The sequence below is a fragment of the Pholcus phalangioides genome, unplaced genomic scaffold, assembly GCF_987345545.1.
Source record: "Pholcus phalangioides strain wild (caught in Gottingen) unplaced genomic scaffold, Ppha-v1.0 ptg000017l_1, whole genome shotgun sequence".
In the NCBI taxonomy this organism is placed as follows: Eukaryota; Metazoa; Arthropoda; class Arachnida; order Araneae; family Pholcidae; genus Pholcus; species Pholcus phalangioides.
The window spans coordinates 25,191,803-25,335,981 of record NW_028301610.1 but is presented as its reverse complement, the minus strand read 5'-3'; the positions used below and the strand labels follow the sequence as shown (position 1 = coordinate 25,335,981).

At 34.8% G+C, this 144,179-nt stretch overlaps 2 protein-coding genes across 3 annotated transcripts; both read left to right on the top strand.

Annotated features, from left to right (window-relative positions):
• Positions 1 to 26,861: 26,861 nt before the first annotated feature.
• Positions 26,862 to 37,820, top strand: LOC149072600 (nucleoside diphosphate kinase 5-like). The gene is made up of 6 exons (XM_089246594.1): positions 26,862 to 26,987; positions 31,332 to 31,525; positions 31,622 to 31,827; positions 35,183 to 35,286; positions 36,169 to 36,287; positions 37,659 to 37,820. Exons 2-6 carry the CDS (start codon positions 31,334 to 31,336, stop codon positions 37,713 to 37,715), a joined length of 678 nt encoding a protein of 225 aa, XP_089102720.1. The 5' UTR covers positions 26,862 to 26,987; positions 31,332 to 31,333; the 3' UTR covers positions 37,716 to 37,820.
• A 6,369-nt stretch (positions 37,821 to 44,189) lies between these two features.
• Positions 44,190 to 119,614, top strand: LOC149072599 (E3 ubiquitin-protein ligase rnf8-like). Of its 2 annotated transcripts, XM_089246184.1 has the most exons (12): positions 44,226 to 44,400; positions 51,326 to 51,419; positions 57,254 to 57,367; positions 70,082 to 70,264; positions 77,455 to 77,634; positions 82,662 to 82,808; positions 88,749 to 88,823; positions 89,612 to 89,686; positions 92,247 to 92,324; positions 99,456 to 99,681; positions 108,340 to 108,443; positions 119,202 to 119,614. In XM_089246184.1, the coding sequence occupies exons 2-11, from the start codon at positions 51,351 to 51,353 to the stop codon at positions 108,438 to 108,440; spliced, it is 1,248 nt and encodes a 415-aa protein (XP_089102310.1). In that variant the 5' UTR covers positions 44,226 to 44,400; positions 51,326 to 51,350; the 3' UTR covers positions 108,441 to 108,443; positions 119,202 to 119,614. The 2 variants fall into 2 exon arrangements, with proteins under 2 accessions (XP_089102311.1, XP_089102310.1); XM_089246185.1 differs by lacking the exon at positions 108,340 to 108,443 and having other exon boundaries at positions 44,190 to 44,400.
• Positions 119,615 to 144,179: the final 24,565 nt, after the last annotated feature.

Here is a 144,179-nt window from a genome sequence, read left to right as displayed (position 1 = left end):
TATCCGCTAAGATATTTGAATTCAAAGATCGGAGAGAGAGAGAAAAATTGGAAAAGAACAGCATAAATGAGGGAAAGAAGCAATGCCTGTTAGTTTATGATGTTCTTTCCCAACTTTTCTCCAATTTTTGATTTCAAATACCTTATTGAATATTGCACTTGGAAAAAAAATTGTTGGCCTCAGAAGAGACAGGGCAACAACTTTCTAATTGGGAATTTTGGAACAGGATGTCCATATAAGAATTTAGATTCATTATTTTTTGACACACTGTATTTCCACTCTCACTCACTGACACACGGTGATTTTTGAACACATTTTGACCACTTTTTAAATTGAAATCATTCCTCTACGATGAACGGTTAATGAGATAAAAGCCGCATTGAGACTTACAGGACACCCTGTATTTTTTTTTTGATTTTTTTAAAGCAATTCCCTTGATTTTATTAAACGGCAACTTTATAATGTGACTGGTATTATTTTGATTTTGTTTTAGCGATTTGATTTCATAAAGCGGCTGATTTTCTAAGCTAGGGTACTATAATAGACTTCACCTAAAATTAACTCCAATGAAGATTCTACTGACACGTCAATTATATCAACGTTTATACAACTGATTGGAATTTCACAGATGCAGTGCACATCGCTTAAAGTTATCGGCATTGACGAGATACTGGGTTTGCAAAGCTGATTTCTCAGTAAAACACATTTTTTAACCCATTTTAATTATTTAAATTAAATTTTGTATCTCAATACGTATACGGCCTCCGCTAAAATAAATGATAATCGGAAATGGACTTCTGGGTAATTTTTTAACTAAAAGTGTGTTTCTATAACCAACGGTTTATGAGTATTTGAGCTGAAACATAATCAAGAGTATTCACCCTATCTAAATGGAATTTTTCCCGTTATGATATAGATTCAAAAGTGATTACTAGAGCCCGGAAGTTTAGACACTAAAAATGATCAAAATAGGCGCTAAAAACGCATTTATAATTAATGGAAGAAAGGAAAAATAACTAAAAGCCTTGATATTATTGTCCAGAAACTGTATAAAATTGGTTGCGCTTACTCCGTCTCCTTTATTTTTCAATTATAGCATATGATAACTGCATTATTTTCAAAATTAAATTGATTTCCATGCCAAAAGTATAGTACGACAGATACAGGAAACTGGCTAAGTGAGGAGATATCGATGTTTCAGGAAAATTAATCTCTGCCCTCACGGAGACTCGAACCCGGTCTCTCGTTTGCCGGACAAGTATTCTACCAACTAAACTATGAAGACAGATACATTTTTCCCCTCCTTGGAGCGTATGTATATGCTGAATGGCTCCGTGTAATGGACGGTGGCACCATCTGGTGGCCCTTATGTCATTTGCGAGCTATTAGTTGAATGTTGCCACCGTCCATTGCACAGATCCATTCAGCATATACATACGTTCCAAGGAGAGGAAGTTCTACCTGTCTTCATAGCTTAGTTGGTAGAGTACTCGTCCGACAAACGAAATACCGGCGGTCGAGTCCCCGTGAGAGCAGAGATGAATTTTTCTTTCCTGAAACATCGATAGCTCGTCACTTAGCCAGTTTCCTGTATCTGTCGTATTAACAAGTGAGAGTGACGTCTTTCGTCAAAAATAAAGTGTATGTGGTCTCGGGATTAGTTCGATTACCAGACACGGAGCCCGTAGAGTAAATGATTGTGAGGTTCCTTCGAGATTCTTATTTATTTGTTGCATTATTTGAAAAATTCATTCCCATTTTAATAGTTGAAACACAGCTACTACACATGTTTTATTGGTTGTAATTTTTTTCATTCATATTACCACATATGCGGACGTATACTTCAAGGGCCCGGTGTGGCCGCACCTTGCCACACGACCCTGAAGTAAATTCAATCGAATGCTAATTACATAAAATAACTTTCCATAGTTGTTTGCAGTGCATTTTTGTAGTGTAAAAAAATATGCCTCTCAGTACAATATAGGTCCCCAGGGCAGAGCCCTCTCAACTCCTGCACGGCCTGGTTTAGCCAAGACGTTAGCAAATGACTTCTAGGGACAGTGATCGGTCAGCATTAAATATTCAATGCTGCCCAATGCATGAGCAAGATATGTTATAAGGAGAAACAAACTTCCAAGCTCAAAACATCCAATTTCTACTGAACATGTCCACTGAAATTCACGAACAAACTTTCAAACAAATATTTGCTCATAATATTTTCATATCATTTCCGGTGGGATTTAGTGAATCAATAGAGATGTTTTTAATGTACTGTATTTTCCAAATATCAACCGTTTTATTGTAACGATATTTCTAGAGATGTCAAAAGTGTTGAAATTCTTTTGTTGTTGATATTTTGTTACTGAGCAGCTACAACTAGGAATTTTAAAAATGCGTTAATAAAAAATATGTTGAAGTTATTTGCATATGAACCGTTCATTTTTCAGAAACCCCCATAAGTGCAGAATTTCAAATTTGGAGATATTCAAGAAAAACCTTCTAACTTAACTAAAAGCAGATATTATTTTACGAAAAAATTCCTGAATATGAAGGACGGTTGTATACATGAAATGAAAACGTGATATTAAGGTTCAAAGGAGAGGGGGGTAAAAAAATTTCCAGCATGTGCACTTATGGGGTTTCTGCAATAAAATAAATTTACAACACTGTTTTAACATTTTTATGATACCAATAAGTTCAGTTAGGGGTTAAAATCAACAAAGCTGGCTTTTTACTAACATTGAATTTTATTTTGGTGAATTACAAATATTTTTTAGAAATAAAATAATTATATGTAATGTCGTTCACTATTCTGCATATATATATATATATATATATATAGTCGGAATCTTCACTTATTTTAACTTCAGATATTGGCCAACTCAAAATCATGTTGAAGAATTCCGCATAGTCTGTGAACGTTTTTGCAGATTATCAATTTTTTTCTTGTTGATTGGGATTTTTCCAGCAGGGTAGACAATCGTAGTTGGTGGTTAAAGTGGTCGAGTGATCTTTCTCGAAGAAAATGTTGACGTAGTCAAGCCATTAATGAACGTCTTGGCTTTCACTTTTCAAGGTAAACCATGGCTGAAGACAAAGTGTTCGTACGTAGATATTTTAAATGGGGGCTCTTTTATCCTTTTTAATGCTCCTTCCTGAAGTTTCGTAAGAGTTAAAGATTTTCTTGTATGAGCATGGTCACCACTTTTCAAAGATACTTATTTTGTATGTTTTTGCTTTCCACACAGTGAGTAGAAATTACTCCAAATTTCACTCAAAACTTCTTTGGTGCTAAGTTTGGAGCACATGATGGGACATTTGCAATAGATTTTGTCAGGAAGAGTTTTCTGAGTGATTGTCTTCCCTTTGTAAGTGGCGTATTCTTAGCCTTAAACTCGTGATTTGTATATTATATTACGTTTGTACGCGCTTGGATTAACGACAACTTCTCTTCAGAGTTTCCACGTCTGATTGCGATTTACTGGACGCTTTTTTCAAACTTCGAAAACAAAAGAACAGAAACAATCACTAGAACCCTCAAAACCAACTTCACTTCCAAAACGCAGAATAATCAGAAATGACCTGTTATACGCACCCCTTTTATATCCCATAAAACCCACCAATGACGTCAGTGCTGCCAACTCTGTTACAAGTTTTTAGCTCAGAAATCCCCTAAGCCCTAAACGATGTCGCTTGTGGGGTTCTGCCCTAAACGAATATTTCAGGGACGTAAAATGGGGGTAGGCAAAATGTTTTTTTCAGCGGGTTTCTGCGCCAAACGAAGCGTCAATCAATCAGCTACAAGAAACCAGTATTAACTGAATTTCGAATTTTTTGTCAGTTATGAAGTTTCTGAAATAAGCGTTTCACGTTTCATATGCGGTATATACATATATGAGAATATTTTTTTGTAAATGATTGTGCACTAAGAAATAGAAAATATACGTTTTAAAAACATATCTGCTTTTTTTTTGCGTGGTGATTTTTTTTAGGCATATTTTCTCATTTTTGGCACTTACAGTAAAACCTCGATATATGTACCGATATTCTGCGGACTAAGAAAAAATATCGTTTTTTCGTTTAATCGAGGGATTATCGTTATATTTAGAGGCAATTGTATCATCACATGTGCTAGCAAATTTGTTTTTGTCGACATCTTTTCTGAGTCAGCGTTGTTAGTACCATCAGAAATTGAATTTTATGTATTGATCCACTGCGAAAAATTGTAATCGATTAGATCAGTGTTTCCAAAAGTGGGCAATATCGCCCCCGGGTGATGATCGCAGCGGTGAATTTAGTATAGGATCCTACGGGTGAATTTAGTATAGGATCCTACGGGTGAATTTAGTATAGGATCCTACGGGTGAATTTAGTATAGGATCCTACGGGTGAATTTAGTATAGGATCCTACTGGTGAATTTGATTTGGGGGCAATGGGAAAGAAGTTTTTTGAGGAACAGGGTAATGGAACAAAAAGTTTGGGAAACTATGGATTAGATCAGTGATTTCCAACGCGGGGGGTGTTAATGCTCCCATGGGGGCGATGGAATGTTCCGGGGGCAGCAGAAGCTACGGGTATAACATAGTGTCCTATGGGTTAGATTGCGTTAGGGGCGATGGGACGAAAAAGGTTGGGGAACTGGATTATATAGATGATTAATAAAATCAAGTTAGAGATGCATCGTCCCTGTAAAGTTGTTTACTGCATTGTACTTTTGTGGCGTACACAGAAAGTAGCAACATCAACAAATTTTTTTAACATTTTTCAGTGATCAGATGGTGCAAAATACCGATTTTATTAGACGCCATCGTAAGAACGAGAACAAGCGACGAAGTTAACGTTGAATTCGAGACGGTTTTGAGTGAAATATAAAAGAATACCGTTGTAACGCTTGCAAAATCTTTTAAAAAATGCCGTTGCAGAAGGATTAATCGAAGCTAAGGATATCATTGTGTCGAGAGGAGTATAGCATTAAGGAATAGGTAATTCCAAACAGGATTTGAAAAAAATATCGTTGTAGGGGAATTTATCGTTATATCTAGTATCGTTGTAGCGAGGTTTCACTGTATTTCGAAACTTTTAACTTTTCAGGATTCCTGGGGCATATTTTGGCATTTTTAATCCATATTATGCGATTTTTAAGTGCGTATTTTGTTTTAAGGTCAAATTTTAGCATTTTTAAGTGCATATTTTGGCATTTTTAAGTACGTATTTTGGCATTTTTAAGTACGTATTTTGTTTTTTAAGCATATTTTGGCATTTTTAAGTACATATTTTGGCATTTTTAAGTACATATTTTGGCATTTTTAAGTGCATATTTCGGCATTTTTAAGTGCATATTTGCATATTTTAAAGCATGTTTCGTCACTTTTTTTGATGCATATGTTACTCCCAAAGACCGAACTTGGTCACTTCGCGAACTGGCCGGCCCAGTTGATCCGGCTAATGTCCGAAATTCGGACTTTCGCCGGACTTTTCACGGTGCCTGTATGTCGATCCCTATACATCCCTATATATGGATCACTAAGATATGGATATTCAGATTCCTTTTATCGTTAGGGTTGCTATAGCTAACCATGATAATTATGATTAGCCATGGCTAATTAACCCTTTAAGTGGAACAGCAGAAAAAAATCTCCAAACCCCTTCAAAAAAAAAAATACCATATCTTTTTTAATTAAATAGGCTTTGAGAAATTGAATTTTCTGGATGTTAATGCCGAAACTGATATTTGGAAAGAAAAGGGATTTACCTCCTCCGGGAAACGAACCCGGGTCCCCTTACATACCGGACAAGTGCGCTAACCAATACACCAGAGACACACTTCGCACAGTTTATTTTAACACGAATTAGTAGCGTGAAGCGCTGAGTGGAGTCATAGCAGCCTCCCTTAACTACAGCAATTTTTGCCCCAGTTGGCGTTTTGTATGCAGAGATGGTATTTTTTCGGCCTGAAATATACTGGAGTCAAATCACTTTTCTTTCCAAATATCAGTTTCGGCATTAACATCCAGAAAATTCAATTTCTCAGTATATTTCAGGCCGGAAAAAATACCATCTCTGCATAAATAGCCTTACTTCCCATTTTCAGCAGGTGCAAACTAAGGGGTATAGGGAAGAGTGGTGCATTGAGAAATCAGCTTAACGAAACATCTGGGCTTGTCAAAGCTGAAATAAGAGGCTTTTAAAGAGACGAGATATCTCGTCAATGCCGCTTAAAGGGGTAAAAATAGCCATGCTTATCATCACAAATAATACGCCAACGCGGCTGTGAGACCAAATTTTACGGATAAGTTATCTTTTTTCTACGATATAGGGATATATCGAGATCGATTTTGAGGGGCCGGGAAAGACCGGAGTTTCGGGCATTGGCCGGGTCTACTGAACTGGCCAATTCACGAAGTGGCCAACTTCGGGTTTCGACACACATAACCCGAGCTCCAGTGTTTACGATACCATCGTGATAACATTATCTGTGATTCCAATAGGCGGCGTCTACTGTACTTATATGAAAGATCTGGAACTTTATGAATGGTCCCGATCTTTTTAAACGTGAGCCCCGCGTTATTTTTCTAGCCTCCCTGCTAAGATCAAATGAAAGCAGTTCGAAGTCACAAAAGAAAAAGAGTAAACAGGCTCTTGATCTCAAAGATGTTGATTCTTTTGGAGAAGAGACTTTCAATACACACACACACATATACATAGTCTAGTCTAGCAGGTATAGTCCAACCTACCCTTTATCCGCCTGTTCTATACAGTATTGCTGTGTGTGTTGCGATCCGTACGGGTTTCAATCAGGGTATATTTCCTTTTACCATTTTTTCCCGGGACGTAAAAAAAAACAAAAAAACGGGAAAGAGAAACAACAAGGTCTTGAATCATAATGTTGAAGGAAAAATCTCCCTAGAGAAAGCTTTCCCCATTATTTATTTTCTATTGTTTCTCCATGTATATACATTTCAAAAAGGAAAAGTTTTCTAGATATTTCTTTGAATTGATTTTTCTAAACTCTTTAGAACCGAAAAGTTTGGATCTAAGTACGGAAACATTTATATATTGTGACCAATAAAATTACATTAAAAATAACCTCTTAGAGTATCTTTCCGGGATGAAAGTTTAGACAATGGTATTGAATCCTATGAATGTATTCATACTCAGAGCCGCCCTTAGGGGTGTGCAACAGGTACGGTAGACGCGATCCCTGTGCTTTGTAAGGCCCCGCACTGACAGTAAATTACTGGAGGATTTCAACAATTTTGATTATTTGTTGTTGCATTAATTTTGATTTTTCATCAATTCTGGAATTATTTTTTCCATTAATTCTGAATTTTTACTCATTCTTCAATTATCACTTCCATTAATCGTGAATTTTCATCGATTCTGCAATTATCACTTCCATTAATCGTGAATTTTCATCCATTCTGCAATTATCACTTCCATTAATTGTGAACTTTCATCAATTCTGGAGCCATTACTTTCATTAATTCTGAATTTTCACAAGTTCTAGAATCATTTTCTTCATTAATTCTGAATTTTAATCAATTCTGGGATTATTTCTTTCATCAAATTTGAATTTTCATTGGTGCTGAAATTATTTCTTTCAATTATTTTCAATTCTTCAAGTTTAAAATTTTCATTAGTTCCAGGAATCTTTTCTCACATTAGTTTAAAATTGCGTTCACTGGTTATTTTTTCGTCAATTTTTCTGTTATGGATATTTTTCAGCATTATAGTATATTTCAGAATATACTATAATGCTGAGAAATACTTGCTGTGTGGAAAGATGCCGATCCCTTCCCCCCCCCCCAAAATGTACAAAATCAGCTCAAAATGGGCCCTAAACATTTCTTGGTGCCTGAAATTGTTGCAACGCACCTGGCCTCGCTGTCATTTTCGCTGCGGGCCCAGCGTCTGGTAAATGCGACCCTGGTCACACCCAGACTCATGCTATCCCAATTTGCGCGATTTCAGAGATATGCGATTTTCTGCGAGAAATACCTGGTTCTTGAATTCAGTATAATTCGTAAGCTTTTATGGGATTATAGCTGACATGAAACAATATTTATTTATCAACTCTATTTATGCAATATTGCTTGGCCGAGGCCTATACAAGAGCGTTGATGGGATTTGACATAGGAGATGCTACATACAAAATCAGAAATTGAGATACAGTCTAAAATATTTGATGGAAGGTTGTTCTCTCTCGTCAATAATTATTCGGGGGGGGGGGGGGGGGGAGAGGAACTAAATTTGAAGCAATGTGTGGATGCAAGAAAAGGTTTCAATTTTTGAGAGTGTGATTGAGTTAATCAGAAAAATTTGAAGATTTGTTTAGAATATGTGGGAGGTGTCAATGTTAAAATAGCCGTGGATAATTGGATAATTTTGAAAAGTAGGGATAGGTGAGCGATATATCCACGGGAGGTAAGTGGTAGGATATTAAGTTGGCGTTTGGGCTGTGTGATGGAAACAGAGGAGGACCTGCAGTTTAAAATAAAGCGGGTGGATTTATTTTGGATAGATTCCAGCTTATCTATATTGGTTTGTGTATGGGGGGGGGGGGTCCCGAATTTCGTAGGCATAGGAGAGGACAGGAATTATATAAGTTTAGAAGCATAGGAGGTGGTGGGTGGAATATTTGAGGTTACGACGAAACAAAAAAAGTTTTTGGAGTCATTTTTTAAATATATAATCCGTGTGGAGATTCCAACGGAGGTCGGCTGAAATTATCACACCCAGGTATTTGTAATGGGAAACCTCTGTGATTATAGAATTATTAATTGAGTATAGGAATTCAAGGGGAGATCTTTTTCGGGTAAGTTTCATGTAGACTGTGTTAGAGATATTTAGGAGTAGTTGTGAGGACGAGAACCATTCAGATATAGTGTTAAGGTTGTGCTGGAGAGAATCTTGGTCGGATCTGTTGTACTAAATCGTTTGATAAATAATGCAATCGTCGGCGAAAAGTCTGATGGAGCAATTGATTGGTATTGGTAGGTCATTGATATATAAATAATAAAGGGGACCGATCCTTTTGGCGTGCTAGACTTGACTCGGAGGTATGAGGAGTTTTGGCCCTTGAAACAGACAAACTGACTGCAATCAACAATGAAGTCCTCCACTCATTTCTGTAACTGAACGCAGAGGCCAAGAGGATTTGGAATTTGAGAAGAAGTTTACTATGGAGCACCGTGTCAAATGGCTTGGAAAAATCCAAGTATACGATATCAGTTTGTAGGTTGTTGTCAATACTCTCTATTAGAGTACAATACTATACTATTTCATTTATTAAGTCTTGAATGAAAAGAGCTGATTGGGTGGAAACAGATAATGATGATCGAAAGCCGTGTTGGTTGGGAAAAAATAAGTTAATTGAGTCAAGGTGTGAACAGATTTCCTTGGCAACTATGTGCTCCAAAAGCTTGCAGCAGATAGAGCTGATGGCGATTGGTCTAAAATTTGGGGAATTGGAGAGTAGACCTGATTTATGAATAGGTGTTATTTTATTAATTTTCCAGTAGGAGGACAAGCAAAAGGTATTCAATGAGACGTTGAAGATGATTAAAAGATAGTTAGAAAATTCATCTGCACAAAATTTGAGAATATGGTTTGGTACCCCATCTGGGCCCGTGGAGTGTGGTTTAAATTTTTTTAATCGATTCGAAAGGCCCTCTTTAGAGAAAAAACCGGATTGGAGTTATGACGGGAGTCAGAAACGGAGTAATATGTTGAGTATTATGCGTTAATCAGGTTAAAAAATATACAGGGTGTCCAAAATTGTTTGCACGGGAATACCTCTGTAACCGTTGACTTTAGAAACATGCTTTTATAAGTAATTACAAAAAGTTTTCAAACGACGTGTAGTTACTTAAAATTTGTTTGAGTGGTCGTATACATGAAAAAATAAAGAAATTAAGTTTTTATTCAGTTCTCGTGTGCTAAAGAAACCTAATTAGAAAGTTGTTGCCCTGTCCCTTCTGAGGCCAACCAAAAAATTCCACGTTCCTAAGTGCAATATTCACTGAAATATTTGAGTTCAACAATCGCAGGAAAATTGGGGAAAAAAAGTGTTTTTTGAATATATGTAGGAAAAACAGAATTTTTGAATTTTTTTGTAAATACTGGTGTTTTTCGAAAGTTGGTTCCAATTAACTAATATTTAATGTATATGCAAAGTTGCACTTTCGACTTACGCGTCAAATGTCGGTCCCACCTATCGCGTAACTCCATGGCATTATTGTACTTGATGTGAAAAATATTCGTTGAATTGAGCCAATTTGAATAGTAATGATGAGGAATGATGAATTCAATTCACGTGAATGAATTCGGTGTTGCTCTCAACTCTTGGGAAATGATATTTCAATGATAATAAATAATGTAGGGAATTCTTAAGTATACATTTTTGGGTGTTTTTGTTGGTTTTTTTTTTTCACTCTCCCACCAAATGATTTTTTCAAGTTTACCTCAACAAACCACTCACATTACCATAACCTTAGAAAGCGAACGTCCAATTAAAGTCGGATTACTTCCCATAAGTGTATGTTGAAAGAAAGTATAAAAAATTACTTTAAATATATTTGAACCCTCGATTTCTCAAATTTCTTAAGTAATAAAAAATGGTGACAAGAGAGAGAAAAACGACTGATATAAACTTTTTTTATATTTTTTTTCATCCAGCTTGAAAAATTGTATTGAGTAGAAAAATGAGAAAATAAACTTCTTTTCCTCGAGGTTTCTTGTCGCGATGACATTACACGAGTTTTAATGAGGGAACACGGCGAGAAAATACAACAGGATGAATGAGTACACATACCATATAACTAAAGGAAAAAAGAAATACTAACAGTTTTTTTTAAAAATGCCATTAGAGTACAGTTCGTAAAGCTCGTTAGTGCAGTTTACGTCAAAACTTTTGCCTGAGAAGTACACTTCCGCGCATGCGCTGAACGAGTCTTAAAGTCATATCCGTTGAAACCGATAACCAATAGGAAGGCAGTTGTTAAATACACTGAAGTGCCAAAAATCATGAGATACCTACTCTTTCTATCGGGAATATAGATATAGATCAGCGGTTCTCAACCGGTGCTCCACGGAGCGCTAAGGGCTCCGTGTGAACTTCTAGGGACCGCTCGAGGAAAATAAAAAAACAGTATAAATTATAAAAAAATAATAATTATTAATACTTTTGAATAATAAAAATAAGTCAGTAACTTTGATGAATAAATAAAAAATAGGCCTACGGGCTCTGTCATAGAAATTATATACCGGAAAGGGCTCCGTGGGTCACAAAATGTTGAGAACCGCTGATATAGATAATGCAGATATCGATAGAAAGAACTCTTGTATCGGGATTTGCATTTCTCGCAGCGAGGCGCGTTGGGGCGCCGATAAAGATGATAAATTACGATGAAATATATTTTGAAATTTCAATTTTCACCGTATAAGTCGCTCTTCCCGCTTTCTGTCGGGATTTGTATTTCTCTGTAGCATAATATTTTGTATGTTTGTAAGGGGGGGGAGAAGTCATTAAAAAAAGTCTTAGTTATTCGGCATATTTATACGATGTCTTGACTCGGCCTCTTGAACGTTGTATAAACGAAGTTCCCCGGTATTATGCAGTGGAGTTGGCGAGAGGTGATGCTATGTCCTGTTATTCAATATATATATATACAGGGTGATTCGAATTTCAATCTTCAAACTTTTAGGGGAGGTAGAAAACACAAAAACAAAGCAGAATCGCATTAGAATGAATGACCGGAAACCCAAACCTGATCAGCTGGAGGATAAATGAAGATGCAGAAATGACAAGCCAATAATGGGTGGAAAATCTCTTTATTTAGCGATACTTTACACGAGGACAGTACGTGTGCACGTGCTCAAAGTTCTTACCATCCACAATTATGCACGCTTCTCAACGGCGACGTATTAATTGTCGAACCCTTTCAAAAATACTCGGCGGTTCGTGGACGTTTTCAGCTGCGACGGAGATTCTTGCGACGAGGTCGGTGTGAGAGTCAACGGGCGTCTCGTAGACCATGGCTTTCTGGGTCCCCGACGAGAAGAAATCCAGGCTAGATAAATCGGGTGATCGTGGTGGCCATGGGACGGGTCAACCATGCCCAATCCAACGAGGCGCAAACGCCTCCAGCTGATCAGGTTGGGGTTTCCGGTCATACATTCCTATGTAAAACATTGATTCGGGCTTGTATTTTTTTTAGTTACATTCCCGACCGGCAGGACCGTTGTTAGGATTCTTGACTGCCGCCCGGGCATACATTATTGTGCCGCCCCCACAACTTTAATATTCGATAATTTTATAACGGCGTTCTTTGTTCCCGCCTAAAACTATCGCCCCCTAAATTTTGCCGCCCGGGGCAATTGCCCCCCTCCCCAGTTCCGGCCCTGCCGACCGGGCAGGTAAATTTATTGAGATTAGTCCGCCCTACAACACCTTCAATTCCTTATTAATTCATTATTGATGAATGAAATTCGCATATGTGGATTATACGCCGCTACGGACAATACGATAAATTTTTTTCTCGAAGTCGTGAAATTAATATCTGCGTATTACACACCACCATGGCTTGTAAACAAGAAATATCGATAGCTAAATTACATTTAAACAATGTAATTTAGATATGATTCTGAGCATTTAGCAATCATTTTTCCACAAATATCTATTTGTAGAATACGTAAAACTAGTAATTATGTGAAATTTTAATTTTTGGTTAGAAAAGTGCCACCCTTAAATCGATGCAGCTCTTACACCTATGAGGATAATAGGCCAATAAATATGATGCATCCACGATTTCACTGAAAATAACGAATTAATTCAATTTTTTTTAAAATACGGGAAAAAATGTGGGACACAGCGTCCAAAAAAGTACGAAAAACACGCGCGGTCACCTTAATTACAATGTATTGTTTAAGTACAGTTTTTGCAAACAAATATATCGAAAGAAAAAATTCAAAGTGCATGCACATGACTGTCTATGTGGTCCCGTGTATATTTGGATATACAAGGTATATAAATACAGTCAAAAAACCCTTTATAAATATTTTTTTTCAATTTTTTTGGTACAGAGTGGTTATAAATGAACTGACACTACTCAGACGTATGTAGCGCTCATCCTGATGGAGGTATTTTTATGAAACTTTGTAATATATAGCAGGTATAGGATATATGGACTATTGTGGAAAAAGAAAGATATAATACAAAAATAGTTCAAATTTTGACCGCCAGATGAAAAATTGGAGCTTTTTTTACAACAGTTATCTTTTTCGCATGGTTTAAATAACGAATATACCAAGTTTCAATGAAATACGTCCACCACAACGGGTGCTACATAAGTCAAACTAGTGTCATTATAATTAAGCTGACATTACTCCGACCTATGCAGCGCCAGTTGTGATGGTCTAATCCTAGACCTATCAGGGCCTTAATTGCTCAGGTGCTCATGGCGGTGTCCTTTGCCCTCTGCTTCTTAATTTGTGAATGCGTGATTTCCTAGTGGTTCCAAAAGAAATTACCGCCATTTATGCTGATGATAATTTGTGCAGCTAAAATTGCAAAGAGAAAGCCTTATCAAATCTCCAAGAGATGGTCCAAAAAGTTGAATAGTAGTCTTCGAAGTCGAGCTTAAATTGAATGCTAGAAGACCTGTTTTCACGAGGGCAACTGGAAAAATTCTGTTTTTCCCAAATGTATTTATAAGCGTGCAAGGAAACATCATTCATCCATCTGATATACATAAATACCTTGGTGTAATTTTCGATAAACGTCTTTCGTTTGCCCATCACTATTCTGAATTTATTTAAAAACAAAAGCTGGGCGCGGTAGCCCAGGTCGAGAAGATACTCGCCTAAAATACCAAAGGATATTTAGAGGTGCTGCGAGTTCGATACCCGGTTCATCCTTGTCAGAAACTTTCCTAACACAGGGATACAACAAATACGGTGGCATGACCACAGAAAAAGTTTGCTACCGCAGGGAGTTCCAACCGAGGGGTTAGCGCACCAACCTCTCGGTGAGTATAAAAAAGGCTGCCGTTCGAAATCGGCAATAAATTGTAGGTCCCGGACTAATTCACCCTCGGGTATAGAAAATGATCGCGGTGCGGCAAAAATGATCAAACGATCAAATTAAAAAAAGCCAAACAAGCCGGAGGTCCACTATCAAAACCGCAGGCGTAATACGGCTGTTTCTATCGACAACAAACTCATTTTGTATAAATTGATGATACGTCCTACATTACTTTACGCAGCTCCTGCCTGGATGTGTGCTAGAAATCCCAATATTATTGACCTTGAACGTTTCCAAAACGTAAAACTCCGAGGTTTTACCAGATCCCCCTCGGTTAATCAGAAATAGGCATATACGCAGAGATATCAAGATTGAAACAATCATGGATTATGCCATCTTACTCATCGTATTACCATTTATTCATCTTACATCATATTATCGCATATAATTATTTAGCATCAATTCCCATCATTATATAATATCCATTAGTTCCTGTGGAGGTGGCTGTTAATTCCAGGGGAGAAGCTGTACTTCCATCCACATTTCAAAATATTTCGCCATCTTAGAGATGGTGTGAGATGTCTCTTAAATTGTCATCACCCCTCTTCTCTTATACCAACCATTGCTTCAATCCACTACTGCATTTAATTGGCAGAGCGATGATGGAGGGGGTATGAGCTGTTAAACTCTCATCTACGGCACCCCGATATACGAGTGAAGGTTCAAGGTTTCATTGAAACTTGGTACATGCGTTATTTGGGAAAAGATAACTGTGATAAAAATGCGCCATTTTTTCACCTGGTGGTCAAAAGTGAACTATTTTTTTAATAGAATCTTTCTTTTCCCCATGATGCATGTATTCTATATACCAAGTTTCATCAAAATACTTCCACCAGAATGGACGATATATACATCTGAGTTGTGTGAATTTATTTATAACCACCCCGTATTTAAAAAATACAACTTTTAATTTCATTTCAAAATACGGCTACATATGAGAATAATACTTCTAATACAATAAAAAGAATTGATTCTTTGCCGGTGTCATTTTTTGATAGCTGCTTAAATTTTACGTGCTCAGCGATTTATAAAATCGCACCGGAATCGAAACTAAAATTCAAGGGAAAAACTATTCAACTTTGCTAAGCAAAATTTTATTTGTTTATAGGTAACGACAAAATAAAGGCAGAATATTTTTTACCCTTATATAATTAAGCATTATATCTAATTAAAAAAATTCGCTCTAATTAATTAAATTGCTGTGTTGGTGTATTGTTTCAATTAAAAATATGCTAACAGCACCAATTTACATCTATTTTTACAAAAATAAAATTTTCAATATGTTTTTATGGCGGTGATCCATAGAGGGTTATTCACAATACATTATTTAAATAGTTTTAGCGAACAAATATAGTGAAAGAAACAATTCAAAATGCATGTACTTAAAATGTCTTTCTTGAAATTCAATTGAACAGAAGAAAAATGTAATTTATGAGTGATCTTTAAAAGGAAGAAAAATATATTTCGAAGAAATGCCATCGATTCTTGATCCTATCAATATGTAAATTTTTGTGACTGCGAGGGAATAAGATTCATTCAAATTCAATGCGTGAGTAATGTTAGATTTTTATTTATTTTTTTAAGGAAAAATTGAATCTCATCTAAATTCATAGAAAAAGTATGCTTCGTAAAAAAAAAAAAAACAATAACAATTTTAAATTAACTTTAAAACATATAAAAAAAATTAGAAATTTTCGTCTTTGACAGAAAAATAATTTCTGTCTTTGAAAGGTGGGAATTTTCTCGAAATTTTATCATTATTTAATAAAACAACTTAAAATGACAGATGTATTCAAGTACATTAGAATTATAACAAATATTATGTTTGCATTTCAGTGTAATTCAATTTGAAATTTCATAATAATTCGTAAAATAAAATGAACGAGTTTTCGTTTTTCTACCAGGGAAATGGATATATTATAATAAAACTGAACTTATATTGCTGGGAAAAATTTCCAAGAATTTGAAATTTCTTATTAATATAAATATAAAAAAAATTGATAATATCGATTATTTTCATCGGAAATAACGAAATAAATTTTCCATTTTTTCTAATAAAATCCTTGGAAATGTGTAATTTTTGAAAGGGTTTTCTTAAATGTTGGTAATAATGAAAAAAAAATACAATTCAGATTAATTTTTAATTTTTGTTCGAAATCATTTTTTTTCCGGAAAGTTGAGAAAAAACCTTTTGTCCCAATTTCTCACGCCTAAGACTAAAAGGATTTCTATTCACCGGAGAAATTTTAACCATTGTTCAAATTTCTTTCGACAATCAAAAACCTTTATATTCCGTCTCAATTATTCTGATATATGAATAATTTTTTCTCTAAATTTTTAAAAAAAAGAACCAGGTGTGCTATTATAATTAGTTCATTAGATTCAAAAAATAGCTCTTTTTGTACGTTTAATTTTCTGGTATGAAAATAGCGGAGAAATATTTCTCCCAATTTTTTTTATTCCATCATTATTGTTCGTTTCCGAGCGCTATTCACGATCTTTTTCGTTAATTTTTAGTAGTACTTTATTAAAAAGAATGGATTATATATTAAATGTTTTTCACATGCTGAAGATGTTTCCTGAATTTTTGTATCTCCATGGATATGGACAATGCTGAAAGGATTTTCTCAAGAATAATCGGAATTACACAATTGCTCGAGCGTGTTTTGTTGTTTTTTATCTTCATTCCTTGGAATGTCACAGTTTTCTTTTGGTGTGAATAATTTAAACTATTTTACTATTTTTTTCTTAAGCCTTGAATGCTCAATTTTTTTTCGAGCCGATACTTTTTTTTCATACCGTTCCATAAAGTTTCCATAGAAACTTTAAAAATGAATAAATACCGGAAAAATAACCGAAATAGAAAACGGTTTGCAAGGTTAGCATCGCTACGTCACGGGAATTTTTTTAAGGAAAAAAAGCTCAAGAAACAGCCGATAGGTAGCGCTGACGTACAAAAGTCAAAGAAAAGATGCGCAAATAACGAACAGAATGCCTCCAAATCGTTTATTACAGCAGTATGTGTTTGTTCCACATGACCACCATCACCACATTGCAGGCGAGTCACAAATCCAGCAACGTTTTGCTTGTGTGAAAGATATATATCGAACACCGTCACGTTTATGCAAGATGGACAACTAGTCACACTGCTACTCTCGTTCAAGGCATTACTTATACGGACGTTCAGGGAAGACAAAATCATTAGCAGGCGTTGCAGGTTCCCATGGCCTCCTCGGTCTCCAGATTTGACACCGGCAGACTTCTGGTTATGGGGATATCCGAAATCCCGGGTGAATCGATCCGGTCCATCCAATCTGTCGGAACTGAAAGATGCGATCCGCCGAGATGTGTCATGCATACATCCGAAGCTGCTGCACTTTGCCGTTGCTGGATTTGTGACTCACCTGCAATGTGTTATCCCCTGTGGTGGTGGTGGTGGTCATGTGGAGCACATACTGCCGTTTAAACGATTTGGAGTCATTCAGTTCGTTATTTGCGTATCTTTTCTTTGACTTAAGTACGTCAGTGCCACCTATCGGCTGTTTTTGAGTTTTTCCCCCCCATGTCATAAAAAAATTCCCGTGACCTAGCAATTCTAACCCTGCAAACAATTTTTTTTCGGTTATTTTTCCGGTTTTTATGAATTTTTAACGTTTTTACGGACTTTTTGCCCACCCTGTAGATAATGACACGTATTGAAAACCAAAAAAATTAAAAAATCTATTTCGAATTTTTCTGCTTATGCATGGTCTTATCGAAGCCATGTAAGGGCTCAAAATTCGCACTGCGTTTAGAAACCTGCATTTTCGATTGCAATTTTTCGAAAAGACAGGTGTTTTTAATTTATATTGGTTTCAATTAACCAATATTTAATGGATGCAAAATTGCATCCCAACTTACGCATTTATTGTCAGTTCCACCTATCGCGTAAATTTGAGGGTATTACTTGATATGAACTTTCATTCGAATTCGTTCATTACAACAGTCAATAGGAGTGTGAAAGTTCTGTCAGCTTAGTTATACAAATACAACATCCCAACATTCAAAATGCCCAACGAAATGGATGAGAAATTATGACCTCCCTGCATAAAAAGTCTTCAAGAATAGTACTTTGAGTGAATTTTATGATTAGTTTAACCAAAGCCGCCCTTAGGGGTGTATGACAGGTGCGGTAGCGTCGGGCCGCGTGGTTTGGAGACCCCGCACTTGCGGTAATAAAAGTGAAAAAATATACATATATTTAAAAAGAACCTTTTTCTCCCTAGTAAGCAAGGTGTCTGAGCTTCAACTGATTTGATTCTGAAATTTTCATCAATTCTGGAATTATTTCTTTCAATAATTCTGGAATTTTCATAGGGGTGCAGGAATTGTTCCCTTTATTACTTCAAAATTATCTTCATTTTTTTAATTTTCATCAGCTCAAAATTTTCATATATATTGTATTTACATTCAATTGGGTGTTTAAATTTTTTGTATGGACATTTTTGAGCATTTCTGTACATTTTGTTATATTCTATTCATTAATTGTGGAATCATTTCTTTCATCTCTTCTGGAATTTTCATCAATTTTGGAATTGCTTCTTTCATGAATTTTGGAATTATTTCTTTCATCAATTTTGGAATTATTTCTTTCATCAATTTTGGAATTATTTCTTTCATCAATTTTGGAATTATTTCTTTCATCAATTTTGGAATTATTTCTCTCATTAATTATGAATTTTAATTTTGTTTCTCTCTTATTTTCTCTCACATTAATTCTGCATTTTCATCAATTCTCGGAATTTAATCTTTCATTAATACTAGGTTTTCATCTTTCCTTCAATAGCGGAATTTTTTTGTGTCATTTATTCTGAATCTTCATTGGTGAATAGAGCTTTTTCTGCATTTCTGCATATTCTGTGATGATGTCTGAAAGCCCGTTTCCCGTCCTCTACAAAATGTATGAAATCGGGGCTAAGGAGCCTCAAAATTATTTTCGCACCGAACCCCGCTATTTGGGGTCCGGTGACTAATTGGTGACTTGCTAACTGAAAACTTTTCACTACCTGAACGTTCATCGATTAGAAGAAATGAAAACAACAACGAAAAAGCTCAACGATGTGAGGCCATCAAAATCATCTTAACAAATAAATTACTGATAAATTACCTGATAGCAAATTTTATCGAAAGATTAGTGAATAAGTGAGTGGCCGTCCGCCAAATTTAGGTCTCGCAATCTCACAGAACTTAACCTAACTAGAGACCTAGGTTCCTACCCAGTGCAGTGTCGTAAATTTGCCAGGTAGGGCCTCTGGAAAATCACTTGGCCCGGAGGCCCACGATATTCTTAAGACGGGCCTGACGGGGAGCAGGGGTCTTCACCCTTTCAGATATTGCAGGCCAAGGTAAAATTTCCATGACGTCTGAGGGCCATCAAGCCATACCGCTGTATTTAGATTCACATCGTGGCGTCTTAACGCGTGGACCCAACGAGGTCTAATGCTCCGAGCCAAACAGAGAAGCTTTGATTTTTTAAAATTAAAATTCTGAAATTATTTTTCTTCAGTTATGAATCTTCATCAATTCTGAAAATATTTCTTTCAATAATTCTGGAAATATTTTTTTCAATAATTCTGGAAATATTTCTTTCAATAATTCTGGAAATATTTCTTTCAATAAGTCTGGAAATATTTCTTTCAATAATTCTGGAAATATTTCTTTCAATAATTCTGAAAATATTTTTCATTAATGAATTTTCATGAATCACGAAATAATTTCTTCCACCAATTCTGAAATTGTTTATTTCAATAATTCTAAAATTATTTCTCATTTATTCTAAAATTATTTCTCATTTATTCTAAAATTATTTCTCATTTATTCTAAAATTATTTCTCATTTATTCTAAAATTATTTCTCATTTATTCTAAAATTATTTCTCATTTATTCTAAAATTATTTCTCATTTATTCTAAAATTATTTCTCATTTATTCTAAAATTATTTCTCATTTATTCTAAAATTATTTATCATTTATTTTAAAATTATTTCTTTCAGTCACTATGATATTATTTCTCATTAATTCCAAAATTATTTCTTTCAATAGTCCGAACTTTGGATGAAATTATTTCTCATTGATTTTGAAATTAGTTCTCATTAATTATGAAATTATCTCCCATTGATTCTGAAATTATCTCCCATTAATTCTAAAATTATCTCCCATTAATTCTAAAAATCTCTCCCATTGATTCTGAAATTATCTCCCATTAATTCTAAAATTATCTCCCATTAATTCTAAAAATCTCTCATTAATTCTGAAATTATTTCTCAATTAATTCTGAAATTATTTCTCAATTAATTCTGAAATTATTTCTCAATTAATTCTGAAATTATTTCTCAATTAATTCTGAAATTATTTCTCAATTAATTCTGAAATTATTTCTCAATTAATTCTGAAATTATTTCTCAATTAATTCTGAAATTATTTCTCAATTAATTCTGAAATTAATTCTGAAATTATTTCTCAATTAATTCTGAAATTAATTCTGAAATTATTTCTCAATTAATTCTGAAATTATTTCTCAATTAATTCTGAAATTATTTCTCAATTAATTCTGAAATTATTTCTCAAATTATTCTAAAATTATTTCTCGTTAATTCTAAAATTATTTCTCGTTAATTCTGAAATCATTTCTTTCATATGATTATGAAATCATTTCTTTCATATGATTATGAAATCATTTCTTTCATTATGACAACCATATTTTTATGGGCATCTTTTTATCAGCCACCTCGTTGGGCATTTTGCCTGTTGTGGTGTTGTATTTGTATTTGTATTTGTATTTGTATATGATTATGAAATCATTTCTTTCATATGATTATGAAATCATTTCTTTCATATGATTATGAAATCATTTCTTTCATATGATTATGAAATCATTTCTTTCATATGATTATGAAATTATTTCTCACATTTAGTTTTGAAATATTTTCTAAAAGTGAATTTGAAATTATTTTCTTTTATAAACTTTTTTCAACATTTCTATAAATCTTGTAACTGTAAACCTTTTCGTTGGAAGGCCCCTTGCAGAAAGCTTCGAGAGCCACATGTGTCCCGCGGACCATGTGTTGTAGACTCTCGACCTAGGCCAACGATTCACACAGGGATTATGATTACATCACCCCCCCCCCCTTTAGATTGCCACAAATGTATCTCGAAATCCTCGTATCCTCCCAGGGGTGTCTTTACATTGCGTATATATTTGGGGTAAGAAATCAGCATCCAAAAATTCATTCAATGTTAAAAAATATACCTCGTTAGTGCGTCATCCGGTTAACACGTCACTCCGCTTAACGGGTCACTTTTTGGAAGTCCCAGTTGTCCTCAGGCAGGAATTGGCACAGCTATGGCTTACTCCGTTTAACGAGTCACTCCGCTTACTAAGTCATATTTTTGCTCTCCCAAGAGTGACTCATTAACGAGGTTTGACTGTACAGAAATGCTGAAATATTTCCATATAAAAAAAATTAAAGACACAATTAAATGTAAATTTACACAAAAATTGACGAAAATATAAAAATATAAAATAATAAATAATATAACATAATTGAGCTGATGAAAATTTAAAACTGAAGATGATTTTAAATTAATAAAGGAAACAATTCCTGCACGTATGAAAATTTAGAATTAATGAAAGAAAGAATTCCAGAATTAATGGAAGAAAGAATTCCAGAATTAATGGAAGAAAGAATTCCAGGATTAATGGAAGAAAGAATTCCAGAATTAATGGAAGAAAGAATTCCAGAATTAATGGAAGAAAGAATTCCGAAGTTGGTGAAATAAATAATTCCAAAATTTATTTAAAAAATAATTCCAAAATTTATTTAAAAAATAATTCCAAAATTTATTTAAAAAATAATTCCAGAATTAATGAATACAATATAAAAAATATACAGAAATGCTTAAAAATATCCATACAAAAAAATGTTAACACATAAATTTGACACAATTGAATGTAAGTTAATACAAAAACTGATGAAAATTTGAAACTAAAGGTAATTTTAAATTAATAAAGGAAACAGTTCCTGCTCCTATGAAAATTTGGATTAATGAAAGAAATAATTCCAGAATATTGGTGAAAATTCAGAATTAAATAAATAAATAATTATAGAATTGATGAAAGAAATAATTCCAAAATTGATGAAAGAAATAATTCCAAAATTGATGAAAGAAATAATTCCAAAATTGATGAAAGAAATAATTCCAAAATTGATGAAAGAAATAGTTCCAAAATTGATGAAAGAAATAATTTCAAAACTGATGAAAAAATTGATAAATAAATAATTCCAAAATTGATGAATACAATATAACAAAATATACAGAAATGCTTAAAAATGTCCATACAAAAAAATTTAAACATCTAATAGAATATAAATACATACAATAGATATGAAAATTTTGAGCTGATAAAAATTCAAAACTGAAGATAATTTTTTAAGCAATAAAGGAAACAATTCCTACAGAATTAATGAAAGAAAGGATTCCAGAATTAATGAAAGAAAGGATTCCAGAATTAATGAAAGAAAGGATTCCAGAATTAATGAAAGAAAGGATTCCAGAATTAATGAAAGAAAGGATTCCAGAATTAATGAAAGAAAGGATTCCAGAATTAATGAAAGAAAGGATTCCAGAATTAATGAAAGAAAGGATTCCAGAATTAATGAAAGACAGAATTCCAGAAAGAATGAAAGAAATTGTTCCAAAATTTATGAAAACTCCAGAATAAATGAAAAAAATATTTCCGAAATTTACGAAAACTCCAGAATAGGTAAAAGAAATTACTCCAAAAATTTATGAAACCACCAGAATAGATGAAAGAAATTATTCCAAAATTTATGAAAACTCCAGAATAAATGAAAAAAATATTTCCATAATTTATGAAAACTCCAGAATAAATGAAAAAAATATTTCCAAAATTTATGAAAGAAATAATTCCAGAATTAATGAATTCAATGTAACAAAATTCACAGAAATGTTTAAAATTTTCACACAAAAAAAATTTGAATGCAAATTAATACAAAAATTACTGAAAATTTTGAGATGATGCAAATTCAAAACTGTATTCCTTCATCTATGAAAATTCGGAATTAATGAAAAAAGTACAGTATTTCTAGATTCGATGAAAATCCAGACGGCGAAAATCTACTTTTGTGCACCCTCCCTATGATTTTAGCTTAAAAAAAGGGTGCATTTGGCACCCCGGTAATCAAATATACCTGCCTTCCCCTAGTTATGGCTTGGTGGTGTAAATGTATGGCAGGCCACAAATGATTTGTAAATGTGCCGCAGGGTACTTAATTGATCTTTAAATGTGCCTCAAGCCAATTAAGTGATCTGTAAATCTGCGGCAGGCTGCACAGGTTTTCTGTTAATGGGCCGCAGGATACTTAAGTATGTATGTATCTGTAAATGAGCGCGAGATGCTCAAAGGATCTGGAATTATATCATGAGTCGCATTCCTCAAATTTTCCTCCCGCCGCTACAGCGCGCTTTGCTCCCACCGTTGTAAGAACGCCTTTTCCTCTAAATCACTCTTTTGGTCACTCACATGCTTCCATACTTTCTTTGTCATTTTTTTGTTTACAAGGGACCGAGGTCATTTCCATGTTCAAACGATCTCTAGGTCACTCTTTTGGTCACTCACTCCCCGATCTTTCACTCTTTCTATGTCAGTCTTTTGGTCACTCATACGCTTGCACACGCTCCAAGTCCCTCACTGATGTGGTCCCTCATTCTCTTGGTCACTCTTTTCGTTATTCACTGACCTGGTCAGTTATTGATCTGGCCTCTAACTTTTCAGGTTGGTCATTCACCAACCTAGCCCCTCGCTAGGTTGGTGCAAAGCCCCTGAAGAAGACTCTTGCGGGAGGGAAGGGACCATAGGGAAAAAAACAATTGCTCACCAAGCGAAATGCGTGTGACCATACGTCCCGCATTTAAAAGTTTATAGTTTTTGGTCTAGAGTAGGGGCGGCCAACCCAATTCATTCCCCATAGATAAGATCTTATCTATAGTGGGTGTTGGCCAACTTCCTTCCAAGCCGTGCCAAAATCAAGAGTATTTCCGATACACATGCCACTATACAAATTTTAACGAGCAGACCATACATCCTGTTTTTACGGGACATAAGCATTCTCTTCGTTTTTGCAAAATATTGTTTGGTTGCGTTCCTATTTTCGTAAAAATATTCAATTTTTCACTCTTTTGAGATCTAAATTGTTTTTATTTTCCGGTCATAAATTCGATTATTGCAATCAGAATGTGTATGTAGCCTAGACATATCGGTAGAAAGTTCACCTCACTTGCCCATTTGGGCATAGGCACCGGTACCTGAGGACTCAAAGTGTTTGGGCCCGCTCCCCAATAAACTTAGAGAGCCCCTTCCCCACAAGAATTCATGGATACACATACAATGTAATTATTTTATAGAATATACACGTCCCCCATACGGACGATAATGAATCTCGTATACATGAGACGTCTAGCAACTATGCGAAAAGATGAAAAACTCAGCAGAATAGCATTAACTCTTTAACGCCCAGATAGAAAACCTAGGAGGGTCGTGAAAATACCAAGTTTTTTGTGTTCGAAGTGGACTCGTCCAAATTTCGGCCACTTTCCCTCTCCCCACCCTTTCTCCATGAGTTTCTATTCATGCCACACTTTGCATTGACGTTCACCCTTTCATTTCAATGGATTTTCGGGAGATAATTTGTCTATATATACTGAAAACATCCCTTTCCTCACAGTATTATCTCTTTGTAAAATGCATTGAGTACCCTTAGTCCATTCTCAAGGAACATTCTAGTACATCAGCTTTTAAAATCCCATTGATAGGGCGTTGCAGTTGTCTTTTCCGTTCCCGCCTCTGACAAGAGTTTTTATCTTCTTCCCCGTTGGTGACAAAAGCCCACCAAAACATACCCATACCCCCTAGCTGGGCCGACTTGAGGCGGTTATGGGCATTAACCTACTCGGCCGACTTGGGGCGATCTGGGCATTATAGAGTTAAACAGCATTTCATCTCATAATTGTTATTTTAAGAGAGCCTACCATGCTAAATATAGCTTTGGCACAGCCAACAAGACCATTTATAAGAAAAGAATTATTTAAGAGTTTAAAAAAATCTTTTTGATTGTGTGAAAAACGGACTAAAATTTCTTTAACTTCTGAAAAGCGTTCGCGTGCCCGTCCTGATACCATGGCGTGTTAATTGTGACACCCTTGGTCTAGAGATATTTTACAGTTCTTAAATTACGCCAGGTAACTCAATTCACATCACGGTTCTTGTTCAGGAGTCATCATTACTGACATTTATCCTGTAAGGAGGAAGTATAACGAGCCTACCCTTGTTTAATAATCATTTTTAAAGCCATTTCGAGTGTGCCAGATATCTAACAAGTAAGTACCGAAGACTTCATTTGCCTTCATTTTTGACCGTTCCAGAAAAAATTACTAGATGAGGGCATCAAAAAAAATGCACACTTGCCCCTTGTGATGCAGTGCATTCGTGTTTCTGGTATTACTGTCAAAAACTGTTTTTTTCCTTCAAGTTCTCTTGACATCTTTGTCGGCAAGGTATGGCTCAAAAGCATGACGTCACGTGCAGAGACGTATTTACAGAGGGTCTAGTGGGCTATAGCCTAAGGTGGTGAATTTGAAAAATAAATGGTCAAGAAAATTAGTAAAATGAGAGAAGGACGCCGAAATTTGCAAAACTGTGAATTCACCTCTGCCCCGATATAGAGGGATTAAGTCGGTGAGTGACCAAACGAATGAACTAGAGTTTATAAGCATGCGAGTGATCAAAAGAGTGAACTAGAGAGTTTGCATGCCCGTGAGTAAACCAGTGTACCAGCATGTGAGTGAGTAAACCAGTGTACCAGCATGTGAGTGAGCAAAACAGTGTACCAGCATGTGAGTGAGCAAAACAGTGTGCAAGCATGTGAGTGACCAACACAGTGTGCAGGCATGTGAGTGACCAACACAGTGTGCAGGCATGTGAGTGACCGAAAAAAGTGACCTTAAGAACAAGAAAGCCGACCTGATGAGTGACCTAGAAAGTTTACAAGCATATGAGTGACCAAAAAGTAACCTAGAGTGACGAAAAAAGTAACTGAGAAACATAGACTAACATAGGTCCGCACTCAGCGGGCTATAGCCCGGAAAATTTAGGAAATAAATGGTCAAGAAAATTAGACTAGGATGAGAGAAGGGTGCACAGTCAGCTAAACCATAAATCCGCTTCTGATCATGTGAACTTTTTGTATTGGAAATTTTTCAAAACTTTGGTAACTGAAGCCTAAACTGCCGCCCGTGAGCACTGCACCCCTTGCACCCTCACTTAAGACGCCCCAGGGCCCGAGACACGTTTTCAAATCAAAGGAGTGACCCGCACGCTCGTAAAGGTGGAACACCCTTGAATTAACCTAGCAACAGGTCCAAACTAAACTCTTCCAACCTTGGATTAATGACTTATTTCTTATTCCTCCTCTGACTTCCCTGTAATGTTAATCCTAGTACGTACAAATACATAAGAAAAAAATATTAATACTTCCACTTAATACATGACAAAAAAAATGATAATAGCTCTCTCCATATTTATTGATTATTTAATTGTCCGCTAGATGTCGCGGCAGTATTGTATGCTTTCATCTCACTTATCGTTGCTTAGCAACCGTGTAAACATTCTTTTTTGTTTTCGTTGCTTTTAATTCTATATAGCGAGAGCTTTGATTTGATTAGTAATGGAAATGAACGCCTTAATTTTCATAATTAACTCCTGACAGATGTAAATTAGTTTTTTTTGTAGATTTTTTTCCCTTCTGTAATTATCAATTAATTTCATTTTTTAAATTTTATCTCACAGGTAAGTAGATTTTTCTTGAATAATTAATTTTTTATATCAATTATAAAAACTCTTAATTTGTTTTTGGGGTGTTTAAACATATCCGAGCATGTGTAAAAAATGCTCCCAATATGGTATGATATTCCTTGATATTTCTGATATTCCTTGATTAGGAACTAAAGTCTCGTTTTGGCGACTAATTTGTGAGGATGGGTAAACGCGCCAATTTCAATTTAATAATTTTTAGTATGATTCGTAGAAAAAAATCGTCGTTTTAACGGACTTCTTGTTATAAGCGAATTTCAGTTTCAGTTTTTATTTTATTTATTTTTGCTCTGTCAGGTTAAGAATTGTAGAAAATTTCTGCTCTATCATCAGCATTTTTTTGATCATTTTGTTCTTATATTAGTGAATGAATTATACATAATAACCGGTTATCATGGACACTTACCAATCGTCTTGGTAAGTTTGATAAATTTATCACTTTTGCTAGTGAATATGGATATTACCCAAGTGTCGTTGGTAAATTTGATAAACAAAAATTTTTCTCTCCTTTATCGGTGATTATGAATAGTACCTCGTGTAATTGGTGAATTCGATGAATATGAAGAAAATTCCAAATGAGTCTAGTATGTGTGATGAATATAGTCGGACCACGATATAATGATAACAAATTTTGCGATCGTGCTCCGATATGATGATATAATACACGTATGAATTACCATGTATAGTATACCATATAGTACGATTTATCGTGTTTAACCTACGATGCGCCGCTTGGGTACTATGCATAATCACCAGTAAAAGTGAATAATTTAGGTAAATTTATAAAATTTATCAACTACGCTCGGGAACTATGCATAATCACTGGTTATTATGTATAATATAACAGGATTTATCACATTCACCGTAACATGCATATTACTACTTCACCGTGCATGCACCTCGTACACATTTCTCTACGGAATTTCTAACGAATTGGTACTAATTTGTAATGAATTTCTCACGAATCGGTACGGAACTTCTAAAGAATTGTGTGTTGTAAGTGTATGTGTGTCTCTAACTTATTTATGTTGTCAGAACTGAGCTTGTTTTGTGTTCTTGCTGGTGCTGTCATCTGTCTTCCAAATCTATCCTTTGTTAGAACTACCTCAGAATGATGTTCATGAGGAGCATGTGCAGCGATAAGCGATAGTAATCCTTTAGTTTGTATATATTCAATCCGTGGCTCGTGGTCCAAATGTGATCCTTAGAGTCATCTGATGTGGTTCGCGACCACAACTTCATTTTGTAAAAATGAACTAAGTGACACATAAACAGATTACGTAAGTGATCCTCTGTGCAGTTTCACATTACTTGAATGGTCCGTGCTATATTTCCAGATCACTCAAGTGACCCGTGGGGTGCAGTTCCACATCATTTGAATTATCCGCGGCACATTTACAGATCACTTAAGTGACCTGCTGCACATTTACCGATGACTTGAGTGATCCACGGCAGAGTTGTAGATCACTCAAGCGGACCTCGGTACAATTAGAGATCACTCAAGTGGACCGCTGCACATTTACAGATCACTGAAGCGGACCACGGTACATTTACAGATCATTCAAGTGGGCTACTGCACATTTACAGATCACTTAAGTGACCTGCGGTGCTGTTCCAGACCATTTAATTAAGTGACCCACGAAACGTTTTGAAACCGATAAAGTGGCCCGCCTCTCTTAAAAATAGAGCACCCTTGCTTTAGTTGAATTCTAGAAAGAAAGAAAAACTTGTCTTTTATATAGAGGGAACACTCTATAATACCCGACGTTGCCAGGGTTTTCTTCAATTACTGGGAGGACTGAAAAAGTAGCAAACCATTATAAAGGCATAAACTACCACACATAATACTGGCATCATTAAAGAAGTGACAAACCATTTCAAAGGCGTATACATGTCTGAAACGCATTGCTAGGGAACCACGGTAACCAAAGTAAATATACCGAAAGTGATTGTTAGGAACCAGGAACCATTGCTGCAATGGCACACCCCTGTAAGGGGCCACGAACATTTTTAATTTTTTTCAATTTTGCAACGAATAAAATCCAGGGCCTCACATCCAGTAGCGTTAACACAATACGCAGATTTTTAGTGGGGAATGCAGACTGGATTTATCTCGGTCTTCCGCTGTTGCAAATTGTATAATGTTAAAAAACAAAAAGAATCAGATTCATCCAGAGCCCCAAAATGAAACCTGTACACATGGGGCCCCGACTTGGAAGCTTGTCGGTCATCCCCCACTGCGAGTGCCATGAAAAATTTTCATTTGTATTCGTTTTACCAATGAATAAAAGCTAGGGCCCCCAATCAGTTGCCCGTTGTATTCGCATACCTTTAGTTGGGCCCCAGACTGTCTTTATCTCGGGCATCCGCTGTTGCAAATTCTGCAACAGAAAATAATGAGATTCATCCAGGAATGAAACCTGTAAACATGGGGCCCCCGACTTGGAAGCTTGTTGGTCATCCCCCGCTGCGATTGACGTGAAACATTTTCATTTGTATTCGTTTTACCAACGAATAAAATCCAGGGCCCCCAACCAATTACCCGGACACCAATTCGCATACTTTTAGTGGGGCCCCAGACTGGCTTGATCTCGGGCATCCGCTGTTGCAAATTCTACAACAGAAAAGAATGAGATTCATCCAGGGCCCCCAAAATGAAACCTGTAAACATGGGGCCCCGACTTGGAAGCTTGTCGGTCATCCCCCGGTGAGAGTGCCATGAAAAATTTTCATTTGTATTCGTTTTACCAACGAATAAAATTCAGGACCACTCACGCAACTATCCGTGATCGAATTCGCAAATCTTTTGGAGTCCCCAGACTGGATATATCTTGTGCTTCCGCTATCGCAAATTTTTCAACGTTAAAGCAGCAAGAAAACAATGAGATCCATCAAGGGCCCCCTGGAAATGAAAACTTTTAACTTTCCCATGAAGGTATACGTACAATCCCCACCGGGTACCCCGACCTTGTGTGTTGGGAGCACTGTTATTATATGTATACATACCTCTCGGCATGACCTCCCCCCCCCCCCACAAGGGCAGGGCTGACAGGACCAGAACGATTCTTATCACTTTTTGATTTTTCACACTATAAATTAACCACAGAGGGGCCCTGAAAAGCTGGTTTGGGGGCTCGCCATCTAAAGTCCAGCCTAAGGGCCCTGCTGTAGGATATGGGAGCCTCTCGGTACATGCACATAACATGGTCCCGCTGGGTCAAATGGGTCCCGATATGTGCTAGAGTTAAATGAATACTTGACCCAAAATCGTAACCGACTTCCGTAACACAAAAACGTAACAGATTTCCGTCACTCAAAAACTTCACCCACTTCCGTCACTCGGTTGCTTAGCAACAGGCCCTTTTCGAGTTTGTGATTTTATATTATAGAGTAGATATATATAGATTTTGTTGGCGTTCAACTCGCTATAACCGAATATTTTGTACAGTATCTTTAACATTTTACAATCACTCGTTATAGCAAGATTCTTGTTATAAGTCGTCATATCGGACTTTTACTGTATTTATATATTTAGCATTAAAAAAAGTCGATTATATTTTAGTATAGATTTTCCATCGATGATGAAACTCAATTCATAATTGGTAATTCAAATTTCGTCCTCTGATGCCATCAAAATGAAATATCAGAAGTCGTTGTGAGAAGGGGAACTTTAATTATAATCGCCCTGTACATTGAGTCCCGTCGAAGTAATTCAAAAAAAGTGTCCGTTAGTGCAGGTGTCCGCTATGGGAGGTTCCACTGTAGAATCATCGTGTTTCTTATGTTACTCATGAGAGGAGAATAAGGGTACCTTCTTTGACTAGGTGAAACCTTCTGTAGTCTACAGTTGGTGTAGAAATTTCCAATTTTTCAGACTTAACCAGCTCCAATTTTAATCAAAAGATAACATTTCTACTAATTTCTTTTCAAAACGGAACATTTCCAAAATTTAAATGTAGAAAACCCCCTTGAATGTTGATCAATGAACATTGTGTATGCATTTAAATATTCTTCTACCACTCGCATATGCTATCTATTGGGCTATTTCCCACTTTTTTAAAGCAGAGTGGACCTCCAGAGAAAAAGTATATTTTTTTAAAATTTTAATGTAAATTTAGTGATTGTGAAAATATTCCCTTTTGTGGAAATAAGCTCCTCATATTTCCTTATCGAAAATTGTTTAAAAGCTATGACTGCCATCTAGGAATATTAATCTAAACTAGACAGTGATTTAAAGATTAAAAGACTGAAAAATTCTTATATAAATTTTAATTCTCATATAGTTTTTTTAGATTGCTTTTTATTCATTCTTGTCGATAGACATGTCAAAAAGCTTGAATGGACCAAGGATTGTTATCGATGGAGAGACAGCATCGGGGTCAGTACCATCTAAACGAAAAAAGACAAAAAACCAATTTCTCGAGAAAACTTTGGCCATGATTAAACCAAATGCTATGAATAAAACCAAAGAAATTGAAGAGATTATCTCCAAGGAAGGTTTCGGTATTCTGAAGGTAAAATATGATTTCCAATAAGATAGATTATATCAATCGTAACTCTGCGGCATTTTTTCCCGAAAGGGCTATCAACTTTGCTCTGTTTTCTCACAGAAAAGAAGATTACAACTCACTCGGGAGCAAGCCAGTGATTTCTACTCTGAGCACGAAGGCAAAGATTTTTTCCAAGGTCTCGTCGACTTCATGATTAGTGGTCCAGTGTGGGTCATGATTTTGGCCAGGCCAAACGCTGTTGCTCACTGGAGAAAAGTCATGGGCCCTACGGACCCCAAGACAGCTCGATTAGGAAGTCCGGAAAGGTATCGGGTAACAGTTTGAAAATAAAACGAAGATTACGATTCGTGTGTTGCGTTTTAGGCCATAAATATTTAACACTTCTTGTTGAACTAGTCATAAAAATTTTATAGGAATTATGTGACGTATATTGAAATACCGTAGAACATCGATTTATGACTGTCTCGAATTACAGCTAATCCAAATTATGGCTGAAAAATATTTGCTAAAAAAATATTTCTAAATTACTAGTAAATATTCGACTTTAGAATTCGGAACGTACGAAAAATGGTTTGGGTGCTTCATTCTGTTTTCTACATCTCTTCCAATTAGTCACCGAATTCCGCATGATATTTGTACACTAAGATTACTGGTTAGTGAATGCCATATTTTTGAAGTTTCAAAAAATTGGACATTAATTCAGAATGTTTCTCTGTTCAATTAATTAACTTTTAATTAACCCTCTAGGTCCGGTATATATTTGAATATACATGGCAAATGCGTGGTCAAAAAAAATTATACCAATCTTTTTTCTCACTTTCCTTGGTATTTAGAAATTACATCTCTTAGTCTCATTTCAATGCAAAATGTGGCTACACGAGTACAATACTTTTTATCTAAAAAGATTTGATTCAATGTCGATGTCATTTTTTTGAGAGCTGCTGAAATTTTATGTCTTCAAAGATTCATAAAATCTCACCGGAAAAAATTGATGAGATTAGAAATAAAATTCAAGGGAAAAACTATTCAATTCTGCTAAGCAAGATTTCATCTGGTTATAGGTAACATTAAAAGCAAGGCAAGGTAGATTTTCCCTTTAATTAACTGTTTTAGCTAATTGAAAAATCCACTCTAATTAATTAAATTGCTTTGTTGATGTTCAAATCAAAAATATGCTAAAACAGCACTAATTTACATCCGTTTTTGTGGAGAAAAGAAAATCAATACGTGTTTATGGAGATGAACCAGAGAGAGGGTCAATACAAATTAATTAACTTCATTAAATTGAAATAATTAGTAATTATGATTATAAAAAATCTCGTTTATTACGTGACAAAAGAATTAGAAATTTTTTAAGTATTTCTGTTTATAATCGGAACAAAATAAATCCCATCGAAAATCAGGATAAAATTTCTAGAAACTTAATTTTTGAAAAATTCTAAAAAACACATTTCCTTTTAAACAAATTTTGAAAAATACTTTGACACTCGTTAGACATTTAAACAGGGCCGCAACTAGGGGGTAGCAGGTGGGTCTGGTGCCCCGGTTGCCGGACCAGAAAGGGGAGCAAATTTCACCTTTTAACCTCTCCTTCAACAATACAAGAGCGTGATTATATGCGTGCTTGCCCAGCTGACCAAGCATCTACAACCTCTGACAATAAAGTTCGGTGAATGAAGTCAGAACGGCCGATCTGGCAACACTGGCGAAGCAAAACACTGCACATGCGTAGCGGCAGGTGTTGACCATCTGCCGCCACCGTTGTTCAGTTGAGCGTCGTTTGTGTTCCGTGAAAGACTTGTTTTACAAAGTGCTTGTTTAGTGCGTTGGTTCTTAACTGAGAACAGGAAAATGAACGAACAAAAGATCACTGAGGATGAGTCCTGGTGTCTCAGGTACGACCCTGAAACGAAACGGCAAAGCATGGAATGGCGTTCTCCTGCATCACCTCGTCGGAAAAAGGTCAGAGCAGAAAAATCACGCATCAAAACGATGCTAATCACCTTTTTTGATAGTCAAAGCATTATCCACAAGGAATTTCTACCTGAGGGAACGACGATGAATGCTGCAAGGTACATAACTTCCAGAAATGAATTAAACTCGTAACACGCAAGATACCGTGTATTCTACCTGCGCTGTATTTCTATAATAAATTTTCTTTACATAAAAAACTATAAATATACAAATACAAAAAAAGCTACAGCAGACAAAATGCCCAACGGAGGTGGCTAAAAAAAGATGCCCATAAAAAATATGGATGTCAAATATATCTGCAAATATGCTGCCCAAAATGACAGCAATCATCACGAAATACTAACAATTATGACAGAATAAAATACACTGCCCATAAAAAATTATGGTTTTCTTATCTAAGTATGGATAGCTTCTCGATTCCTCCCATTATAAGCAACGTGTTTCTTTTTAAACGTGTCAACTGTGGTATAATTCACGACACCAGGAGGTAAGCTATTTCATTCATTTACAAATCTGTAAAAGAAAAATTCCCCGCGACACCACAACCTGGAAGTGTTCCTTACCATACAATACTGGTATCTCTTTGTCGATTGACGGTGTATTAATAACTCATGGTCCATCCTATGCATCCCGTTAAAAATTGTAAATACTTTGATCATACCCCCTGCCACCTGCATTCTTCTAAAAAAAACATATTCAAGAAATCGAGTCTTTCTTCATAGCTCAAACCTTATGTGCCAACAAGAGCACGCGTAGCTCTTCTCTGCACCCCACAACGAAGTCAATGTCTATCTGTAGGCATAGGCGGAGATAGACTTGGAAGTCTGGGGGGGGGGGGCACGGTCATTATTGCTGGGGAGGCAAGATGATGATGATGACAATTCATATATGCATATATACATTAGATCAGTCGACTCCACCTTTGACGCTGGGGGCGACCCCCCCCCCCCCCGTATCTCCGCCCATGTCTGTAGATATGGTCTCCAAAACCTTACGGCATACTCCAGTACAGGACGAATTAAGCCTCGGAAAAGCGGAAGAATGGGAAGAATGGCTTTAGGAGAACGGGGAAACACCTTTTTAAGAATGACACCGAGCATTCAATTTGCTTTCTTGATCACAGCGAAACAATGTTCAGAAAACCTGAGTAACTCATCATGAGAATTTCTAAATCGGTGATCCTAGTTGCATCGGGAACAGTTTTACTATTCAACTAATAAGTGAAGCGTGGGCTGTTCGAGCCAAAATGAGTGACCATGCACTCGTAACCGCTAAAAGTCATGCTCCATTCATTAACCCATGCTGTTATCATATTCAAGTTCAACGTCTCCCTATCACTTGGCTTTCTATGATAGAGCATCTCCCTATCCCTTGAATTACTCCCGAATACCGCCATTAGCTTTACGTTATCTGCGAAAGTGCTAACAATCCCATCGATGATTTGATCGAACATATTGATAAAAAGTGAAAAGTATGGATCCCGGGACAGTCTTTTTTGGTCCCATAAGATTCCTATCATCAGATTGCAATAAAGGTAACAACTTTTAGCAGCACGTTTTCACCGAGAGAAGTGGGATAATCTCAATTTTGACCACCTTTTGAATTGAGGATATTAATTATTCACATCATATCAATATCCATCAGGATAGCAACTTAATAACACGTTGTTTTTGTTATTTATTTTAGCATACGAGCTTTGTATGGTGGAGAGGAGAATCCATATAATGCTGTACATGGGAGTGACAGTCTTGCTTCAGCGGATAGAGAAATCAAGTTTTTCTTTCCGGACAGTGAGTTCATGTTTGTTAATTCTTTTCTTGTGAACAGGGCCAGAATTCAGGTGCAAAGGGTGCGATCGCTTCGGGCCGCAAAGTATTAGAGCCATAAAACTGGATTTTATTACATTTATTACGTATTAAATTTTACTATAACTGCTTTAGAAAGCCAAAACTGGAAATTCTACCAATCTATTGATGAAAATTATGTCGATTCATTAACAAGCATACATATGGTACTGGGTAAGTGTCCCTGGATAAGTGAATCGGGACGTTGATTTTTGACAGGACCCCAGACTAAGATTTTTAGTTGGCTCTTTATATTGATTTTCAAGAAAAAATTTATGGTTTTAAATATTGGAAAAATATAATAACGGTATTTAACCTTCGGTCGAGCGCATATAATTTGTGAGATTGAGTACCAATTTTTTTTTCGTGTCCAAGAGTTCACCGAAAAAAGGGTGAGACCTCCAGTAGCTTTCTGACTCCCCACCACTCAATTTTGTTTTGCAATGTCTCGTTAACGTGAAGCTCCCTATCCGCATGTAGGCCTACTACCCAGTATGCCTACATGCGTTAAGACAGCCCTGCATCCTGGAACCTCCTCGAGAAAGTTTTTTTACGGATCCGGATTCTAAAACTTTCAGCGGGCTTCCTCCCCCAAATTCATTTTCGGTGGAGGTATAGAGACAAAATGAGCTCATCTCTGGGCCTAACACTTATTATTTTGCACGTAATATTGAAGAGGGCCGCTAAATGACCAAGTCCGGACCTGTTTGGGAAGGATATGAGTTTTACCCTATCACACACATTCTGTTCATCGTATAGCATTATCACTTACAAAATTATCAAACTACGTTTGATTTCTCTTCCAACTATTTTTATTTCTTTCCTCAGTCGTATTCAATCCAGAACTCGATGGTGAGTTATCTAGAGAATATTTGGCGAAAACTGTGAACCCAGTTCTTTTGAAAGGTCTGGTGCAACTTTGCCGGCAACGTCCTGAAAACCCTGTCGTGAGTAAACACATTTCATATTTTTCTCATTAAAAACATTCATGATAAAGTATTTCGTGCATTATATATGTCTGTCCAGTTCAAAGATTTGAATTTCTTGATACCGATAATGTAAATTCACGACACTTGTTCACGTGAATAGTTGATTTTTCCTGATTTTCTCTAAATTCGTATCACACACACAAACAAGCAACTTAACCAAATTTTTCGAAGATATATTTTTATTGGTTTCACTATATAACCCATTTTTTCCCCACATTTTTTTTGGGTCACGTGACTATTCGACGAAAATGTCCAGTTTTTTCAACGAAGCTTACTCTAACCTGTTGTCTTCACTGAAACAATTTTATAATTTACACACACACACACACACACACAATATAAATATTTTGCGAAATACATTCTACTTCATCTCAGATTTAATCGGTGATAATGGCAGTAGGTTGCAATTCAAATTCAATTTAGCCTCTCGTTTTCCCTCTTAATGGCGTTTTTTTTATAATTAATTGGTATCTAGCGTATTTTGGCAGCTTTAACAATTGTTTTTTGATGACAATTTTCTATCTCCCATACTGTCCCGTATTATCTATCATAATGCCAGTATTTTTCTGAAATGTGGTCGCCTTGAACGTGAGGCATTGATTAGAAGTTCTAAAAACTCGTGATGTGTGTGTTAGAAAAAAAACCATAATCTGTCATTACTTACAATATTTCTTTAAGAAAAATACGGGTGATTGGGTTCCTAAATACCGGAAAATACAGGATATCATCAATTGACAATAAAATTGCACAATTATATTGTTAAAATCACTGAAAAATTACCAATTGCTGAAATAAATGACTACAGCAAATTGTAGTAATTTGAAGTGTATTTAACGAAAAAAAGTTGTTATACATGGCAAATATGTGAGATACTTATCCATATTGATTGCCATAATTTCTATAATATAATTTGGGTGAAAAGTTGAGAAAATTATCTTTATATTTGATTTCAGTAAAGATCACAAATTGAAGTTAGCTTCGTTGAAAAAACGGGACATTTTCATAAAAACATGTCGGGATGAACAAATATAGTCGTGTTATCACCCTCGTCATTAATAAACCACACAGTAGAATCTTAAAGAAAACGAATCTAGAGTAATTATGCATGGAAAATAATTTCTACGTTTGAAAATGTCTATCCGTGTACAGCGGATACGATCGAAAGAATCAACTTGATTTCAATGGAATGATAATTATCGTAGTCTTAATAGGGGACATCAAAATTCCATCCACAACATGCACATTTAGAGTTCATATTAGTAATACACATACAACTTTGGGGCAAAATAAAGCATATAGAAAATTGTTTGAATTCTTCTTCTCTTTCAGATATGGCTTGCTGACTGGCTGCTAGCGAATAACCCAAATAAAATTGCACCTCATTGAAATAATTGAAATTCAATTTTATATGACCTATTTATACGTCGAATGTGTGCCTCAATGAAACTTTCATCTGCTGATATACATATTTTTCTGAAAATGCCAGGATCATTCCGAAATTGAAATCATTAAAAATCATTACTATAGAAACTGGAGTTTTTTCTCGATTCATTATCTTCTTAATAAAATTCGTACAATATGATGATTTTATCTGACGTTGTAGCCACTTGAATTGGAGCTGATCCTGAGTTCCGTTCGTAAATACCGAAAAAAAACACATCTCCCATAGCAATCAATATAAAATGAATTAATTAGTTTTTGGGACCCCGAAATGATCTTAAGTGTGAATTAATACCATGTAGCTTTTCTTATCATCAAACTAATACCATTTTACAAGATGCTTGTGATGATTGGAAAACACTGGTCTGGATTGTGTTGCAAACGGAGATCTTGGGGGATTTGACACTGAGATTATAGATGATACATGTATTAAATGAAACTAGACACAAACCGCAGACTTTGTCCCGGTATACGATATACAGCAGAGTCTCGATAAGACGAGATAAACAAGACCGAGACCACCTCAGATTACTGAAAACTCAGACCTATCCGAATACAATGAAAAATTACTTTCAGAGGTGGGGGGGGGGGGGAGTTTACCTATACTAATTTTATGGTTAATCTAAGTGGTAAAATTTAAAAATATAAAATGTCTGTCACAGGGTTGGATGTCCATCAGCCTTTCAATTATATTTTGCTTCTACTTACATGGGTCATTCGAATAAACCATGGGCATACTAATAATTCAAAAGTTAGCGTTAAAATAAAACTTATTATTATTCGATGAAATCTAAGAGTTTTAAATTGGTTTTTTTTCCGGACCTACCTGTTAGTGCTTAATTAATTTCACTGTTCTTGTTCTGGATTCATCGGCTTAATTTCTTACAGATTATAGCTGCGGGGACCATAGCCTTTTTTACTTTTCAACGGTCAATGTTGGGAATATCAGTTTTACTAATTACGCCGGTATTACACTATAAAAGTTTGATAAAATTTCGTTTATAGAACTTGAAAAATGCAACCAATAGGCGGATCAAATAAGTTCATTCAAATGTAACGGATGTGCTTATTGGTTAGATTTTTCAAGTTTTATAAAAGAATTTTTATCAAACTTTTATAGTGTAATACCAGCCTTAGAAAAAAATATGTTTCGTACATGAAAGCACTGCAGTTGTTTTTTTTTTCCTGAAGGTGTAAGATTCCAAACTTAATTTACAAAACAAAAATTTCATTCATTTCAGCATTTATGCCATAAATTTAATTTTTCGAAATCCCCCATTTTTATGAAAGAATAAAATTTAATTTTTTTTTGTTTTTATTTTTAATGTTGTTTTTATGGACACGGGCAAGTAATGAAAACATGCTGGAAAAAAAATTTTAATGCATTTTTTGGCTGATATCTATAAATTAAAGGATCAAAAGTGGAAATGAAATGAAAAAATTAAGAAAAAAAATCAATCCGAACCTTTATTTGGCGGGTAAAAAATTTACGGCCTCTCTCCAGCGGTCGGGCTTCGATAAGTTTTTATATTACAAATTTACAATAGACTTATGAATGTCAGCTTCGAAGTTGAAAATAAAGACGAAAGGAAGAAAAGTATGGTTATATATGTTTCATTTTTTTTTCTTTTTCCTTTTATTTATTTATTATTACAAAACATAAAAAGCAAAGAACAGAATAAATTCATCAAGGGATCCTATAAGGTTCATACTGGAGGACACATAAATTTCAGGACATCGTGTTGGTATAGTGATTTTCTATGGTTTTACGTCATGTATACGAGTTTAAAGTACGGCCGTGAAAGTTCACACTATCTTCGGTGTCCCGGGAACGGATTAATTCATTTTATATTGATTCCTATGGGAAAATTATTTTGGTTTGCGAACAATTCAATTCACGAATGAACTTTAAGAACCGATTAAGTTCGTAAATCGAGGGTAGATGTATTCTGCAAAAATAAAATAGTCATGTGGCTGCAGATTTCTCAAATATAGGATGCGTCCTTTGAGACTTAGGGCGGTATTCACCAGCATGGTATAGTCACAATATTTTTTGATAAGAGATTAACACGGATTAAATTCAGATTTTTAACCAATCTATGTTGATCTCTTATCCAAAAATTGTTACTACAGTTTAAACCATGTCGGTGAATACGGCCCTTAGTCAATTTTGCGTGTTCGTAAAAAAAACGAGACTAATTCGTAAACGGAATAATTTTTGTTGTCCATAAACGGAATTGTTAGCAAACCAAGCCATTCATAAACAGTGGGTTGATAGTAGTCATAATTATCGTAATATAACTCATAAGCATTAATTATTATCATATATAGCTTATAACTTAGTTGGAAAACAATTTTAATCCTTGATTTAAATGAAGAATAAAAATTCAAGAAACTTCGTGTCGCTGCGTTATCTTATAGCCATAATGACGGACTCGCATCGTTAAGACCCGGGTTCGAACCCCACTGGTGGCTCTGTCGGTGGTGGGCTAAAGTTACTTTCTGTGTTTTACAACTTGAGGAGCGAATGCGAGCCGATCTCCCTGTTAAAAAGTTCTACAGATCTACAACGGTGCAAATATTCAATCATTACAATTTACTCATGCAGTGGAACCTTCCATACCGGACACTCCCCATTAACGGACACTTTTCTGAATTACGTAAACAGCGTTCAATGTATTATTGTACTATCCATTAACTACTGCTACTAAACCAGACATGCACCTCGTCCATATTCCTCTGTGGAACTTCTAACGAATTGGTACATGTTGGAATGTGTGTGTACGTATAGTGAAACTTTCGTGAAGTTTGTTTCTGTGTAATGCTTGTTATGTATAGTGCTGCCATCTGCAATCAATTTTTTAAACTATGAGTTTTTCCCAACTCGTAGTGATTGAAGTGTAATGAATGAATAATTATACCACTATGTGCGGCGACGACTATCAATCATGGGCGGAGATACCCAACGTCAAAAAGGGAGTGGACACATCTAATGTATATGCTGTGTATGAATTATCATCATCATCGTGCACCCCCCAGCAATAATGACCTTGGCCCCCCCAGAATTCCGAGTCTATCTCAGCCTATGCTATCAATTAACTGACACTCCTCGTTAGAGGGACAAAATTTTCGGTCTCATGGGCGTGTCCGTTATCGAGAGGTTCTACTGTAGCTTATAAAATAGATGGCAGAGCGCTAAAAAATTCTCGCACAACATTAGATATACACTCGGACACATGCACACACTTCCGGCACAACTCATTTGGTAGTAAATTGCCCATGGTGATAGGACCTCCTCCTCCTAATCATATCATGGTGGTCGAGTGGTCATAGTGACGGACTCTCATCGCTAGGACCCGAAACCGACCATGACCCCCACTAATGGGGTTCACAAAATTTCATTGCAACCCGAGGAATACAAGTATTCGTGACAATTATTGAATTCATCGCGAGGACCCGGGTTCGAACTTCACTGGTGGCTCAGTGAGTGGTTGGCTGAAGTTGATTTTCGGTGGTTCTCAACTTCAAGGGGTGAATGCGAGCCGATCTCCCCGTTAAAAAGTCTCGCCACAGAGAGCAACAGACGTACAAACGGTACAAATGTGATTCAATCATTACACTTCACTCACTTCACTTCTGAAATATAGATGGTAGCACTGAAAAACAGACACAACACTAGATGCTCACTCACACTGTTAGGTACGTACACACTTACACTTCCGGCACAACTCCCTAGGTAGTAACTTGTCCATGGCGATAGATCTGAGTTGTGCTCGGTTTCAAAGAAAGAAAGATCATGGACGCCGTCTCTCTCAATGAAGAGATGCAAGCAGGTGGTCAAAGAAAACCTGAGCCATGCTGCAAAATGTGCGTGTATGTGGTGTGAACCTAACGTGGAGTTTGTTTCTATGTAACGCTTGTTATAGTGCTGCCATCTGCCATCAAATTTTCAAACTATGAGTGAAGTGTAATGATTGACTAGTTGTACCTTTGTGTAAGCCTGTTGCTCTCTGTGGCGAGACTTTTCAACGGAGAGATCGGCTCACATTCGCGCCAGAATAAAGATTAAACTTTAATGGGCAACTGCCCGACTGATGTTAACTTGTGAAAAGCACACCAAAGAGTGTCGTGCCGGAAAGAAACACGCCTGAAGCTATTTTCTTTCCGGGTATGCTTAGTGGCAGTGCCGTCTTGACACATGGGCCCACCGGGGTACGGCCCGGAGACCTCAAGAGAGATCCTCAGAAAAGGAATCCTCACAAAAACGAAAACCGGTTGAAATTTTTCGGGAACCTGCAGGATAGGGCCTCAGAATAATTACTTAGTCCGGAGGCCCATGATGCTCTTAAGACGGCCCTGCTAGTGGCTTGATTACATGATTGTTCTTTTCGGAATCCGGCTGGGAGTCACAGAGAAACAATTTGTTGTGGCTGCAGTCAAATCCATGAAAACAAAAGAGTTCGATATAGACGATTTCAAAAGGCTTTCGTTGAAAATAAGTTGAGACAGGCCGTATATCGGCAAAGGAGAGCAAAGAAAAAATAAGTCTTCAATTCAATGATGATTAAAAGAAATTAAAAGTTCTTATGGGAACACATGCTTTTACGACAGTCGTGCTCGGTTCGAAAGAAACAAAAAGAAAGAAGGCTTCTTTGAAAATCCGTGAAGAAAATAGTCAACCCTCGGTGTACGAACAACTCAGTTTGAGAACAATTTCGTTTACGAACTATCCTTGGTTTACGAACACAAAAAGACTGCATCTCGAAGGAAGGATGTTTCAGAAGTCTGTGGTCATGTGGCTATTTTTTTATCTGAAAGAAGAGATAGTTGAAAAATGTGATTTCATCTGAGTAATCACCCAAATATGACTCTTATTACAATGAAACCTCAGTACAACAATACTCGATATAATGCTAAGTCCCTCTACAACGATATTTTTTAGGTCTTATTTGGAAATGTCTGTACTCTGATGTTAAACTTTAGAGTACAATATAGTTTCCCAAACTTTTCGTTCCATCTCCCCCTTCTTCATAATTTTTTTCTCTCATCGCTCCCCAACTCAACTGAACCCATAGGACCCTATGTTAAATCCGTAACTTCTATCGCCCCCTGGATCATTCCATCGCCCCCTTCTTCATAAATTTTTTCTCTCTTCGCCCCCCAACTCAACTGGACCCATAGGATGCTATGTTAAATCCGTGACTTCTATCGCCCCCTGGACCATTCCATCGCCCACCAGGGGGTGATAATGCCCACTTTGGGAAACACTATTCTACAATGATATTTCTCCTTGGTCGGCAGGGTATCGTTATATCGAGGTTTTACTGTATTCACTCTTTGATTGATGGATCAACAGGCAATTTCAAACTTCAAGAAGCTCTACGCGTCAGAGTACTTTTTCAAAAATGTTTTACTATAATTTTTTGCATAAAACTAACACTCTCAGTGACTTTTCAAAATATTACTTTAATATTCTACATCAGCGGTTCTCAACCTTTTCTGACTCGCGGAGCCTCTTTCAGTGTATAATTTCTATGGCGGATACCTAACCCTTTAAGCATCTTTTTTTTGTTTGTTTATCAAATTTATTGATTTATTTTATTATCCTCGAGTGGCCGTGGAGCCCCTGGGAAGTGCACACGGAGCCCCAAGGGCTCCGCTGAGCACCGGTTGAGAACCACTGTTCTCAACCGGTGGTGTCCTCAACCAAGAAAACACGTTACATATTGCAAATTGCTATCTTTGACAAAGCTCAACAGCAAATATTTTACAGAACTCTGAGTTTGGCATAGAGAATATTGTGGCCAGATTGTGTTGCGGGCAGAGATATTCAGCGCTTTCACTGGGATTATAGATGATATTCTAATGGCCCCACATACTGATCAGGACCCCTAGGCTGGGATCTCTGGTGGGCCGCCGATCAGACTTTTCATGAACCCTTCTATATTGAATTCATAGCGTGGAAAAAAAATGAGAGAATTGTCCCGGGCCCCAGGACTGGAGTCCTGTCAGCTCTACCGATGGAAGGCAATGATGATATTAATGAAACCAGACATGGCCCTAGCATAATTTTCATCTCGTCTCTTTCATACTATGGTTATATTTTCAGCAACTTATTATTTGAATTGATTTTTATAAATTTCATGTTGAGCACAGGAGCTGCTGCAAAAATTGATACTAGAAAACTTCAGGGTGTGCTAGGAACGATTACTTCATTTTACAGTGATTCCTATAGGAAAATTTGTTTCGGTTTACGAACAATTCTCGGCTTACGAATGAACGAATCAAGTTCGTAAACCGAAGGTTGACTATATGGGAATATCGCGGATAATGCTTTCCGTATGGTCACAGTATCGAATCCGAAACGGATGTAGACGAAGTGCACATTAAAAATCTCGCGTAATTGAGTCAAGTCAATCCAAAAGGGTCACGTGATGTCTAAGAAGACCTATAACCAATAGCAGCACGATTCGCCAACCGTTAATGTTATTTTTTCTGTTTACTCTCTTGGATGTTGTCCTCCATGAATGTTGCTGTTGATGAAACTTGGTTCAAGCTGAAAGCGGAATAGAGATTATTGTTTTTTAATTAGATGGAGATGGATCATTAACTAATCAAATGTTTTAAGTTTGTAAGTATTTACTTGTTTTCTAATTTTATCTTGCTCGTGTCAAAATCTTGCTATATGTAATATGCGTTGAACACATGTCGAAACAAACTAATAATGTTGTTACAATCCACTTCTTTACAATCGTGTATTAGGTTTGATTTTAATTGTTTAATGTTCTAATTTTAAAAAATCTCTAATTCCTGATTATATTTATGAGGTCAAAGTTACTGTCAATCGGTAAGATTAATGAAGTTTCGGATCGAAAATTTTTGTTTGTCAACCTCGTTCAAAGCATGCAAAGTTTGTTGTTTCATTTTTGTGATTTTAAATAATTTTACCTCGTAGTTTTGAATGATTATGGACGATCTTCTCCGTGTTTATTATTAATCCATGTAAATGATTTTTAATATATTTGGCCTAGGCCATAACCATGTTGACCATACGTTTTTTTTTTTCAATGGGTTTCATAGCCCGAAGTTTATTAATTCGTACTATCGTGTGATAATAGATATCGTACAAAATGTATAGGTACTGATTATTTCATATTTTGAGGTTAATTTAAGTATTTTTAGAAGGACCATATGGCTGAGCTTGACAAATAAATACCAGATTGCAGATCACCATGTTGAATTGAAAATTTTTGTAAATGCCTTAAAATGTGTAGTTGTGGTTACTTAAATGGAGTCTGAGGACAAGAATTTTCCGAGTTCATGTTGCCATGTCTTCCAACGTAGCATACCTACTGATTAGCAGCAGCTTAGTGAGAGTGCTGTGCTACCGGTTGGGAGTTTGTAAGGGGCAGCAGCTTAGGCTTTAGTTAGACACTAAATTTCTTTAAATTTAGTGTAATTACTTTTTTCAATAGTAAAAGTTCACATGACATAATGCTTTTGAACCATATTTTGACAATGAAGACTGAGTGAACTTGAGGGAACACACGGCCTGGAACCTTAATACCAGAAATAACAATGTTTTTTGTTACAAGGAGGGAGGGAGAAGCATGTATTTAGTGCCCAGTAATGTTTTCTGGAATGGTCAAATAAATTCAAAGAACAAATTCAGCTTCTTATCCAGCTCTGAAGTACCAGAAATAAATAAAATTTATTAATGAAAGATGTCTCATTATACTTCCTCTTTGAAGGATAAAGGTAAGTAATAATCATGCCCCCCCCCCCCATCAGGGTAAAATTGACACGACTCCAATCAAAGGACGATTCTCTTAATTTTTTTTCACGCTATAATTTCACCATAAAGACGCACATGTAATGATAGCTCATCAATAACAAAGCTATAATGAGGATCTCAAGTTATCTGATTGAATTAAGCGGTAAAATAAGCCGGAACACAAATATAGGACAGTTTCTTGAAAAGCGGGATGTATAGTCATGCTTATTTCACACAGTGAGCAATGATGTGTAGCTTTGTTTAAAAAAAGTCAGGTTTATCCCAGGGTCACCTAGGCTAATGCCCTGTCCGTCACTCCCCAAGATAGTCTTAAGGGGCGGCACATAGGGCTTTGCACCCATGCGGCAGGTAAGCTTGAGCCACTCTTGCTACTGATGTTATGTTTCTGAATTGATCTCATGGCTTGACATAGCTGCTAAAAAATCCATCTCTTCAATGAAATATGTGCAGTTTGTGGTTTGTGGATGGACCAAGGAATTTAATTCCTAATATTTTGCTCACATCTGTGGTCTCATTTTTTCGTCTGGAAGTAAATTTCTTCGATCCATCCATATTAACCGTGTGAAATATTATTTGCATATCTCTAAAACTTTTTCAGAAATAAAATGTTGAAATTTATCAAAAAATGATGCAGATTACTTTTCCGAGGCCCAATGTTTAAGTGCCATTGTTTGAGAAAATAAATCATAACTTTTTCAATTTTCAATATATTCAAGTGAAATTTTCACTAAAGTGTTCACAAAAACACACAGAATATGAATAAAAGTAATTCGTACACTTACATTTTGAATTTACATGCAAAAAAATTATGTAAACTTTGTTTTTGTGGAATTTTTCGTTACAAAAAATACAATTTTTCTAATGTATTTTTAGACCAAAGGCACAGCAGTTATCAAAACAACTTTTATTTTAAATTTCTCCTAAATGTATGAAGTAAAATACTGGAGAAAAAATTTATGGTTTTTTGACTGTTAATAAATTTATTCTGGCTCGCAACACAAAATTCATCGAAATAAGAGACTAATAATGATTTCAAATCATTCAACTAGATACTGAAATGCAACCCATCATCCCGGATCCCAATTATTTTTTGTTTATTGCTTCTACTATCCTTGTTGACCATGCAAAATTTCATGTACATATCTCAAAAACTTTTTGAGAAAAAAAAATGTTTTCTAACCCAATGAATGGCGTCTCTAAGGCTAACCATTCAAGCAATATTAATTACGAAAATATATCATAACTTTGCAGATTTTCAATACATTCAAAAGAAATGTTCACTAAAATGCTCACAAAAAAAGCAGATTATGAATATAAAAGAAAATTTAAACCTTAGAGGAAAGAAGTCATTTAATTTTATATAATTATTTCATTTTTTTTGTAAAACACAATTTTTTAAACACTTTTTTTGGATGCACAGCGTGAATTCTCAATTTTTTTAAAATTCAATCCTATTAATATATTAAGAAGAAGACTGGAAGAGTAAACACTATTTTGACAGTTAATACATTTGAGTAAAAAAACACAATTGTACTTATATGACTACATTAATTATATTTGTACATTTTGACTTAATATAATTATTCATGCTTAGTAATAAGAAATTTATATTTCATTTTTCATGTACACATACATCTATTACAGTATTCACTAAATTAAGTTTCATGAGTAGTTAATACAGTAATTCAAAACAATAAATTTTAAAATTCTAGGATTAAATGAATTCATGAAATGATTAGAAATGTTAATGTAATGTGTCAAATCAGAGTTGGTGAAAAAAAAGGTTTTTGGTTTAAATTCATACTTACAATGAATTCATTTATTGTTGAATAAAATAAGTTTTTAAATTAAACCTTCATGTTCAAATTCTTAGAAAAGTGTTCAAATTCCAAATAATTAAAAGAATAATTAATTTCACTTTTAATTGATCTATAAATATTTCTTATGATGCAACAAAGGCGAATCTGATATTATACTATATTTTTGCATAAAGAATTATTTTGTATTTGATAATATTATCCAGATAATATTATTAATCATGTATATAGTAGATGTATTTTGAAGTTTTTTTTAACATGCTTAATTATAAAGTTATTTTACCAAAACAGTGTTAAATTTTTTTTCATTACTTCGATTTTTACAGCATATATTTTAATAAACATATATTTAATATATATGATAAATATGAAATAGTTATACTTGTGTGAAAAAAAATTCTACATTATAATATTTAACACAGACCTATAGATTTTTCCCAAAAAATAATTTAAAATTGCTTATAGAAAGCCAGAATATGAGGCATCAAATCACAAAGAATGAAATAATTATCAGATACAACCTTGATTGTTGTAGCTGAGGCAGATGGAAGAGAGTAGAATTAAAACCTAATTTATATAATGCCTGGTGGTGATATATTTCATTCATTGGGTTAGAAAACATACTCGTGAAACTTAATTTAGTGAATACTGTAATAAATGTATAAGCATACATGAAAAATAAAATATAAATTTCTTTTTACTAAGCGTGAATCATATTAAGTCAAAATGTACAAATATAATTAATGTAGGCATATAAGTACATTGTGTTTTGTTACTCAAATGTATTAACTGTCAAAATAATGTTTACTTTTCTACAGTCTTCTTATTATATTAATAGGATTAAATTTAAAAAAAAATTGAAAATTCATGCTGTGCATCCAAAAAAAAGTGTTTAAAAAATTGAGTTAAAAATAAAAAAAATAATAAAAAAATTAAATTTAAATGACTTTTTTCCTCTAAGGTTTACATTTTGTCTATTCATAATCTGTATTTTTTTGTGAGCATTTTAGTGGAAATTTCATTTGAATATATTGAAAATCTGCAAAGTTATGATGTATTTTCACAAATAATATTGCTTGAATGGGGTTAGCCTAAGAGACGTCGTTCGTGAGGTTAGAAAACATTTTTTTTTCTCAAAAAGTTTTTGAGATATGTACATGAAATTTTGCATGGTCAACAAGGATGGTAGAAGCAATAAACAAAAAATAATTGGAATCCGGGATGATGGGTTGCATTTCAGTATCTAGTTGAATGATTTGAAATCAGTATTAGTCTCTTATTTCGATGAGTTTTGTGTTGCGAGCCAGAATAAATTTATTAACAGTCAAAAAACCATAATTTTTTTCTCCACTATTTTACTTCATGCATTTGGGAGAAATTTAAAATAAAAGTTGTTTTGGTAACTGCTGTGCCTTTGGTCTAAAAATACATTAGAAAAATTGTATTTTTTGTAACGAAAAATTCCACAAAAACAAAGTTTACATAATTTTTTTTGCATGTAAATTCCAAATGAATTATGAAAAGTATATGAATTATTTTTATTCATATTCTGTATGTTTTTGTGAACACTTTAGTGAAAATTTCACTTGAATATATTGAAAATTGAAAAAGTTATGATTTATTTTCTCAAACAATGGCGCTTAAACATTGGGCCTCGGAAAAGTCATCTGCATCATTTTTTGATAAACTTCAACATTTTTTTTCTGAAAAAGTTTTAGAGATATGCAAATAATATTTCACACGGTTAGTATGGATGGTTAATGCAACAAAAAAATAAAAAAAAAATCATTGAAATCTGAGACTATGGGTGTCATGGCTGGGTGATTTGACATGGAATGACCCAGTCAGTTCTGGGGAAGAGGTGATAACTTCTCCAATCAAAAAGTAAGTTGGTGTCAAGACATTCAACTAATTAAAATTGCTACAGCATATTCCGCCTAATGTTCCCAGTTAGAAAGCTTTCTCACTTCGTATGACTTACTTTTGTCATCCTAACTTTTACTAACACTTATCGAAATGTCCCGTTTAAAACGTTTTCCCTGTGAACAACATTTTTCGTGATGAGTTTTTGGAAACCGCTATAAGTGGGATTCACTGTATATGAGCTCTTCAATATTACTTGTTTAAAACCATGAGTTTCTTGCCACAAACAAAATCAAAGATTGTAATCTCAATATTTGAATATTCAAAAAGAGAGACTTATATACGTTGTGTTGAATATTACCAACACTAACTGCAATCAGCCTAAATGTCAGATATAATTTATTTAATAGTAGACAATGAACTGCCGGGGCTGCAAGCAACGTAGCCTACATCCTAAATTTTGTCCTCTTAAATGTTTTTATACATGAACAGGGTCGGTTCTAGACATTTTTCAAATGTAAGCAGATGATATTTTGGTGATAAAAATTAGCCCCTTTTAGTTGACGCCTTTTGCAACCGCATAGTTTGCAGGATTTAAGATCCATTGAAATAAATACAATTTTTAAAAAAATTAAAACATTTTTTCCAGTTCTTTTTGTCGTGAAAGTATGCCATTAAGGCTACAGACATGAGGGCATGAAGCGAGAGAGGGAAATTACTGCAGAAAAATGGACAATAGGGGATTGTATAGGACCAGACACACACAACACACGTTCCCCACACAAAAAGTGTGTTCCTCTAGGTCGCAAGCACAACTGGTTCCATTTTTTGCGCATTTTCTGTTGCTCGCTGTGGTCACACAAAGAATTTTAGCATGCTGCAGGTATTTCTCCTTTTTCCTTCTATATATTTTCTTTTTTCCTTTTGCTATTTAGAAATGTATTAATTTCAAAATTTTTTCATATTGATTTTTCTCACCTTTTCTCTATTATTCCAGCTACCCTGTTGGGAAATTTGTTTTTTGTGGAATTTGTATTTGCATTAAGCAAGGGTTCTTACCTATGAGTCATGACTGAAACCTGGTTTGCAGGGAATTCTGAGATGGGTCATACTGTAAGACGCTTTAATATGCATTAGTAAAAAGGCTTACTTTATTAAAGTGGGCTCTAGGTCATACAAATCCCAGGTTGCAAGAGCTGTGCTAAAATAGTTCTCTTGCTACATGGTGTGCCAAGGCACCTAATTCCTGCGCATTTACGGCACTTCTTATTTACTGTTCGCGAAGGCACCGCTAATGCACTGTAGTGTGTCAAATATCCGGAATTTAGGAAAAAGAAGCATGAAAATTTTGTTCACAGGGTGCGTTCTTTCTGAGACAAGGAAAAAGATACGTAGGGGAACTTCAATGTATTTCACTTTGTACTATCTATCACAATCGCGTTATCTTGTGACCTTGGAAAGTAGTTCTACCTTGAAGTGTACAAAGTCGTTTGCTGCTATTGGTATAACCTGTGAGCTATCAAAGTCCCTGAATGAATATGCCAAATTTTCCGATTTCGGAAAGAGTTCTCTCCTGCGGGTTATATACTGAAAATAACAGTAATCTCTCCAACCTGTGTTCAAAGACAGCATATCTATGGCGTAAATTTGCTTTGTTTCGCATAAGATTGCACACGCGCCTTTGTGAAGAATCCAAAAAGGGGATTGGGGTTTACTCGTTTAAGTTACTAAAATTTTTCGGAAATCATTGGGGAAAAACTGGATCTGTAAAAACTCTATCAAAAATATCCATAGTTTGTCATCTAGCCCAGTGTTTCTCAACCGCCGGGCCGCGACTGATCTGGCGTTTCCTTTTCCCCCATTCATGTTCCATTAATCATGTGTTTAACCAGGCCTTCCACTTACACACTTACAAAAACAAATGAAACCGGGGAGAATAGTAAATATATAGAGAAATATATATAGAGATAAAGTTTGTTCCAAGAGTTTTTTTGTTGACGGGAATTTCAGGAATAAATTTGAGTCATATGGTTTCCACATTGACAAATAAGGAAACGTTAATTTAATTTTTTAATTTGCAGGATTTTTTGAGTTACACTTCGCACAATGGAAGCAGAGGCCCACGAAGTTGTTTGTGGAAGGTGTGTTGCAATTTTCCAGTTAGAGAACGAGAAGGTAAGAAAAATTTTTCTTATCAAGGATTTTGTGTTAATAGATCAAGTTATGAAAGGTCATTCTAATCCAGTGGTTCTTAACTGAGGGTGAGGGAGAGCATTTTTGGGGGTGCGTGATGGAAAAAATTCAACATATGACCTAAGGTTAAATAGTGTTATATGCATGTACATAAGAGGGGAAAAAGAAGAGGTAGATGGGGGTGGAAAAGAGAAATATACTTTGTACCTGTTCTCTCGAGAGTAAATAATATATACTGTTTTCCTTTCATTTGTTTTCTTACTTTTCTACTTTTGTTTTTCATTGCTTTTCTACCATGCCATTACGTTAGAACAAGGTTATCATATTTATTGCTGATTCGTCAAACAGAGATCATCCAAATTTCTGCCAGTCGCTTGCAAGTGAAGTGGTTACAAAACATGAATCAGACATACATTTTGCTTGTAGAAATGTATTGCATGAAATTCGCGTTGCAAAAGTTTCTTTTTCAATTAGTGTTCATACTTTTTCAATTTCGATTGAGAAAACAACAACATTAATACCTGAAATATTTCACGGTTTATTTGCATTATTGTACCTCATGTTATTGAGGTGTGCTGTGCTTAGATTTAATACTGTCCTTAACATGATTTGGGGGAAACGTCAGAAAATTTAATCAAGTGGGGGTCAAACATATATATATAGGATATCCTGTAAGTCCTAACTTGGCTTTTATCTAAAGCTAAAACTTTTTATCAGTCATCGTGCTACATCTGACATGATATTGACAGTAGCAGAGCTCCAAAAAGCTTCCCCAGAAACTATTTCATACTAAAATTCAACAAAATTTGCCATAGATGTATCGATAAAATGACCGAAAAAATAATCAGTGAAGGTAGCCTCACGGAGGTGGTCTCTGTCCACATTTTCTACAACATCCTGGTTCTAAGTTCCTGGATTTTGTATATAATAGTACAGAACAGCAAAACTATTTTTCGAAAGCAGTTCCTCTAAAATGCTATTGAAGAGATACATTCATCCTACATGTCACCCTTACGCAAGAAGACACGTTTGTGCGCTCTTGATCACGGAACTTCGTTAACCATCAAAAGAAAGAGAAAAAAAACGAGTCTGATTTTAGATAACATCAAAATACGGAAACGAATCTGTTAATTTTTGCATGGATTGTGCAGGTTCATCATTCGGTAAAGTACACAAATCATGAAAATAATTTGCTCTAAACTGCTCATAAATGATTAAACCATTTATCGGTAAGAAATCGATATTTATTTTGACAGGATCATATTATAGACTTTCTCATACTTAATTTGACACACTCGTTTTAAATCTTTTATGTCATGGAATTACAGAAAAAAAGTTTTTGTATTGAACGGTATATTGTATACAAAATTTTATTTTCACTGAACTAACCATATATACTCGTGTATAAGCCGACTTCCCCCCCCCCACTTCAGGACCACCCGTGTACAAGCCGACCCCCCCCCCCAAAAAAAATCTTATATTTTCATGCAAAATGAATAGCTTGCGGAAATTTACAATAGAAAATTATTCAAACTTTTTAATCCGTTTCTTCTGAGTCTCCAAGCTTATCATAATCCATCAGATTATCATAGGGGGTGCGGCATCTTCAGTTCCATCCATTGCAGTGCTGATGCAACACTTTTTGAAGGATAGGTGGAAACAGAATTCCATGCCTCATGTACCCATTGGCACACTAGGCCAATGTCAGGTTTCTTCAAGACACCGCTTTTTGTAGTTTCTTTATCATCGGAACTCATCCATTCGATCCAGGAATTCCTCAAATAGTCTTTGAGAAGCTTGTTGATGCTCACATCTAAAGGCTGTACAAGCGCCCACCTGGTATCAAAGCCAATGATGTTTTCAATTTCTTTGTCTCGGCTGTGACATTATCAGTTCTGTGCGGTTTGAACATATCCCATACCAATAATGCAGGTTTCTCGAACACTGCTATAAAAATGACTGTTGATTGCAGGGGGTCAATATTTTCTCATCAAAAACTGATCAGAGTGTAAGCCGATCCCCCCACCCCCACTTGAGGAACAAATTTTTCCACAAAAAACTCGGCTTATACACGAGTATATGCGGTATATCATTTTTTAGCTAATTTTGAAGCCTATTTCATATTCATAAACAGTTTTTTCCGTTATTGAATACACGGTTAAACAACGTTGAATAAGAGTAAGGAAAAATCCAGGAACCAAAAATAAATTCCTGTTTTCGCTACAGAACACTGTTTCTTCACAGTTTGGGTCAATTTGACCCAGTCCGCGGTTCTAGGTATATCAAAAGTGCAGCAGTTCTAGTGTTAATGTGCAAGTAACAATCTTGTCAATACAATTTGTTTTTTGTTGATGCTGAATGGACCTTTGGTTGTGATGTACAATCATCAAGTGAATTGAGATGTCTGCACCATATGTGTGATACTGAGTTGCCACCACTCATTCACCTTAATGGGGGGCTTAATGAATAAAAGCACTTTTCTCTACAAAAGAAATGTTCATTCGTGAAGTTCATTTAGGCTTGATGACCTTTCATGTTACATAAACACCTGTTTTTGGTGTTCCTATTTTTTGCTTGTAGTTTGTAGTTTATTTATTAATGATTAATTAAATTTGAGCAATTAAGGAGAAAAAGGCAGTTAGGTGATATGAAAATATGCATTCTTAATGATGATTCAAACAACAATATTTACTTCAATTAATAAGCAGTCAGTTAATTAAAATTTTAAAAAATCTTATTTTTTTGGTTTAGTAAAAAAAGTCATTTTTTTCATACCCTGATATTAACGTGAACCATTAAGGGGAGCTGTTCAAGTATTACCTCAGCAATTTTTAGCCATTTCCCCCCCCCCCCCACCCCCGAATGGCTAAAAATTGCTGACGTAATACTTGAACAGCTCCCCTTATGGTTCGCGTTAATATCAGGGTATGAAAAAAAATGACTTTTTCATACCCTGTTTAATCAGAAAATTTTGTCTGCCCCTACCTCCTAACGTATATTGGTGGGGTCAAAAACGTAAATATGTTTTAAAAAATTAAAATTTCGAAAGAAAATACTTTTATATGTTATTAATCTATCTCTGTTAATTTCAGTGCTATTTATTTGAAGGGTAAGAATTCAAAATTTCTCTGTAAGAAATTCATTGCGACCCACCCTATATATATTGTAAACCCTTGACCCGTGGAGCAAATGTGGCCCTGCTGATGTGGCTTGCCCCCTCAAACTTAATTTTATAAAAATGCACTAAGTAGCACGTTTACAGATCGCTTATAAATGACCTGTGGCACAATTCCACAGCATTTAACCATCCACCGGGCATGAGTTTTCTGTCGAACCGTTCTCAAAATGGCACGTCAGAAACACAAAATCGTTCCAAAATTGGCAGGCTTCTCTAGTAAAACATGTTGCTTACCCCCCTTGCGAACAGCGGTATATAACGCCACCGACAGTGTGATAATAAAGATTGACATTTCGGTACTGTTCAGCCAGTAACACTTTTTCCTCCTTGGTACGAAATGTTTTCTTTCCCCTACAGTATCTGCAATATGCACATTCAAAGGCAGTAAGAACGAAAGTTTCCTTATTGACTCCAAAAACTGGTTGAAAAGAACTTGCACTCAGTTTTTTGTTCGTTTATTCACTTTTCATTTCTCTTTCAGATAGAAATTTCATGACAAAAATACTTGGAGTTTCGGACATTCCAGTTAATATTTTTTTGCAGTAAAAACTAACCCTCACTTGGAGGGAGAGAACGTGCCCCCCCCCCCCGAAATAATCCTGCCCACGCTACTGCTCGCACATATCTGTAACATGTTTTGTGAAAGAGCAGTGGGTAAAATAAACATTTTCCATTCTTAAATTTGGATAAAAGTGAGGGGAAATTCACTTGCTGTCTCTCATAAACAAAGCGGTCACTCAATTATGGCGTAAACTGTGAGCTCTGCAATCCCTTCGCAGAGCAAGCGTGAGTCCAGAAGGGGAGACGAATAATATTGGGAAAATTTGTCTATCCTGTAAAATACTGGATTTTCCGATGCACCTACACAAAAAAGCCGGGTATGCACTGGACCAATATCTATTCGCAGGTGGAGATTTATTTATTCAATTACATCCACAAAAGGCTAGTTGCATTTACATTGCAGGGAAAAAGAATGAAAAACGAAAAGAGCATGATAAAAATCGAAAGAAAAGGATCAAATAATGACAAACTGTATATACATGGAGAGCTTTAAATTAAAATGGGTATCTGATCAAGAAACTCAAGATGTCAAAGCTTGATAGTCGTTTGTGAAATAACGCGTGTAAAAGATGCCTCAATTTATAATACTCAACAATGATTGATTCCAAGTTCATATTGGCAAATATGATAATCTTTCAATTAATTATTTGATTAACTGAACATAACTCTGGTCCAGGATGATGATTCCGAATGACAATGTTGGTTTTGTTTGCGCATGTTGATAGGCGTGAAAAAAGCCAACATTACAAGACTGATAAAAGTTTTTATAGATGTTTTTATCTTCTTCACACTTATTTTAACTTGATTAAATTTTTATTGCAAAATATGTGCAGTGCACATATCGTCTATATATGAAAATAATTAATTGCTTTAATGAAGAGAAGAAAGGTTATAAATTTTTCCATATTTATGAAACTTTCCACTTTTATTTGGGAATTATGCATAATCGCATGCAAATGTGATGAATGTAGTGAAATTTAACTACATTCAACATTTTCTTTTAATTCAACATTTCAACTTTTCTTTATCGAGGCAATTGATGATCACACAGAATCACTGAACAAGTGTTCACTTTTACTGTATAAAACAATTAGAAATTATTTTATAATATATAGGGCATTTTAAAATTAAAATTTAGTATAAAACCAATTGTGACCGAAGTCAAACGTTGAATAAATGTTAAAATTGTATAAATGAGGTTCCAATGTATATCGTACCTCCTATAAATGGACACTTCCCATTAGTGGACAAAATTTCGTTATCAAGAAGCTCTACTGTATCTGCATCGGTTTCATTCACAGCTGAAGACGTCCGACTCCATTTTATTCGAAGCTGAAGATATCTGCCTCAGCTTTATTAGCCAGGCTGAAGATGCCTGTCTTCGCTCAGGTGGGGATCGAGGAGACGATAGAAACAACCACCCCTACCAAGAGCGAAATAAAATGTTAATATTTGTCTGTCCCGTAAAATATCAGTATGGGACGGTGAAACAAACTTACACAATTTGCCCCTCCCATCACATCGTCCTAGATCCGCATCTGTCTTGAGTGTTATATTTTATAGCCTTGCGTCTCTCTCTCTCTTTTCCGAGTAGCATGGCAAAACCAAACTATGATTCACTTTTTTTCCTTGGTTCAATCGGTCATTTCGACTGCCCGTAAAAAAGAGGTAGTTTTTCTATTGGTTCCATCTATTTATTTGGCTTATAAGTATCAGTGAATACAAGAAACAAATATTTCCTATCTTCCTGTTCTTTGATGGTGTCATTTGATCATTTTACACGCATCATCCTTTACACAACGATTGGTCAGAACTGACCAGTCTATTGAAAGAGAATTTCAATTGTTTTGTTCCATTAACAGAATAAGGGAAAATATCCAAATAAGCCGTTCATAACTGTTGATATTCTTCCATTCTATAATGGAACAAAACAATTGAAATTCTCTTTCAATAGACTGGTCAGTTCTGACCAATCCTCACAACTTCAATGAAGTTCCATTATAGATAATGGGAAATTTTGCATGATAAAAAATATATTTTCTGCTCAAACAGAAGAAAAAAATGTTTTTTGTTGTAGGTGACAATTGGAAGAGATCAAAAAGCACAGATCACCTCTCTCTCTCAATGGGCTTCAAGATATCATTGCTACTTTGAACGACATCCCAAATACTGGTGTATTGTTGATAATACAGTAAGTCTGCTGTTTTTTAAATTGTAATACGTTTTAAATTTTTGTACTCCAGAGTTTAATAAATCTGCGGCACCATAGCAAAGATCTAAAATTTCTGTGTGTGGTTGTTGGATTTGAGTCTGGAGGCCACACAGTTTTTTAAATTTATGTTGGCATGTATACAAATATAATATGTAAAGTGGTCAGAATATCTCAGGATCTCCCCAGTATGACCCAACCAACATGGGTAAAGGGCTTATGTCCCAGAAGGGACAGGGCCTTGGCCTTGTCTAGTCTGACAGTATATCTCAGAAAAGTTTTTAAAAAAAAGGAAGAAAAATATACAGTGAAACTCAGTTATAACGACTTCGTTTATTATGACACCTCAGCTATAACGTCAATAATCCAAAGTAATTCAAAGGTCAAATTCAGTGGATGGATCACATCAAAGGTCATAATCAATTTTTTTCAACTTGAAAGACAAGTAAAAGCCAGTTTCAAGATTATACTGCTTTAAGGGAATTTGTTTTTAATGTCAATTTCTTAAATGCATAATTTTTTTTTCAATTAATTTTAAAAATATATGCTTATACTGTGTGTATGTATTGCTTTTTGTATGTTCTTCAATTTGTGTTCTGCTTTTTTATGTGTGAAGTCTTTCATTGCAATTACAGTGGAATACTTTGCTTTACAAGCACAATTCTTTGTGTTTTGCTCATAATCCAAAACCAGGGTTGGCATAGTTTTACCTGTATTTACCATGATTTTTACCTATATGGTAAAACCCGCAGTTTTTACCATCTTCAGAGTTAAAAAAAAACACTTTCTGTCATTATTTAAAAAAATTATCTTCTCATTCTTTGTTTTTTCTGAAGAAAATGCACAATTTTAAGCCACTTTTGTGCAAACACCAAAAACAAAAATTATTATATTCTTACTAGCATGCCTATTAAAGTACCTATATATGCTCATTTCATCATATTATTATAAAGATTATATATTGTTATACGCTGATATGAATACTAACAGAAACAAGTATAGGCTATAAATTTTGGTCAAAATATCTGTTTATAAATAATCTTATGAGTTCTTAGTGGTAGTAACAAAACATTAGGAAAAACTGCAACATTGATTAAATTTTTTATCATAATTAATAATTGGGGGAAAATTGAGCTACACACACACACACAAACCGTATTTACCAATAATTTATATGTAGTGTATGCCTGTGTATCTCTTTATAAAAAATAATACAACATGTGTATGTGTGTGTATATATTGTACAAAATAAGTTTTATTTTATATATATTTTTATAAAAAGAAGAGACAAAAATAAAAATAGATTTTTACATTGCGGGTCATTCCATTTCAAATCACCCGGCAAAATGCCAAAATGGCACCCATAGTCTCAGATTTCAATGATTTTTTATTTATTTGTTGCATTCACCATCCTTATTAACAGTGTGAAATATTATTTGCATATCTCTAAAACTTTTTGAGAAAAAAAATGTTGAAATTTATCAAAAACTGATGCAGATGACTTTTCCGAGGCTCAATTTTTAAGCGGCATTGTTTGAAAAAATAAATCATAACTTTTTCAATTTTCAATATATTCAAGTGAAATTTTCACTAAAGTGTTCACAAAAGCATACAGAATACGAATAAAAATAATTCATACACTTACATTTGAAATTTACATGCAAAAAAATTATGTAAACTTTGTGGAATTTTTCGTTAGAAAAAATACAATTTTTCAAACGTATTTTTAGACCAGAGGCACAGCAGTTACCAAAACAACTTTTATTTTAAATTTCTCCTAAATATATGAAGTGAAATACTGGAGAAAAAAAATAATGGTTTTTTGAACGTTAATATGTTTATTCTGGCTCGCAACGCAAAATTCATCGAAATAAGACTGGATCGTTCCAATTTCAAATCATTCAACTAGATACTGAAATGCAACCCATCATCCCGGATTTCAGTTATTATTTTTTATTAATTGCTTCTACCATGCTTGTTGACCATGCAAAGTTTCATGTACATATCTCAAAAACTTTTTGAGAAAAAAATGTTTTCTAACCTCACGAATGACGTCTCTTAGGCTAACCCCATTCAAGCAATATTATTTGTGAAAATATATCATAACTTTGCAGATTTTCAATATATTCAAATGAAATTTCTACTAAAATGCTCACAAAAAATGTAGATTATGACTAGGAAAGAAAATTTAAACCTTTGCATTAAAAAATTAGATTGCAAAAAATCGGTGAAATTTAATTTTTGATTCTTTTTATAATAAACACACAATGACTTCCCTTTGCTTTTTCATTTACAAAAGCTCTCCTGCACAGCATATTCAGTGACATTGAACTCTTCAGATTTTTTTTCCTTGTTCCCCTTTCTTAAAGCAAGGGCCAGAGTTAAAATTTACAGTTTTCCCCTTGTTGTGATGGTTAAATTGAGTCTTATTTCTAATTAACTTTATCAAAATAATCATATTTGCTTTCTGTTTAATAACTTCATTAAGTGTGCTTTGAGATTCATTTTCTGGTAATTCTTCAAAAACTTTACAAACATTTGATTTTAATGTGTTGCAAGCAGATTCAACTTTTCTTTTGGCATTGTTTGACTGGCACTGTGGAGCTACTCTATGAAGTTTAATCGGTGACTCTTCTATGTTCTGTAGAGATGAATTTATTTCTTCAAGTGCTTCTTGTTTAATAATTGGCCTTTTTTCAAGTTACTTCTCTACATTACTATCACTGTTCATCTTTTCACAGTATTCAGTTTCTTCACCTAATTTATTGTTGTTTATATTCACTGTTCCTACAGGCATGGCATATTTTTAGCCCTGGAATTGATTTTGTACAACCATTTATTTCATTTATACATGAAAAATACAAGTTTACTATCCTTAAACCTTTTGTTATTTTTTTCTTATGACATTTTAAAGGATTAAAGCATGCTTTCGGATATATTTCATACTTTGAGAAAAAAACTCTATGACACACAGTAGATAAATGTTCAGAACTTGCTCCACTCCTCAATATTGATGTCTGATGGGTCCAATGATGTAATGGGTAACAGATTTTACACTTTTGCATAACACTTTTTATGACAGTCAGATCCAGTTTTTTTCCCAACACTATAAATTTCAGTGTCTTTTCTGACATTTTACTTTGATTCCAAAATGATGATATAAAATATTTAGCTCAAATGGAAATTGTGTTATCATAAGAAAAATTTGCTAACCCTGGAGTAGGCTACTTTATGGAGCACATTTTCTGTCTTCAGCAAGATCATAATTGAGACTTGTATCATTTGATCCAGGGGGGGGGGGGGCAGGCAGTTTAGTTCTAACACTTTTGTTTTAGTCTTCCCAATGAAGCAGCAGCAATTACTCTATCACCTGCTGGGATGATAAAGTCTTATAATTAAATAAGACACCAGCTGCCCTCTGAAGGACAAAAACCAGTGTGCCATAGTTTATATCTTCACAGAAGCTATTATTATTTTTTACAATCGTCATCACAACAAGAAACATCACATCTTATACATCACCACCAGGCATTACATACATTAGGTTTTCAATTCTACTCTCTTCCATCTGCCTCAGCTACAACAATTAGGTTGTAGCTGATAATTATTTCATTCTTTGTGATTTAATGCCTCATATTCTGGCTTTTTATCAGCAATTTTAAATTATTTCTTGGGAAAAATATATATAGACTTGTGTTAAATATTATAATGTAGATTTTTTTTCACACAAGTATAACCATTTCATATTTATCATATACATTAAATATATGTTTATTAAAATACATGCTGTAAAAATCAAAGTAATTAAAAAAAATTTAACACTGTTGTGGTAAAATAACTTTATAATTAAGCATGTTGAAAAACTTCAAAAATACATCTATATATATATGATTAATATTATCTGGGTTTATCAAATACAAAATAATTCTTTATGCAAAAATATATCAGATTGCAAAAGTTTGTCTTTGTTGCATCATAAGAAATATTTATACATCAATTAAAAGTGAAATTAATTATTTGGAATTTGAACACTTCTAAGAATCTGAACATGAAGGTTAAATTTGAAAAATTATTTTATTCACCCAAAACCTTTTTTTTTCACCAACTCCCATTTGACACATTACATTAACATTTCTAATTATTTCATGAATTCATTTAATCCTAGAATTTTAAAATTTATTAATTGTTTTGAATTATTGCATTAACTACTCGTGAAACTTAATTTAGTGAATACTGTAATAAATGTATAAGCATACATGAAAAATAAAATATAAATTTCTTTTTACTAAGCGTGAATCATATTAAGTCAAAATGTACAAATATAATTAATGTAGGCATATAAGTACATTGTGTTTTGTTACTCAAATGTATTAACTGTCAAAATAATGTTTACTTTTCTACAGTCTTCTTATTATATTAATAGGATTAAATTTAAAAAAAAATTGAAAATTCATGCTGTGCATCCAAAAAAAAGTGTTTAAAAAATTGAGTTAAAAATAAAAAAAATAATAAAAAAATTAAATTTAAATGACTTTTTTCCTCTAAGGTTTACATTTTGTCTATTCATAATCTGTATTTTTTTGTGAGCATTTTAGTGGAAATTTCATTTGAATATATTGAAAATCTGCAAAGTTATGATGTATTTTCACAAATAATATTGCTTGAATGGGGTTAGCCTAAGAGACGTCGTTCGTGAGGTTAGAAAACATTTTTTTTTCTCAAAAAGTTTTTGAGATATGTACATGAAACTTTGCATGGTCAACAAGCATGGTAGAAGCAATTAACAAAAAATAATAATTGGAATCCGGGATGATGGGTTGCACTTCAGTATCTAGTTGAATGATTTGAAATCGGAATGATCCAGTCTTATTTCGATGAATTTTGCGTTGCAAGCCAGAATAAACATATTAACGTTCAAAAAACCATTATTTTTTTCTCCAGTATTTCACTTCATATATTTAGGAGAAATTTAAAATAAAAGTTGTTTTGGTAACTGCTGTGCCTCTGGTCTAAAAATACGTTTGAAAAATTGTATTTTTTCTAACGAAAAATTCCACAAAGTTTACATAATTTTTTTGCATGTAAATTTCAAATGTAAGTGTATGAATTATTTTTATTTGTATTCTGTATGTTTTTGTGAACACTTTAGTGAAAGTTTCACTTGAATATATTGAAAATTGAAAAAGTTATGATTTATTTTCTCAAACAATGCCGCTTAAAAATTGAGCCTCGGAAAAGTCATCTGCATCAGCTTTTGATAAATTTCAACATTTTTTTTTCTCAAAAAATTTTAGAGATATGCAAATAATATTTCACACGGTTAATAAGGATGGTAAATGCAACAAATAAAAAAAAAATCATTGAAATCTGAGACTATGGGTGTCATGGCTGGGTGATTTGACATGGAATGACCCTTGCTCAAAAATAAGGAGTCCTGCTGCTGATGAAGGCCCAAGCATTTATCATGTTACAACAGTTTTGTTTTTATAATTCTCCTTTTCTAATGGTTATTAGCTTTTATATATATATATATATATATATAATGTGTGTGTATGTGTGTAATAAACTAATACCTTATTGCAGAGCTTGACGAATCCCAGACGGCAGGTCTCCATGGCAATTGCCACCTAAAATTTTCTGTGTGATCACTAGCTCAGGCAAAAAAATTATGCTTGACTCCTAAAATGTTTGATTGACGCTTAGATTATTTTTGATTTGCCAAGCACTGCCTTATTGGTAAACGAACAGTCTGGTAGTGTTTACAGGTTTTTATACCAGTCAAAACTTTCCTGTGATAAACCAACTATAGTGAAGCTTTTTCTACATGATTTTGTACTAACAGGTTAGCAAAAAAAACCTCAGAAGCAATTTTTATTTTCTAATTGAAAATATCTGATGAACAATGATAATTCTAGCGGTTTTATCCATCGTTCCTTCTACTGATATATATGAAAATGGAGTGGGGAAAAAAATGGATTTTAAAAAAAATTATCAGTGTTATATAAAGTTTGGTCTGGTAACCAACTATAGAGATAACAGTGTATGCAAATATAGTTGGAATCAAATCCCTCTTAAAAGAAATAATAGAAACTCAAACAACTGTTCCATGACTGTCTCCCTCACATCAGCTGCATTCATTTTCAAAGGAAACAGTGCAGGCTAATTTATTTTAAATTATTTCATGTTGACTTATTTTGTGTTAAAGGTTATAGTATTTCTAGGATCATATGAAACTGCAGGGGCTTCGCTTTGAAAATATCTGTTTGCATTAATACCCAACAAGAGGGTAAGACAGTTTTTCATGGGATACACAGGCGGTAGCACTATAGAATTTCATGCGTAACATTAGGTATGCACTCAGGCTTTTAGGTACACACACAATTATAGCATAACACTTGGGGTGATAGATTGTAGTTGTGCTCAGTTTGAAAGAAAGTATTTCATGGGCTTGTGCTGTCAATGTTGCTCTCATAGTAAGTGATGCATTGAAGAATGGGTCCAAATCAAACAAGGGCCCTTGAACTTTTAAAAGGTTTTATTAATGTTGTACAAATACAACGCCACAACAGGCAAATTGCCCAACGAGGTGGCTGACTTAAGAACATCACGGATCCCCGAGCCATTTTTTGGAGGCCCTACCTACTACTGCTACACCACACATGCACCCCCCCCCCCGGAAATGTGCGTGTACGTGTAGTGAAACCTGACGTGAAGTTTTTTTGTTTCTCTGTAATGCTTGTTATGTGTAGTGCTGCCATCTACTAATTTATTAGACTACTAATTTATTGATTAATACACTCATACACACATTTTTTTTCAATTTGATCTTTCATGAAAATAATATTTTAAAAAATGCTTGAACCTGACCCCTAACTTGTTAAAACAGCCTTGCCCACTGTGAGTGAAAGCGAACTGTGTTGACTTTTTAGTTGTTATCACATATCACTTGACAGGCAAGGCAAACACTCAAAACCTCATGTAGACTCTTGCTCATCTAGTAGCCTTGTTTTTACAAATCTGTACAGAGGTGAAAAACTAGTTTGTAAATGAGAACAGCATTTAAAGGAATACAGTGAAACCTCACTACAATGATACTAGATATAAGAATAAATTCCTCTGCAATGATATTTTTTCAAATCTTGTTTAGAATGCCCTATAATCTAATGTTAAATTCCCCAATACAGTGATATCCTTTACTATGATAAGTAGAGCCTGGATTATATGCTCCAACAATATGCAAATATGCAGTTAAAAATGCCAAAATGTGCATTAAAAACCCAAAATATACACCAAAAAATCCTGAAAAAGTTAATTACCAAAAATTAGAAACTAGGCATTTAAAAAGTCACCATGCAAAAAAAGCAGATATGCTTTTGAATTGAATATTTTCTATTTCGTAGTGCATATTCATTTACAAAAAACATCCCCACATATGCATATACTGCATATTCAAAAAACTACATATTTTTAGGCACTTTTAATTTCTAGTTTGTTGTAGCTGCTCAGTAACTAAATAACAGTAACAAAAGAATTTTAAGTTATTACACTACTAATAATTTGACTATTTCTAAAAAAATTAAACGCTTTTGATATATCTCTAGAAATAGCCTTAAAAATAGAACACTTGATGTTTGGAAAACTTATGAGCATTTCTATTAATTCACCAAATTCCACCTGCGGCACAAAAACCGATGCTATAAAAATACAGTGAAACACCCCCCCCCCCCTTTAAGATGCAACCCCCTTTTTTTACTGCCAAGTAATATTTCCCCCTTGTATAATAGAAGTATGCATTTCAAGCCCCTGATCAATGGTCACCCCTCTTTTACAAACAAATTTTGTCCTGCCGGTGACTGCAAAGGAGAAATTTTACTGTATTATTAACAATATATATTTGAAAAATTATAAAAAACTGATTAGGCTTAAATAAAACTTCAAAAATGTGCACTTATTCTGAAAATTCTTTGATTTTATGCATTAATGTTAAAAAAGGCAGAAAAATGCATATGCACATAATCCGGGCTCTAATGATAAGCTTTTTTATAGCTATATTTTTTGAGATATTTTGAAACGTTACACCGATATATTTTATGTTTCACTCAAAATCAAATTCTATATATTTTAAAATTTCTCTTTTGCACTTTTTGAGGATAGTGCAATATCTAACCTCTTGTGTATTATGCAGAAGTGTTATGTGGACAACTGCTTTACAGGTGTAACACCTTAGTGAATTTTATTCATCAACTAATCAGATTATTATTATTTTTTTTTTTTTTTTGTGCTCCGAATAAATATTCAAAATCCATTTTATGAAGGGTGCTAACAACGCTGATTCAGGAGAAGTGTCAACAACAACATAAATTTTGTTATTTTTTGATGCCTGATGATGCTACTACCTCTTGATCAATCATATCGGAGCCGTGGGTGCTCGAGCACCCACAGAATTGATTACAAAATAAAAATCTCCTATATAGCTTTCTGATATTTTTTTCGCAAATGTCAAATACGAAAAAAAAATTTAAAGTTCCCTGTTTCTTCCCTATATGTCTTGAAACTTGAACGTAGCCAGTGGGGTTATTTGTTCAGCCTCAGGCACCTACACAATTGGTATTTTTTATAGAGTTCACGTCCTCTTTTTTTTTCCATTTCTGTCCGTGCAGGCATCCTCTCTTTGCCTCAGAGTAAAAGTGTGTTTTACAATGAATAAACTTCTGCATGGATGTGGGGCAATCCAGACACATGTTTCAGTCGACTAAATGAATGCTTGAAGAGAACAAAAATTTATAAATTAAAAAAAAAAAAAAACTTTTTTCTCCCCAGACCTTTTTTGCAATACTATGCTCTTTCTGAAAGAAAAAAAAACTAGTGCAGTACAAGTTTTTTAGTACAGCAGTAGTGTACTAAACTACTACGCTAGTGCAGTCTCTATGCATGGGCCCATCTGAGCACAGTCAGGGGCCCCAAGCATGGCCAACACATCCTCATCAGAGCCCTTGGGCTGGCCCCCACAGGCAAGACTTTTTACTGCCCAGTATGGTTAATTTTTAGTGGGAAACCAAAAAATAATGCCAATCGTCTCTGGTCCCAGGGCTAGAATCCAACCAAGTCAGCCCCACCCTTGAGGAGAGGCCATGACCTCAAGATAAGAGGGGTATCACAAAAATTGAGGTTTGGAAATTTTCGAGAGTTTCCCACAGGTGGCAACTACACTAATAGCAAGTGTTGAATTATAAAAGAAAATTAAACGGCTTATCACGAAAAATAAAAATTAATTCATTGAGTACTGGGGAGCTGAAGAGTAAATCGAGCGTTGCGTGACTTGTATTGTGTTACATCATGAAATTTTTGTGCATTCCATTTTTTTCATTAATTTTTAAGGTAATATATAGATAATGAGAGAGAGATAATGTGTATATTATAACATCATATAAACAGGGATGGCTCTTGGGCTGTTGCTACCCGTGTAGCCGCACAGGGCACTGCTATAGGGAAAAGTACTAGATCAGGAGTAAAGAGAAAAAATAATTGCAGAAAAGTTTAGAAAAACATGTTTCGTTTGTAAACAAACTCGAACTATATTGAATTAATGTCTCTCTGAGAAAACTAATTTTTAATGCATTTTACCTAGCTAGGAACACAGTTGTGAATTTTGGGGATCACTTCACTGATGTGGATTATACGCCAAAGTAATGCATAGCTCAGGGGCAGCCTAAGAGAGGGTGCAAGGGGTGTGGTGCACCCGGGCAGCAGGTTGTGAGGAGCACCAGCCAGCCTAGTCTTTTGTTTAGGGACATGAATTTTTAAAATTTTGGAATACATGTATAATAAAAATTCAACAAGACACCGCACAGTCACTCTTTTTTGAGCCATACCTTGAAAATGAAGATGTTGAAAAAATTGAGGGAACAAATAAGGCCTGGGATCAGAGCAGCTCTGTTCTAGCTGGTGTTCGCCAGTGAGAATAGGGAAAGCAAATGCTATCGGAGTGGGCACATATTGTATGCCCCATGTGCCATGTCTACTTGCCAAACAATATTGAGTAAAAAGAAAGAATTTCAGAGTAAATAGGGGAACCCCTTCTCTTGTTAATAGTGGTGGAATGGGTGGGAACTTTGCTTGCCTTTTTTTAGGGGGCTATGATATTTCATTCTACTGTACTTCTTTTTTCTTGAACCTTTGAAGCCTTCACCCTCCCCTATTGTGTGTACACATATATTTTTCTGGGTAGGCGGTGGGAGACGAGAACTTCCTCAAAACTTTTAAACACCAATGTGTGTGTATGAACACATTAACGTGCTTGTCACTCCTTAAAGCTACATCAGCACACAGTGGAACATTTTTATGGTGTCCAGATGGACGTCTGGAGAAGAAGAAGAAACGTCCATACATACAGTCATTATTTTTTATCCAAGCCTTCGTTGAGTGTTCCAAAAAAACATAAAATCAACATAAATCATCTTATTTATTACTTGCTCAGGATGAGAAATTGGATGGAATGTGAGAACTGGGCCTTTCAGCAATTCTATAGCAAATTTTTTTTCGGATTCTTCTCACCTGCCACATGTACCAATTTTTCAGAAATGGCTTCTTCCCAAAATCTTTGAAAAACGGATCTATATAGAAATTCTTATTTTAATTCTTACAACAAATTTTCAGTTGGAACATCCAAAAAAAGGAAAGGCATTTCTCTCTCTCTTTGGGTTCTCTTTTCCTAATCTCATTATTCATCTATTATCAATATCTGAAATGTAAAATGAAAAATTTAAATACAAAATTTAAAGGCTCAAAAATCATAGATTGCAGCACCAGTGGTTCTTTCTCTGATAAGGTTGTGTGTTTGCCTGCCATTAAATGAATTATATCTGAATGTGTCCCTAGTTTAGGCTGATTACAGCTAGTGTTGTTGTTAAACCATGTTAATATTTGATCATTTATACCAAGGCGAACTAAATTGACACTAATGTTTCTAATGATAAGAACGGGGTGCAACCAGGAAAACGCAAACAGGGGTCTAATGCACCAGGCGCTGGATCAACAAGTATTTATTCATACAAAATTCTGGGGGGTGCGAAATGATGGATACTTGACCTGGGCGACCAACTCAGAAGCCCATCTGAATACTCAAATATTGAAGTTACAATTTTTGGTTTCATTATTCCAGTGGGCTGGTGCTTGGATGCCAAACCACATTTGTCAAATTAATCAGAATGTAATTCACTTTCATACTCTATAGCCTGCTCAAAGAGCTTATTTTTGGCAGACTTGTTTATAGTCATCACTTCATTTTCCAGGTTTTAATTTTTGTGCGCTGTTCCGAGAATGTATCTACATGAGAATATAATTATTGAAAACATTTTTATGAATTTTAAGATTCACATTTTTTAAATATTTTTCTTGCATAACGAAAAAACCGACTAACCAGGGCCAAAAACAGACCTTTTGTTAGCCAGGTCAAGCACGCATACCGGCACCCCGTGTGTAATGTAGAGGAAGCAGTTTGAGGGTAAATTTGGAGTCCTTTCTAGCCCACCTCCTTAATTAAAGCTAAAACAAAAAAATGGGTGGAATAAAGTGAGTTCTTTTTAAACATTTTTCTCCTTCAACATTCTAATTTTCTACTCCATCACACATGCTGCATAAACAATTTTCACCATATATTGCCAAGGCAGGATCTAAAATCCTGCAAACTACTCTGCCATAGAAGGCACGAACTGAAATGGGTATTTTTTGGTGCACCAATTGAAGGGGAGGGGTGATTTTTTTTATCACCAAAATATTACTCGCTTACACTTGAAAAATCTACGACTGCCGAAGTATTTTTGTTCAGAACTCAAAAAGTTTGTAAGTCGTTACTATATTGATTTTTTTGGAGAGGTCGCAACATTTTTTTTCAGAGCTGCAAAAATCTCAAGCCTGGCCCTCACTGTGCAGTATGTTCAAACATCGTAATCTGACTCTATCCCTAAGACCATTACCTTAGAATAGGTATTTTTGTGTTAATAGGTGTTATTTTTTCATAATCGTTAAAAAATTTAACTCCAAAAGGAAAAAATTATGATGGCTCATCAACACAAGCTTTGAGGCAGATGATGTTATCTGATATAATTAAGAATGGTGAAGTAATTCTGCACCAAAAAAAAGGACAGTATCTTTACAGCTGGACGTATGGTCAAACTATATTGCTGCGTGAACACTGGTGCGTGATTTTGGATGCAATATTTATTTTTACAAATACTTTTTCAACTTTTTATATCCTTCAAGAGGGGGCAACACCCCCACCTTCAACATACACCTGTATGAGCACTCACGGGTCGGAAATACATCTGACGCACCAGCTCTTGATATAATGATAACCTCTCTACAACAATATTTTTTCTTGACATGCAGAATATTGTTATATCAAGGTTTCACTGTAATAAAAAGTTTGGGACCAGAAGATTAGTTTGTAAAAAAAATACAGTTTGTAAATTAGAGGTTCGTAAAATCAAGTGTCGGCTGTGTATTGCGTTTATCAATACAAAATTTGTCTAAAATTTTTCTAAATTTTTGTTTGTCTTGAAAAATACTTGTAAACCAGAGTTCCTCACAATCTGAAGTTTCATTGCACTTTCAGCAGCATAATTTGTATTGTATTAAATATATTCTTATGTTCAGTTCCTGTCTGCAATGTGATTTTATATAATTTTATATTTATAGAGTAGTAATGGTGTGTATGTGGATGGAAAGCGAATTACTCCTAAACATCCATTCATCCTTAAAAATGGAATGGAAATATCACTGGGACCAACGGATTTGACAATTGGAAGATACCAGTTTTGGTTTTCAAGTACTTATACACACCCAGTGGCAAAACAGCATACTGGCAGGGGAAAATCGAAAGTAAATATTGAAATTATAACTAAATAACATCAGAAAATTTCTCATTATTTTAGTCTTTGTACTTGTTGATCATAACATATAAGTGATAGACATAAAATAATTGAACATAATAGATACATAATCTGTTACTTATGTATAACATAGTTTTAAAATATATCACATAAATGCATAAGTGGATACAGGCTTTTCAGGTGCAGACAGCAATCACAGCGAGTGTGCATAGTTAGTTGTCCAATTTCAGTGGACGATTTTCCACCTGCGCCATTTTTTAGTAAAGTGGGGAAGTGATCACCTATACATAAATGTTTGGCATTTTGATATCCCAATACCTCCTCTTCTTGCATAGTAACAGGAGCGGGAGATCTTGCATAATAACAGGAGCGGGAGATGCTTTAACAAGGAAAGAGTTCAAAGATGTCATCCTCAAAAAGTTTCAAAAAAATTGCCACTAACTTTACTCATAAAAATACGCACAAAAATTCAGGGCGTCCATAATTAAAAGACCCTATTTTAAATTACCCTACAGGCAAAACCAGTCATCAGAAAGTGTGAAGGTTTGTGGAGGACTTCATGAAGTATGTTCACTGGACCACTAATATATTTGCCACATTGTAATAATTATTAATCTATTATCAAGATAGGATTCTAATAATTTATGAGCAGTTCCTCTAATTCCACATGTGTGCAATTTAGCAAACAATAGGGGTGTAATGTGATAGGCCTCCTCGTGGTGCACTCTGGGTAATGCTAAATCTATCACACGTCATTGTCATCGCATTTTTGTGCTCATATCATTCACTTTCAATAGCCCAAATTACATGTTTATTTCTACACATCTTGCAGTACATGTCTTGCGTCTCGTTTTGTCCTGTACATGTTTTTGTCTTTTGTGTCCAACCCCTCATTGTGGGCCCCGCTCAGGCGGGGAGGGGTCCTCCCGGATGGGGCATTGCTTCTAGCGTATGCTCCATCCAGGACGCTGTCTACCTGCGTGTTTGCAGTGCGTGGAGACCCATAAGGCTGGAGATGGGGATCCTGGTTAGCCTGATGCGCTAGCTTTGGCCTCGGATTCAGCCGAAACGGGAGGCCTGGATTAGCCCCGTCCAGGTCAATCGGCTGTGGTCGCCTCGGTGGCTGAAGGGGTTACACTACTGGACAGGTAAAGGGGCTGGGCCTGCCAGATGTCGTTGAGGTTTGTTGGTGCTGCTTCACGACGATCTTGGATCTTGAATGCGTCTGCTCGCCTGTTTCGGTGGTGTATAGCTCTCACCTAACCTGACGTTGCTACTAACCTTCACTGGTTACGTGGGCGCGTCCCCTCGTAGGGCTCCATGGTGGGCATGGTGGGTGAGAGTGGAACAATACCCATTCAAATATGGGAAAAACAAAAAATGCACCAAAACGTCAAAGAACTGCTCTTAGTGAAACAATTGTCACAGAAACCGCTTCTTCAAATCTATCTACTGTCTCATTCTTCTTCTTGCACAGTTCTGATACCGATAAACAGCTGTCAAAAGTATCACCATTCTTGATAGATAAAGCTCTCTATAGCGCAGTTGGAACTTTGAAATCAGTGAAGGCTCTTCGTTCAGGAGACCTTCTCATCAAAACCAACACTCCCAGACAAGCCGAACTCATTCAAAAGCTCACATCTCTCGGAGACATTCCCATAACAGTCAAAATCCATCCCACGTTGAATTATTCACGTGGTGTCATTTCAGATACTAACTTAATTAACATGGATGAAGAAGAACTAACACAAGAGCTGGCGTCTCAAGGCGTAACATCTGCCAAACATATTATGAGCCGCAAAGATGGCAATCCAGCTCCAACACGTAATATAATTCTCACATTTTCATCACCAACGTTGCCGAAAGATGTCAAAACAGTTATTATAACCTCCATATCCAGCCATACATACCTAACCCTGTAAGATGCTTCAACTGCCAAAAATTCGGTCACTCAAAATGGTCGTAGTCAACCCACCTGCGCAAAGTGCGGTGAGAGGGACCACATTTCGGACAACTGCACTTCAACATCATTCAAGTGTGTCAATTGCGGTGGCGACCACCCCGCATTTGACAGGAAATGTCCGAAATGGAATGAAGAAAAAGAGATCCAGAAGATCAAGGTCCTTAATAACATCTCATATTTTGAAGCATGCCGTCGTATAATCCCTAAATAAACTCCAATAGCTAGTAGATCATACTCTAATATGGTAACAAATCCATCAACAGCTAATAAGACTAACAATGTCACCAAAGCATCTGTAACAACTCAGACCGAACCCATAGCTGATACATCAACTCAAACATCATTTAACCAACCATGTAATAGTTGTGGCTGCTGTTGCTCTGCTGGATTACAGAAGGAGTCCACCACCTCTGAAGAAGCGGGAAAAGCAACAGCGAACACATTCAAAGTAACTACAGGTACTAAGCCAAAAATCAATACTGGAAATAAATCTAAAATAAAACTATTCAAGACCGGATATTCGAGAAAAGCCATTCAGAGAGCAAAGAAGAACCCTACATTACAAAACATGTCACTGCTTGATGACAAATCAATTGGTGACATGGATCTCGATAATCCGCCAGAATCCGGTGGTACTCGCCGGAAATTAAACCGAAATAAGTTCAAAGACCTTGAACCATCTACATCTATTTGAAATTTATGGCCAACATTATTCAATGGAACATTCATGGTCTTAGATCCAATTACGAAGATCTCAAGGATTTGATCAATCGATATCATCCTGTTTGCGTGGCACTCCAGGAAACTTTCACAAAGCCCTCGGAGACATGGAACATCAGGCGACATTCCCTGTTCCTTATTCATTACGATGACGGGAGTAGGGCTTGCCTCTGTGTTGCTCTGCTGGTTCTACATCGTGTGCCGTCGCGCGTTCTAACGTTGCGCACAAATCTGCAACCCATCGCGGTGGAAATCTCTACAGGCCTGAGAATTACCATCTGTTCTATTTATTTGCCACCAAATGACACCATCTTACAGAGAGATCTAGAAGATCTGATTGATCAATTACCTCCGCCATTTTTTCTTCTTGGAGACTTCAATGCTCATAACATGATATGGGGTTCTGACAGCAACACCCCTCGTGGGGAAATGGTTGAACGTCTGTTAGATGGCATGAACCTCACCATCATGAATGATGGCAGTTTCACTCATTTCCATGCCCCAAACAATAGTTTCACTGCAATAGATTTATCGTTATGCTCACCTTCACTCTTGTTCAACTGGTCCTGGTCGGTTGATCCGGACCTCCACGGGAGCAATCATTTTCCTCTAGTGGTTAAGTGCCTTGATTGACGCCATAGCATACCTGAGGGTCCTCCTCTGTGGAAGCTTGTGGCCGCCCGATGGGCAGACTTCACGGTCAAGGCAGAAATCACGGAGGATATAGTTTCGCAACCCGACGTTGACCACTGTGTCGACCTTTTGACCAGTTGTATGATCTCTGCAGCAAATGAAACAATTCCAAAAATCTCCTCGAAACTTCCTAAATTTCCTAAACCTTGGTGGAACCACGAATGTAATCTTACGATTAAAGCACAAAAGAAAGCATGGAGTAGGTTCCGGCGGTATCCTACCCATGACAATAAGTTGGCATTTTTAAAAGCAAAGGCGATAGCGAAAAGAACCAGGTGCCAGGCTCAACGCGAGTCCTGGCAAAAGTTTACCACGGGAATCAATTCATCTGCTTCATCTAAAGTCATTTGGGACCAGATCCGAAAAATAAATGGTCATTATCAGTCTCATCTGATCACTATTTTAAACACCAATGGTACTATCATCAGCGATGTAAGGTCTATTGCGGATACCGTCGCCGCCCATTTCGCCGCTGTCTCCAGTGATGCGAACTATCCCCCATCGTTTCATCCCATTAAATCATTGGCCGAACGTACATCGTACACCTTCCGGCCTTTTACACCGGAGGGATACAATTCATTGTTCACCCTTCATGAACTGACGACGGCCTTGCAGCGAAGTCCTGACTCAGCTGTAGGGCCCGATGCCATTCATTATTCCATGATTTGGCATCTCTCATCTGAATCACTGTCACATTTACTCATATTATTTAATCGGATCTGGGTCAGTCATTCATTTCCTGACACCTGGCGAGCAGCCATTGTTCTTGCATTCCCGAAGCCTGGCAAAAATCCTCAGCAACCTAATAGTTACAGTCCTATTGCTTTGACCAGTTGTCTATGTAAGCTCATGGAACGCATGGTCAACTATCGCCTTATGCACTACCTTGAGGTTAATAACATTTTATTGAAACATTAAAGCGACTTTAGACTGTTCAGGTCCACAACATGCAATCTGTTACGCCTTGAGACTTCAATCAGACAAGCATTCGTAAAGAGGGAGCATATGATAGCCATATTTTTTGACATAGAAAAGGCTAAATACTAAAAAGAAAATACTTGGAGGCACGGAATTCTTTCCGACCTCTATAACTGTGGCTTGCGGGGCAATTTGCCCATTTTTTATTAAGAACTTTCTGGCTCGCCGCATCTTCCAGGTACGGATTGGAAGCACGTTATCAACTCCCCAAATTCAAGAACAAGGTGTACCTCAAGGTAGTGTTATAAGTGTAACACTTTTTATTTTAAGACTCAACAGGGTGTTGAACCAACTCCTGTTGTCTCTTACTGGCGCACTTTATGTGGATGATCTGTTGATATCATATCAATCAGTTAATATGAGGACAGCCGAGAGACAGTTACAAACCGCACTCAACAAGATCAGCAAGTGGGCTCATAATAACGGCTTTTCATTCTCCGCTGACAAGACTGTTGCTATGCACTTTTGTTGGCATCAAGACCTACACGATGACCCACAGTTGTTTCTAAATAACAATCTAATACCTATTGTAGAAAACACTAGATTCCTCGGCATCACATTTGACAAAAAACTTACTTTCAAACCTCATATTTCACAGTTAAGAGCTCGTTGCATGAAGACGATGAACCTCTTGAAGGTCATCTCTTCTACATCGTGGGGAGCTGACCGTAAGTCGCTCCTTCACTTATATAAAGCTTTAATAAGATCGAAGCTCGACTACGGCTCCATTGTATACGGGTCAGCACCTCTGAGCTATCTGAGTGTTCTTGACCCAGTCCCCCATCTCGCCCTCCGGATTTGTTCTGGAGCTTTCCGGACATCTCCAATGGAGAGCCTGTATGTCGAATGCAACGAGCCATCACTGACATCAAGACGCCAACAATTATCCTTAAAATATTATATTAAAATGAAGTCTCTGCCAAATCATCCACTTCATCGTGTCATCTTCAATCCCCCATTTCATAGACTTTTTGCTGCTCGCCCTTCATGTGTACCGTCATACAGTCTTCGTATGAGGGCACTTGTAGAAGAAATACAAATAGACATCAGTCGTGTGGCCCCAGTTGCTCAACAACTGGCACCATGGGAGCAGTCTCTGCCAGATGTCTCTCTATCATTATCATCATACTCTAGAGCCACCACAGCAGATGTCATATATCGGCAGATATTCTATAGGCACAGGGGTAGGTACAATAGGTATTTCCCCATATATACCGACGGCTCTATGAGCCCTGGGCATGTCGGTTGTGCCTACATCTGCTGTGAGGAGACATCTTTCAAACTTCCCAACACATTCTCTATTTATTCGGCGGAGCTGTACGCAATCTTTCAGGCTCTACGTCATGTAAGACGCAAACGCCACCGACGATGCATCATTTATAGCGACTCTCTCAGCGCATTGCAAGCACTGTGTTCTTTTACTTTTCACATTCATCCTTTCGTTCATGCCATTTTTCATGAATTACATTACCTCATCCATCACGGTACCATAGTAAAATTTTACTGGGTACCAGGTCATGTAGGAATACCGGGCAATGAAAAAGCAGACACCGCAGCACATCGACAATAGCCTTTTGGTACCTGCCAGTGACCACTTCTCAATCCTCCGGGAAGTGATGCATCACCGCTGGCAGGATCATTGGAACAATCAGATAAATAATAAACTTCATGCCATCAAGCCCACACTTGGCCATTGGTGTTCGAGCTGCAGAACTAACCAAAAGGAGGAGGTTCTGCTTGCCCGGTTACGCATAGGACAAAGTCACATCACACAATCATATCTTTTACTACGAGAGAGTCAACCGCAGTGCCCTCATTGTCAAAGTCCACTTACCATTGCTCATGCTTTTAGTTGTTCACATCATCATCATCATTTTACGACCGCTTTTGCTTTTGGTCAAAGTCATCTTTTACTTCGTGACATTTTATCTGACCATTGCAATGCATCTCTCATTTTTAAATTCATTAAAGCCATTGGTTTTTACAATAAATTATAGTTTTTACAATTCATGTCATTGTTTTGCATTTCACGTTGCTTTTTATCATGTATAGTTTTTATTTTTCTGACATGATCAATTGTTATGGCGCAGTTTGACCAAATTGGTCCTTTCACCAACAAATTTGAAATCCAATCCAAGCAAGCAATATACTATGATTGATGCTGTCAAAACATTTTCGTATATCAAGAAAAATTGTTATTGTTTGTTTGAGTTATCTAAGCTATCAACTACAAATTTACTAAATTCAATTGGTGCAGCTTCAGTGCTTTTGTTTGGTAGGAAACCATGTTGATTTTCTGAGAAAAAATTATTTTAAAAATACGTATACTCTACATCTTATGACAGATTCCAAGATTTTGGATGCTGTACTGAGAACTATGTTAAATGATTAAGTTGCAATTTGTAGTCCTTTTACGGATCCAGGATACATTAATTTTATAATCCAACCTTTTTTCCAGCGACTTTGGACTTTCAATTAACCAAGTTCAACTGTATTACATAATAAATATGGCATAATTGAATAAAAACTTTCTTAACTTTGATAAAATTATTGACACCTTAAACTTTCTAAAAATGGCTTTTAGAAATACTTTGAACTGCTTTGTGAATGTAATACATTATTGTATTCAACTGTTTTCTTGAAAGAACAATTGTATAAATTTTTTATCCTTACTGTATATTTTGATTTAATAATTAAAATTACATGAACTTTTAAATCTAATTTTATGAAATCTGTTAGTCTTTAATTTGTTTTTATTTATTCAAAGAGCTTAATTATAGATCCAAATGTAAACAAAATGTAATACTATTAATTATTAATTATAGGTTCGAGTTGGCTGCAGAGGTATTGGTTGTAAAAGGAAACCAGAAGGTGAACAGTCCAACAGCAGAGATTCTTCTCCAGAAGTATATTTACCTCTTAGACAAAGAGTGGCTTACAACTTGGCTACCCAAAAAAATTGTTCTCCATATCTAATTGATATGACAGATCCCAGATCTAGAAAAGTATGATGAAACTAATATTTTATCAAGTTAATCAGTTTTAGAGCTTGCAATACTGAGCTGACTCATCCTTCATCTGTGTGCAAAAATGTGACATCAGTATATTATTGCTATAGCCAACCAGTGTTTCCTATTCTGCTTTTTTTCCAATGATTTCTGAGACATTACTTTGTAGCGGCAAAAGTGTTGTTTCCTCAGAAATGGCTGAGTCAGCTTTCCATATATATATATGTGTGTCTTAGAATATATAAGTATTTCCTTAGTACACTGAAACTTCTATATAATACCAGATTTCCTTACAATAAATTAGAATATCTCAGAAATTTACCAGAAAAGTTCATGAAAAAAAAATTGGAAGGAGGGAGCCCATATATACTGTGTCCTTCCTCTGTATTCACTGGGATTATATTTCGGAAGTGACAGAGAATACAAAAAGTCTGCGAATAACACAAACCATAAACTTTTGCCTTTTAGACATCTCAGTTATATCTGCTTTGTACAGTAGAATTGAATGTCCAGAGATTCTCTGCAATGTTATCTGAAAAAATATATATATACAGTCGAATCCCGTTATAACGAACTCCAAGAGACAAGAGAAATCACTTTATTATAACGAAATTTCATTATAAAGGAATTCCAGGTTTTTGTATTGTTCCTATGTAAAATTATCTGGGGGATTAGAAAAGTGTTTGTTAAAACGAGATTTTCGCTATAACGGTATTCGTTAAAACAGGATTCGACTGTATATAAAATCTGTAAGCCATTCTCCATTTCAGTTAATTTATTTGAGTATGGTAACAAGGATTCATCTACCAATTTTTCTACACACGAAAACATACTATAGGTGGGTCTATTTTGTGGAAACAATTCATTGCCGATTTATACTTACAAAGCCCTTGCACTATGTTGTTCATAGTGAACTTGTCTTCCATTTCTTAATCTTGATCATCTTCATGGAGTATCGCTTCGGTTTCAGGAGCAGTCAGCTGGGTTAATCCCTCATCTGTCGATTTCTGAATGGCTGTTAATTAATTCTCTAATTTCTTCTATGTCCATATCTTTGAAACCTTCTCGATCCTCTTGCATCGCTTACAGGGCAATGTCTTTCATAATTTTTTTGGCTGGCTCCATAGAAATGAATGTGTCCTGTCCTCATGCACATGTTGTGGCCAAAAGTTCTTCCAATTTGAGATAATTGTTTCCATTTTTACAGCTTTCACAGCTCTAGCAATGATACTGATGGCATCAGTGAAATTCATCCATGACTTTATGGCATTCCTGCATTTGCATTTTCTTTGATCGATCACCTGCACAATCATCATTGAGTAATGTTCATAGCGAGCCATAAATGCCCAACATAACATATTAAGCAGCTGGATGTTGAGTTGGAAAGTATATAGAGGGCTTAAACACTGTGTTCAGGGTTTGCACTGCCAATCGCCATTGTGAAAAATCGCTACAAACTGTTTCATTTGGCAAATAAATAAAGGATCAAATCGCGAGTGTCCATTCGGCTTTTTGCCAGTTAAATCACCTGTTTGACGACTGTGCAAGTATCCGGAAGTGAAGTTTTCGTTGGTCAATCACAAGCAATGTTCAGTGACTTTCGATACGGTTCCAGAGGAGAGTGGGGGCTTGACAGTGGCGATCAACCTCGTCTGGGAGCTTGACTAGTTGGCCGCTTCTCCAAGAAGAGCCTACATTATTGTTTGAACCAAGGGCAGATATAGAGCTCGCTGTTGAGAGGGGTAATTTTACTAATTACTGAAAAATTAGTCTTGGTATGGGGTGACCATATGTCCTGCATTTCCCATGACAATCCTGTTTTCGTTTTTTCCCTCCATCTCAACTTTTTTGAAAAATGTTCCAGTTTTACCCTTTTTTTATAAAAATGGGTAGGTTTTTAAATTTGTTTTTGTAATATTATCATATAAATTTCCGAAAGTGTCATGAATTATCGCATTTCGCTTGGGGGGCATCCCCCACCCTGGTAGATTCGCCCCTGGTTTGAACCTTTTACTCCATAATAGTCCTTCCCTCAGTATCATGAACCTTATTAAACCACCATTACCAAACAGAATTGATGTATAAAATACAAATGACAGTGTTTCTGTTAATGGTCCCAGCAGGCAACAATTCAATTTCAAATGCGTTTGCATTGCGGGCAACAAAAAAATCTCGATAAATTCTTGAGAATTAAAGTATTTTTTGTACTGTAATTTACATTTTATATTGAACTATTTTTATTTGTACATGATTTGCATTTAGATTTATTTTTCCATCTTGAACTTTATATAAGTCATTTTGTAATTCACATTTTATAACCCGTCAGTTTGGTTAAAGTTCCCTCTCATTTGTCTACAACTTTTTCCATGTGATTAGCCAAATTGCTACAATTGATAAAAAGTGAGGGGAAACCCTGGCTGTGTTGTTTAGGGGCATAAGAACTTTGAAAAGCATATCTTTACTGTAAAGGCACTTTCTGACTTCCAGAAGGAAACAATATTTAAACCAATCCAGGAAAGGTATTTTCAGAGTCTTTTCTAATGTTCATTATTGATATTTTGTTCTGATACAAAAATTATCACTGCAATAGTGTTTTTTAGAAAACTGGGAAAGTTTACGAATATCAAAGGACAACTGTACTTTTTCCTCTTTGTTTAAAAAAAAATTAGAACATCTAACTTAAAATGGGTTATGCAAAAATATTTTCATGCAAATGGAAATCAATTTGATAAAACAAGTTTTGTATGTCTTTCCTGGATATGTATGGGAACCTAGTTTAATCTTCACATTATGACTAGAAAAACGGGACATTCCTGTAAGTGCAAAATTACATGTGCATTTGCTTGGACAGTATAAGAAAATGTGTACTGACATTGTACAAATGCATTGTACTGTGGCCTTTGGCCTTGATTGTGTATTTTGTGCATTGAGGCATTGAATTAATAAGTCTCCAGTGTAGTTCTGAATTGGGACTTAACCATGGATCCTGTTGTCGTTATTGCTGAGCCGATTGCAGCTGGTTTGGAACTGATCAGCTTTTTCTAGCACAAGACAATCTCTTAATAGGATCAGCATCAATTACAATCTTTGAATGTCACAAAGCCATCATAGGCATTGATAAAGTTTGATGTCCTAATTCTTAATTCAATCTTCATTTCCAACCTTCAAGCAAATTCTTTACCTGCTGGAACCAGAAAATATACACCAATGAATCAAAAACTGCTCTGAATGCACATTTACAGCAGGCTCTCTACCTTTTGATTCCAGAAGTTGAAAACTTGCATGTATATGGCAATTTCGTTTGTTATCAACATTTTGCCTCTATGTGATTTGCTGTAGCATTCATACAGCTTCTTGGACATGGACAAATGATCTTGATGGCAAATGAAATCTCTATTACTTTATGCAAATCTTTTACCACCAATATGCTCAAGAAGAACCTCTCAGAAGATGGAAATGCAAATAGATGTTTAGGCCCTTAGGGTCATAAAGTTCCTGTATCATGGTTATGTTTGTCATTTTTGCATTTTCTGTTTTTTGTGTCTTTTCTGATGTATTCACTTGTCTTGAATATACGCTTTATGTGTTGTGTTCAGTCAGTTTACAAAAAAAAAAAATTATACAGTCACACAAGTAAATTTGAACTTTCTATCTTGAGCATTTTGTGAACTTTTCTTTATTTTTATAAATCTCTGAGACATTCAAATTTTTTTAAACAAATGTATATATTACTTTATGGTCCCAACACACTTCTAATATTATTAATATATTCCATGTGTAATGTCAAAAATCCTTTCAAATTTTTTTAAACAAATGTATATATTACTTTATGGTCCCAACACACTTCTAATATTATTAATATATTCCATGTGTAATGTCAAAAATCCTGTAATGATACTTCTTTCCGCTCCCTCGAGTAACATTATAAAGGAGCTTCGCTGCATTTACTTTTTTAATATTGTACAGTAAAACCTGGCCTAGACAGATATTGTATGAGACGTAAACCTGGCTTAGACAGATATTGTATGAGACGTAAACCTGTCACAAAGATAAGTCCCATTGATGATTAATGCTTCAATGTATATCTTCATAAAACGGAAACAGAGTTTACAATTGAATATCATTTCAGTCTGTTAACATTCCATTCCATATAAGTTCCACTGTATTTCCAAAGAAAGTGGGGTTTTTTCATGTATGTCGTTTAGTAAAAATTTGCTTTGTGATATGAAATTTAGAAAAAAATTTGTGGTGTGTGTGAATTAGTTTGAGTGTAGTGATAAACTCTTCCACCCTTGTATTTCCTGGGCATTCTTGCATTTGAACTAATTTGGTTGTTTTTTTATCATTCTGGCTTTAAAATATATTTTTTATAAATTGAATATTTTCATTTTACTAGTTTATCAAAAATATATTTTGAAGCTGGAATGATAAAAAACCAACCGAATTAGCTCAAATGCAAGAATGTCCAGGAAATACAAGGGTGGAAGAGTTGAATCACCATGAACTCAAACTAATTCACTAACACCACATAAATTTTTTTTTATTTCGTATCACAAAGGTAATTTCTACTAAATGACATACATGAAATGAAACAATATTTTTATTTTTTTGGAAAAAAAAAATGTGCACACATCAAGGGCACCAACCAACCTCTCAGTGAGTATAAAAAAAAGGCTGCCTCTCTGAATCAGCAATAAATTGTAGGTCCTGGTCTTATTAGCCCTCGTGTGCAGAAAATGACTGGTGGGACAAAAATGATCAAATTTATATTTTCATGTGCTATAATTTAAATTTGTATAAAAATAATTATATGAAACACAATAGCATAGTGAAATATAAAAAAAAAATAGTTATAGCAGGATTTATTGGGGTAAAGGATACCATAGTATTTGCAAGAGTTTAACATTAGATTAAAATAGATCTCAAACAAGATTTGGTTAAATATCGTTGTCCAAGGTTTACTGTATTGTACAGTTTTAAAAATATATATTTGACAATATTGACTATTTCCAAATAATTTTCAGTGTTCTGATGACAGCTCACAGTCAGGTACTGAGGAGCCAAGTACTAGTCTGATTACTCCAAAGAAAAAAAGAACGAAAAATCCAAGGAAAAGAAAAATCTCTACAAAAAGTGATTCGTATGGATCTCCTTCACAAGAAAAACAAGTGGCAAGTGTACTATTTCTTGTTAAATTAATATGATTCTCCAATCTGCTTTGTAAAATCAAGTTGATGTGTGAAAATGATAAATTTGTAAGAAGAAAAATAAGGGTGGGAAATATTGAAGAGAGAGAGAGAGAGATATGAATTTTTTTTTTATAATGTATGATATAAATAAATATCAGGCGTCAAACTTACAGATAGCACTAGAAAAATTCTGTAATTCAAGATAAACTGACAAGTAATTTTTTTGTTTCAGCAAGAACTCTAGCTTTTATGATCACAAATGGCAGGTGCTTCGTAACCGTGGGCAGTCATTCTTTATCAGTGAAATGAAAACAAGATTTCGGGATTGTTAAAAAAGTAACATGCGAAAATTTTGCACTATAATTTCTCATGTGGATTGAGCACAGATGATTGTACAAATTTAGTCATACTTTTCAGGTAGTACAAGAATTTTTCAAAGAGAAAATTTTCAGCTAACAATGATTACTCTGCCATAAATCTGGGCTGGAAGAGATCTTGGCAACGGGATAAGTCCAGTGGCAAAGTTCTGGTGTTCATTCATTCAGCTAACCATGGTTTAAGCTGGATAAAAAATTCCTTTTGCAAAAAAGTGAAAATGAGGGGAAGAGCTTTAGCAAAATGCTGCAATGCTAATGTAATGATTAATGGTTGGACGTCTACTCATTGCGTACCTCCTGTATGCATTTTTGCGAAAGTGGCTGCTACTTTTTTTGCATTCTATGATTTCCTTTCGCATTTTGCAAAAATGCGACTGTAGCTTAAACCCTGCAGCTAACAATGATTTTCACCCAGGTAGACATTTTTAATGAACATTCCTGCTTGTGAGACCCTCTTTTTTTATTTATTCAGAGTAGTTTGAAGGGATAGATCAATCAAACCATTGTGACCCTTTCAACTGATGGGTTCATTTGAATATGCAATGAACTCTAACAACCACTCTTAACCAAATCTGATGCACAGTGACCAATCTCATCATGATGTTTCCACTCGGGTTGAATCAATCCATGAATACAGGTCGAGATCCAGAAAAAATAATTTTGCCAAAGTTTCCTGAATAACAAATATATCCTTATATCACTGGAATTGTATAAGCATCAAGTTAACACTCAAACACATGATGGCTTTTCAGCCTGGAATGAATGACTTTTCAACCTGAAAAGCCATTCATCAAAAGAATAATATCCATATTTTTATCATAAGATATGCTGAGGATTGAGTTGTACCGAGGAAACACCAGACAGGTTTGTCAATTTTTGTGTACACATGATGATGATTGGGGTACTCAGAAAACTTGGCCCAAGCTTAAGGCTGAACACACTGAGATACTGAGATATTCCTGCTCACAAGAAAATGAACGGGTATTTTTTTAGAGAAGTAAAAACTAATGGTTCTCCTCCCTATAAAGTTTATATTGAAATCGCTTGTACCATCTAGAAATGATAACTCAGTGTGGACAATCATTTCCTCATCAGAACGGAAATCATATCTGCAGTTACCTGAGCTCAATCTATGTAAAAAGTTACAGCAGAAAACCATGCTGTATTTCATATAATTTTAAATTTCGCCATTCCTGACATCTTGTCTTTTGAACTTACTGGCAAAGAATGATTACTTACAGCTGCCAACTATATGGTGCTTCTGATTATAAAAAGATGAGATTCCAGCAAAAAACAAAAACTACTCACCCAAATTTTTTTCAATTGGAGCCTTTCTGAGGATAAACTTGTCAAGGGAATCAGGGACCACTTTGGTTATACTGTCAGTTATTAAAAATTATAGAGAAAATATAGAGAGCAGCTATATTTTGAAAAAAGTGAAAACCTGCAGAACCCTTTAGGATATGCTAACCACCTTTTAGAAAACAGCTGATCTAGATCTAGCTGTGATTTAAAGTTGCAAAATTTTGTCAGAGAGATGAATCAAATATTATATGAATTGAAATGAAACATCATGTTTAGTGTCAGTTATTACTTTTTCCAGAATAGATTTTCCCCTAAGACTGATTAGAAAATAAGTTTTGTTTTTTTTTTAATACTTAAAAAGTATTTTTTTTAATACTTTTAAATCAACTTAGATTTTAAAAAATTGCCTTGTTGCCTTACTTTTTTGTCCTTTCAGCATTTATTATTTTTAGGTGAGCGTTCTAGAGATTGGGGTTATTCAACTAATGTGCTTCATAAAAGTTTAACAAGAATTTTATGATACAAAGTACAGGGTCAGAGTATGAAAAAAATAATTTTTTTTAAAATGAAAATCAATTTTTTTAATTTAACAAAATCTTGCTAATCACTAAGAATGCTTAATTTTCCCCTTATCAGACTGATATATTCTAATTTTCATTCATAAATAATTTGCTATAAGCGGATATTTTTGTATCTCTAACATTAGCTCATTGACAATCACAAATTATTCGTTACAGCAGCCTTTTACTGTATATTTATACAGTCAATGCTTGATTTTATTAACCTCTAATTTACAGATTAATCCTCTGGTTCCATTTGATATACAATCAATTCGTAATAAGTTGAATTCTGATGAGTCAAATATCTGTTTTAGTTGAAGTTTCCTCTCAGCTGAAAAAATTTCAATATTATTTTAGTATTGCAATTTTTCTGAAACTCAGTTTCCTTCTCTGAAGTCAAATTTTTCGGATATAAGATGAATTTTAAGAAATAGCTATGTAATATCTATGTAAATATATATGTTACTGGCAAAGCCAGAAGTATTTATGACGAGGCTGGCCACTTCTGAATCTGCCAAAAGTCTGAATTGCAGAAATGATTTGGGCTTAGACCGGCCATTTTGCAAAGTAGCCGAAGATCCCTGGCCAAAGCTCGATGTGCTGATGTAAGATGGGCCAATAAGAGTCAAATCCACTTTTTTTAATCGCCAATGTGTGATACATGTCTATATATAGCAGCCATATTGGGTTAGCTCCATCTGATAAGAGGGAAAAAAGTGAGATTAGAGAGAAAACTATAAAAATAATTTCATAAACATAGTTTTTTTCTGCCAAATTTTGGAGAGAAAAAAAGTGATTACTGCATCATGACTGCAGTTTGATGGTTGCCATAACTAATGTGGACATAATTAGCATGAAAAAATACGCCAACTTAATGATGATCCTTGGGGATACTTAAATTTTGTATTTACGAAATAACAGCGATAAATGCAAAATTTGCCAACTTTGATGTATAAATGCTAAAATTTGATTTTTTTACTATTTTTTCACGAAATCTGGGTAATTTACACTTTTTGAAGTGGAAAAGTAATTTTGCTCAGTACTTGTGAGCGTGCTTGAAAGGGAAACCACAAGCATCACTTCTTTCCCCTTTGACGTTGCGTAATAAATACAGTCGAGTTCGGTTATAACATAGCCCCTAGGTGATTCGAGAAGTGTATGTAATAACCGACGTGTATGTTATAAGGGAGGTGTTGAAATTAGATTACATAGCAATGACATATATACATTATTGAGATTGTCATCGAAAAAATAAGCTTATGCCTCACGTAATTGAAATATAATATAGCATGAATATAGTTTTTGATTGGTATCTGAAAATTTTGGAAATTTATGTAGAAAATGAAATAATCTACAACAACATGCACATATTTTTTGAAATGTTAATGATTTTTTTTGAGTTTATGCTAATTGATTTTCCCTTTGAAGTTGATGGTATTGTACAATTAAAAAATTTGGAAAAAATAATTCCACTGACCATGAATTTGCGACATCCCTGCATAACGACCCAGGATTCTGATCTGGTGAAATTGGCGCATTTGATACACAATAAGAGAGAGGCAAATGATTCAAGAGAAAGTTTTAGAAATTTTAACACAAGTAAATTTATTAACACCTTTAACAATTACGTGGGTTACGAATAACAAAATTATCGCAAAATTATTTCTCAAATTCATACCAATCCCCATGCAAGTCCGTTGACTCATCAATATAGTCCGGCAACTGAAGTTTGGCGATCTTTCTTGAATTACACGAGTTGTGACGTCATTGACCTTGATGAGAGCGAGCATAGGTCACGACCCAAGATGAGGCTCTACATGGCAGCGAGAACTGCAGGCTCAACAGCTAGAGCCGAGGTGACGATCAGGTGGCCGAGATCGGAAGAAACGATCTATGCCAAACCATACGACGGATTAGCGATGACAGGAACCGGACGACGGTGGTGACAACAGATGACTAGAGATGACAGTAGATAACAGATGACGGTACAGTTCTGCACAGGAGGACAGGATTTTATTAAGTGTCAAAAATTTTATTGCCAAAATAGTTACATTTATTATTGACAGGTGGTGCTAAAGTTTGTTATTTATAATATTCAGTGATATCTGTTGATTAGGAAGTGTAACTATTCCATCCATGTATTTTCACGTTTATTGAAAAAATTTAGGTCTAAGATATCACCCGTATACAAGGAATGCTGTCCATGAAAGGATGTTTTTGACTATATTTTCCTGGGTTATTTTTTTTGCAGGGTTATATCTGGATTTTTTTTTGGTTAAGCCACCCCCCCCTTTTTTTTTTGGCTTGTTGTATCCACAGTGTATGTTTTAAGCAGGGTATGTTATAACACAGATAAAAATGTATAGACGTGAATGGGAGAAATTTTAAGGATTTCATAACCGTATTTTTTATCCATTGGTTATGTTATAAGTGTACCAGACTGTATATGCAACTTTTTCAATTTCGGAAAATGATGCTATAAAAAGCATTTGAAAAATAAGGTTAAATTAATAGAAAATAGAGATACTTTTTTTTAAATGGGAAATTTTTGATTTAAACCATTTCATTTATTCGAGTTTTTTTTGTGTGTGTGTGTGTGTGAATGAAAGTGAAATTTTTCATTTGGAATTCGTCATTGTGAAATAAATGCAAAATTTCTGATCTGAATTTTTTTTTTTTTGCGAAATAAATGCAAAATTTCTGATTTAAAATTTTTTTTTATTTCAAAATTTACATATCCATAATGATCCTTAATCTTGTCTTTTGTTATCAGACTGGCCAGGGATCACCAACCACTTTGCGAACTGGCCAGCCAATGTGCAAATTTTGGACAATGTCAATATTTATAATGAAATTAGCCAATTTCGGGCTTTGGCAGTAACATATACCTTTTCCCAGTGAAGAATTAAAGGTAGGGCTTACACAGAATTCTAGGAATTTCTTCACACTCCTCCACTTTCCAATTTTTTGATAAAAACTTGACCAATGACAATCAATTTGGCCATTGCTTTTGCTCAACTACAAGTGAATATAGCGTTTAAACATCTTGATTTTGCGTAGATCAAACATGTCAGCAAAAGTTGAAAGTTTCAGATTTGAAAGAAAAGGAACAAATTATCAATATAATTGGGAAGAAATAAAAATATCAGGAACGTACGTAGTTGAAAAGTAAAGCACATACCACCAAATACCATATCAACAATCATAAAACACAGATGTTATTCGTGCTTGATTTTTTTTCAAAATGTGAATGAGGCAATCGAAAAGTAAAGAATTTTTTATAAAGAATAATTTTTTTATTATAAGTTTGAATATTTTTAATGAATATACTGGTAATACATACGTCCATGTTTTTCTTTTCAATATTGTCATTCAATAATTAGGCATTAGAATAGTTCATCAATGATAATTTCTTCTTTTCCAGAGTTTGTCATTTTTTGCCAATAGGATATTTGTAAATGATACTGTTATTTTAAAAAATCCTGGTTTTACTTCTCCGAAATCAGAATTTTCAAAGAGCTAAATTTAAGATAACTCAGTTTTTCTTTGGCCATAGCGCATTTCTTTGTCTTTCCCATTTATGAAATTTTTATTATTAATTTTCAAGTTCTTAAACATAAGCGTATACTGTATCAGCATTATCAATTATTTGTTTAAAAAGTATTTCTTGATTTTCTTAGGTTGTGTCTAAAAGTAGATTAGATGAACTAAAAGCTATAGAAACGCAACATAATAAGATGCTAAAAGAAGGAGTGGTAAGTTAGTATTCTTATTGAAACTTACCATGATTTCCTATATATAATATACAGAATGAATTCTATAAGAAAAAAAAATGTTGTATAATCTGCATATGCATATGATGACAATGTATATGAAAGGATTTGAATGAAAAATAAAGTTAGTTATTTTGTAACTTATGAGCATATTTTCTTAAACAGCTTACAGATGTTACCAAATGAGATTTAGCTCTCATTTGGTTAACATCTGTTATCTCTGAGGGGTGGCTGGAGCTAAAGCAATGAACTATCTTTTTTGATAAAAACAAAATTTATTGCAAACTCAGTACATCACTTCCGACTTCTTTAAATCACTTCAATGCTACTACCGCAACTGAACTTCTCAATACTTAATCCTCATCATAATGTTCTTAAAACATTCCTGAGATTGTTCTGTGATATATGTCACAGTTTTAGGTATATTCTGCTTTGGGATCAATGAGTGAGAAAAACAAGCCTTAGTTATATGTACTATAATCAAACATTAATTAGTGAATTTTTTCCTCGTTTCTTCTGCAGTCTCAGAAGAAATTGATTTCTTTTGGAAGAATCTTAACCCCATTTTAAAAGTATCCAGAAAAAATTAAATTAAACCCTTAATTTTCCTTCACACACTTTAGAAATATCTCTATTTGTTCCTGTGTCTGATTTTTGTTAATTTTTTGCTGGTCATTTCACAGAAACATATTTTTTTTAAATTTTTATCCATTCAAAATTTTGAATTCTGTACCAAAAGGATTTTTGAATATTGAATTACTTTTTTGTAGGTTATACCTGAAAAGAGGTATCAGGAATTGCTTGAAACCGAAAGGAAATATGATTCCGAAGTGAAAATGAGAGAAGTATGTCTGTATTCATGACAAAAAAATGAATTTCTGAATAACCTATTTTCTCATTATATAAATACACTGGCTTGAATGAATTAATAAGAAATTTAATAATTCAAAAAATAAACCATTTGATGTGCACTAAATTCAAGTGTCTTGTTAAGAATATTTATTCAGAATAAAACCATGTTATGTGAAATAATGGTACTGCAATTTAATAGCGTCGCACAAGTAGCATAAAATTACATCTTCAATTGCGCTATAAAAGTTTGGTGAAAATGAAACTTGTTGAATGCAGCCAATAAATACATTGATTGCATTCGTGTGAATGTAACCAATAGGCTTAAAGGTCTTTTATCAAACTTTTATAGTGTGATCCTGGCATAAGTGTAAAGGAAGGTGGACAACAGCAGACTGTTCTTGAAGGGTTTTTTTTCTCTGAAATTTATGAACTAATCTATATCTGAAAAAAAATCATAAATATCCCTCAGAGTCTTAATAGTAAAAAATTAATTAACCTATGAATTTTTTCAAAGTATGAATCTTAATAGTATCTGTACAAAAAATGAATTAACAAAACCTATAAAAAATGTGTCCCTCTGTGCCCCCAGACATAGGGCCTCAGTGGGGCTGTGCAATAAAAATAGATAAATTTTTCAACTTAGATATAAGTGTTTTGTTAAATGAAATGAATTTTAGGTTGAAATCAATCAAGAAAACTACAAATGAAATGTAAATTATCGAAGGTTGATCTCAAGGAGAAAACATTCAAATGCATATAGGAAAAGTCATTTGAAAATTATTTGTCTTCCATTTGCATTTTTGTTCATGTATGGGTATACAGGAAGAAGAATGTTTTTAAATGCATACTTCTAAATAAATTATTGAAATTACTATTTATAATTTTCAACTCATCACATGAGAGCGCAATGAATGATCAAACTGTTTTTTTGAGACATGTAGAGAAAAAATGTTGTACCAATATCTTGCTACGAAGCACAATTCAGTAATTTTTATTTTATTTTTCAGAGTTTTTGTATTTATTAAATATATCTTGGGGGTGCAAAATTTTATTGTAGGTACAATGGATGAGAAAGAATACAAACTCTGCTACCACACCATTTCAACCTGTAGGCTTTGCTTTAAAGAATATCAGATAGCAATGCTGTCAATCCAGCTGGCCTTTTTTACCAGAGTGGCTACTCTTTTTTTCCAACTATCTTCTAGCTTTAGGTAGGGAGCTCAGCCCTCTTAGAAAGTGCAGGGTGATTATAAAAAAACTATTTCGACATATGGGCCCCTAACTATCATACCATTCACAGAAACTGAATGAAATTTTGGCATAAGGTATTTTGATGTATGCGCTCAAGAATGATATGGAAAACAACAGTGTCACTCTAACAGTTACGGTTACAGTGAGAAAATTTCGAAAATATCAAATGGCAACACCAAGTTTTTGTATTGGAATGTGATCTCCATTGTGAAAAACGCTAAATAGCGTTCGAACGGCAACTGTAGCATGAAAATCACCGGCGGTAGATAGGCTAAAAGTGAGGACAACCAATAAGGACAGAGAAGCAGCATAAAATAAAGCATTTTATTGTGTTTCACAAATTTTCCACTTGATCTTGTGGAGGACTAATCAGGCTGGGATCTCAGCCGAAGAAACGGTGTGACGAATGAAACGAACATTAATGCTCTGGTGCACGGCAAAGTCCTTTTTACTTTTTCCTTGCCTAGCTCCGGGGATTTTCGTGCTACAGGTGCCATTCCAACGCTATTTAGTGTTTTTCAGTATGGAGATCGCATTCCAATACAAAAAACTTGGTGTTGCCATTTGATATTTTCAAAATTTTCTCACTGTAACCTATGAATTAGAGTGACACTGTTGTTTTCCATATCATTCAATGAATCTAGTCAATGTAGAGATCACTCAAAATACTTATCTTTATATACTCTTTCAATCCTGATATACAGAATTCATAATCCTCAATTATAACCTCCTAAAAGCTAAGCATACCATGCACAAAAAAGTTCAAGCTCAATTACTGTTGTGACAATATTATAACATAATGAAAATGTGTGATTTATTGACTACTAATGACTGTGAGTGCACAAAATATGTTATGTTTATCTTGCGTAACTTATTGTTTAAAAAAAAATTAACTAATGCTCGGGCGTAGATCTGCGGGGATCACCCCCTCCCTTTAGAGAAATATGTCCCCAATGCAATATTCGTGAAATTTTCGTAGCTTCTATATATGATAATACTGCATTCAATCAATCCATTGAAAATTTGCCTTTATCAACACTTTTGGTTAAATAACAAATTCAAGAAACATTTGACTAAAAAAAGGGGGGAAATCGGGATAGAGAGATAAAATGGGACAGTCCCTGGAAAATATGGGACGCATAGTCCCAATATTCACACCGATTTGTAAAATTGCCCCCTCCCAACAGTGAGCTCTAGGTCCGCCCTTGTATATGCTTGATAATATGTTTTGAATGTGCTATTGTTTTGTTGTTCAAAAAGTATGAGTAGCATGTTGTAGTTTCCGATTATTTCTGGTTATAGGAAATTTTATCAAAAACTTATGCTGAAGAATTGGAAAAGAACTTTACATGTCCTATATGTGCAACAGTGTATATAAAGGTTTGTTGTATATTTTATTCTCTCACTCATTCAGATGTTGTTAAATCATTCAAATGACTTAGGTTATGAAACTTGCGGTCTCACATTTCAATTTAAAATAATCTTAATTTGTTGTTCTTACCATCCTTATTGTAGTTTGAATAAAATGTCACTTAACTGCAAGTCTGATTCCTCAAAGTGGGTATTGCCAACCTTTGTCAGAGACAAGTTGTAGATATTGATGAGTGCCAGTTCAGTGCTTTCAAATGATTACTTAGTAGATCATTTTAGGGAGCCTCAGGTAAACGTTGATTGAGGAAAGGGAGCTGGTGGTTGCAAACGTTTAAAAGCCACAACTTTGTCGTGGGCCTTATCAGGAATATATTAATTAAATCAAACATATACTCATTGAAAAAATTTGACATTACATTGTTCCGCAATTTAGTTTTTATTCATTTATTTAAATGCACTCACAAATTAATGCAATTCAAAATCAAATAATTGAATAGATAATTTAAACAAAGTCAAATAGAAAAATAATTTTTCATGTCAATTAAAAAAAGCAATTGTGCACTCAAAACATTACCACTTACCCATCTCTTGTCCATGGCCTCTGTGGTGGAATATACCTGTGTATCTTACATTTATACTTAATTTTTTAAGCAAATACAATTAAAGATTAATGGGCAACTGCTCACCATATTGTACCACATGAAAAACTTACCACATAGTGGCATTGTTAAGAACCACATCTAAAACTATTTTCTTTTCGGGGATGCCTATTGGGTAAAAGTGATCACATGATAGTTTTTCTGAATTCATCTAGATGTCAGAGACAATTCGTCGTGACTGTAATCAATGCCAGAAAAACAAAATCGTTTGATTTAGAGGACTTTAAGAGGCTTTTGCTGAAGATAAGAGGTAAAGGCAGGCCTCAGCCAAAAGAGAGAAAAGAAAAAAGTTCAATTCTATAATTCATTAAAAGAAATTAAAAGTACTGATAGAAAAATGCTCCCACAACTGCTTTGAGTGGTCTGTTGAACTATTACAAACACATGAAGGAAACAAAGTTTTTGGATATTATGCCAAGGTGAAATCTGAAAGAAAAGTCATCTGATTTCCACTGGGACTCGACCTCAGGCACTCTTAGATATGGGGCAAGTATGCTACCATCTACACCACTAGAGACAGGACCCTACCTTCCTTATTTCACTTTCTGTGGCATGAGGGGCTGTAGTAGAGGCATTAGTAGCCCCTCTGAATTTCAGCAAATAGTCCCCAGGTGGGACAGTAGAGATAGTTTTTTCTCAGCACAAGATATCAAGGAAACAGATATTTTTCTGTATGGTGGAATATTTGCTGAAGTTAAGAGGGGCTACTAATGCCTCTACTTCAGCGACCCATGCCACAGTCCGTGAAATAACGAAGGCAAGGTCATTTCTTTAGTGGTGTAAATGGTAGTATGCTTGCCCGATATGTGAGAGGGCTTGGGTTCGAGTCCCGGCAAAGACCAGATAACTTCTCTTCCTGATTCACCTCGGTGTATTATCCAGAAAAATATGTTTTCTTGACATCTTGGGCTGAGAAAAAAAGCTGTCCAAGTACAACAAGCATTTTAATAGTCCTGGAATTCGCACAACTGACAAGTGCTGTTATAAACTAAATAGTGGTTATGCCAATCCCTCTGTATTCGAGTGGTTCTGGAATTTTGTAAAAATTTTCTCTAAAAAAAATTCATAAAAATATGAAGCATTGATTGTTTCAAGAGTTCAAATTTGAATGTATGAATTACGCTGCCTGGCAGGCAAGTGGTTAGGAGCTGTGAAGGTCTAGGTTTGAATCCTAGTTCGGGCATGTATGTCCACTGACACCAACAAATTCCATGGACAGATCATACGTATCTCTTGGGGATACATAAGGATTATGTTATTTTTATTCATAGTTTACATGTTTCTCAAATATTTTAGAAAAATTTCTCTTGAACTCCTTAACATACAGAGAGGAGATTATATGGGAGAAATACATCCATGTGTATGTGCTTTGTCCCTTCTTTTGAGACTTCATTTGTTAACTCTGTAAATGAAAATTGTTCCCCCCCCCCTTTTTCCTTTACCTCAGTAATAACTTTTCATTTCTCCCTGGCTATGGTTGGACGAATGAAAAAATATATAGTATGACATAAATAGGGAAGAGGTAGCTTTAAAAGAGGGAGAAAAAACTGAAAATCTGCTCTTCCATCTTTTTCACTTCATTTCCTATACGTCAACAATATTACCACTTCCTGAGATTTATCTCTGCTAGTGCAACTGCACAGTTGTTGCACCAAATTTGTTGCTGATAGCCTGTATGTAAAAAGGGTTAATATCTTGAAATTAACGAATTTATGACTTATTTTCTTACATGTTACTTGATTTGGCAGAGAAATTTGATTTAAAAAAATGTTTGGATTCAATAAAAAAAAAAGATTTGGTAACTTTTCTAAGGTTGAATTTAAGAACGTGTTCAGATTCAAAAGAAATGGTGACAATTTTCAGTTTCAGATTTATTTTACAATTTGTGTGAATACATGTTATATGATATTATTGGCAACCAAAGAGACGAATGTCCCATACTGGTTTTCACAATAAATAGGTTTATAAAATACAGTACAGTGATATTATTTTCAGATATATAGTGGGAAAAAAAGTACAAAAAAGAAAGATAGTTACAAATAAAAATAGTATAACAAAAAAATTAAATATGTTAAAAATTGTAATATAAATAATATTCTCATGCAACGGTGGAGGTGTTATAAAAATTACATATGAATAATATCAACATGAATTCTTAATATAGACTTAATATTGACCCCAGATATACAAAAGAAAAAAAGAAAAAACATGTTAATGATATACATGATAAATATGTAGAGCCAGCGTGATTTAAAGATATGATTTAATTAAACATAATGCTAGAGGATGAAATCAGGAATGGGATTTCCCCAATTGTATTTGCACAATATTACTCAGAAAGTACCATCTGGGTTCTATTGTCAAGATAAGATTTGATGATGCTAAATGCGTTTCCTCTAATTCCATAAGCATATAATTTCAAGAGTAGAATACTGTGATTAACACTGTCAAAGACTTTTTGATATCTAGAAATACTCCTATTGTTTTTTTAGAATGATCTATATTCTTATAAACAAATTCAGTGAATGTCAAAGGAGGAGATTCTGTATTTCTGACAGGTAAAAAACCATGTTGATTTTTCAAAAAAAAATAGTAGTAGATAAAAGAGTTAAAAAATTTTAGAGGTTTGGAGATAAGATAGAAGTTAAGTCTATAGTTATGCAAACAATTTGAATCTCTGGTTTTGTAAATAGGGATCACAATTGCCGACATGAGAGACTTACAGGGTTCCCAGCTACCTGAAAAGTCAGGGAATCGGAAAACGGTCAGGGAAAGTCAGGGAAAATATGAAATATTTGTCAAAAGTCAGGGAAAATTTGAAGGGGGAAAACTCAGAGGATAAATTTCATTCAAATGGTTTACCTTCACTTTTTTCCATGGAAGATTATTTTTCAGATCCCCAGGGAGAGGAAAAAAAATCCTTATCAGCATTTTCCTCCAGATCCCCTACTGAGAGAAATGTCTTATCAGTTGAAGGGTGGGATTTTACAATGTTGGCCAAGAAACAATCTGCCCTCTGAGTAAATAGATGAAGGGATCTAAAGTGGAGAGACCCTCCTTTCCATTGTTGAAAGCAAAGCCAATATACCAGCTCTTAACTTCTTTTCTATTTCTTCGGAAAAAACATTTTATTTTCTTGTTTTTTTTTTCCTGCCTGTGGGTAGAGAACCTTTTTCACAGAGATTTCACACTGAGCGATGTGGGTCCAGATTCCAGATCCGCATGCCCTTTCACACGAGAACTAAAGTTCTAAAAAATCTTTAGTTTGAAATTTTTGCATAAAAACTTTTTTCCCCAATTTTTGTAATTATTTTTCTCTTTCACCCCTGATTCAGTGCTCATAGGCAGCCTAGAGCTATTCTTTGGTGGTTTAATCTAGAGCCCCATAGAATAATCTTAACAGTTTAATCTTAACATAAAGATGCCTTTTCAGTTTGATCGTCACAATTAGTCAATGGGAGAATATATCTCAAAATATTTTCAAAAGGTTTTGAAAAAAAAAATCTAAGATCTGTCTTTTTAGAAAATATGAAAAAAAATTCCAAAAACACATCCAATGATGTTCCAAAAAAAAAAATCAGGAGATATCAAAGACTTTGCAAGTAGAAAAAGGGGGAGGGGTGGAGACTTTCAAAATGTCTGTGCTTGGAAATATTCACATCACAATTCTGTGTTAAGCCTGGATTACACTATAAAAATTTTATAATTCTTTTACAAATGCAACCAATAAGCTGATCGGTTGCATTTTCTCGAATGTAACCGATAAATTTATTGGTTGCTTTGTTTCAAGTTTTATAAAATAACTTTCATAAACCTTTTAGAGTGAAATCCCATCCTTAGATTAGTCACTTCTGAAATATAAAATTTCAATTTTTTTTTTAAGTTTATAGACTCAATATCATGTAACGTATATATGTAGGTATTGGGGGTGGGACACACACACCAAAACTATTCAAGTGCTTAGGGCTTTCAAACGTGTTAATCCAGCCCTGAGTGAACGCTGTACATAGATAACGTTGTTTAATAAAAGTATTTAGTTTTAAAAATAAAAAAAATAAATATTTAAAACAATTTCAAATATTTATATTTTTAAAATAATTTTAAAAATTTAAAAAGAGAAAATTTAAAATTTGTAATTAAATTTAAAAGTTATTAAAGTATTCAGTCAATTATATTCATAATGAATTACAGAACGGCTTATAATTTTGGTCCCGTCAGTGTTCGTTGTTGGCAGGTTTTATTATATAAAATTGTAAAGTATGGACAAAAGGCAGTTAAAGTTACTATATCTCCTTTATCTCAGAAGGAAACGGAGGGATAGACATATATGTGGGTACATCCTATTGATGCACAGGGACCTTCATATGGTGTTTTTATATTTATGTCAAATAATTAAAAAAATTCCATGCAAAATCATCTTGAAAAAGTAGCCAAAGATGTTGACTAATTCGACCCGCATCCGCGTCGTGTGAATAGCTCCAAATAACCTAATGTACGAAACTTGTATGTGCGAATGTGGAGCCCGCACGTAGGTTTTGACACATGTGGATGCCATCCGGACCCACATGAACACTTCAAAGGTGCGGGCGCATTCCACATCGTCTGAAATGCTCTGTATATACCAATTGTTAAAACTTCTTCCGGACCTGCGTCCACATCCGCTCCGTGTGAAAGAGCCCTTAACCTTTATATGTTGAAGAATGATTTGAATTCAGTTATCTCTGTGAAATTTCCAAGGAAACTAGTGTTGTGTACAAGATCATATACACCGTTTGATTTTGTAAGGAGTGGTGGTTGCGGCAAAATATTAGCATCTGTCTGTAATGTGCTTTTCAATGGTATATTACCGTGAAATGATATACAGTCGCCCCACCCCGTATTCGCGGTTCCCGTATTTGTAGTTTTTTTCCCTTCATTGGATTTTTTCCTCAGCAATCGTCATTTACATGTTTTGTTTACAAAATTTGAGTTGTGCCGGTTTAGAATGGCTCATTTGTCTAGTGCTACTGATAATACTCCGAAAATACAAAAAAAAAATTATATATATTGACTATGCTTGGCGAAAGTAAGTCAGTTGCTGCTGTGGCTCACCACCAGATGATTTTCATGATATAGACCCCTCTATATTACGTTCTTCACATGTAGAAAAATTGGTAGAGGAAGTCTTGTCAACATACTTGATGATATGAAGAAGAAACGGCAAACAGAAATTACATTCTTGCCCGGTATGCAAGAGGGCCTGGGTTCGAGTCCCGGCGGAGACGTGATGACTTTTCTTTCCGAGCTCACCTCAGCACAATATCCAGAAAATAACTGTTTCCTAGAAATTACAATGTTCTTTCAGAAAACATCAACAATCAATCGCTGCACCCTCGTTTACATTTCCTTATAATTTTGCATTACCCTGCTCTTCTCATGATGTTCAATAAACAAGATAAACAAAAAATCTATGGTTTCAGTTATTTGCAATTTCCCATATTTTCCCCACCCCCAGAATGTAACCCCCACAAATACGGGGGAGGGGGTCGACTATAATTTACAGCATAGTTTCCTAATCTTTTTTGTCTTATCACCACCCTTCAGAAATTTTTTTCACCCATCGCCCCCAACGCAATCTAACCCATAGGATCCTATGTTATACCTGTAGCTTCTACTGCCCCCTGGAACATTCCATCGCCCACGTTGGGAATCACTGATTTAGTGATATTAGATGGTTTAGAATTATATATGCGTGTGACAGTGTACGTGCATTTGAATGTGTGCATCAGGGAAATTTTTGAATTTGGTCAGGGAAATGATCAAGCATATTTTGCTGGGAACCCTGACTTAGGATATTCCCTATTTTTCATACAATTATTTATAAGATCTGCAAGAAGTTGTAAACTGCAGGAAGGAAGACTTTTTAAAGCCTTTGCAGTTATGATATCAAAGCAAGTAGCCGAATTACACAAGGACCATACAATTTTTGTAATTTCACCAATATCTGTAGGAGCAAGAATTCATTGGAAAATATGAATTGTAGAAAATTTTTTTGTACCATTGTATGTTGTGCAACATTTATCAAATGAGTGTTAAAGTTATTAACAAGGAGGTGTAAATTTGTTTCGGTGGGTAATGGGCGATTTTTGATGTTGGGTCCTAGTATTTTATTCGTTAGTTTTCAGTTGAAGTGTTGCAATTTAAAAATTGTACATTTAATTTTATAGAAATGTTGATGCTTTTTTAGTTCTTGAATGGAAATTAGTGTGAATTCCTGCACATGATCTGCATGCTATTTTGCAACTTTGAAAAAAAAAATGTTTCTAACAATCCATGTGTAAAAGTTTTATTCACTAATCAAGAAATGGAAGAGATTGTTGGTCAGATTTTTTACAAAAAAAAAAAAAAAAAAAAAAATGGTAATTTTCTTTTTTTTATGCATCTATATGCCATCTGCTACCACAATAATGAAATGATTTGTCCGACTTTTTTTTTTCCTTAGGCGGTAACACTGGGTTGCGGTCACACATTCTGTAGCAAATGCATGGAAACGTGGAAAGTCCAAAGTTGTAAATGTCCCATGTGCCGTGTTGATGTTAAAGCAGAGCACAAAAATAGAGTCCTGGATGATTATATTGAGTCAATGGTTAACAAGGCTGGAAGTGATTACATAGAACAAAGAAAAAAAGCTATCATTGATCATGAGTTAATAGGATCATTTTTTGCAGGTATGCTTTATGAGTGTTAGTAAATATTTTTTATCATTCATAAATGATGTTTTCATAAAAATATGAAGGCCAAAAACAGCTTTTTGTATATGATTTTTCCATGTATATAACATCGAAAGAACAAATGTATATATAATTAATCATTTTTTTTTTTTACCACATAACAGGCAACATTTTCTTCTCTCCCATGCATTCACATCAGCAAACAAATATCATATTAATAGATTCCAAATCGGGTGATCCTACAGGGGCGATTCTACAGATACAAAATAAGATCTTATCTGTTGGCGTTGTGAGAAATGTAATAGTAAAAAAAATATGTGGGTGGTGGTGGATGAGATAAATAGGTTTGGAAGATTCTGCTCTGAAGATTGGCATTCCTCTTTTTTTCACAGCACACCGATTCTGGTTATATTACTATATAGAAATTTACTAGCAATCACATGCCTGCCAACCATTATGATTTTATAGTATTTAATACAATCTTAACAAGTTAATGCGATTACACGCTTTTGCTTCTAAAAATATGATTTTTTTTACTGAATCGCCAATATTGACATTTTCCTGCCTATGTCATAAACTGGTCTGCATTAGAAATCATCGATGGTCTGTTAGTCGACATCACTCCACAGAACTTAGCTGAAAATTGTTGCACTCCCTGTGGTGAGAAAGTGTGGAACACTGTTGGGAGTTTTTGCAGCTGTGTTATTGTGGCTTATGCGCTGAAACAATGTCTCAAGCTACCTCTGTATTAGACAGTATACTGACTGAGTGGTACCCCAATCCTTTATCATCCATTTGATGATCAATATTTTTCCAAAATTTGTACAAAATAAGTGAAGAAAATGCAATTATGTAGGGAATTTTCACCGCATAACATTTCCAGTCAGCCAAGGGCTCATTGCAGAATAATGCAAAACATTCTGCTTTGGGGTTGAAGATGGGAAAATTGCCATTTTTTGGTGGTTTATTGCTGTGCTAGCATTTTTTAATAGGCTGTATAATTTTTATTTTTAGGGACTTAACCAATAATTTCTCCAATCCCATTTGTGTATTCATTTTAATTTGATTATTTTATTGTGTATTTTTTGAAATAAAAATAGTTTTCATCGCTCACTGTGTGAGACACTTTTCATCTCTATAGGACAAAATTATGAATAAGTAATTATTCAGCCTTTTGAGAAGTGAAATAATACTTTAAAAAACATCTGTTATAAATCTCTTTAGCATATAGAAGCAAACATAGGAAAGGTTGGCAGTTCCAACATCGAACCATTAGTCACACGAGAAAAGTAAATAAATAGGTGGTTTTACTATGAAGAACTTGACTGAAAAAATCTTTGTTATTGAAATGATTAAAGTGTGAAAGTATTTTATTTTTTTAGTCATAATTAAATTTTTCAAACTTGGCGTTCAATTTGCATTATCAAAATATGTGAACCACATCCTCAATCATAGGCGATAAATGCTGAAAAATGAAAAATAGGATATCTCCACCTTTGGAACTGCGGGAAAGTCTCCATAACTTTCATTCTCCAATGTTAGCAGCTAGGTAGGTTAATGCCTCTTTACTAAAAGGCATCTTCAGTTTACTTAATGGTTTAGTTGAAGGATGCATCAAAAGTAATTAATATCTGCGTCTAATTTTTTTTTATTATGCATCAAAGATACACATCTGTCCTTTTACTGAGGACCAACAGACAATACAAAACATCTGATACAGAGGAGTTAGCATCGCACATCCCCCGGAAGGTCTTCACATTGAACCTTGATCGCCAACCGAGAGAAAAACACAAATTCAAGAAAGAAGCAAAGAATCAAAAATACAGAGAAAGATATAAACTGAGAGATGAAAAGCGTGAGGGATAAACATCATAAAGTTACTATCAAAATTTATGACAAAACATGAAAGACAAAGGGGAGTTAATAAATAATCATTACAGAAAAAATATATATACAAAATAATGCAAAAAATTCGACTTAGATACAGCCTATCCCCAAAACAATCAAAATACGCATCAGACAGGATAGGGGATATCAATAAAAAATAATAATAACAATGATATACAAAACAATCAAGCAGGACAAACAAAGTCGAATCCCGATTTAAAGTCCATGGAGACTAGAAAATCATCACATTACAGGATGTCGATACATAGTTTGTTGAAATACACGGAAGGCGGCCAGGTCCCTGGCAAGGACTCTGTTAGAGATGACATTTAGATCCGCCCTCCGAAGCAGACCATAATGGACCAGCTGGTCTGCCAATAATTTCAACCAGAGACCTCACCACGAGAGGGCAAGTGAGAGCATTACGACGAACTCGGTGCAAAGCCTCTGAGTAACATGGTCCATCAAGGAAGCATTCTTGCCATAGTATCTCACTTTCCTCGCATGGGCGGTATCAAGGTCCTCCTGGTACCCATTGATCTGCACGTCCACAATATAAGCCATTCTATCTGAATTGTGGAAAATAACAACATCAGGTTTTAGTTTACCCTCAGATGTATTTTAAGCAGGTTCTACCATAACATCAAGATTGTTCTTTTGTCTAAGAGAGTGCACAAAATAGTTCACAACTGCGTTGTGACGCCTAGTCCTTGATCCCTAGGTCCGGTGGCAACACTGCAGGATATGATTCGAGGTTTTGCTTTGAGTGCATCCAGCAGAACACAGGCGATTAGCAGTTCTACCCTGGTTCAGCCTAGCACAAGAAGGCAGAGCATTGATCCAGACCTTGTGGAACCAGCAGTAATCATGGCCCGACACAAACTTAGAGGAGCTACACACCCAGGAGTGTTGGTGAACGACACCGCCGGAACCACGCAGACCGGACCCATCCACCAACTCATGCAGTCTGTCCCGGAAGTACTTACGAACATCTTCGCCTTTCCTGAAAATCTTTCCGTTAAATTCGAGTCTCTTTATCAGGTTAGGTTAATTTGTTCGCCCAGAAAGTCACCGACAGGCGAGCTCCAGGCCTCCGCTGTAATCTTGATGTTATAAGCCGCATAAAAATATGCAGTCAGGGTGTCACATGGCAAATGCAGCCATTCCCGAACATGATGCCGAATGACCCAATCAAGTCTGCTATTTAACAATGTTTAAACTTATGGTAGCAATGTTTGAACATAGGTATAAAAGCTTTCTGTGACTAAAATTTCCTCTGCAGTGTTGCCAACTTTCCGGATTTAGCCCCTGTCAGACCAGACAAGGCTTGGGCTCTGTCTCTTCCATGATATTAGCCCTTTACCCATGAGGGTTGCAGATTTATCCCAGGAATGCTGAATTTCGCAATGTGAACAGGACTTACGGATTATGAATTCATATTGCCAGGTTTTAATTATTGGTGTTAACGGTTAAAATAATACAAACTTAGAAAAAATGAAGAAAAGAAACATCAAGTTTGCTGTTTGTCTGCTGCTCTTTTCTTTAGAAACCGACCCCCCCCCCTCCCATTTACATAGAAAAACGCACTAAGTACAGTTTCCTGTATGAATGGTGGTCGAAGCTGTCCCAATCTATCAATGTAAACAAACATGGCAACCTGTTCACATGGAAGGTGACTTTTTTTAAGTATGATTGTTTGATCGTAAGACCGCTGGTAGATAGTTGAATCACCATATTTCCTCAGAGAAAAATTTGCTATTGCACGAAAATGCTATTTGTCTTCCGATGTTTGTCATATGTGGCACATATGGCAAAAATTATGAAAAATAGGAATCTATGTACTGGAAAATTTCGGACAGATGAAATGAATGCCAGCTAACCCACATGGTGGCTTGGAGGTGGCGGACCTGCGGTATGGCCTCCACGCTTACCTGACCTAAATCCACTTGACTTCTTGTGGGGAGCACATGAAAGTATTGGTGTACGAGACATCTGTAGAAGATCTCATCGCAAGAATCCTTGTTGCAGCGGACAAAATCAATATGACATCAGCAGTCTGAGAGGATGTGCCAATCTTTCATTCACTTGATGTGAAATGCGCAACAACACCCATGGATGTCACTTTGGGCGTCTCCTTTGAGTCTTGCTGACCTGCATGGGATTGTGCAATTTATGATTTGTAATGTGTCTTGTTTTCCCTGTTGAAACTTCAGTGTGGCAATTTACGCTTTTCTGAAACTCTAAATGGATTGCTACTATAGGTTATGTTGTAAACATTGTTCATCTTGATGGGTACTATCACCAGACCTGCCAACTCTCCGGATTTAAGCTGGAAACTCAGAATTTTTTGCCCTTCCTTCAGTTATCCGGATTTGTTAAAAATTTCTCTGGATTTTAGCAGAAAATTATATTTGGAAGAAAGTTTTTTTTTTAATTTCTCTTATATCAAAATGTTTTATATTTTCCCTGAGCTTTCATGCTGTCATGACATCAATACTATAGTCACCTTTGCGGAAAACATCTATGAAGGGCAGCTGTAGTTCGCAGAACCTATCTACTAAGTTGAAGATGCCACTTGCATCAAGTAGCCATCAAAAAATGCCCTGGTGACTACATTTAAGCAAACTGGCAATGACCTGACTTTGTTTACTTAGCATTTATCGTAACCATTTATCAGGGGATGTCTTGGTTGCTGGCATCCCTGTATAATTATTGTATTCTATCAACAACTACTCAGCAAACACAGTAACAGAGAGATTGATTGTGCACCATGTGATACCACCGGAGCTTTTTTGTACACAGCCTTATATTTTGACGGGGGGGGGGGTTATTTTTTTTAATATCTTCAAAAATATATATACAGCTGCTTTTGAGAGTTCATATGCCCAAGGTTATCCATCACTGATAGCATCCACGATGATTATATTCTGCTCAGGAACTACCCACAACCTGCATGGGGGACACTTTTTCTCAATTGACTAAATAAAAATTTTCAAAAAAATTATCTTTTTTTTTTTTATCGGGTCTACGGGTGGGGGGGCTTGAAACAATCTCTGGATTCCAAGAGGTGGCACGTCTGTGTATAGATTCTTATCATGGCAATAAAGTGACAAATATATGACATGCAAAAGCATGTTAGCCGGATTTTCAAGTAAATTGCCAGCTTTTTGTGAGAAAATTGCAGGATTTTACCTTTTGAAGGTTGACAGGTCTGTGTCATCCCTCCAATTTTTTCTAAAGTTTATGACCTTCCTGTATGTAACTTTGACCTTGTGCTACTGTCAAGCTGTGCTCATAAAATTTTGATAGGTTTCACATTTTCATTTGCTTGAAATTTCACAATTACACATTATGCAACTGCTGCAGGAAGCTTTCGTTTGTAGAAAATTTTGAATTTCATAGATGTTCCATTGACATTCTATATTATTTTAAAAACTGCAAATAACTTTTCTGTCACCAGATTGCTTATGATGAAAAATGTCCTTTCCGATTGAAAAAGTCTCTTTTATAATTGATCGACTTGTATATTTTGTATTAAAACATTCATATGCATTCCATTGTTTTTGCCAGATTTCATGGATGATGGTACACACTGTGATACTTTGCTATAGTTTTCAGATGTATAGTGGTTAAATTGGTTTTTTTAAATCTTTGATTAAAATTTTGATCAAACTTGCATCTCTGCCTTGATACATTACCACACTGATGAATGCTTTCAATTTTGTGTGCAAATATCTGTATTGTAATTACATCTGATATTTTCTGGAAACATTGCATTTCTTCTGTTCTTGCTTATATTCTTAAGGGTTTGCTTTATAACTTGTCTTTTCAATGCGTATGAGTGTTTTCCATATCCAGAATATATATTCCTTTTAGAAAAATATTTCTCCATTTGTCATTTAAGACCTGAACTCGTATCTCTGCAACATGGCATTCATTGAAAAATAAAATATTTTTCAAATATCCGTAAACAATAGATATTCTTGCTTTTATTTGTGAAATCAAATCTAAGTTGGCAAACACCAAAATTCTTTGCTTCAAAATAAGGTAAATGCACCAGTAGTGGGCTACTTAATAACATTAATACATCATATATAAAACTTAAAGTAATATCTATTTGATAATTTTATCACTTTTTAAATAATAATAATGTGTGATCCTTGCGTATTCCCAAGAGACCCGTAAAATCTGTCCAGGGAATAGGAACATTCTCTATTGTTAACATAATCTAAACTCTTAACTATCATTGTTATTAAATAAAGATTTGAGAACTGTTCAAAATTTTGTAAAAAAAATTAAAATGTACACCTACTCTATATACCAGTAGTGTGCCACTCCTGATGTATCAGTATTGGGCCACTAATAGTGGACCACCCAGAAATTAAATGAAAAGGTCAAATTTATACTTTATCTTTATTATTAACATAGCTATATAAAAAAGACCAGTAAGGGAAAAATAATAAATAATATGAGTTTAATAATGATGTTGGTAATAACACTTTCCATTGGAAACTCTTATTTACTTCGCAATCTTCTACAAGTATTTTTCCATTGAAAAAATAAACAAGGTAGTGAACATTTTATTTTAGCTGTGGTTATGATGCTATAAATACCTGGAAATGTTATGTCAAACACATTTTCTACTCAAACAGAGCTTTTATTGTTTCTATTGTTTCTTATTGATCTCAAACTTTGAACAGATATCATTTTTCTCTTTTATTCCCTGAAAAATGCATAAATGCACTTTTTGAGTTTAAAGATCTAAAATTGACGCAAAGTACAAATACAAATGCAACGCCACAACCGGCAAAATGCCCAACAAGGTGGCTGAGAAAAGATGCCCATAATAAATATGGTTGTCATATTTCAAAAATACAGCAAACCAATTAAAAACAATATATATACATGATGAAATATTATATAATGCCCATAAGAATGCTTATGGTTGTCTTATTCTAAGTATGGATAGCTTCTCGATTTAACCTAACATGTTTATTGTATTTCTTTTTAAACGTGTCAATTGTGTTACAATTTACTACCTCCAGGGGTAAGCTATTCCATTCATTGACAACCCTATTAGAGAAAAATTCCCTGCGACACCATAACCTTGCATTGTCCCTTACCAATCAATACTGGTGTCCCCTTGTAAAAGCAGTCGATTGGCTGTATACTAAAAGTTCATGGTCCATCTTATCCATCCCGTTGAAAATTTTTAACACTTCGATCATATCTCCTCGACACCTGCGTTCATCCAATGTAACCACATTCAAAAAATGAAGTCTCTCTTCATAACTCAATCCCCATGTGCCAATAAGGACACGCGTAGCTCTTCTCTTCACCCCTTCAACTAAGTCTATGTCCCTCTGTAGGTATGGTCTCCAAAACCTTACAGCATACTCCAGTCCAGGATGAACTAAGCCTCGAAAAAGCGGAAGAATGACTTTAGGAGAACGCGAAGAGACCTTTTTGAAAATGAGACCAAGCATTCTATTTGCTTTTTTGACCACCACTGAACAATGTTCAGAAAACCTAAGCCGCTCGTCGATGAGAATTCCCAAATCGGTGAACCTAGTTGCATCCGGGATAGTGACACCATTGAACTCGTAAAGGAAACAAGGGTTGTTCCGACCAAAATGAGCGACCACGCACTTATCAACGCTAAACGTCATGCTCCAATTCATTTGCCCATGCTGCAATCCTGTTTCAGTTGGTCTGGAGCAACACCCTATCGCTGTGATTCCCGATTACCCCCATTAGCTTCACGTCATCTGCGAATTTCTAGTAATCCCATTAATACCCTAATCTAGTTTATCAATAAAAAGTGAAAAAGTATGGGGACCAAAGACACTTCCTTGAGGAACTCCACTGGTGATGCCTGTCCAACCAGAGAATTCCCCGTTCACCATAACTCGTTGCGACCTATCATGTTGCGACCATGATTCTATCCAATTCAGCAAGTTTCCCCCAATCTCGTGTAAACGCTTCATGAGTTTGCCATGTTGAACCCGATCAAATGCCTTCTGGAAATCAAGGTAAATAACATCTACATTTTTACCCTTACCTAAAACCTTTGTCACGTACCCAAAGTCACTGAAGATTCTTCCATTTTTCTTTCAACTTGTTTTCTTTATTTTTTCTCTCGATTTTGTCTGCTTCTAAAGCTTTAGTGTGTTTATTGTTTTTTCTAAAATGCTGAAATATTAGCGAATTTGCCGCTGTAGAAATTATGGCTTTTTGTCCTACAAATGACTGCATATAATGCCAGAAAAGAGTGCTTTTGAAAGAAATAATTATGTTTAATGTCCTGTAATTGTATGTTATAAGACATTATCTCTCTACCATGATTGATAATTGCAATAAGGCCACGTGGCCTGCTATTGGAACAATCAGAAAATTATTGACCCTAAAGTGGGCAGCCCTTCAACTTTATGTACCACTAATTTCATGTCTTTTAAACCACAATGGATAAAATATTCAGAACGTACTGACATGAAATAATGAAACTTTAAAACAAAATGAAATTTATTGTCAAAGCAATACTCCCTTTTCAATCCACTTTAGAAAAAATTCATCCAGCTTCAACACAAACTAAAAAACAATGTGCTTTGCTATATGATAGAAAAGAGTTCAAACTATTCAGATTTTTTTCTCATAAATAATCTTTGATCTTGAAATCTGGTTTTTTTTCCAACTTTTAAAACAAGTGGCCCACTACTGGTGCACATACCTTAATATCCATTTTTTGCATGTTTTCTTATCTGATTTTAGAAACTGAAAAAAATGATGAAATACAGATATTTGATGATGATGTGTTGATTGCTGCGTTAAATGGAGGAGCTTATTTTGAAGAAGTTCAAATTATTGAATAAAAGGTGGGTATTAGAAGAGATTAAAAAAATTGGGTCAAAAACTAGCTGCTTTTGATTTGAGATTGAAAATATTGCACTGATATCAAGGCCAACTTACAACCTTGCATGTTACTTTATGCGTATATGATTTGTTTGTTTTCCGCTCCCTCCCTTTTTTGTTTTCTTTTTTGTGAGGGAGAGGTGTCTGCTGAACTATTTGAGCATAAAAGTGCTCTATAATCACGATAAAATCACACAGATTGTTTACATCTGATGTTATTTGAATACTTTTTTCTAATTGAAAGTACGTTTCTATAACCAGCAGTTCACAAGTTATTTGAGCTAAAACAGATTTGAGTTTTCACCTTTATATTGCAACAATGAATTTTTTGATTGCAGGATAAAGGCTTCACACACGTAGTAATTCCTAAATGTGTGAGGGAAAATGATAAGCAAAAATGATTATATATTTGTTTGTGAGGATTCACATGTTAATAAAAAAATCAGTGGGTTCTTTCTGCGGTGGCGTCGAATAATAAAATCTATGTAAATCAACATAATTCGAGATCTTCCAATTTTTTTGGCATGATACTGATGAAGCAATTATAGCAATTTGTGTGATATTCTTTTCTTGAGATTTTATTTGTTTATTTATTTTGTTTTAATGTTTGAAAGTTCCCATTTTTCTGGAATCCTTGTTTGGAGGTTGTCCCAAATGTTAGTCCGATTGTTGCAAGATGTATGCCATTTACAGTTATTTGGAGGTAGATGTTGCAGGAGGTTTCACTCTATATGAAATTGATTTTACAACTGTCTGTCCCCAGCACAAGCCTAGGATTTTCCACTGATCTCAGCTAAATTTTGAATATACATACCAGGCAGGACATGCGTGATAGGCTATTTTAAAAACTTGTCAGAATTCAACAAATGCCAAAAATCATCAAAAGATTGTGGGTTGATATAAACACCTTGATATATGCTAACATTAAGTTTGATGTTTTAAACAAAAATTAATAACAAATCTGAACTTTTCAAAAAAAAAACATCATCAGCAACAAATGCATAAAAAAAAATAAACATCAAAATTTAAATATTGTATCCAAGAGAGAACAAGTGCGCAACTGAAGAGGAACCAGATTTTTTTTATCAGTGCTAGGTATGAATCTCATCAGTTTCCTTTATGCAAATACAGTGAACAACATCAGAGATTGGAGCGGTGCCACATAATTCCCCAACAGAATTGGATTCAGTGTCTGGAATCTCACTTCATCTGGAGCGAGTTGTAATTCCAGAAACATCTTTTCGATTCAATGGCTGGGGCTGCAAATTGTCAACTATGATGTACGCCGTGCGTAATACGTGATGTTTGAACGGGCAAATCGAAATCTGACATTCTATGAATCAAAAGTACCTAGTGGAGAATGTGCGTGTCTTTGAATTTTTTTATCATTGGTAATGTAGACACTCTTTAGTTCATACCACGTAATCTTTATGGACGGATTTCTAGAAAAACGTTTTCTTATCAAATCTACAGTAGAGAAATCTCTCCAGAGTGAGAAACACAGCAAAATGTTAAAAATTTCACTTCAAAATAAGATTGGAACATTAGGTCTCATTGTAGATGTTTCACTAAGTAAAATTTTGTACCAGAGTCGAGTACAATTTTTTTAACGGTAGCACTTGATCTTTCTAGTTTGCTTGTAACTCCAAATCTTCCGATTGTCATTGAGCCAATTCTTCAAAATCAGTTGTGTTAAAAAAATTGGGTTTCATCAAGATTGTTGCTGATGCTATCAGCAACACATTTTGTACTCCATAAATATGTCTTTGGTCAGTTATATATTGTCCAATACATTCCAAATGTTGTTGTTGATGTGGTGAACATTCCTCAACTTTTTGGTAGAAGTTGAAGGTCAAGAGCAGATAATCTGTGAAGACAGAAAATTGCCTGCCTTCCCAAATATGACGAAATGATTAAGAATAGATAGCCAGGAACTTGCGATCATATGTACTATATCATTTTTCAGCTGCTGTGAGTTTTGGGGAAAAAATGTCGGTGGCTGGAGTGAACCATTAATATTTTGTTGCAAAATACTACTGATCACCAGATCACTCGCATTAACAGTAAATCAGCATTTTTAGCAGGGTGGGTGAGTGCAGCAACTTCTACAATTTATATTTGCAATCGTCAAAAGCAGCAATTGCCTCCTTATCCCACACTAAGAGGGATTTGTAATTTTTCTTATTTTTTCTTTGTAGTAAGGAGTACAATGGAATTTGAATCTCAACAGTATTAGGTATAAATCAATAATAAAAGTTTATTATAGCGAGAAAACATCACAGTTCAGAAACATTGTTGGGCAAATAGTATTTTGTCAACATTTCAACTTTATTGGATAGTGGTTTAATACCATCAGCAGTAACTAGAAATCCAGGAAATGAAATTTCTTGTTTACCGAAATGATATTTCTTGTTACCTTATCAATGTTCAAAGTGATCCTATGATCACTGAGTCATTCAAAAACAGTTTTTAGGTTCCTTAATTTCTTCATTGTAAGATGCTACAAGAATGTAGTCTATATAAACAAAACAGCAATCCAAATCTCTCAATTCTTGGCCAATAAACCTTTGGAAGGTTTGTGCAGTATTAACAAGTCCAAAAGGCATATACACATTCAAAAAGACCTATTGATGTAATTACCATGATTTTTGGAATGTCCAATGTCTATACAGGAATATGATGGTTCATGAGATCCAATTTCAAAAAAATGGTTTTACTTTCTACAACATGGGTAAAGTCCTGGATATTTGGGATGGGGTACTTATCCGGTATGATAACAGAATTCAGACGTCAATAGTCTCCACCTATATGCCTTGGTTACCAAATGGATTGGGTTTGACCAAGGGCTATCTGAAGGGCGGCAAATACCTGCTTTGATCAATAATGAAAACTTTTTTAATAGCATCTTATTTTCCTAGTGATAGTCTTGTAGCCTTATAACACACTGGTGAACCAATTGTTTTAATGTGATGTGTCTCTAATGGCATTATAGGAGACGTTTGCAAAGTAGGGTGAATAATATCAGGCAATGTGCTCAGCAGTCTGATATTTTCATGGCAAGTAACTGCAGTCAAATATAAAGGAATTCTGGAAATACATTCACCTTGGGACTTTGAATGTGGAACTGTCAATGATAGGTCAGTTTTTTTACATCCACTAAAATGTTGAATTTTTAGAGGAAGTCTGCACCCAAGATAGGATGAGAGACATCTGCAATCAAGAAAGGCCAAATGATTTTTTTTCCAACTTTAAATGTAAAGTTAATGTCAAATGTAAGTCGATTCCGTAACTACAGTCCATGATTTTGATTTTCACTAGAAAAATGTTGTGGTAGTCTGTCACCACGAATTTTCAAATCGGAAATTTTCGACATCAAACTTTCAAGTTTCTGTGAATAGGTTAAAACTGTGTTTTCAATAGTTATGGCATTTACAGAAATTTCAGAACCTGTGAAATTTTATTGTCAATTTTTGCCGAACGAGTCAAGTTTTCATTGCTGACAGAGATGGTTGATTGCATATCGGCAGGTCTTTGTAACCATAACGCTTTCAATCAGGGTTGGCAGGTTTTTGACACGTGCCAGTTTTTAACCGTTTAAACCATGGTTAAAACTGTCACATCAAAAACCTTAAGTATTGCTTTCCAATATATAAATTCCCCTTTGGGAATACACATGTTAATTGTGTGCAATGTTTAAAGTGACTATGTTATATAAAGAATAAATACTTAATATGATTGTAAAATACTTTTCTACTCTATAGAATTATTTTGGACTATTATGTATGTGGTTTTTCCCCTTATGAAATATATTTGAATAAAGCATAGCATATATAATCGCTGAAGAAAAACTATGAAATGATTTGATATTCTTTAATTCAAGATGATTCTTGACCTTCCAAAACTTCTTTAACTGCTTATGTATGCATATAGGTATAAACATCTGCTGAACTCTTTTTATAACACAGGTGTTTAAAAAGTTCTTTTGCACTATGTATGTAATACTGATTTCTGTGCTATTAAACTATCTAGATAATCATGATACTTAAAACAATTATTGTGCATAACATTAGATATCTGGCAATCAAAATACAAGGTGGGCGAAAAGTCTGTAGAAACTTTAAAAGTTCATAAAAACCAGAAAAATAACTGAAATAAACGGTTTGTAGGATTAGCATCGCTAGGTCACATTAATTTTTTTTTAAGACACGAAAAAAATGAAACAAAAAACAGCCGATAGGTGGTGCTGGTACAAGTGACTTCAGTGGAAATATTTATTTATTTATGCAATATTGTTGGCCCAAGGCCTATACAAGAGGATGTGGTAGATTTGTACACATGCTTTGAAACATTTGACAAGAAATCAGGGATCGTGGGGGAGTTAACAATAGTAGAGGGAGCTTGTTCCATTCAATTATGGTATTGGGAAAGAAACTGAATTTCAAAAAATCTGTAGAGGCAAAAATAGGTTTTAATTTTTTGGTTGTGGTCAAGTCTATTGGAAACATAGGAAGGCTTAGTTAGAATACCGGACATATCTAAATTTAAATGACCATGAATAATCTTGTAAAGCATGGCTAAGCAGGAGATAAGTTGGTGAATAGCGAGTGGGTAGAGATTAAGTTCGAGTTTAAGATTGGAAACTGAACTAAAAGATGACCAGCAGTCGTGAATAGTGGGCGGATTTATTTTGGATAGATTCAAGTTTGTAGATGTTACTAGAGGTGTGGGGGTCCCAGACGTCAGCTGCATGAGAAAGAACAAGAGAAATATAAGTTTGGTAGTAGAGAAGTCGGGCGTCATGAGTAGAATGTTTGAGGTTGCGGTGAAGGAAAAAAGTTTGTTGAGACATTTTTTCTTTTAGACATAATCTATATGATTATTCCAACGGAAAGAGAGAGAAAGAGGTCAGCCGAGATTGTGACTCCCAGATATTTAAATTGAGAAACTTGGGATATTGTTATGTTATTGATCGAATATGAGAATTCGAGGGGAAGAGTTTTACGAGTAATTCTCATGAAAACTGTTTTAGATAGGTTGATAGGCATATGCCAAAATGAGCACCAATCTAAGATGGAAACAAGATTACAGTGGAGAGTTTTTTGTCAGATTTGTGATTAATTGCGTGATAGATTACACAGTCATCAGCAAAAACTCTAGTGGTGCAGTTGAGGGTTTCAGGGAGATCGTTTATATATATTAAAAACAATGAAGAGAGAACCACTCCTTGAGGAGTACCTGAATTTACAGTGGCAAAAGGTGAATCATGATCTTTAAAATGAACGAATTGTTTACGATTTTTTAGGAAAGCTTCTCTAACCATTTGAACAATTGTACATTAAGACCAAGATTTGAAAGTTTAAGGAGGAGTCTATTATGCGGAACTTTATCACATAGGTTTTAGAAAAATCCAAGGTGGTGATATAAGTTTTTGTAACTTGTTATCAATGGCTTTGGAAAGGTCATGGATGAAAACGGACAGTTAGGATGTAGTAGAAAGGGAACGTCTCTGAAGCCATGTTGGTTGGGAAAAAAAAAATATGCAAATAAGACGGTTATAAGAACTTGCGCTCCTGATCCCCAACCAGTTCACCGTTGTAAACCGTGTATGTGGACCTGCTGGATTTGTGACTCACCTGCAATATGTTATTCCTTGTGGTGGTGGTCATGTAGAACACATACTGCTGTAATAAACGATTTTGAGGAATTCTGTTTGTTAGGCCCCTTTCACACGGAGCGGACGCGGGTCCGCATACCCTTTCAAATGAGCACTGAAGATGCGGACGAATCACCGTATCTTTAGTTCGAAATTTGTGCATAAAAACTGTTTTTCCGCAGTACTGGTTTTTTTTTTATTATTTTTCTCCTTCACCCCTGATTCAGTGCCCATAGGCATTCTTTGGTGGTTTAATCTAGAGCCACATAGAATATGGGAATAAAAATGTCTTCATTCCGATCCTCACAAGTAGTCGATGAGAGAAAATGTCTTGAAATATTTTCAAAATATTTTGAAAAAAAAAAAAAAATCTGTCTTTTCGGAAAAATATGGAAGAAAAATTCCAAAAACATCCAATGTTCGAAAAATCAAATCCAAAAACATCCAAAACATTCGATGTTCCAAAAAAAAAAAAAGAGAGAAAAAATTCAGGAGATATCAAAGAATTTGCAAGTAGTAAAAAAGGGGAGGGGTAGAGACTTTCAAAATGCCTGTGCTTAGAAATATTCACATCACAATTCTGTCTTAGGCCGGGATTACACTGTAAAAGTTCGTTTATAAAACTTGAAAAATGCAACCAATAGGCGGATCAGTTAAGTTCTCTCAAATGTAACAGATGTGTTTATTAGTTACATTTTTCAAGTTTTATAAAATAACTTTCATAAACCTTTTAGAGTGAAATCCCATCCTTAGATTAGTCTCACTTCTGAAACACAAAATTTCATTTTTTTAAGTTTATAGACTGAATATCGAGTAAAATAAACTTGTAGGTATCGGGGGAACCACCAAAAATATTCAAGTGCTAGGGTCTTCAAACGACTTAATCCGGGCCTGAGTGAACACCGTACGTGGATAATGTTGTTTAATAAAAGTATTTTTTTTAAAGTTTAAAAAAATTAACAGATTAAAAATTTAAAAAAATAACAAATATTTAAAATAATATTTCAGATATTTATATTTTTAAATAATTTTAAAAATTTAAAAAGAAAAAAATATAAAATTTTTAAATTTAATTTAAAAGTTATTAAAGTATGTAGTCAATTAAATATTCGTAATGAACAGAACGGCTTATAATTTTGGTCCCGTCAGTGGCCGTTGTTGACAGGTTTTATTGTATAAAATTGTGAAATATGGACAAAAGGCAGTTAAAGTTGCTATATCTCCATCTCAGAAGGAAACGGAGGGATAGACGTATGTAGGTACATTATATTAATGAGCAGGGACCATCATATGGTGTTTTTAAGGAAACAAAGGGATAGACGTATGTAGGTACATTATATTAATGCGCAGGGACCATCATATGGTGTTTTTAAGGGTATTTATGGCAAATAATTAAAAAAATTCTGTGAAAAATCACCTTTAAAAAGTAGCTAAAGATGCGGACGAATTCGTTCCGCGTCCGCATCGTGTGAATAGCTCCGAATAAACCTATTGGCAAAACTTCTATGTGCAGACACGGAGCCCACACTTAGTTTTTGACACATGCGGACAACGTCCGGACCCGCTTGAACATTTCCTAGGTGCTGAGATTTTTCGGCTCGTCTGAAAGGCGCAGTATATTCCAATTGTTAAAACTTCTTCCGGACCCGCATCCGCTCCGTGTGAAAGGCCTCTTATTTATGTATCTTTTTTTTACTTGTGTACATCAGCGCCACCTATAGACTGTTTTTTGAGGGTTTTTTCCTGTCTTAAAAACATTCCCGTGACCAAGCGATGCTAGTTCTGCAAACCATTTTTTATTTGATTATTTTCCCAGTTTTATGAATTTTTAAAGTTTCTACACTGACTTTTTGCCCACTGTTTACTAAATTGTAGGACTATGTTTGCAATGTTTTTTCCAATTGAAGCTGAATCTGAATATGCAAAACAATGCTTTGGGTATCAGGTCCTGTCAGCTCTGTTTTGATTGAAGAGTAAACTCTAAAACTCTGGATTTATATAACCTGATCTTAGAAATTTTTAGGCGAGAATAAATGAGTTTAATTAGTGTATTAACAGATGCTGAATGAACGCCAGAACTTTGCCACTGGACTTATCCCATTGCCGCGATCTCTTCCAGCCCAGCTTCGTGGCAGAGTCCGGAACACTTTATTTTGTGTCAAAAAAAAGAAGAAAAAACATAACATACAAGATTTTTACAGCATATTTTCCCCGTACAATTGGGTGCTGTCGTGATTAACAAATTTTGTGGTGATTACAGATGAGATGGGGTTGGGAGTTGGAGGGAAGTTTCTCTCTCTCTCGTTAAGACGGATGAATGCACACATATTAGGATGGAGGTATATTTTAAAAGCAATTGAAGGGAGCCCCATGCCATCTCATCTGTTATCTTACACTTATTATATTATATTATGTACATAGGATACAAAAAAAAACGAAATGAAAATCTTATTGTGAAATATAAAATATCCATTGGAGTTCACTCACGAGTCACCTCACTTAACACCTTATTGGTGAGCAAATGGGTTTGATAACTTGTGGACTAAAAGTCAACATCAGTTTTATTGGATTGAGTTCACTCGCTCCGGTGGATTTGATGAAAATATACAAAATAGAAATATTGTGTGGAGGAATATATACAATTAGGGATCACCCATGCCATCTCGCTTAGCACCTTATTTATTGAGCAACATGAATATGGCAATGTGAGTACGTGCATGTGTTGTGGACATGAAATGCATGAAGAACTTGAATAAAGGAAAGAGAAATACACATACATTCATATACATATATAACTGCCAGGCCGAGTCGTCTCGCTCTAAACCTATTTTGGTGAGCAATGTGTTAGTTTAAATGGGGCATTGTCTGGAAAGAGCCTTAGCTAATGATTAGCTTCGGTCTTGTTTTGGTTGACTCGCTTTTGCTGGTTATATTTATTAAAGAAAAAAATGAATATATATAAAATAAAAACTACATGTAATGGGGGGTTATTATGAAACCATTCGTGTCCTCCCGCCTAGCACCCCGCTAGAAGAGCTGAATGGGGGACACTTGTGGTTATCACATTTACATAGTTTTCTTGTTCGGGTCCCTTTAGTACATGCTATATCTTGTACATGTAATGGTTATGTATTAGTAGTGGCAGTCATATGTGGATATGATTTGTGGTGGTGTTTTTATCTATTTCTGATTTTTCTCCCTTAAAAAATTTTTGCAAAACTTTTATTTTGTAAATCTGGTGGACAGATTTTTTTGTTTTTCGTTGGAATGTATATATTTCATGAGGCTTGTAATCCTTGCTGCTGTGTTTTTGTTTTTGATTATTTGAGTGAACCATTGTTTTCGGAATATTTGTACATGTGTAGATGCTTTGTAGATTTGCACTCTGTGGCATAGTGAACTGGAGTACCTACCATACCGCAGGAACATTTTTCTGTTCTGCCGCGTTTCCGTTTGTGTAGATATATAGGGAATGGGCCGTGTATCCTGTTATGAAAATAGTCACCTCCCTATTCCAGTTTAGTGTGTTGTATGTGACTCGAGGGACGATTTCGTGTACTTTTCTAGCTGTCGCGCGCGCGTTCCTTGGTCCCAAATTTGCTGCAATTTCTGCAGGGTTGTTGCTTGTTTAAGTTGTCGCTTCAGGAGCGTTAGTGGAAAAGGGTTATCAAGTTTATAGTCACAGTTGATTGCAGCTTTGGCCAGAGAGTCTGATCTCTCGTTTCCAAGATTACCTACATGGGCCTTGGTCCACCTAGGAAAATTTTTGGGTTATTAGAGGGGGGGCCGCTGAAGAGTGCAGCGTACGGGCCCCTGTTCCAGGATGTTGGGGAAGGGTCATGTGCTTTATCGGCACCCAAAGGCAATTTTACTGTGGAATGCGACATCTGTTTATGCCAATTTTCATTCCATCCCGACATGGCCTTCTAGGAACTGAAACAGCAGGGGTCGCGCAGTAGCTTTGATCACACACACACAAAATGCCAGCGTTCCTAATGTCAGTAGCCATGACTATATCACAATGTCTTTTCTTCCTTCCTAGGAGAACGACTGCCATCCGAGAGTGGGGGCCCCTTGTACATTGTTCTTTTCTTCATTTCCATTTTTTTTTTCGTTTACTTGTACATGTGTATTGTTAAAAAATTTTCAATGAGAATAGAAGGTATGTAGTTTTCGAGATATCCGTCATGATGCTGAGCCACCACACAGATGGGGGGGGGGGGGGGTACTGTGGGTTCTTGAACCATGATATTTTGCAACACAGCTCTGAGCAACCCCCAGAATTTACTCAGGATGCCTCTAAATAAAACTTAATCTGAATGTTTTATGGGTGCATAACACTTCCGAAACCTCTTGATCTCAATGAACTCTATTCCAGTCAGTGATCTCAAATTCATGCTTAGGACAGGATTACACTATTAAAGTTTGATAAAAGATCTTTTACAAACTTTAAAAAAATAACCTGTAAGCCTATTGGTTGAATTCGCTCAAATGTAACTAATACGCTTATTGGTTTTCTATAAAACTTTTCTATTCCTCCTTTTAAAGAGCTACCAGTGATGATAACAAATTCTTTGACATCAACAAAGTGTTGACTATCGAATAGTTTCTTCAGTTGAAGGAATATGAGTGTGATAGTCAATCATAGCTAAGTCTGGGCTGGAAGTTAAATGCTCCAATTAATAAATTTGGTGCTTTGTAACAATGACTATCACATGCTCCTTTTTTCATCCTCTAATAACACATTTGTGAGTGTCAGAAACCTGAAGTTGCATATGTTAGCACCAAGAAGATAATAATTTATGCCATCGTAAAGATCATGTGTGAGGTCATGTCAAACACATGTTACAAAATCTTTGCAGTTTCATTTACAGTGTACAAAAAATAAGATTTTAGAACACAATTTTTCTTTCTGACTCCTTACAAAATGCATAAAAAGTTTCGTAATGGAGTCTGATGAAAGAAATAGTGTTCTACATTATTCCCATGACTGTTCTGATGTCATTTAATTGAACTTCTTTGTTATATTCATAAACAAAACTTGACTTGTTATGTTTATTTTTTTTAGCTCTATGATGTCACTCATAGCAAAGTGCCAGTTATTGCTGGAACTACAAAGACATTTTAATTTGGACTTTTCCTTATGGCTGTGATTTTTTTTTTTTTTCCAGAATATTTTTTGTGTTTCCTATCACTTTTGTATAAATCTCATTGTTTTGCATCTGCATGTTTGTAATACACCATTATTTGCTGAATTAAATCATAAATTAAGACACTGGAATGACTTATTTTAAAGTCAAGATGTTAATTTTAATTGATTATGAAGAATTACTTTGTATGATGTAATTATATATTGACAGGGTATAATACACAATTGAGCCTCTACCATAGTTTGATATGGTATAAAGAGAGGAATATTTCCTCTACCACCCCCTCCCCCCTTCATGAATGGGTAGAATTCATCATTGTTATCATGGTTTTTAACAAAATTTAATGGCATAAGTAGTGATATCTGATTAAAGTCTGGCATGAGTCAAACTTTGAAAATGAGTCAAAATTTCAACCTCAACCATTTTAAAAAAACATGTTTTCGTTCTATTATATCTTCTCATTATTTAGGTCACTTTTCTAGATCCAAGTAGCCATTTATACAATTTGAATACATTACTGTTCTCTGCCCCTTCCCAAAAAGCATAGCTTGAAACCACTGCTCTAGATTTACCTTGAGAATGTTAAAAAAGCAGTATCAATGTATTCGATATGCTGGTGTATTTCTGCAGAGAGACTAGTTTGTGTGTTTGAGAAAACAAATCCTCAGTTAATTTTATGCCCAATTTATCAAGGGTATTTATTCTGTAAAATGTAGAATAATAATTGAACTAATTATTAAATTGAGTGAAATTTTTTTTAATTGCATGGTGTCACCAACAGGCATTTTTTATGGTTTTAATTTAAAACATTGTAGAATTGGGAAACACGTTTGTTTACGTGTAGAATTTCTCGCTTTTGTTTATTGAAAATTGGTGTTTGACTGTATCTAAGTGTTGTGAAAATCTTATCATTCCTGGTGAATTTTTAACTCTAAGTTTCAAATAAACAATTTGTTAGAGTTATCTTTGAATTTTTCAGTTAAATTTTTTTTATGTTATATGTGTGGTCTGTAAAAATATTTGTTTAAAAGGTTTTATCTTTTATTTTGTATTGGCTTTACTGCTTATTCTTTAAATTTTAGATCATTTTATGACAAATTGATTTAACTTCACAATAGCTTTAATGCTGTTAATTTTTTTTTAATGTGTAACTTTCTTTTAAAATTATTATATGAATGTCTAAAGAACTGGCATTTTCATTCTTATCTAAATTTATTTTAGTTCATTTTTTCACAAACTTATCAATTTAGCTGTCCGAAATAAAAATTATTAAATTGGCTTTAGGAATTTAAGTTATTGTTACAAAAATATGTAATATGCATGATATCTCTTTCGACATGTGGTTTATCTCTGTTGTGAAATAAAAACTTTTTCCTGCTTTTTAAGATGGCCGTATTTTTTCACATAATTAAAGTTAAGACATGTTTGATTTTGCTTGAAGTTTCTTAAAGGCCTGTGAATGTCTGTTATATCAAAAGTAACAGAGAAATCATGCCAAGCCGAAATCCCGGAAGTTATACTCATATAATTTGGCAAAGATGCCACTGTACTTTAATTTACCTGGGTCTCGGAACCAGGTAAATTTGAAGGGTGAATTTGGCACCCTCTCTAGGTTAGAGCCCAGGGATAGCTAGACACGCCTGCTCCCCCCCCCCCCCCCAGTTGTTGCCCTGAATTTATCCTCCAAATTGGTTTTTCATGCAACTCAAAATTGGAAAACCTTAGAAAATCATATTTTTAGCCGATTACCACTATACAATCGTGGGTTCCAAACCTGGATTTTCACCAATGGCAAAAGCAGGGGGGGGGGGCGCGAAGGAGATTGAGGCGCCTCCCAGCCCAAGAAAATTGAAAATACATTGGTAGAAAGCAGTCTCTTTTATACTATGTTAATTTAAAATTCTTTTTGAGCGTTAATGATCCACAATTTCTGGGGAAGATATCCTTGTGCCCCTCCTAAAGTCGATACTGTGTACCACATAGCAGCTAGATGACAAAACTGAATATTCAAGGTAAGGGTTTTTACAGATTCGTTTTTTTCTTAATGATCTCGGAAAATGTTTCACACTTTTAACAGCGTTCCAAATCCTTTAAAATTTTTCAAAAATGCGCATTCGTAATCTTATAAGAACAAGACAAATTTACGCCACATCGATCGCTGTCTTTGAATGCTGGCAGATAGCCACGGAAGTACCGTAATTTCCAATATGTAACCGGAGGGGAGAAAATCCGTAGGGGAGTAAAAACTCTGAAATTCTCTGAAAATTCTATACACGGCCCCTCATTAAAGGAAACTACATATCTTCAGCAACCCACGTGTATATCAGTACAGTATACGGAGTAGTAAACCACTTTTTCAAGGTCACGCGCGATCGTGATAAGACACGGGAAAAGTTAGGGAGGTTTTTCTATCTACTTTTTTCTTCTTTGAACTAGGAAAGAACGCATCCCAGTCTTTTCCTGAAATTTCGGGTATTTGGCGTGTTATAGCGTGACAATGGCATCTCTGATTTGGTCAGAAGTTTTGTTTCATGACAAAGAGCAACCAAGAAGGGGTTTTTTGAAATTTGATCCCTAATTGGTTGATTAGTGGGTTCAAATGTATAGAGAAGTTGAGCCAAAACAGCTCTGAAGCCATATTTATGAAATTTTGTCAGATGTTTTGCTTCATGACGTGAAAACTAAGTAAGGAGTTTTTCAAAATTAGACTTCTAAGCAAGGGGTTGCAAATTTAGCATAGAAAAATCTTGCAGAGCCGAAACTGCGTAAGGTATATTCATAAAACTTGGTCAGAAGTTTTGTTTCCTGATGAAAGGACGAAGTAAAAGAAGGGTTTGTTTTCAAAATTCGACCCCTAAGGGTAATTATGTAACCCATATATGTTACCCCCCCCCCCCCATATGTAACAGAGAAATCACGCTGAGCCAAAACCACTGAAGCTATGGACTTTTTTTCAAGAAAGGGAGTTCAATTGTAGCATAGAGAAATATTGCTGTGACTAAACCACTGAAATTTATAAAATTTGGTCAAAAGTTTTATTTCATGATGTAAAGACCAACCAAAATGGTTTTTTGAAATTTGACATCTAAGGGAGTCTGGGTTCAAAAGGTAGCAAATACAAATCATGCCGAGCTGAAGCAGCACCTCCTAGAGATAGGCCTCTGCACTGTTTGCCATAAACGTCATTCAGACTACCTAGCAAGTTTGACACATTTTGAAACACGGCATCCTATTTCGTTTCTTCTTATTTTGGTGTAGAATCTTTCTGGTTGGCTCACAAATACCGCATGGTGATTGGACATGTGTTATAGAAACACCAATTCTGAGCCCAATCATTTCTTTTTCACACAACGATGACACTGGCACGAGCAGGGAATTTTTCCCCTGAATATTCTAAGGGAAAATGGACTACTTGCTGATGTCACCAGCAGCGTGCGGAGGCTTTCTATCTCTAGGAGATGCTGCTTGTACACACACAAAAAATAAACCAACAATTTTTATACGAGAAACACATGGATCCCATAGGCAAAGCAAAGGTGCAGCTACAGCCATGACTGCTCAAAAATTTCAGATTCCTTTTTTTTATATATCTTACTGTAGATTTGTTGCTTCCATAATAGCAGCGCACAGCAGCAAGTGACTAACTTTCGCCAAGCAGTCAATATATCTAATTTTTCTTATAAAGTTTTCACTTTTTTTTTTCTCTCCTTTTCAATGCATCAGAGCACTAGAAAATGAGCCATCCTAAACATGCACAACTCAAATTTTGTAAGCAAAATACTTGAATGATTATTGCTGAGTGTTGCCAAAAAAAATTTCCAATAAAGGAAAAAAAAACCGCGAATACTGGGTGGGGGGGGGGGGCTGACTGTACTCACATCAAAACGAAAACCCAGAAATTTTATTTCATGGCTTAAAGACCAACCAAGAAGGAAGTTTTCAAAATTCAAACCCTTTGATAAGAGGGTTTAAAGGTATAGAGATGTCACGCCAAGCTGAAGCTATATTCTTAAAATTTGGTCAGAAGTTTTGTTTCATGATGTTAAGAATAACTATGGAGGGTTTTTTTTTTTGAAATTCAACCCATAAGGGGGTTCATATGTAACATAGAGAAATCACGCTGAGCTGAAACCACTGAAGCTATGGAATTTTTTCAAAAGGGGAAATTCAAGAAAGGGGTTTTTCAAAATTTTGACTCGTAAGGGGGTTCAATTGTAACATAGAGAAATATAGCTGAGACGAAACCGCTAAAATTCATGAAATTTTGCTTCATGACGTAAAGACTAAGTACATATATATATACAAGGCGTTCATAATTAAAATACCCTATTTTAAAGTAGCCTACAGGCGAAACCAGCCATCATAAAATTGTGTAATTTTGTGGAGGACTTCATGAAGTGATGGGAATTCGTTCAGGGGGGAAATTAGTTGCACATGTTGCCACCAGAGGGTATTTTATTAAAAAATGACATTTAGTCAAACGTTTGCAATTTTAACAATTGCTGAACACTTTAACAATTGTTACTGCAGCAAAACATGTTCCACGTGATGGTCATCATTTTCAGATAGCATGTGAAATCGCAAGATGGTATGTTCCACAACTGACAGAATTGTGGGAAAATGTTCAGTACATAGCGTGAAATGCTGCCCTTGCAGATCAGATAGTCAAAGAGGCAGCGAACCTGAAGCTATCTGAACCTGAACCCTTCTATCCGATTTCCATGTCAACCATAAAAGTAGATGTCAAACAATGGATATAAAATAAAAATTTTCAGCTATGGAATTTAAGGCAGGACTGCAGACAAGCCAAGCTGGCCTTGGGAACTCAACCGAATATGGCCAAAAACTTATTTCATTGAACAGAAAACGGGTTATACAGATCATCACTGGTCATGCTAACCTAGCGAAACACCTACACAACTGTGGTTATAGATTCACCTATCTGTCCTGTGTGTGGAGAGGAAGACAACCCCACTTCAGTAAGTGAAAATGCGTTTCGTCTGTCGAGAGGATATTCCAAGGCCATTCTGAATCGACCTCAATGCGAGCTAGGGAACTACGGTAATGAAAGTAAACATTCCGAAAGTGATTGTTGAGGCCCAGAAACCATTGTTGCCTGACGGTTTTTCAGGCATCTGCCCTTCTCTGACGAACTTTGAAAGTAGTCTATAATTCAACCCGGGCCCTGTTTAGTATATATCGAAATTTGAAGACAATCGATCTAAAATTGCAGATTTGTATAGAAAACATACACACATACAAAATCAATTTTATATACATATATATATATATATATATGCACAGTATCAAATTTATCCTTAGTTTCTCTCAGATAAGATATCCACCGCATCTTTATAGCTTTGTTCACAAAGCAAGCATACTCATACTACACCAAATGAAACTACTGTAGAGTCTCTACGTAACAAACCAGTTTGAAACGTATTTTACACAAAACAAAATTTCTATCCAAACGTTTAGCTTTCCTTTAATTTAGAACATCAACGATTATTCCTCTAATGCACGGGTTCTCAAAATGTGCACCTCCAACCTTTGTCAGGGTCGACCCTGACAGGTTTTCGAAAATATTCTTTGTTAAACAGCTCTGGGGAGCCGGTGGAGCTCACAGATAAGCATTGAATAGGGAAAAAGGGCGCCTCAGGTGGAAAAAGTTTGAGATGCCCTACTCTAACGTGAAGTTATTCTATGTAATGATTTTTTTGATAAAAAGAAGTGATTCCATTATGCCAGGTGATTCACTACAGGCGTCGAAAAAAAAATAAATGAAATTAGTGAATTAAAGAGTTAATGAAAGTAATAATACTGAAAACTATTTTCATTGGCCTTGGCCGAAACACCGGCCTGCGAAATTGAACTGAAATAATTCAAATATTTATGTTCACTTCATCTATTCAACTGAGCAACTTGACAATTCTGTTACAGTCATTTATATGACATTCAAGAGGCCGAGTCAAAACATTTTATAAATCTGTAAGTCAAAGTCGAATAACTGTGTTTTTGAGCGTTTTTAAAAATTCCCCCCCCCCCCCCATAACATACAAAATGTTATAAAGTTTAATGTGTTTGATTGCATTCCAATTCTGTTCTAAAAAAAATATCATTTCATATTTGAGAGGAAATTAAATCACATTTCAAATCATTTAAAGAAATAAAGTTTTGCATTAACATTTAGCAACATTACCTTTGGGGCACGACATTGGGTACAAAATTGCAACAAAATCTTCTCAACTTGCAAAAATTTCCCTATCTCTTGGACTTTTTTTTTTTTTTGGCAGATGATTTTCAATCAGGAGCTTGCTCTTTGGTTTTGTTTCTTTGCTTTATAATAATTTCAAAAAGTTGAAACTAAGATATTCAACTGGTTTGCAATATAAATTTTCGTTATGAATTTAAAATTCTTGTTGTGTGTGTGTGAATTCTTGAAAATTTCCAGTTTTTTTAGAGAGCGTTTTTTGTTTTTCCGACATTACAAACAGCAGATTTGACAGTCAGCAAGTAGTGCCACCTGAACACATAGTCCCACCCGAGCAAGGCTCGGGGGCCTCATAAAAATGGGAACTAATTGAAATTATCGAGAATTCTCCAGGTTCGGCCTCAGAAAAATCAATTGGCCCAGGGGCCCATCACTTCATGAAGTCCTCCACAAAATTTCACACTTTTCTGATGACTGGTTTTGCCTGTAGGCTACTTTAAAATGGGGTCTTTTAATTATAGACACCCTGTATATATGAGAGGATTTTCGAAATTTCACCCCTAAGGGGGATCTCAAATGTAACATAGAAATGACTCCAAGCCGAAACTGCTGAAATTCATGAAATTTAGTCAGAAGTTTTGTTTCATTACTTAAAGACCAATTAAGAAGGGGTTTTTTCAAATTCAACCCCTAAGGGGCTCATAAGGCGGGTCATATGGAAAAATCATGCTGAGCCAAAACTGCTGAAGCTAGAAATATGAAATTTTCTCAGTGTTTTGTATTGTAATGTAGAGACTCACTGTGAGAAGGTATTTTTCAAAATTCAATACCTTTGGGGGAGGGGGTGGTTCAAAGGTTATATGGAGCAATCATCATTGAACCAAAATCGCTGAAGCCACGAATATGAAATTTATTCAGTATTATATTGCATAATTTAGATACCAACCAAGACAGGATTTCTGAAAATTCAACCCCCAAGGGGTTCAAATGTTATATGGAGGAATCGTCATTGAGTAATATTCAGATTACCAAATCTAATAATCTACTCAAATGTATGTGAGCGAAGCTGCTGGTAACAGCTAGTGCTCATATAATACTCCATAATTTACCTATTCTTGTCAACACCATGTCAAAGCATTTTGGGAGAATATTTCAAGAGTTTGCCTACAAAAGTTATAAAAGTGGAGAAATATGACCATTTTATAGTAGTTCATAAAATGAATCGACATAAAAACTCTTTCAATCTATATTTATTGATCTAAATTTTAACAGACAGCAGACAACAATTTTTTAAAAAAAGTGCATACCAAATAACATTAATATATTTCAACTATGTATTAAAGCTCGGTCTGACTGATAAACATTTTTGACTTCCAAACATCACTAGTTCATAATATAACAACACTATTGCATTTTTCACAGCCGAACAACTAGAACACTGAAACTGATGTAATCATGGACATCCATCAGTTTTGCAAATTTGTGTGCATTGTGATATGTTTGAAATATTCTCATAAAATGGCATATGAAGGCTTCAGGTTATGCTATTATTTTTTCTTTAATATTACATTCAATAATAATGATTAGTCTCACTTGAATATCTCAACTGAAATACAATTTTTAAATCTCAATTAGTTTGTGAACTTGAATACATAGATGGGTTAGTGACAAGAATTTTGTCCTAAAAAAAGGAGGGGGGGGGGGTGAAATTTAAATCTGTTGACATTATAAACCATGATCATTAAACCAGTGTAATATTGTTGAAGAAAATTAATATATGTATTGGAGAGATGCTGTGAAGACAAAAATCAAATTTTATGAAATTTCATGGGGTTTTTTTTTTCGATGATGTGATCCTCACGTATTCCGAAGGGATCAGCATGATCTGTCCAGGGAATTTGTTAGTGTTAGTAGACATCCATGCCCAAACCGAGATTCAAAGCCACACCTGCAGTCAGAGGCTAGCTCCCTAATCACTGGCAAAAGCGATTGACTGAACAATACATCTGGTATTTATAGAATCAAGTGAGGCACACTAGTGCCACTTTCATATTCCCACAATACTTCCCTAAAGTTCACTGAATGTCAAGCTTGATGATTAAACAAAACTCTGCTACCAGACCTCATAATTATGTGAGCTAGATTATTACTAGAAGTATGTGAAATATCAGATTTAGACATATCTTCAGATTGACTCTATTGAATTTAACATAAATGAGGGTTTTAACCTATCAATTGAAATACATTTAGATGAATCATGAATAGATAATTGAAAAAATGTATCAGTTCTAGACAGTACTTCTTAAGGTCCTTGGTGTGGCTACTGCAATGGACGTTTAACTGCATCAACATGCACAAACACATGCGAAGGCTTTGCCAGTACTGTATGAGCAAACACACTGTTCATTGAATGATTTGACAAAATGACACAGGTTGCAGCTTAACCATACCTGACTGTAAATGCTGCACAAAATCAGAATGTGAAATATTTTTACTTGATGAGCGGAAAAAGTCACCAGGTAACCTTCAAGAGGTACAGTATACCATGTCAGCTATAATAGTACTAAATTCTGGTTTAAAGCTGGAATGCATTCCAAGGAAGATGGCAGGAAGCACCTCCAATGCATGACAATATGGCATTAGTAGTTGATGCATGACTTGCACCATTCTCAGCAGTCTCCATCTAATGACTCCCAGACAAAACGTCTGTATATCATTTTGATAGTTGCTTTAGAACCTGCATGGGAGAGGTTGTGTACAGTGTTGAAAACTGCTCTGCGAAACATTGAAGGTACAAACGGTCTTACTGCTCCAGTGGATACATCACACAGCAAGGTGACTTTGGGTGAACTGAAAGCCAACAATCTCAAGTCGAAATCTGACTGCACAGCCTGCACACTAGCCATTTCAGAGTAATCTATAGTGCTAGGGCCTTCAATTTCCAAAATATGGGAAAAAGAATTTTTATCGCGTATTAACAAGCGATTATAACAATGGTAATCACCTGCCACTGCATAAACAAGTATAGCAGCTAGTTTTCAGAATCTTGACTTGGCTTTATACAATGGTGTGCCTCTTCACCACAGCATTGATGATAAAAACACAATTCCGCTCATGTCTAATGATCAGGGGAATCCTGGGGATCACAATTTTTGGATTTGCTTCTACAACTGTTTCTCTGAAGATAGTGAAAAAATTCATCAAAACAAGATTTCTTTCAAAACCTTTTTCAAAGATTCAGTTTGGGAATGTTCCCCTGAAACTTTGGTTACAGCAACACTTAATCCTGAAACATTCAAAAATACAATCAGCAATAGATAATTCCTGCATACAGACGAAATTTGTTGTACACAAACAAGCCTGCCATAAGGTACTTAATGCTTCGTCATTGATTGTATTGTTGAATAAGTTACGCATCTCACAAAATAATTGTGACAGTTTTTGTCATCTAAATAATTTGAAGATTTCAAACGAGCTGTCTCTGACAGAGGGAATCGTGCAAAAATATGTTTCTTTAACATACCATTCAAACTTTCCATGAGAGGATTACTAAAACATTGCTAACATATGACAAAACTAGTGTCTAAGGCCGCTATGACTGAATGAAATTTGGTTGAATCTGCAGAGATTCCTTGAAGTAATAAACTGACTCTCGATTTGGAGGAGCCAAAGTTCAACATTCACCTCTCAAATACTCGAATACAACGTGAGCGACCTCACTCTCTAAACCCTTATTTTTGCTTAGAGTTTTGGGGTCAATCATGTTTCAGCAAAGAAATGGCCAGCAAACGGGACACGAATGAAACGTGGAATGAAAACAGTTTGAAAAACGACCAGAAACCTTCACTCACCCAAAAATAAGCTTTAGATCAGCATCAAATCAGCAATGGAATCACAGCATATGCCAGGCAGCATAAAAACCATCAGGGTTAATCAGGGAAGTCACTGACACCATACAGATGCGGTCATTGTCCGGCGCCATGAAAAGCTTTGTCACCAATGTAGGATGGTATGTATGACACCACCACCATTATTACTTATGAAGAGTTCTGGAAAATAATTCACCAATGCATAACTATTGCAGGGAACTTAACACTGATGTTGTGAAAATTCTGTGTGAGACTGGCATTGTGGTGTCATTTTGATCCCAGCGAGTGTTAATGAATTTAAAAAATTAACAAAAAGATTTTTCATTAAAAAAAAACTGTTTTTTTACATTATTTCATTCATCTATCAATTAAGTCAAATAATTAAAGAAATTATGAAAAATTATTTAGTAACTCAAAATGATCTTTTACTAAGACATTCAAAAGAAATGGAGTGATACATGACTTTTGGAATTTTTTTTTGAATGCAATTTTCATGATTAATACTCAGAAAATAAAATTTACAAATTCAAATAATTTTTAGCAGATTTTCACAAGCACCAAAGTTAGTCTTATTCGGAGTCAGAAATACAGTAAACACTTGCAAACAATACATGTTGATCACAGAGACCTGTGGTACGATCGATTCACTGACAGCACTATTCTCATGCTCAACCTTGGATATCCGATGTTTCACAATTAGTTTGAAACTGTTATAGAGACAACTGACATTCTTCCCACACATCATTTTGAACTGAATACTCCGGCCATCAGACAAAAAAAGCCTTACACAAGTGGTGCGGTGGGGTCATTTTGACCGCATAGAAACTTTGATCAATGATATAGAGGGAAAACAAAGTAAAACAACATAAATTTGTCAAACACGTGAAACTAGCATGAAAGGTACTGAAAATAGGACGGTCCAGATACATTTCTTTTTCAAGGGGTGGCAAGATGAGCAATGCGTGAGGTGGAGATGATCCCACCATGCCAGTTAAGGGTTAAACTGATTTATTTAACATAAACTTAAAAATGTGGCAAACAAAAATTAAAGAATTAAAAAAAAAACGTTACTGCAGTGGGAAAAAGCAATCGACTGAACAATATATCTGGTATTTATAGAACTGAGTGGACTACGTCACAGGCATGTCGTAAGACATCCTACACTAGTGCCACTTTTACATTCCCACAGTCCCCCACCCTTCTCTCCCGTCGGAGAACATTACCACTGCAGAGAGGCTTGGTCCTAAGGTTGGCATGTATGCTCTATATGTTGTGCAATAAAACACATTTTACCTGCATTAATGCTGCTTTTTCCCAACTTTTCTGTTTTCTGAATTAAATTATCTCAGCCAGTATTGCACTTAGAAACATGGAATTTATTTTTTGACCCCAGGAGAAACAGAGTAGCAACTTTCTAATTGGGTTTATGAGCACAAGGCATCTGTATAAAATGTCAATTAATGTTGAAATACTGAGAAAAAAAATTTTTCTTCATGTTTTTTTTGTATGTGAAATTCTCCTTTCTCGTCCATTTTTCAGTTCAAATTTTGACGTGATAAATATTGAAACTAAAATGTCAAACTTTAGTTTGAACAAAAGCTTGTAAAAAATAAGGTTCTGATTCTGTCAGTTCCACTTTTCAAATTGGAGTTCTGTACATGAAATGCTTTGAAAAAAAATGACTGTTTTTTTAAAATAAAGTACTTTTTCCTGAATAATAAATTATGGCAGCAAAAACTGTTAAAGAAATGTTCAGGGAGGGGGGGGGGGGGCCCCCATATCTATGTATTACATACACTTAATTGAACTATTAATAATTGTAAAAAACCTTTACAATGAATACTTGAAAATAAGGTTCCTACTATCAATCGCCATTGTGCCAAAACAAAATATTTTATTTAGTGAATAAAAAAATAACATTCACCAATTATCAAATGTTCATTTTCTAATTTCACCAAATAACATGCCAACTTGGCAAAAATTTCTGTTTGACTAGCTGAATTGTTACTTTGACTTATTAACAGCAGAAACCTTGGTTGAAACCAATTCAATATTTTTGATAAGAATTTGTCCTTATTTCATGCAGTAAAAATTCACGCCATATGCTATATTACTATAACTATGATGAAACCTCATATGCCTTCTTCACCAGATTATTACCTTAGGGCTGCACAATTTTAAAGAAAAAAAACAATTTTTTAAAAATATATTTTTTTTGGCGCACTTGTATTTCTTTATGTCACATCCATTTTTACACAAAGTTTTAACACAGTAACTATAATGTAAACACCATAGCCAACAAAATGTTTAACACAAAGCAGCTTTCAATTTCACACTGCAGCTTTTCTTCTAATTCAATACAAACTCAATTCATTGGAAGCATAATATAATGAGCATATTCATGCATTTCTCTAAGAAAACATGTTTTTTCTGTATGAGAGCTACAACTTTTCTCATTACTTGGGAATCACTTTTCACAAGTTTCATGTTCCTTGTTGATAGACTTGAACTACCTCACAATTATTCTTTATTATTACTCTCTCTATTATTTTACATGACTGATAAAAAAAAAAGTAATAATACACTAATTCTTTCTCCTCATATATGTCAAAAAAGTTTGGTAGCATGATGCTATTTCTATTCCGGAATTTGACTTTTGGAATCACTGGTGAGAAAGTAGTATTTATTTTTTGCTTTCAAAGAAAATGAAGTTGATTGAACATTAGTACAGAATGAAGTTTTGAATTTGACTGAAAAAAAATCAGGAGCAGAGCCATTTGAAATTTTGTAAGAAGATTCTGGAAAAAAAAGTAGAAAACACTTAATGATGAAAGCAAGTGTGGAAAGTTTGAAAATGGAAGGGTGAATTAAGAATTCATCATGTTCAATGGGCATTCATTAACATTGCCTACTGGAGCAGCAGCAAACACAGCTCAGGCCATTTACCATCTCGGCATTTCTTGACCTACAAAGTATATCTCTGTATTTCTTGACAAAAAAAAATGTCAAGACCTTGCCACATCCACTATATATATATATATATTGCAAAAAATCTCACTCCTCACCATTACTAGCTATCTCCAAAATTGGGAAAATAGTTCATGTAACTTTTAATCAAAACAATTTCCCTTAATAAAAAGAAATTCAACACATTCTGAAATTATTGGGAGACTTACTGAATGAGAAAGAAAATTCTTCAATAAAATTCGAGAATTCAACCTTTTGGTCCCTATTCTAATGGTCATTATGCACTGTAGCATGATATGCAATTGATATTAGATTAATTTTACACAAGATAGTTCTCAGAGATGCCAAATATTATATATTTTGAGAATCTATATATATATATATATATATATATATAAGATTTTGTTCCTACATATTACATAACATAATCTTAAGTTTCTGTTCCTACAAAAACTTTTGGCTTTACCTAGTTCTTAGATTGTACAAAATCTGTAATAGTTGGCATACCTACAAATAGGCACAAATAAATAGATATGTGGTAGATATAACAATGTGTTGTACCATGAATATTTTGTGTGTATAGCTAATGTCAATAAAAAATACAGTAGAGTTTCTGTATAATGAAATTCTATTCAACAAAATATTTCATGTATAGTGAAATTTTGACCAGAATACTCACATTTTTGTTAATTTTGTCTACATAAAAAAAATATTTTCTTGATAACAAAACTTTTTAATGGAACAAAATGACTTCATTATATAGAGACGACATGGCTGTATTTCTTTGAAAAATGTTAGCTTTACTAAGGTATTGTAATATATAAAAAATGGCAGTATACAGCAGCTCCTACAATTCTTCACATGACATGCTTCTAATAAAATTTCCTAAAACATTCAATAAACTTATTAATTACAAATTAAGTTTCATGTATTGCATTTGAAGTGAAACAGTTAAACAAAAAATCTAGTACTAGATGATAATGAAATCAATGTGCTTTCTATTTTTAAATTTACAAAAAAAGACAATTTACCTATGCTGTATAAAGTGATAAAAAAATCATAATTATTAGAAATTCTATGGTGGAGGAAAAAAAAAAAAAAGAAAAGAAAACATGTAAAAAATACTGCTTGTTGGAGGTGAAATGGGAAATTCTTTATCATCAACTTAGGATGTGAAAATTGCCAGCGGATTAAAATATTTAACACAATGATCATACAGAATCCAAGCATTTACCATCTTTACTTCAAAATATGGAAGCCAGATGGCAGCACCAGCAAGAACATAAAACAAGCACAACATTCTGACAACATAAATATGTTGGGGCCATGCATATACATACTCACACCAACACGTTCAAACATGCACAGATTCTGCAGAGGAATGTCTAACAAAGTGCTACATGTATGGTTAAAATGTAATAGAGTAAAATAAATTGTTTTTTTCATACATTTCACCATGAAATTTAAGGCTTCTGTTATTTTCTATCATGAAATGTATTTTTAAGCACCTGAAATAATTATATAATAGTAACGTGGTCCTCACATATTCCCAAGAGATCTATAGGATCTGTCCAGAGAATTTGTTAGTGTTAGTAGACAACCATGCCCAAACTGAGATTCAAACCCAGACCTGCATAGTCAGAAGCAGGTTCCCTTACCACTGGACTGCCAGGCAGCTAATTAATAACAATTCAAGAGTACTCTACTGATCACACAATTTGATATGTTCCGGCTATTTTTTTTCTGGCTAACTTTTTGATGAACACACATGAAAGTTACTTGAAAATGGTTTCCGGGTTATTAGGCCATGGTCTAGGAGATTTTCTTCCTGACGTTTCGCCCACATCTGTGGCAGGCATCATCTGAGGTTATTTGGACGTAAGTCTCCGCGGCAAGCGAGAAAGGCTTTGTACATATACTGTCATAGACTTGTTCTCTATATACATTTCTGAGACTTGATCGGCCGCAGAAGAACCGCATTGGTTGGCTTGTGTGGATGTGTTGTGCGCCGATTGGCTGCAAGTGGTGTCTGGCGACATTTGGCTGTCGAGGTCATTTTCTCTCTGGCATTCATCGGGGGCACATCTCGACTCTCTGCGCCGCTGAAGTACCGGGACCCAAGTGGAATGCACCTTCATCGTCTCCTCCTTTCGATTCATGTTGTGGTGCTTGAATATTTCCATGGCTTCTCTATGAAGACGAGCATGGTAGTGCACCTCCATGGTAGTGAATCGAAAGGAGGAGACGATGAAGGTGCATCCCACTTGGGTCCCGGTACTTCAGCGGCACAGAGAGTCAAGATGTGCCCCCGATGAATGCCAGAGAGAAAATGACCTCGACAGCCAATTGTCGCCAGACACCACTTGCAGCCAATCGGCGCACAACACATCCACACAAGCCAACCAATGCGGTTCTTCTGCGGCCGATCAAGTCTCAGAAATGCATATAGAGAACAAGTCTATGACAGTATATGTACAAAGCCTTTCTCGCTTGCCGCGGAGACTTACGTCCAAATAACCTCAGATGATGCCTGCCACAGATGTGGGCGAAACGTCAGGAAGAAAATCTCCTAGAACATGGCCTAATAACCCAGAAACCATTTTCAAGTCATTTAACGCCGGCCATGAAAGCCTCAGACAATATTACACATGAAAGTTATTCTTATTTTTAGGACTTTTGAATGTGCATAGTTATGTTACTGTTATTTATACACCATTCAGTTTGTTACATTTGTTACACATACCTAGTGCTTTCAGTACCTATGCATTAATAAAATTCAGGATCTTAAGACATTATTCACATTCATTGTTTTAAATATTGGCCTAAAACACACTGAATCATCACTAAAGCTAGGATTCTTTTGATTTTGCATTATTTCACCATTTTCAAATGAGTTTTTCAGGATATTTTCAGTTATTTTGAGGTATATTCAAAGATTTTTCAAGCATTATTTTGCACATTTCAAAATTTTTAATAGTCAAATTTTTTTCTTGGCCCCAGATTTTGCTCTTGAATTTGTATGCAAGATTAAGATAAATAAGAAAGGTTCAAATTTCATACATTAATGAATCCTGTGCTAATTAAATAAGAAATTTCAGTGCCCAATTGTCAAAAAATATTAGTTGGCAATTATGCTCTTTTCTTGTTTTATTTTAATGAATATATATTTGTAAACAAAATACAGTCCACGCTTTATATAATGATCATGCATTACTGTGAACATTCTACAAGGTGATTATAATTAAAGTATGTTTTTGAAAAGACTAAAAAAAGAACCACTGGTCAGAATTACCTGATATTTTGCCTGAATATAAATGAAACAATGGTATTTTGTCTGGCAAAAGAAAAAGTTCAAAAATTGACCAATAGATGGTGCTGTTCTCATCATAAGATGCAAATTAAATGACATGCACATCACACACTGCAATTGTGATAAAAGGTGGGGAACATGCAGTTCCTGTTATTCTTTGCATCCGAGAAGGTCGTCATGACGTTATTGAAGGATCGGGCTCCACTTTTAAAACTGTTTTACAAGAATGGTAACTCTGTGGAATCTGCATTAAATAAATTCCAGACATTAAAGGGTATTAGAAGCGGCTCTGGTCCGATGTCTGCAAACGGTCTAAAGAAAATGATTGCTAAATTCGAAGAGACAGATTCAATTGACGTGCAATGTGGTAGAGGGAGGAAAGCAATTGCTTCAATGTCAGTGGAGCAAGTGGCTACAGCATTGAAGTAAGAGTCAAGCAGTGCTCGGGGAATTGACAGAACTTCAGACATGCCTGTCAGCACGGTTTGTAAAATTTTACGAAACATCCTGCAATGCTATCCATACAAAATTACGCATGTTCAAGAATTGTTTACTACGGACCTGCCAATACGAGAACATTTCACCCTGCAATTTCTTACTTGGATGCAAGTGAACCATGCTTGGCCATAGAACATTTGGTAGACAGACAAAGCCCATTTGCATCTCCAAGGTTCTGTCAATACACAAAATTGCAGGATATAGGCAAGAGAGAATCCATTCTAAATGCAACCATTGCCTTTTCATTCTGTAAAGGCCACTGTGTGGTGCAGGTTTAAGGCAGCATTTATCGTTGGCCCCTTCTTTTTTGAGGAGATGCATCACCCCTGATACACTTCGATCTGTTGTGGAACATGCTGTTGTGCGCTTTCAGCTTATAGGAGAAAACAGTGGACAGCATATTGAACATTTCTTGAGTAGCAGCTAATTTACCACATCCTTTTTCCTGATGGTTTCACTGTTTGTTTTTCTATGATTTTTCTCATGGTCACGTCCTTTAATTTTCACCTCATGATGAGTACAGCGCCATCTATTGGTCAATATTTGAACAAATTTTTTCTTTCTCCAGACAAAATCCTATTGCTTCATGTATATTCAGGTGAAATATCAGGTCATTCTGACCAGTGGTTCTTTTTTTACAGCCTTTTCAAAAACAAACTTTAATTATAATCACTCAGTATTATGACGCACAATAAGTTCCTAATTTTTTCTATTCATCCCACGTTATTTTCCAATATAACAACCTACAGAGACCATTCAATCCAATACAATGCCAAACTCAGCTCTGCCTTGCGTCTTTACCTCTAATCTCGATATTGGAGAATTGGGTACATAGGTGTGTGTATGCAATTACAGCAGAACCTCATTATAACAGACTAACAGGGGATGAAAGTTGTCTATCTTAATGAAAGTCTAGTTCATAATGAATAATTCTTATAGGGATGTAATGTAACAAGGCGTACATCCATGGAAGTGCAGTAGTTACTATAAAAGTGTTTATTATATATTAAATAAAAAACAGCCTTTAACATAGGTTGAATTTGAAAAGGATGTGTAGTTATACACTGTATTAATCCTAATTTTTTTTGGCTTGCGAGTAGTGTGAGTCATACAGCACATCCATGTTAATGCAAAACAACACAGTGATCAATGTTTAATTGCTTGCTTGAAAACGTAAAACAAGTCAGATAAAAACAAGCACTCTTTACTATTATTACAATTTTTTTAACTGTTCGTTATAATAAAATTTTACTGCAATTATTAAAATTTTATTATTATTTCACAACCAGAAGCATTTCATTATTTCGTCCAAGTATGGAACATTGTTTAGAAGATAATTTTCTTCAAAACTTTCAATATAACGACCTCTCAATATGATTTTCATAATGAAAAATGTCTATTGTACTTCTATATTTTAATATTACTTATTTCCTTTGTATTTACCTTATGCGTTAGTGATTTTCTGAGTATTGTTAGACAAAGTTTATCTATATACTCTTCCATATTTTAGTATTGAATTCATAGATAACTATGAAAACTTAATTTTTATTTTTACTAATTTTTTTTCTTTTCAGGCTGGTAATTTTTAGTTTGGTACTGAAACTGTAAAAGATACGTTTTATAGTTCTCGTAAAGCTGTATTTCTTATTGATTCTTTAATATATACAGGGTTATCAAAATTAAACTTCCCAACCTCATAGGACTTAGGAGCTGTTCTGCTGGTCAAAATGACACCAAATTTGTACAACAGACACTTCAGACAATGCACTCATTATTTTAAAAATTAGTACAAAAATTGGTGGCACCATTGCTTAACAAATCAGTCAATATATGTTCCCCTTGGTTTTCCAAAATTATTTTCATTTGCAGGGGTCTACCGAAAACACCTCGTAACTCTATCACATCTGAATGCCAGCATGTGTTAAGGAATAATGCTGCCCTCCTGCATTCAAATGTGGAAACACAGTTTTATGAATGGAAAACATAGCTGTTAACCAAAAGAGGCATACTGAAGGAAGGGCCAAAAAATTATCAATAGGTAATGACACTTAATGGCAAATTTTTGCCCCATATTTTTATTTAGTAAATGATGAGTACATGATTTGGAGTGTTTGTTTGAATTCTGTGTCACTTGGACCAGTACAAAGCTATGTAAAATCCTTTGAGTTGGAAAAGTTTAATTTTGATAGCTCTTCATATGTGTTGATCAGTAAACTAAAGAATCGTTCTCACATTTTTGTACAAATTAATGTTACCTGAAATAAAAATGTAAACTTTTTCAGGTAATATTTTTCTTTTTTGCTTCATATTATCATTTTTTTTTGTCATAGATATATTTTTATAGAACATTTTCTAGTAGTATTTCAGATAACAAAAATGCTAGCCTTAATCCATCATGAATCTTCAGAATATGAAATGAAATATCTACAAACTGTGCATTTTATAAATCAGCTTATATGTAAAACAAAGTCATCATTATAAACCGATGATGACATGTAGAAGCAGTACAATAGATCATAGATCATCAATTATCAGAACTAATTGGGACTAAAGGTGGTTAGAGTAATCAAAAGTGTTTGCATTATTGACTTTAGGTCATTACACGGATTTTCAAAATTATTTATATATATTGTATCATTTTGTATTTACAGTTGCCAAATCCCAAAAATAAAAATTTGAGACACATTATTGGTGAGCTATGAATTTAAAAGATAGATGATTTTTCTAAAAATAAAAATAGGACCCCAAAATTTTTTTAAGATACTTGGACATTTTATTTTTCAAATACAGGACAAACGCTTATAACTCTATCCTCTATACAGGGTGTTTTGGTACCAGGGTTACAAACTCATAGGAGTAGGGTGCACCCAGATGACTCAGAATCACATAGCAATGCAGGGTTGCAAATGCTTTCCTTATGCCGGGATGGCTTTGAACAGGTGTGGGAGTTCTAATTGTTCTTGCATGGAAGATTCATTTCACACTCAGACAAATCCAGTGCTTCAATGAAGTGACACCAGTATTAGTTAATGAAAGAAAATTCTAGATTGTAGTGTCAAAGGGAATTATTTTCTAACAGTGTTGTGAATAAATGGAATATCCTAACGTTGATTGTTATGAATTCTACCATGATTGGATATGTTTAAAAAGAAAGATTATCTTCATGAGGGGAACAATCCAGACATAATCTATTCTTAATTGTAGACAACAATATTTTTTACAGGCAGTGCATCTTATTTTTAGTTTTGTTTTTTTTTTGTTTCTCAAATTTCTTTTTAATTTCAATTTAATTTTATTATTATTGTTACAAAACATATAAATAAAACAAAATCAAATCCATCAAGGGATCCTATAGGATCCATTTTGGTGGACACACAAATTTCATAAGGGTACAGTCATTTTCAATAGTTGAATCAATTATATAATTTATAAGTATAATACATTGATAAAAATGAAAAACTAACGAGAAAAAGAGAATTATAAAAACAAAAACAAAAAAAAGGAGGGGAAGAAAAACAGAGTAATATATATAAACAAATAGGTTGATATACATACATCATGATTTGCACTGATATTGATATTTATTGGTGAATCTGGTGTATGCAATAAAATTTGTGTGTAGTTATGATTAGCAAAAAAAGAAGAAAAAACAATAAAATAATAACATTTTATTAGGTTAGACTTTGTTCCTACAATATTTCAATATCAGGTTTCTGTACTCATAATTGACAATCACAGTTTTTATGGGCATATATATATTTCTATCGGCCACTTTGTTAGGCAATTTGTTTGTCGTGACCATTACTTTGTATTTAATGCAATGTAATATTACTTCGAAAAGCAAAATAAAATTCATTAATGTTTTGCAAACAATTTATTTTTAATATTACTTTAAATTATATAATTCATGCTATTTTTTTTTGTTTACATAATTTTGCTGGATAAACATTAATTCAGATAAATGATATTGTGTTGCTAACATAGGCATCCAAGATAAAAAAAAATAGCTATACCGATGTAACGAGCATATTGAATTTAAAAAAAAAATCCAGTATTTTTAGGTTGTCCTAATTAAAAAACATTATTTTTGATTGTTTGTAATCCAAAAGTAATTTGAGTTGTGAATGCAGTGACACCTGCACTTATGGAGTTCGTTTTAGCGTTGTTTCAACAACATCTGAAGTATGGAACACAAATGAAAAATTACAGATTGATTTCTACTTCAGGCATCAAGTTTTTAGTTCTAATGGACTGGAGCATGAGCATAACTCACTCAGACTTTTCAAAAATATTAAGAGGGCTGTCCTTGCCTAAAAAAAGATGAAAGAATGGATGCAAAAGCTTAAGGTAGAATATACAATTGTTATAGAGGACGTGAAAAATCAAAGGGAGCGAAAGGCTGTTTGCAATTTAAACTTTATTCGAAGGAATGAGCAACAGAAGCCTCAAATAAGGGGAATTGGAAACAAATAATGACCTTGCAAATGATGCACCAACATCACAGAAAAGCAGGGACACAAGTAGATTATCAATTTATAAGTACAGTGAAAAATCAACAGAGTCCAACTGAACTTTTTATAAAAATAAAAATGGGCGAATTCAATTCAATTGAACAACTTAATTCTTATTGATATTTTAAATAAATATTTAGTTCCTCAAAGAATGACTATATTTTTTATGTATTAATCATCTCTGCTTTTCCACAATATCATGAAATTTCATTCAAGGATGTGAGAGATTTTTATTTTATATGATTAGACCTCTTTACTACTAATTAAAAACAAAACGAAATTGTGCATAGACTATTGAGTTGACAGCAGCATATACAAGAAGTTTCTTCTAATTCCTAGTAATAAAAGTGCAAAAAGGCATCATCTTGGAAAAAATGCATTGATTTGGGAAAAACATGATTTAAACACTCACATATTTTTTCTTCAAGGAATAAGAATCAAAATACCCAGTGAATTTATATAGTGATTGTGTGTCTCTCAAAACATTTTAGTTTTTCAACTTGATTGTGTTCAACTCTACCCAGGAATCTATATACATCAGACCATCCTGTATAATTATTCAAAAAAAATCTAGCTCATTCAAAATATATTCAGCAAAAGCCTTGTTCTCTCAACTTTTATCTTCTTAACTCTTCTTAACTGTCTAAATTAGAGAGTGGTGTTTAATCTAAATAAATATCTTTTAGATTCCTAATTATTTGAAATAATAGGAATCTGTAACATTTTAATTATTACTATTTATGAATACGAATATCAAGACATATTTTTATACTATCTTGTAATTTGATTCATTTTCATATTTGCCCACTTGTACATTATGTAATTATACTACACAATTAATATCAATGTTATATAGTCACTATTAATTGCTAAGGTAGGTCATGTTTTAAAAATTATTGCATGATCAAAAATCGGGTAAAATATTCTGCCATATACATAGGCGGAGATAGACTTGAAAGTCTGGGGAGGGGGGCGCAATGATGTCAATTCATATATACACATACATTGGATCAGTCGACTCCACCTTTGACGCTGGGGGCCTCATGCCCCCCCGTATCTCTGCCCATGGCCATATATGATAAAAAGGCAATGACTACTGTCCATGGATGAAAACAATGCTGGTTGTGGAATAAAAATTGAATGAGTTTGTGTGTTATCAGGGTGGTATCTGCTCACCAGTATTGTAAAATGTTAAAATTGTATGCCTTAAATTATATATACCAGTATGTAGTTTAATTATCTGAATTAAATTTATTTTAGCACCAATCATGGTCTACAACCACTCCTAACATGTTCACTGCGGGGCCTAAATTGCTTGTCGAGTCCATGGGACACATTTTTCTTAAAGATTAAAACTAGTCTTGTACATGATGCAGAGCCCCCTAGTACAAGTCCACCATGGCGTCATCAGCAGTGAACGCGTTAATGTCGTAGCATTTCACAAATCACTGATACCAAGTGAATGAATTGTTTTGATTTGTATATCTGTATTGTTTTTCATTTTGCTACGTTTCTCTCTCACATACACTTTCACAAAGTTGACAGTGTAAGACATCTTCTGGTATTTGGTATAATTCTTCCAATGCTTCACAATTTATTGAACATATTTGTATCAGGAGAAAGTAAAAAAAAGTCACATATGCTGTATTGTTGATTAGAGTTTAACTACAGTGATCTCTCACTTATGCGTTTCTCCCGGTTACAACACAATTTTCTGCACTCCCAGTCAAACATATAGGTAAATAATGCTATACAACTTATTCTTATTGCGCCTTCATATTATTATTATACCAAGTAATATTCTGTATAGTGATCTGTGCCCTTAATTTTATGGGCACAAAGGTTCCATGGTTAAGAAAAGGTTCTTATCCAAAAAGGTTAAGAACACCTGTATCACCCTGATAACTAATCTACTGTGGTGCATATTTATATGCGGCTTGGGTGACGAAATATTGTTATGCTCTTGGATACTATATACATATCTCTTTCTCTCTCAGCTCCTTCATCTTCTAAGAAATACATTTAGTATTACATCACACAAACAGCATGAAGTTTCACTGCTACATTTGGTTTGAATACTTTCCCATAACCTGCAAATTTGCTCATCAAAATGAATTTTGATAAACTAATAAAATAATATAATTTATTATATTTTTCATATTTTAACACATATATTTCTTTCATATTTTAACCATCCAATTACTATGATATATTTAAAAATATTTTGAATATATATTTATAATATATAATAATATATTCAAATCATGTGTTTAAGCAAAATTGAGCTAACCTAACTTTCTGAAAAATTTGCAGGAAAAAAAATTCATTCACATAATGTTTTTGTACTGTAATAATAATAAACATGATAAAGCATAAACTTGATTTTTTTTCAAATCACTTGTAAGCCAATTATTTACACTTCATGTAAAAGATAAAAAGACAATTTAGGCCTATATATTTACATAAACCTGGTTGAAAAATAAAGACAACAAAATATAAATTTTTCAGTGAGTGCAATTAGTTATTTTATGTGCCTATGTTACTTCAGAACTCTCCTAATGTATATTTGCTTTATTATTGTATTTCTTGGTATAAACACAAGAAAAAAATTGTTAAACCTTAGCCTCATATGAATAGTGCCATTTAGATAAAATTTAACTTCCATATGACCACTGTTTTTTTGGTACTCTCCAGCATCGCAAAACGATAAAAATGCATGTTTTTTTGGAAAATATAAATAAAAGCAACATCCAATAACCTTTAACACACAATTATAGAACTAATTAGCAAATTACTTTTCAATAATTTTCACATCCATAAAAACATTCCAACTGAAATTAAAACCAAAAAGTTTTTAAAAAATGTCTATACTCGTTGGTATAGAGAAAAACTTATAAAATAGTGATTTTTAGAGGCAATTATAGGGCTGTGTGACATGGCTATAACAGAGAAACCAAATCAGAAGTGAGGTAAAAAATAATTACAGAAAAATTTAGAAAAAAATTTGTCTGTAAAATTCATTATAAGTGCATTGGATGGAACAAACTAATGTTTGATGCGTTGCATCTAGCTGGGAACACAACCAGATATAAAATGGTCAGTTTGTAAAGAAGTGGGGGGATCAGAAGTCCAGAGTACAAGCTTCTACAGAAAAATTGCTAGTTATCTTTCATAATATTAAGCTTGGCATGTAGAAATCTGCAAGTTTTCTGGGTCATTTTACTGGTGCGGTGTATACACTGGAGTAGTGTCAAAAAATATCTTGCACAGGAGAGAATTTTCACTCAAGCCAACAGCCCTGGTGACTTTCTAAAGAAAGTTTACAAACTTGCATGAAGTTGGATCATTCATGGGCAGTGCTTTGTGTGTGACACATTGTATAAATTACACAATAACTTTTGCTGTTCATTCCTGGGCCTAGGCTGGGACAACCAGGGCACTGCCCCTGGGCCCCAAGCTGAATGGGGCCCCACAAAAGTTTACACTTGTTTTGCATAATAATAATAACCATTTCAAGAGGAGCCCAGAGG

Excerpts from the sequence above, each read along its gene's own strand:
- LOC149072600 (XM_089246594.1), top strand. The coding sequence starts at position 31,334 with ATGTCAAAAAGCTTGAATGGACCAAGGATTGTTATCGATGGAGAGACA. Across the intron at positions 31,526-31,621 it reads AAGGTTTCGGTATTCTGAAG|AAAAGAAGATTACAACTCAC; the intron begins GTAAAATATGAT and ends GTTTTCTCACAG. Across the intron at positions 36,288-37,658 it reads AACGTCCTGAAAACCCTGTC|ATATGGCTTGCTGACTGGCT; the intron begins GTGAGTAAACAC and ends CTTCTCTTTCAG.
- LOC149072599 (XM_089246184.1), top strand. The coding sequence starts at position 51,351 with ATGGAAGCAGAGGCCCACGAAGTTGTTTGTGGAAGGTGTGTTGCAATT. Across the intron at positions 88,824-89,611 it reads AGATGCTAAAAGAAGGAGTG|GTTATACCTGAAAAGAGGTA; the intron begins GTAAGTTAGTAT and ends ACTTTTTTGTAG. Across the intron at positions 99,682-108,339 it reads AATAGGATCATTTTTTGCAG|AAACTGAAAAAAATGATGAA; the intron begins GTATGCTTTATG and ends ATCTGATTTTAG.